We start from the raw sequence: 144,179 nt of genomic DNA, 5'->3' as shown, positions 1-144,179 counted from the left end.
CCATGATTAGCATTACCCAGAGGACCAGAGAAGAGAGATGGCGGTACTAATGTAGGTCTAAAGACATTATGAGTGGAAGAGATTGTATAACGTGCTTTTTTAACAATCATTTTAATTGTCAAATGCACAAGTTTTAAGGAAGATAAAATAAAAATACACAAGAAAATATTTTTATAAAAATAGTTAATAAGGGTTACTAAAGAGAAAAATACCAACCCAGTCTCATAAAAATTACATAGAACATAATTTTATAAAGTGGGAGTTTTAAATGAAATAATTTAATTACAACGCATTGGATTATCTGCAATTGTTGCATTGGTTTTATACCATTTATCCCATAATTAATGGCATAACTTCTCTGATGACTTTAATATGTAATTTTTTACGTTTGGAAACATCTGATGATGAAAATAACATTTGATAAAAATTGGATAACAATAATTGCTGGTTCTTGTAGTGATGAACTGAGTCAATGTAATAGGAGTGGTGTAGTGGTCTAAAGCACTAAACTGTTAACCAGAAGGTTGCTGGTTCGATCCCCACAGTCGTCCATTGTGTCCTTGAGCAAGGCACTTAACTCCAGGTTGCTCTGGGCGAATTGTCCCTGTAATAAGGGCTCTGTAAGTCAATTATTATTATTATTGGTTTATCAAAGTGTAATTGGGTAAAGACATGGTTTGGAAGATTGATTTTTGTTGCACTCTCTCATTAATAACATTTTGTAATTTTTTTAACAAAATAAAGTTACAAAGTGTAGCTTTAAGAAGAAGTACTGCTAATGAAGGAATAATTCACAAGTAGAAGTACTGAGAAATATTATGACTCAATAAGAGTAAATAAGTAGTTTGCTGAAAAACTACTTAAGTAATTATGTTACAAGTTACTTTATGAATATGTTATTATATATAGTATATATGTGTCCATTTTTAGAACACAAAGACATTTTTGTTCTTGAAATAATTTGATGCTTCTTTTCAACAAAGATGCATTAATTTGATCAAAAATACTGCCAAAATCATTCATTGCAAATTATTATTACAGTTTGAAATAATTGTTTTAAGTGGTATTTATTAAATATATTTCTTTACCCATGATGGCAAACATATACTGTCACCTATTCCTTACAAAATCATTCTAAAGTGCTACTTTAAAAAAAAAATGTTCAGTGAAAATTCAAAAGAAGATCGCAATGTGTGTAATTGTAACTATATCAGATATTATTAATAAAGGACGAAAACTCATTGCGTGGGCATTTTTTTTCCTGCATATTTGGGGGCATTTTTGCCCCAAGTCCCCATTCATTTCTGACACTTTTGGCATTGTGTCTTTCTAAGGTATTTAAAAGTTTGATTAGACATATAGTAGCAAGTAAACAAGATATCCCAACATATGTCAAAATACAGTGTGTTAATGTTTGATAGAGTTAAATCATTGCCTACCTTAAAAACATGTAAAGTTTGATTGTGGTTAAACAATCAGTGGTCAAACAATGGCTAAATGTGTTCAGACGGTTCCCTCGTACCTGAATGAATGGCTCCTTTCCATATTTAATAAAATTAAATATGCTGAAAATCACAGAATTACAGTTCTTGTAAAGTGACAGGGCAGAAAGTACTGAAGAAGCTAGATAAGAGAGGACACCGGCGGCAGATTATGCGAGCTTCTGTGCTCATAATGCGGTGCTCTGCAGGCTTCTGCCGTGCTGCGCAAAGCGCATTTTAGTTTATAAACAGATATAGTGCTTATAACTGGTCAATTATTTCTTCCCAAATAACTTCCCAAAACATTCTTAAATATGATGTTTATTTTTTTACTTTGAAAATGTGGTGAAAAATAACTGTAGTGAAGCTGACTAATTCATTTTTAATCAACTCAAGTAAAAGTCTAATTATTTATACTTAAAGTAGAAAAATTTACTCAAGTACAACAATGGGAGTAGTTGTAATCTGTTACTTTCCACCTCTGATTATTTTTGTTTCTCCCCTATTTTCCCCCAATTTGGAATGCCCAATTTCCAATGCACTGTCTAAGTCCTTGTGGTGGCATAGTGACTCGCCTCAATCCAGGTGGCAGATGACAAATCTCAGTTGCCTCTGCGTCTGAGACCGTCAATCTGCACATCTTATCACATGGCTTGTTGAGCACGTTACCACAGAGACCTAGCATATGTGGACGTTATTCTCCGCGGCATCCAAGCACAACTCACCACGCGCCCCACTGAGAGCGAACCACATTATGGCAACCACGAGGAGGTTACCACATGTGACTCTACCCTCCCTAGCAACCAGGCCAATTTGGTTTCTTAGGAGTCCTGGCTGGAGTCACTCAGCATGCCCTGGATTTGAACTCACAACCCCAGGTGTAGTAGTCAACGTCTTTACATGCTAAGCTACCCAGGCCCTTTTCCACCTTTGATAATTGATTTCATGTTTGCTAAACAGAATGAGCTTCTTTAAAGGGATTCCAACTGGCATTTCAAGAGTTTTGTATTCTTATAAATAAATTATGCTTAGCCATATTTATTGGCATGAAATTTTTGTTCACAGACAACATCATGTTCATGGAGTTTGCCAGCTAACCTTTCTGTTCACACAACAACCTCATTCCCACACTCATTATAAAAATTGTTTTGTTGAATGAAAATCTAAATATTGCATCGGACAGTATTTAAATGAGCATTTTAATGGAATTTTCTCTCTGGATAAGAGTTACTACAAAAGTGGTTTTATTTGGTGTGTACAATTGAACCATGAATAATAGTGTTACTCAGTTATGAAGGTACAACAAAATAAGAAAATAAATAAAACATAATGTTAAAAATAATTGGACACAATTAATTAAAGTCATTTTCAGTCCCGTTTTATGTTTATTATTGTTGTTATAATGTTTTTATGCTGCCATTTTGTCTAGCTCTTTTTTTTTTTTTAAAAGAAGTTTTGATGTAAATGGACTAAACTGGTAAATTAATGTTTAAACAAAAATAAAATACACAAATTAAAGAAATGCACACTTAGTGTTTCTATGCATCTAAAAGTTGAGAAATTGTATAGGAAAAGAGGTACGTTTTTATTATTATTATTATTATTATACATTTTTAGTAACACGAAAATCAGCATTAGTGTATGTTAGATTTGGTTAAAAACACACACATTTCCTAATAATAATAATAATAATAATAATAATACTAATACATGTTTTAAAATTCACCCCTTTAGAAACTCAAATGACAGAAGTGCTAATGTATTGTTTAGCAGAATGTTAGTCTCAGTCACCATTCACTTTTAGTCGGAAAAGAGATGCAATGAAAGTGAATAGTGATTGAGGCTAACATTCTTCCTAACATCTTCTTTTGCATCCCACAAAAGACAATAAGTCATATAGATTTGGAGTAACATGATAGGTGAGTAAATTATGACAGAATTTTCTTTTTGGGTGAACTACCCCTTTAAAAACCCAAACCCAAAGTAATTTTAAGGGTTGTTTATATATATATATATATATATATATATATATATATATATATATATACTTAATATTATTATTATTTATTTATTTTGTCTTGTGACTCGTCGTCAGAGCACGGATCATATAACACTTCGAATGAAATGCCACATGGCAGCTGTTTTGCTGATTCTACTTCTGCTCTGTATGTTTGTGTTTTGAAGTTCTGTTTCAAGTGGGATTGTGTGTACTATTTTTGTAAAGGCAAGGTGAGGACATGTCCCCAAAGCAAATGACCCAAAATGAGAGATTTATCTTATTTAATAATGCTAAGCCAGCTCATTACATGTACCCTTTCATAATGTACAATCTAGTTAAGTGAAATCCCTAAATCCATATTGGGTACCAGCCCGGCCTAACCTACAAACCCAAAATCTGACAACCTTAATTTTTAAGCCATAGACATGAGCAGATATGATTTATATTATACATGAATCCTTTTTTTAATTATTATTTTATTATTATTATTATTCTAAATAATTCACAGTTCAAATACTGAGGCCCAAATATGACTCTATTACTATCGATCGTTCACCCAAAAATACAAATGATGTCATAATTTACTCACCCTTATATTGTTCCAAATCCATATTTCTTTTTTCAGCGGAACACAAAAAGAGATGTTAGGTAGACTGTTTGTCTCAGTCACCATTCACTTCCATTGCAATTATTTTATTACATAAAATTAAAGTGATTAGTGACTGAGGCTGTCATTCTGCCTAACATCAAAGAAGGAAAGAAAGAAGGCCATTTTATTACAACAAGTTCTTTTTTGTCTTTGTTTTAGGCAGAAATCCATTTAAATCCATAGGGTTCACATACTTATTTTCTGAAATTTCACAATTGTAACTAACTAATTCAAAGAGTTCTCATCAAAAATCGTCCACATGCAGCAATGACAGCTTTGCAGATCCTAGGCATTCTATCTGTCAGTTTGTCGAGATACTAATGTGACATTTCACCCCACGGTTCCTGAAGCACTTGCCATAGATGTGCCACTTGCCATACTTGTCGGCACTTCTTATGCACCTTACAGTGTAGCTGATCCCACAAAAGCTCAATGGGGTAAAGATCCATAACATCTTGGTTACTGTTATAACCTCCGTTCCCTGATGGAGGGAACGAGACATTGTGTCGAATGAAGTGACAATAGGGTACTTTCTTGAAGGCCTCGGTTACCTCTGAACTTGAGAAAAGGGACAGAATTGAGAATTGGCAGACAGAATTCCTCTGCTGAATTCGCAGACCAGAGGGCTAGGGAGGAAGAACGTCCAGGGAGCGCAAATCTAGTGGACTCTCCTGGGGGAAAAGAGCACATGTGATCACCTCAGTGGAGGGGAAGGGCACTATGTGCAAGCGGAACAGTGGGAGTGGTGTGGCATAGTGGACTAAAGCACATAACTGGTAATCAGAAGGTCACTGGTTCGATCCCCACAGCCACCACCGTTGTGTCCTTGATTAAGACACTCCAGGTTGCTCCGGGGGGAATGTCCCTGTAATTAGTGCACTGTAAGTCGCTTTGGATAAAAGCATCTGCCAAATGCATAAATGTAAATGTAACAACCGGTCAGATGTTCTGCATTCCCGAGTTCTACATGCTCGGACCTGAGAGAACATGGGACGAGACCGACTCAACCCTGAGATTGTAAAATCTCGTAAAGGTATTGGCTGTTGCCCAGCCCGCTGCTCTGCTAGGGAGGTGCCATTGGCCAATACCCACACTTCTCGTTGGGGTGTGATAGGCCAAAGCGATGGCATTAACAAACCAGTGGGAAAGCCTCTGTTTGGAGACAGCGTTCCCTTTCTGATGTCCACCATAGCAGACAAAGAGCTGCTCAGAACATCTAAAGCTCTGCGTGCAGTTCACATAGGAAAGCAAAGCAAACGCAAAGCAAGCACCGGACACAGCAACGAAAAGGCTGAGCGTCTGTCCAGAGGGGAGCCTCTGCTAGGGTGTACCAGAACGGGTGGTGGGAGGTCTCTTTGGAAGCAAACAAACTATCTGTTCTTTGCAGAACCGCTCCCAAATCAGCTGGATAGCCTGGGAGTGGAGCCTCCACTCTCCGTTGAGTGTACCTTGTCGCGACAGCGCATCTGCTGCCGTGTGGTGGTTGTCCGGGATGTGAGTGCCGCGCAACGACCTGAGTCGCTGCTGGCTCCAAAAGAGGAGATGGCGGGCGATTTGTAACATATAACGAAAGCACACGCTGCCTTGGCGATTTATGTACGCTATCGTGCTGTTTGAGCTAATCAAGGTGTGCTTGCCCCGTATTAGTGGCAGAAACCTCCGCAGGGCAAGGATTACAGCCAGCAACTTTAGGCAGTTGATGTGCCAACCCAGCCGGTGCCCAGTCCAGGAGCGGTGCCCCATCCCTGTTTTGAGAAGTCGGTGGTGACCAGAACGCACGGTACGTGCCGCCTTTCTTGGGTACAATGAAGTAGGGGCAGTCCGAAGGGGGTGCGGCAAAGAAAATAACTTTAAATAAGTATTCTCCTCCCGGCCCTCCACCAGGGGACGGAGTGGTCTGCTTACCAGCTCCGGAGCAAACGTCTCGTTCCCTGGGTCGTCCATCTCAGGAATGCTTGGGAGTCTTCCGGGTCCTCGAAGACGTTCAGGAGACGGGGGGCGTGCGCTTCCTGGAGGGCGCTCGACGCTGAGAGCGCCAGGTTGAGGCGGAGCTGCCTGATGTTTGGAAGCTACAGGATTCATCCTCAATCCCGTGGGAAGAAGGAGCGATGGCGGGGGGGCGGCAGGAGTGGCGTTCCTCTTTAAGAAGGAAAGCCGCGACCGCAAAGTTGCCATGGTTAGGTTCTCGCAGTGAGAACAAACACATTCTTTCAGTTCAGAGGTAACCAAGGCCTTCAAGAAAGTCTCCTAGTGTCACTTCACTCAACACAACGTTCGAAGTGAGCGACAGATGTAATCGAAGTGAGCGACAGAAGTAATCTTTTCCAATTATCTGTTGTGAAATGTCTGTGTTTCTTTGCCGACTCAAACCTTTTTTTTTTTTTTCCTGTTTGAAAAGTGACTTTTTCTTTGCAATTCTTCCCATTAGGACGGCACCCCTTAGTCTCCTCTTTACTGTTGTACATGAAAATGGTGTTGAGTGGGTAGAATTCAATGAAGCTGTCAGCTGAGGATATGTGAGGCATCTATTTCTCAAACTAGAGACTCTGATGTACTTATCACCTTGTTTAGTTGTACATCTGGTCTTCCACATCTCTTTCTGTCCTTGTTAGAGCCAGTTGTCCTTTGTCTTTGAAGACTGTAGTGTACACCTTTGTATAAAATCTTCAGTTTTTAGGGAATTTCAAGCATTGTTTAGCCTTTATTCCTCATAACAATGATTGACTGATGAGTTTCTAGAGAAAGCTGTTTCTTTTTTGTTGTCTTTTCTTACCTAACATTTACCTTAAGACATGCTAGTCTATTGCACACTGTGGCAACTCAAAAACAAACACAAAGACAATGATAAGCTTCATTTAACAAACCAAATAGCTTTCAACTCTGTTTGATATAATGGCAAGTGATTTTCTAGAACCAAATTTGCAATTTAGCATGATTTCTCAAGGATAAGGTGTTGGAGTGATGGCTGCTGGAAATGGGGCCTTTCTAGATTTGATATAAAATGACTTTTTTCAAGTAGTGATGGTACTGTTTTTTACATCAGTGATGTCCTGACTATACTTTGTGATCACTTGAATGCTATTTTGGTGAATTAAATTTCCAAACTTTTGGCTGCAAATTTCCAAACTTTTGTGCATTACAGACTTATCGTACTTTACAATTTTTTCATGTAAATAGTCGATCTTAGTGAAACTCGCTCACCATCATGTGCATCTGAAGTGGAGTAACGGGATGGAACATTTTCATGCTTTTTCAGAACACAGCAAATTGGGATTAATAGAAATATATGGCAGTGCTAGTAGAGCCAGGTGACAATTATGAGCCCTATTTCAGCTGACCTAAATATGATATCATAATGATAACAATATTATCATACACAAAGCTACAATACAGTACATTGCAACTGCAGAAATATGGTTCTTATGAATGATACCTGAAATCATGCGGCTTATTGACGTGAGGTGTGCTATTAGTTTTCTAAGCAATTAAACTTAGATGTTTGCCTGGCAGATAACACAATGGGTGAACAATTATGAAACATTAAAGGATTGGTCTGAGCCATATCTAGAGACCAGAATATCAAATAATTAGTCTAGAAATGTACAAAATGCAAAAACGCAAAAGCATATGCAAATGTTTGGCTAACACATTTTAAGTGTGCTGTCCAATTGTACATACTTAATATGTGCTCTTGCACTAATGTGGCAGTAACAACCCTCAGTACTAATGTGGGTTATCGAGTTTACCTTCAAATGTCTGTGACATTAAAATAATAATTTAATATTAGGTTATTAATAAAATATTATTTATAATTTATAATTAATGATAAAATAATAAATAAATAAATACAATTTAATAATAACTACAGTTATTAATAGGGTAGGTAGATTTAATATCGAAGTATAGCCACTGCCCTTTTCTGCATTTCGTTGAATGTTTGAGTAAAATTAACATTTTTGTTTTATTCTTTAAAGTACTAACAAAATTTCTCCCAAATTCTAAATAAAAAAAATTGTCATTTAGGGCATTTATTTCCAGAAAATGACAAATTACAATTTTGCACAAAATTAAAAAAAATATGCAGTGTTTTCAGACCTCAAATGATGCAAATAAAATAAACTCATATTCATATTCATATTCAACTTATTGTGAGAAGCTTGTAGAAGGCTACCCAATATGTTTGATCTATCTATCTATCTATCTATCTATCTATCTATCTATCTATCTATCTATCTATCTATCTATCTATCTATCTATCTATCTATCTATCTGTCTGTCTGTCTGTCTGTCTGTCTGTCTGTCTGTCTGTCTGTCTGTCCGTCTGTCCGTCCATCCGTCTTACACAACTAAGAGCATCTGTCTTTGTGCTCTGCTCTGGCTCCCTCTTGCTTCATTCCATCAGATGAACTATCTGTTTTGGGCATATCACCCCAGGCAGTGACTATGATGGTCATCAGGGAGAGAAGCTTTTTGACACACTGGAGCTGCAGCACTGCCTGCTCAGCTACTTTAAACCCCAAAATAATCACCCACCAACCAGCAGCAAGCCATCAGTCTGCCCACTGTGACACACAGGAGGGTTTGAGCAGAAGCGAATGAGGGCATACGAATGAGTCTGACATGATAAGTGAAGCGAAGGGGTAAATCTCACAAAACCTGTCAAAAACATGTATAGATCTTATTTCAACTGAAAATAAAAAAAAAAGTAAACAAATGTAATTATATATATATATATATATATATATATATATATATATATATATATATATATATATATATATACATTACAGGGACAATCCCCTGGAGCAACCTAGAATAAAATGCCAAAGGAAACAATGGTGGGGGCTTATGCATTGAACCAGCAACCTTCTGCTTCCTGTGTTCTGTGCTTTAGCCCACTACCACTCTGTATATACATATATATATACAGTGAGGAAAATAAGTATTTGAACACCCTGCTATTTTGCAAGTTCTCCCACTTAGAAATCATGGAGGGGTCTGAAATTGTCATCGTAAGGTTCATGTCCACTGTGAGAGACATAATCTAAAAAAACAAATCCAGAAATCACAATGTATGATTTTTTAACTATTTATTTGTATGATACAGCTGCAAATAAGTATTTGAACACCTGAGAAAATCAATGTTAATATTTGGTAAAGTAGCCTTTGTTTGCAATTACAGAGGTCAAACGTTTCCTGTAGTTTTTCACCAGGTTTGCACACACTGCAGGAGGGATTTTGGCCCACTCCTCCACACAGATCTTCTCTAGATCAGTCAGGTTTCTGGGCTGTCGCTGAGAAACACGGAGTTTGAGCTCCCTCCAAAGATTCTCTATTGGGTTTAGGTCTAGAGACTGGCTAGGCCACGCCAGAACCTTGATATGCTTCTTACAGAGCCACTCCTTGGTTATCCTGGCTGTGCGCTTCGGGTCATTGTCATGTTGGAAGACCAAGCCTCGACCCATCTTCAATGCTCTAACTGAGGGAAGGAGGTTGTTCCCCAAAATCTCGCAATACATGGCCCCGGTCATCCTCTCCTTAATACAGTGAAGTCGCCTGTCCCATGTGCAGAAAAACACCCCTAAAGCATGATGCTACCACCCCCATGCTTCACAGTAGGGATGGTGTTCTTGGGATGGTACTCATCATTCTTCTTCCTCCAAACACGGTTAGTGGAATTATGACCAAAAAGTTCTATTTTGGTCTCATCTGACCACATGACTTTCTCCCATGACTCCTCTGGATCATCCAAATGGTCATTGGCAAACTTAAGACGGGCCTTGACATGTGCTGGTTTAAGCAGGGGAACCTTCCGTGCCATGCATGATTTCAAACCGTGACGCCTTAGTGTATTACCAACAGTAACCTTGGAAACGGTGGTCCCAGCTCTTTTCAGGTCATTGACCAGCTCCTCCCGTGTAGTTCTGGGCTGATTTCTCACCTTTCTTAGGATCATTGAGACCCCACGAGGTGAGATCTTGCATGGAGCCCCAGTCCGAGGGAGATTGACAGTCATGTTTAGCTTCTTCCATTTTCTAATGATTGCTCCAACAGTGGACCTTTTTTCACCAAGCTGCTTGGCAATTTCCCCGTAGCCCTTTCCAGCCTTGTGGAGGTGTACAATTTTGTCTCTAGTGTCTTTGGACAGCTCTTTGGTCTTGGCCATGTTAGTAGTTGGATTCTTACTGATTGTATGGGGTGGACAGGTGTCTTTATGCAGCTAACGACCTCAAACAGGTGCATCTAATTTAGGATAATAAATGGAGTGGAGGTGGACATTTTAAAGGCAGACTAACAGGTCTTTGAGGGTCAGAATTCTAGCTGATAGACAGGTGTTCAAATACTTATTTGCAGCTGTATCATACAAATAAATAGTTAAAAAATCATACATTGTGATTTCTGGATTTTTTTTTTAGATTATGTCTCTCACATTGGACATGCACCTACGATGACAATTTCAGACCCCTCCATGATTTCTAAGTGGGAGAACTTGCAAAATAGCAGGGTGTTCAAATACTTATTTTCCTCACTGTATATATATATATATATATATATATATATATATATATATATATACATAACCCCCCAATCACAGAATCTATGCCCTGCATTTATTATTAATTTTCTATTATAGGAAGTGGGCTTAAAAGGAATGTGTGAACACGTATTATACATATAAAAAGATTAATTTAAACCCTTCCAGTTTGAGAGTGGGTGTGCTGCATTCTTTTGAAATGCTGCTGAAGTTCAAATGCACAGCTCTCTCAGCTGGCCTACACACTCAGTGCAGGATGTGCAGCTTTATGAACTGTTTGGCTGGTATGTAGTTTTTGGTTTTATATTTTTATCAAAAGCAGAGAGAGGAGGAACCATTTCAACCTCCACACATGAGCCTACAGAACCATTTGAGGGCAATGAACTTTAAGAATTGAGTCATTTGTACTTTTTTATACAAACACATTCCACATCTTGAAGTTGTACCTTGTTGCATTTAAATCTACTTATTTAGTACTGTAGATTCCAAATTTAAATAATTTCATTTAAACTGCGTATAGTGAACACCTGTCGCCACATAGCAGTTGAATCAAATCAATAGGTAAGTTTAAGGCAACATTAATCGTCAGTTAAGGTGTAAAGAAATATGGCTGTCCATTGCAAACCATCTCAGTAGAAGCAATCAAGCGAAAGTCAAGGTGCAGTAGGCATGTGCTCTATAACGAACACTTTCTAATAAACCATGCTAAAAATATGTTGAAAGAGCTTGTACATGCATAGACCTTGTAAATTAACTTTCAATGACGTTACAAGGAAACCAAGGAAATGTGTGAAGCTTTCTTACATCAGGGTCTTCAAACAATTCAAACCCTTATATATATATATATAAGGTCTAAAGCTATATGCTATATAGATATGCTACTGAGGACGCTTTAAACCAGAGACCTTAAGAACAACATGTGTATCTCTGTTAATTGGGGCTATTAGCAGGAGATTATTCTGTGATGGCTTTTTTTTTGTTCTGTATTTTCTTCTGTATCTTGCTGGAAACACTATATAGATTAATGAATTGATTCAACAATGAATACAAACTGTTTGTTTGTTACTACGGTATACTGTATATTAAATAATATTATGGTGTAGTGGGCTAAAGCACATGACTGTTAATCAGAAGGTCACTGGTTCAAACCCCACAGCCACCACCATTGTGTCCTTGAGCAAGGCACTCAACTCCAGGTTGCTCCGGGGGGATTGTCCCTGTAATAAGTGCACTGTAAGTCGCTTTGGATAAAAGCGTCTGCCAAATGCATAAATGTAGATGTTTTGCTCTATTGATTTTAATTAGAGGTAGACAATTATTGGCTTTACCGATTACTTGGTGCCAATATTTGCTTTTTGGAACTATTGGTTATCGACAAAAATCTATGTTGATAGTTGCCGATAGATTTTTCATAATTTTGTCATTTCAAAATAAGAGTCCCTGGTGTGTTTCTGGCTTGTTTATACTTAAAGTCTAGTTTTATGCACTGAATCTTCACTTCATTTTTATGGTTATTATTGGGATTTTAGTTGAACAAAAAACTGCTTTGGGATTTTATTCATTTTGGACCCTTTCTCTTTGCCCGCCATAGTAAAGTTTTTATTTTTTTATTTTATAAATACATTTTAAAAACTATCAGCCGATTAATCGGTTATCATCCTTTCCCACCACCTTAGTTATCGGCATCTGCACAATTCTCTATCAGTTGACCTCTAATTTCAATTGTAGCAACACTGAAATTTAGTAATTGTCTATGTTCAGAATGGCGACCTAACATACTAATCTTACTGTTTCTGCAGTATTAAGTATGTATACTGTATGCACATTTTCTGTATGCATGGAATCCCTGGGTGACCTGTTTGCCAAAATGTCAACCTGGTCTCATCACAATACTATATCTACATTATCGAGGTGCTACAACAACAATTACATTTATTCCCAAGGTCATTTGACAATAATGTAGCAAACTGCTATTTTAAATGTTTATTGTTTTAAAAAATGCATACCGTTTCAACTACAAATAAAAAAAAAAATTGTACGTCATGTTATGTTTTAAAAATAGCATGTGAGGGGCCTGGGTAGCTCAGTGAGTATTGACGCTGACTACCACCCCCGGAGTCGTGAGTTTGAATCCATGGAGTGCTGAGTGACTCCAGCCAGGTCTCCTAAGCAACCAAATTGGCCCGGTTGCAAGGGAGAGTAGAGTCACACGGGGTAGCCTCCTCGTGGTCACGATTAGGGGTTCTCGCTCTCAATGGGGTGCATGGTAAGTTGTACATGGCTAACGGAGAGTAGCATGAGCCTCCGCATGCTGTGAATCTCCGCTTGTAATGCACAGCTAGCCACGTGTTAAGATGCACGGATTGAAGGTTTCAGAAGCGAGGCAACTGAGACTTGTCCTCCACCATCCGGATTGAGGTGAGAATTCTTTTTTAAAACATATTTCAAACTTTAGTATACTTCATACAGTAATATAATCTTATCGCATTGCATGTTTAATTCAGTGAGTGGCATCAAGTTATCAGTAAAGTAGTTAATCAAAATTTTTATTTTATATTTTGAATCCAATATTTTACAAAAGTGAAAATTTGATAATTAAATTTGTTGATAATATTACTTCAGTTCATTATTCATTCATAACATTGGGAATGGAAGTCAAGTTAAATAAATTCAAGTACATAGTAGGCCATCCATGCAGATAAGTTTTATACTAAACTCTGCAAAAATAGAAACGTCCCTTTTTCAAAACAATGTTGTGGCAGCGGGGCGTGGTCAAGCGCCCGTCCGGGAGAGGAAAGCGGTAAGGGCGCTTACACCTGAGCTAAATTATGCCTAACACCTGTCTCTAATTCCAGTGAGCACGAGGAGAGCGGCATAAAAGCAGACACCGAGCCTCCAGTCGGGAGGAGATGACAAGCCAACTCAGTGCGCTTGATCACTATTGTGTATTGGAAAAAGAGAATTAAAAGCTTACCTGTTGCTGAACACCTGTTCCCTGTCCTCCTTCTTGTGGGAAACGTTACACTGGTGCCGAAACCCGGGAATTGTTCATCCAAGTATGGAGATGGGTCGCCCCGTAGAGTCCTCCCAGCTGACGGAGATCCTCCAGTCCCTCGCGGCACTACACCAGAGCCACCAACAAACCCTGCTTGAGCTCCGGCAGGACCAGGATCGCCGGTTTGTTGAGATCATGCGGGCTCAGGCAGAGGACCGGCACGCCATCCGGAGCCTCCTCAGCCAGGAGGCCGCGCCGGCCACAGCCGCGACCCCGGACACCCGCTCCACGCTGCCCCCGCCCACGTTACAGAAGATGGGGGTAGCAGACGATCCTGAGGCCTTTCTGGATTTGTTTGAGCGAACGGCAGAAATCTGGGGCTGGCCGCATGAACAATGGGCAGCCCGCCTAGTTCCTCTCCTGTCCGGGAAGCTCAACTCGCGGCTCAACAACTGCCGGCAACTAACCTCCTGGCCTATTCAGACCTAAAAAGAGCCATTTTGCAACGGGTCGGTCGGAGCCCGGAAGAGAATCGTCAGCTCTTCCGGGGCATGAAGTTGGAAAAGTCCGGTCGCCCGTTCGCATTTGCCCAACGGCTCCGGGACGCCTGTCGGAGGTGGCTGCTCGCGGGGACCGCGACGTCGAGGGTGTTATCGATCAGGTGGTACTGGAGCAATTTAGTCAGCGGCTGCCCCGGAAAACGGCGGAGTGGGTCCAGTGCCACCGCCCGGCGTCGCTGGAGGAAGCCGTTCGTCTCGCAGAGGACCATCTGGCGGCGATCCCGAGGGCGGACGAGCCCTCTTCTTCGTCTCTCTCTCTCTCCCTTCCCTTGTGTCTGCCACTGCCCTCGCCCCCTCCCCTTTGGTCTCTTCTTCTGTTCTCTCCCCAGGGCCCGTTCCTGCCCCGCGCAGGCGTGGAGGGTTCCAGAGACCAGCTTCCCGGCCTTGGGAGAATGTACCCTCCCACTCCCCGTCTTTCAGCCGCTCTCCTCCTCAGGTGGGGGCGCCCGCCAGCACAAGTGCGGCCGCAATGCCTGGGCCGGCCTGTTGGAGGTGCGGAGACCCGGACCACTTCCGGGATCAGTGTCCGCTGATGGAGGTGGGGACGGTGGTGCGGGTCTCCGACGTCCCGCAGGCTGCCCCCTATCGGGCTGGAGCATACCGGATTCTGGTAAGGATCAGGGGGGGTATTTACCAAGCTTTGCTGGATACCGGCTGCAATCAGACCACCATCCACCAACGCTTGGTTCAACCCGGGGCTTTGGGTTTAGCTAAACTGGTGAGGGTGAGGTGTGTGCATGGGGATGTTCACAAGTATCCCATGGTGACTTTGGTGATTAAATTCAGGGAAAAAAAACATAGTATGGAGGCAGCGGTTAGTCCCCGCCTCACCCATCCGCTAATCTTGGGTACCGATTGGCCGAATTTTAAAGATATTTTAGAGGGTATTTGTGCGGATGGGTCCTGCATAAAGAGGTGTGCGGTGTGCGATGCTTTGGCAGGGGAGGCGGAGCCGGGGCCATCCTCGGCTGCTCGGGATGACGAGGAAAGGGGCGAGGTGGCCGCCCCTCCTCTCAGGGAATTCCCTGAGGGTGACTTCCCTCTAGAGCAGTCGCGGGACGAAACCCTTAAGCATGCTCTTGACCAAGTGAGAGTAATTGATGGTCAACAGCTCCGGCCGGGCATCGCCATTTCATACCCATATTTTGCCATGATTAGAGATCAGTTATATAGAGTGACGCAGGACGCTCAAACAAAGGAGGAAGTAACACAAATGGTTTTCCAGGCGGCTCACTATAATCCTATGGCCGGTCACCTAGGGGAACGGAAAACACTTCTCCGTCTAATAGCCCGTTTTTATTGGCCGGGCATTGGCGGTGACGTCCGCAGGTGGTGTGCGGCGTGCCGTGAATGTCAGCTGGTAAACCCACCGGCCACCCCAAAAGCGCCATTGCGCCCTCTACCATTAATCGAGGTCCCCTTCGAAAGAATTGGGATGGACCTCGTCGGGCCATTAGAACGGTCAGCACGCGGACATCGCTTCGTGTTATTCCTAGTGGATTACGCGACGCGATATCCGGAAGCAGTGCCTCTGAGCAACATCTCCGCACGTAGTGTTGCGGGGGCACTCTTCAAGATAATCTCCGGGTGGGGATTCCGAAAGAAATCCTCACCGATCAAGGCACGACTTTTATGTCACGAACACTTCGCGAACTTTACGAGCTCTTGGGCATTAAATCGATTCGCACTAGCGTTTACCATCCGCAGACTGATGGCCTAGTGGAACGATTTAATAAAACGCTCAAGAACATGATTCGTAAATTCGTACACGATGACGCTAGAAATTGGGATAAGTGGCTAGACCCCCTGTTGTTTGCAGTACGAGAGGTCCCACAAGCCTCCACAGGGTTCTCCCCGTTTGAGCTGCTGTACGGGCGACGCCCCGTGGTGTCCTTGACGTCATCCGCGAAGCGTGGGAGGAGGGACCTTCTAATAGCAAAAATGAAATTCAGTTCGTTCTCGATCTTAGAGCAAAACTCCACACACTGGGGCGATTAACACAGGAGAATTTGCTCCAAGCTCAAGAACGCCAATGCCGGCTGTATGACAGGGGTGCTCGGCTACGGGAATTTGCACCGGGGATAAGGTACTCGTATTACTCCCAACATCGAGCTCTAAATTACTCGCCAAGTGGCAAGGACCCTTTGAGGTCACACGACGAGTAGGGGATCTCGATTATGAAGTTAAACGTACCGATAGAGGGGGCGCACGTCAAATTTATCACCTCAACCTCCTGAAATTATGGAGGGAGGAGGCGGCCTCTGTGACGTTGGCCACGGTAGTTCCGGAGAGGGCGGAGCTCGGACCGGAGGTAAACAAAGACTACAATCTTAACACTCCGGTTACTTGTGGAGACCAACTCTCACCGCGGCAACTCACAGAGGTTTCCGAATTACAAAAGGAATTTGCGGATGTGTTTTCCCTCTACCAGGCCGTACAAACATCATACACCACCACATCGAGACCGAGCCGGGCGCGGTGGTGCGTTGCCGCCCTATCGCTTACCCGAACATAAAAAGAAAATAGTACGGGAGGAATTAGATGCGATGCTTGATATGGGCGTAATAGAGGAATCCCACAGTGATTGGTCCAGCCCGGTTGTTCTTGTTCCCAAGAGTGATGGGTCTGTTCGATTCTGTGTGGATTACAGAAAAGTCAACGCGGTGTCTAAATTTGACGCCGTACCCAATGCCCCGTGTTGATGAACTGCTCGATCGGTTAGGTACTGCTCGATTTTATTCGACCTTGGATTTAACAAAGGGTTATTGGCAGATCCCCTTGACACCAATGTCCCGTGAGAAAACAGCCTTCACAACGCCGTTTGGATTACACCAATTTGTGACGCTTCCTTTCGGTTTGTTTGGGGCGCCGGCCACGTTTCAGCGACTCATGGATCGGATCCTCAGACCTCACACCGCGTACGCCGCTGCCTATTTAGATGATATTATCATTTATAGCAATGATTGGCAGCGGCACATGCAACATCTGAGGGCCGTCCTGAGATCGCTGCGGCGGGCGGGGCTCACGGCAAACCCTAAGAAATGCGCGATTGGGCGTGTGGAGGTACGGTATCTGGGGTTCCACTTGGGTCATGGCCAGGTGCGTCCCCAAATTGATAAGACCGCGGCGATTGCGACTTGCCCTAGACCTAAGACCAAAAAGGGGGTGAGGCAGTTCCTGGGGCTGGCTGGCTATTATAGAAGGTTTGTGCCTAATTATTCGGACGTCACCAGCCCGCTGACTGACCTCACTAAAAAGGGGGCTCCAGATCCGGTTCAATGGTCGGAGCAGTGTCAACAGGCGTTTATGCAGATTAAAGCCGCACTTTGTGGGGGCCGCTTCTTCATGCACCTGATTTCTCTCTCCCTTTTATTTTGCAGACGGACGCTTCAGACAGAGGGCTGGGGGCCGTACTCTCGCAGGTGGCGGAGGGGGAGGAGCGCCCAGTGCTGTACATTAGCCGGAAGCTCTCTTTGAGGGAAACTAAGTACAGCACCGTGGAGAAGGAGTGTTTGGCCATCAAGTGGGCGGTCCTCACCCTCCGGTATTACCTGCTGGGGCGGGCCTTCACCCTCTGCTCTGATCACGCCCCACTCCAGTGGTTCCACCGCATGAAAGATACTAACGCCCGGATCACCCGTTGGTACCTGGCTCTCCAGCCCTTTAAATTCAAGGTGGTCCACAGACCGGGGGTGCAGATGGCTGTCGCCGACTTTCTCTCCAGAAATGGGGGGGAGTGGTGGGCAGGCCGGATGGTGCCCCGGCCTGAGTCGGGTGGTGGGGGTATGTGGCAGCGGGGGCGTGGTCAAGCGCCCGTCCGGGAGAGGAAAGCGGTAAGGGCGCTTACACCTGAGCTAAATTATGCCTAACACCTGTCTCTAATTCCAGTGAGCACGAGGAGAGCGGCATAAAAGCAGACACCGAGCCTCCAGTCGGGAGGAGATGACAAGCCAACTCAGTGCGCTTGATCACTATTGTGTATTGGAAAAAGAGAATTAAAAGCTTACCTGTTGCTGAACACCTGTTCCCTGTCCTCCTTCTTGTGGGAAACGTTACAAATGTATTTAAAGATAATTTTATAAAAATCCAAATAACTTAACAGATCTTTATTGTAAAGAGTTTTACCATGCTTGTTCTCCATGCTTGTTCAATGAACCATAAACTATTGTGGAACGGTCATTAAGACACTAACAGCTTAGAGACTGTAGGCAATTAAGGTCACAGTTATAAAAACTTAAGACAATAAAGAGACCTTTCAACTGACTCTGAAAAACACCAAAAGAAAGATGCCCAGGGTCCCTGCTCATCTGCGTGAACGTGCCTTAGGCATGCTGCATGGAGGCATGAGGACTGCAGATGTGGCCAGGGCAATACATCACAATGTCTGTACGGTGAGATGCCTAAGACAGCGCAGCAGGGAGACAAGAAGGACAGCTGATCGTCCTCATAGAGGCAGACCACATGAAAAAACACCTGCACAGGATTGGTGCATCCGAATATCTCAGCAGCGGGACAGGTACAGGATGGCAACAACAACTGCCAGAGTTACACCATGAACGCACAATCCCTCCATCAGTGCTCAGACTGTCAGCAACAGGCTGGTCTGAGGGCTTGTAGGCATGTTGTAAGGCAGGTCCTTACCAGCGTCACCTATGGGCACAAACCCACCTTTGCTGAACCAGACAGGACTGGCAAAAAGTTATCTTCATTGATGAGTAGCAGTTTTGTCTTACCAGGGGTGATGGTCGGGCTTGCGTTTATCATCAAAGGAATGAGAGTTACACCGAGGCCTTTACTCTGGAGCAGTATCGATTTGGAGGTGGAGGGTTCGTCAAGGTCTGGGGCGGTGTTTCACAGCATCATCAGAATGAGCTTCTTGTCATTGCAAGCAATCTCAATGCTGTGTGTTACAGGGAAGACATCCTCCTTCCTCATGTGGTACCCTTCCTTCAGGCTCATCCTGACATGACCCTACAGTATGACAATGCCACCAGCCATACTGATCGTTCTGTGCGTGATTTCCTGCAAGTCAGGAATGTCAGTGTTCTGCCATGGACAGTGAAGAGCCCAGATCTCAATCCCATTGAGCATGTCTGGGACCTGTTGGATCAGAGGGTGAGGGCTAGTGCCTATTACCCCCAGAAATGTCCAAGAACTTGCAAGTGCCTTGGTGGAAGAGTGGGGTAACATCTCACAGCAAGAACTGGCAAATCTGGTGCAGTTCATGACGAGGAGATGCACTACAGTACTTAATGCAGCTGGTGGCCACACCAGATACTGACTGTTACTTTATATTTTGACTCCCCTTTAATCAGGGACACATTATTCCATTTGTGTTAGTCACATGCCTGTGAAACTTGTTTAGTTTATCTGCTATAGTCTTAGTTGTTGAATCTTTTTATGTTCATACAAATATTTACACATGTTAAGTTTGCTCAAAATAAAATCAGTTAAAAGTGAGAGGGCATATCTTTTTTTTTTTTTTTCAAAAAGTGTAGTATGGTCAGAATTGAAATACAATTCTTTTAATTACTCTCCCTTTTTCTTAACACACATTCCAGTTTCATTCACTTTTTGGCCCAAGTCCTGTAATCTTCATGGCTTTGCTGTGGCATTTGGCACCATTATATAGTTAATAAAATTCAGTTCAGATGACCCTCATGTTCATGTGCTCTTATGGCCACAGGCTAAAACCAAGTGAATTGTCTTTGCTGGCTCTTGCCAGATGGCCACATGTCTCCCATGCTGAATGAATTCAGCACTAATCTGCAGTCTAAACATAAACATGTTAAAAACAGCATCATGTTAAAAATAAACATTCACTAAAATTTGTGATAAAAAATAATTTCTTAGCTAAGAGCAGCTGCAGGCTGTGTAAACTGACTTTGTCATTTATTAGTTCCTTGTTTGGTTCAACATGCTTATTGGAACTCGTTCCTGCCATCTTGATAAATCAGTTCAATTGAAGAAGACACTGATGAACAGTGCAACATCTTCAGATTTATAACCAGATCCTGGTGCATTTGACTGAATGTCATACTTCAATGTTTTAATACATACAAAATCTAACCTTCTAACACGGAGGAGCGTAAACAAGCCAGTTATGCCCTCCATAACACTATCAGTACAGCCAAACGCCAGTACAGGCACAAGCTTGAAGGTCAGTTCAACACCACTGACTCTAGAAGTATGTGGCAGGGAAATAACACAATCACGGACTACAAACGGAATAAAGTTTCCGCCATGAACACCGCTGCATCTCTCCCGGACGAACTTAATACATTTTATGCTCGGTTTGAGGACAATAACACCGCCCTCGCGGAGAGAGTATTCGCGGCTGACGCTACAGAGGTTGGTTCACTCTCCGTCTCTGTTGTGGATGTAACCCGATCCTTCCGACGGGTGAACATCCGTAAAGCCGTGGGTCCAGACGGCATTCTGGGCCGCGTCATCAGAGCGTGCGCGAATCAACTGGCTGGTGTTTTTACGGACATTTTCAATCTGTCCCTCTCCCTGTCTGTAGTCCCTACATGCTTCAAAACGTCCACCATTGTGCCTGTACCGAAGCAAGCCACAATCACTTGCTTAAATGACTGGCGTCCTGTTGCTCTGACCCCCATCATCAGCAAATGCTTCGAGAGGTTAATCAGAGATTACATCTGCTCTGTTCTGCCCCCCTCTTTGGACCCATTGCAGTTTGCCTACCGCAACAACCGCTCCACCGATGATGCCATTGCATCTACAATACACACTGCTCTCTCCCATCTGGAAAAAAGGAACACATATGTGAGAATGCTGTTTGTAGACTACAGCTCAGCATTCAACACCATAGTGCCCTCCAAGCTTGATGAGAAACTCCGGGCTCTGGGCTTAAACAGCTCGCTGTGCAGCTGGATCCTGGATTTCCTGTCAGGCAGATGTCAGGTGGTTAGAATGGGCAGCAACACCTCCTCATCACTGACCCTCAACACTGGAGCCCCGCAGGGCTGTGTTCTCAGCCCACTCCTGTATTCCCTGTACACACATGACTGTGTGGCAACACATAGCTCCAATGCCATCATTAAGTTTGCTGACGATACGACGGTGGTAGGTCTGATCACTGACAATGATGAAAGAGCCTACAGAGAGGAGGTGCACACTCTGACACGCTGGTGTCAAGAGCACAACCTCTCCCTCAACGTCAGTAAAACCAAGGAGCTTGTTGTGGACTTCAGGAAGAAAGACGGAGAACACAGCCCCATCACCATCAATGGAGCACCGGTGGAGAGAGTCAGCAGCTTCAAGTTCCTCGGTGTCCACATTACTGAGGAACTCACATGGTCCATCCACACTGAGGCCGTTGTGAAGAAGGCTCACCAGCGCCTCTTCTTCCTGAGACGGCTGAGGAAGTTTGGAATGAACCACCACATCCTCACACGGTTCTACACCAGCACTGTAGAGATCATCCTGACTGGCTGCATCACCGCCTGGTACGGCAATAGCACCGCGCACAACTGCAAAGCCCTGCAAAGGGTGGTTCGAACTGCCAGAACATCATCGGAGGTGAGCTTCTCTCCCTCCAGGACATATACACTAGGCGGTGTGTCTCTCACGATCAATAATTAGCACTGCACTTTATTAATCTATAATCTCACACTGGACTGTCAACATATTCTCCTCAATATACTACTTCATATACATATATATATATATATATATATATATATATATATATATATATTTCATATACTCCTTACTTATTGTATTGTATATTGTGTATTCTATATTGTGTGTATTGTATATAATTATCGTGTTGTGTAATTATGTGTACATTTGATATGTAAATTGTGTTGTGTAAGTATGTTGTTTATTGTGATTGGTATATGTCTCGTCACTGTCATGACTGTTATGTTGCTCGGAACTGCACACAATTCTTGACACAAAAAAATTTATATTAAAGTAGATGATATTAAATTTTATGCAGGGTTATAGATCAGGATTATATAATTAACTGTGGAGCTAGACCATTCAAAGCTTTGTGTCTAGTTAACAGAATTTTTAAATGAGAAACGAAATTTATCAGTTAGCGAATGTAACAATGATAGAATGGGGCTAATATGATCATATTTTTTGGTTCTAGTCAGCATTCTGGCAGCTGCATTTTGAACCAATTGAAGTTTATTTATTGAACTTGCTGGACATCCTCCCAGTAATGCATTACAATAATCTAGTCTTGAGGTCATGAACGCATTAATTCGTTTTTCGGCATCGGCAACAGAGTGTCATGATTTAGCAATATTTTTCAGATGGAAGAATGCTGTTCCACGAACATAAAATTATGTTTTAGCTGCTTATTTGTGGTCCAATCATTAGTTTTACCTCAGTTTTGTCTGAACTGAGTGAAGGAAATTTCTGGCCATACAATCTTTGATTTCATTGATACACTCTGCTAATTTGGAGAATTGTGAATTTTCGTTGAGGTTAGAAGAAATATAATGTTGGGTATCGTCAGCATGACAGTGGAAACGTATTATCTCCAAGGGGAACCATATATAAGGATAAAAGCAGAGGTCCTAAAACTGATCCCTGTGGCACTCCATACTTAACTTTTGTTTGATTTGACCATTCCTCGTTTACACATACAAAGTGGTAGTGGTCTGATAAATAGGACCTAAACCATGGTAATGTAAGTCCACTAATGCCAACATAATTATCCAGCATATTATCCAGCAAGAGAATGTCATGATCTATCGTGTTGAAGGCAGCACTAGAAATGCAGCCGTGATCAGATGATAAGAGCAATTCATTTGTAACTCTGATACTGTAAGTGCAGTCTCTGTACTGTGATGGGACCTAAATCCTAACTTAAATTCTTCCTATATTACATTTCTCTGTAGAAATGAGCATTGTTGGGAGGACACAACCTTTTCTAGTATTTTCGACATAAATGGTAGATTTGAAATCGGTCTGTATTTAGCCAATTCTCTAGGATCATGTTGTGGCTTCTTAATAAGCGGTTTGATAACTGCCATTTTAATTTAAAAACATATTGGGGGGGGGTTCTCCCCTTTTTCTCCCAATTTGGAATGTCTATTTCCCTATTTGCTCTATGTCCTCGTGGTAGCGTAGTGACTCGCCTCAATCTGGGTGGCGGAGGATGAATCTCAACTGCCTCCATGTCTGAGATGTCAACCCGCACATTTTATCACGTGGCTCGTTGAGTGCGGGTTGACTTTCCCTGGAGGAATGGAGTCCGTCTCTATTTAGCAGGTCAAATCTACCCCAAAAACTCTTCCAATTGTCTATAGATCCTACGCTATTCTCCAGATACCACTCAGACATCCAGCCATGCAGTGACACTAATATAATATAAACCTCATAACGATGTGTAGGGAGGGGGCTAGAGCATATTACAGTGACATAATTTTTGCCAGTTCACACACCTCTTTAACATTATCTCTAGAGATCTCTGACTGGTGAAGCCAGACATCGTTGGTCCGACATAAATACAATTTTTAGAAAATCAACATGTAGCATCAGCCAGCATGTGTAAATTTGATCTGATGTCAGAAGTATGGTACCCAAAATGCATTTAACAATAGTGGCTGGAGTCTCTTTTTCCGCATTTCTTACAATAGAATCACATATAACTAGGGCTATTTCAACATAATTCTCAGTGGGTGCATCACTGAGGGGCGAGAATCAATTGGAAAGCCTAACAGGAATGGTAGAGTGGTGTTGCTTTGCTGAGCGAGTATGCCACCGAGATGTCACCCAATCGACCTGCTATGGGGGCTCTTCAGCTGGAACCAAATGTGTGTTGCTCGCTTTACTACCAGCATCCGAAACAGTATCTACCAGCTTCTCATTCTCACTGACCTCCACAAGCATTCGGATGTTTGTCTCTAGCTAAACAAAGCTGGTGAGGAGAGCCAAGAAGCAAAACTTCATTCTTATTACTGTTTAGACAGAAAAAATTGTTATTCATCCATATCTTTATCTCTGAAATAAAATTAGAAAGAAATGAACCAGCTACATTTTGCCCATGTTTAGAGTGGATATAGAGAGGTATCATCTGCATAAAAGTGATAGTTAAGACCCAGTGATCTGAAAAGCTGACCAAGAGGAAATAAATAAATACTAAAAAGTAACGTATTAACCACCCTAGAAGCAAACTGGCTACGATCGGAAAGATAGGATCTAAACCAGTTTAAAATGATCTCAGAAACATCAAAAACTGTTTCAAAATATTGTGATAGACAGTATCGAAAGCAGCACTGAGTTCAAGAAGGATAAGAATAGAAAGCGAGCCAAAATCAGATTCTATTAATAAATCATTGTTGAACTTGACCAAGGAATTTTCGAAAACAAGACTGAAGGGGCTCAGATAGATTCTTAACAGTAAGGTGTTTATGCAGTTGAGAGGCAAAAATTTTTTTAAGATTTTTGCCAACAATGGAAGATTAGAAATAGGATGGAAGTTGTTTAAATTGTCCAAATCAATGTTTTGCTTTTTTGGAACAAAAAACAGTACTGGAGCAATTGGAGTTACAACAGCAATTTTTAATGCTGCTGGCACAACACCAGTGCACAGGGAGTAATTTATTATACAGAGAACAGCTGGACAATAGGAGTCAAAACAAAATTTAAATAATCTTGTAGGGAGTGGATCACATATGCAAGTGGTGGCTTTTATACATGATACCTCTTTAATAAGCGAATCAGGGTCAAGTTGATAGAAATTAGAAAAAGAGTTACCAGAAAAACTGGACAAACAGAGCGGTGAGGTAAAATGGACAGATGGAATAAGAATATGTTTACGGGCATTGTCGATTTTAGAACTAAAATAATAAAGAAAATTATTGCACAACTGATGTTAGATAAGCATTAACGTTGTGCTTTGAGTTAAAAGTGTGAAAGAGATGTCTGGCATTGCTTTGATTATTTTCAATATTGATAAGAAATTATTCAAATTAACCTTGTTATCTCAATGCATAATGGCCAGTTTCATTACTTCCACTGAAAAACTTAAGATACTTATTGGAAAATGTTTAAATCATGCTGGGTTAACATTGATCATCAGAAAAATGCCAAACAGAAGCATTTTCACTATAGGATATCCCAGGCTGGTCAACTAATCGATTAGTTGCCTAACTAATGACAAGATGCTTAGTAGGGTCGACTACTAACATTAAGATTTGTAGTGGTGGTGGTTATAATGGGAGACATCAATTAATTAAGAAATGCAACTTCTCAGAGAGCGTTTTTGCATTTTGATAACTTGATGTGCTTAACAGTGAATAACAGTCAGCACCATAAACCCTTTGCAGTTAGTTTAGTCTTTTAAATGCTTTAGGTTTAGTAATTTTATGTGCTGCTGTTACAGCAGTCAAAGAGCCAAATCAACCATACATTTCAAGAAAATCAATGTCAGACGTTGAGAACTCTGCTGTGAGTATGTGGAGCAGACGTGGTCCTGTGTCTGTCAATGGGGAGAGAGGAAGCAGTAAGGGCCATCACCTGGTGACTGTTGATATTAAACACCTGTTTTCTCATTTCAGTGATTGAGGAGATGGGCTTCAAAAGGCCAACAGAAAGCCAGAGAGGGAGAGAGAGACCGAGAGGCACACACTGAAGATATGATGAAAAGCTGTGTTGTTTTATTGAGTTTATGCTGACTGTTATAATTGAAGCTGTGGGTACAAAGTAAAAGACTTGCTGAAAAGCACATTTTGAGATAAAACATGGAGAATAAAATCACACTTACGTGGACTGCAACACCGGCTCCCGCTTCCTTTTAACTGGAACTCTTTACAGAGTAATATTCCCGTATATGTGATGTGCTGTAGAGAGATTTAAGTCTTTTTCTGATTCTGTCTGACATAAATAGTTGCAGTAAAAAGGTTGAAACTGCTTGATGACATGAAAAGTTATATACCCGCAATATTATCTTGCAGTTCTGCTCTTTTGAATGCGCAGCGGGGGTAAGCCTGATGCACTTTGGTTGCATTGAAGCATGTCATTCTGCGTTTAGGATGCGCATAAGCAGTTTTGTGCTGCTTTGTATTGGAGCGTTTTTTTCTCACTTGGATAGTTTTGGGCAATAAGATAGTGATGCAAGTGGCTAGAGTCTTTCCTATATTTGGTATTTTTGCTTATTGACATTGGGCTTGAAATCAACTATAATCAGAAGCTATGCAATCATATTCAAATATTCACTCTTATGTACTCAGTTTAATATTCATTTATATCATCACTGAATTACTATCATTATATTCATGCATGCTGCCTTATGTATCCAATGTTCCCGTGAGAACTAAATGCATCTAATATATGAGTTTGTTACACTTTTGACATGATGAGGTTTCAGAGCTGGAACGAGAGAGCATAGTTTATGTCTGCTATTGTTCTAATAAATGTGCAGACATAGAGCAGACATAGACCTAGTACATAACAGGACACCTGTCCTTGCGTTTCGCTGAGATAGGTACATTTACAAGTTGTTTGCATAAATAAATGTACGAGTGGAACTATAGTCTTTCCACTCAAACCAAAATATTCACACTTTTATAAGTCAAAACCACCTTTATAAATATAGTCATTATAAAATAATACAGTATTATTATTATTACTTTGAGGATTTGTTGTATACAATAGTAATATAGTTCTGTCTTATTTACTTTCACCTGTATTTTACGTAGGCTAAGCATCGTAGGCAACATTCATTTAAGTATTGTAACAGTAAACATACAAGCTATGGCGGCCCCTCAGCACAGAGCATAAAAAAGCTAAAAATAACATTGCCGTTATTGAGGTGGCGGTACACCCCCCTGCGTTGAAGTGGGTTTCGCCCAGAGTTCCAAACAAGCTTGAACCACTACTGATCTGGATTAATGTTAAAAATTGTACCTCTTTGCTGTACAACTTTGTGGCACCTGCACTAAAAACAGTCTAGACGCAGCGCAACAAATGAAAGAGTACGCAGGTGTCTTGACATTAGTTTTTGAAACCTGAAGTTATTTTTAACTTGACACAGTGTCTAAAAATGTGCCTGTCCTGCATGAGACACTGAAGAAACAGCAAGATGCTCTTAAAGCACATGTTTACATAGAAAAACTATTGAAAAATAGAGTAGATGCACGCAATCCGGTTGTGTGTATGTGTGTGAGTAAGAGCACATGGGCGATACAAGTTCGGGAGGGCTGTATATTTTTTTCATAAATTACAAACCCGAATTCAAAATCGTACTGACCCGAACACGGTGGCTTCGTGAACCACACTGAGACCGCAGACAACAGCGTATTCGCGTGTTTACCAAGAACAACGTGTCACCCCTCAAGTTTTTGCAGAGCTTTCCTACTCGGGCCGGGGGTCCCTGACGTCCGGGGCCCCATGCAATTCAGTGGTGGTTAAAACTGCTACTGGGTGTCAGACTAACACCTCAGCTCCCTAGCTCTTTGCATCTGATCTCCAAATTTGAGGCCTCTTCTCGACTCATCTCTGTACTTTAACTTTTTCCATTTGCATAGACAAAGACAAGACTTTGTGTTGTTAGGTTTATTCCAGGACTTTTATTCCTTGGATATATCCTTAAGATATATCTACTTAACATTTATAATCAAACATTTATTTTCTTTATTATTGCATTTATTCTCAGAATTCATTATTTAATTTGTATTAATTTATGAATTTGTACAAATTAAAGTTTTTATTCCTTCTACAAATCATCTTATTTCCATCTGCTGGATCTCACTGCATACAATGTTATAGTTATTTAGCCTATTTATTTGTTTAATATCCATTCATTACCATGTTGAAGTGCTGCGTTAAGCATCCAAAAGTTTGTAAATTGTGTCTGATCAGGGTCAAGTGAACATAACGGGGCCTAATTGTTCATTATCTTTAACTAACGGCTAGTCTATTATGAAAACTGGTAGTATTTGCACATCCCTAATTTTCACTAGTAGTCTTAGATTAAAGAACTCGATTAAAAGATACAAAATGACCATCATTTACATTTCAATCAAATCTAAACACATTAAAAGAACAGTGTTGTTTGTAGGGACTCTCAACAGTATGCTGCATGTGTGATTTTCCTGTGGTGAATTGTAATGGGTGATATTGTTTGGTATGGAGAGTGGGTGGCGTAAATAAACTCAATTTCATCCCCTCGTGCGGCTGTGGCAGATGCCTGGGGCAGATGATGTAAATACGATGGCTGCTCAGCATGTTGAAGAGCTCAGCTAGGTGCCTGAAGAGAGAGAGACTCATAATTACCAGCACACATTATGACACTGACACTTCCCCTTCCCCACTGTCATCATTTACCGCTTTCCTCCTTATCACTGCATGTAGACATGCTTCATAAGCCTCATATACAATATTCTAGCAAAACATTTTTCCTGTTAAGGAGTTAAAAGGATAGTTAATCCCAAAATTTAAATTACGGCAATATTCACTCCATATTCCAAACTCGTATAAGACAATTAATAGTGGCCACATCTATCAAGTTCCAAAAAGAACAACAAAAAGCACAGTAAAAGTAGTCCAGACTGTATACCCCACACCCCATATGCTATATGCCAAGACTTCTGAAGACATATGATAGCTTTGTGTCAGGAACAGACCCTAAATTAAGTTGTTATTTACAGATAATCTCTCCTGTACAAAAGCTCATGTCAAGCCATCATGTTCGGATTCTACACACTCTAATTCAAAAGAACGGTTAATTCCATACCAAGTCGATACTAAAATTAAAGTGATGTAAGGACACCACTGTTTCTACAGTACCGGTAGTACCAGGCACCTACTCAATTCAGTCCTTACACACTCTCTTACTAACACACGACTACTTTCAAATGCCCACACGCTTATTTGAGTCCATGCTCTGTTACTCCTTTTACACTGAAATTGACAATTAATAAAATTTAAATCATGATAGTGATAGTGTGATTACTAAACTGCAAAAGGATGCATTTTAATTAAAGGAAGTTCACCCAAAAATTACACATTTCTCTCTTCATTTACTTTTTTCTTCTGCTGAACACAAATGAAGATTTTTAGGAGAATATGTAGCTCCATACAATGCAAGTGAATGGTGACCAAAACCTCGACACTCTAAAAAGCACATAGAGACAGCATAAAAGTAATCCACAATAGTGGTAAGTGGTTTAATCCATGTCTTCAGAAGCTATCTAATTGTTTTTGTGTGAGAACAGACAGAAATGTAATTCCTTTTTCATTATTAATTTTACCATTGCTGTATCTAAGTACAATTATGATTTCAAGCTCGATGACATTTCCAGCACATGTGCAGAGTGCTTGATGCTGCAATAGGAAGTGTAATTGAGCTTGAAATCATGATTGCCAAGGAGATTGCCGATGTCAAGATTTGTAGTGAAAACTGTGTCAACTTTTTTATCAGTTTTCACTCAAAACCGATTGGATCACTCCAGAAGACATGGATTAAAACTATGAAAGTATTATGGATTACTTGTATGCTGCCTTTATGTGATATTTGGAGTGTAACAAGGTAAAAGTGAAAGCAGGAGGTGAGAACCGGCTTAACAACATAAATAATAATTTAATGATTAACGTAAACAAAAAGACATATACAAACACATGCCGGGTGTGCAGCATCATGACCCGGCCCCTCCCTCCTCCCTCCTACACTCCTCCCTCCTTTCCTCCCTTTCCCTGCATGAAGTACACCCCCCACCCCACCGCTGGCAGGCTATACTCGTGTCTTCGGACAAGAGGAAGGAAAAAACAACAACAACAAATAAACGAGAGGGAAAAAAACGAGAGGGAAAGACCAACACGGAATGACAGTTGGAAAGAGAGAGAGGAGAGAGAAAAGAACTCGCTCGCCGGTTCTCTGATATGCCATAGCCGGGTCCTCGGCCACTCCTCCACCCCATAGCGGATGACAGCCACGCCCCCCCTCCAGGAAAATCAGAGGCAGTCCTTCAGCCCCTGGTGGACGTAACGGCCCCCGCGTTTTCAGTGGACGGAAGGGGTCTGCCCCGCCCCTGGCAGCGGTTCTCCCACTCTAAGCGGTCAGCCAGGAGCCCCTCCCCGCTCACAGTCAGCCGTCCTCTCGACCCCGCTGCATTTTAGTGGCTGGTAGGGGTCTCCTCCACATCTGGCAGTGGCCCTGACCGCTCCAGGCAGTCAGCTCTATCTCCTGTTGGATCGACACGGCTGCTCCTTTGGGGTTGATTGTAGTGGCGAGGATTCTACAACGGTGCATCCCTCCTGCTTCCCAGGTTTCGGCACCAGTGTAGTAAGGTAAAAGGGAAAGGAGGAGCCGAGAACTTGCTTAACAATGCAAATAATAATTTAATGATTAACTTAAACAAAAAGACAAACTCATTCCGGGCAGCTGCCAATAACTCTCTCTCTCTGGAACTGCTGCCTACGATGGCCTTTATCCCTCTCGAGGGCTTGATTAGCCTGACTAGGGGCAGGTGTGCAGCATTATGACCCACCTACATGGAGCTTCAAAGTTTTGGCCACCATTCACTTCTTTAGACCTACAGAGATAAGAAAACAGAAAAGCTTTCATGTAAAAAACAAAAAACAAAAAGCTTGATTCAAAATAAAAGCTAGATGCATGAAATTGTAATACATTATATAAAATCTATTACTACTGTATAGTATACATGTCTTTTTCAGTGCAAACTATATTATTTTTTTATGTATTTTTTTAAATCCTTTAAATCAACTGTATTGACTGAAAAAAATAATGCAAATTCATTGTTCATATACACTGTATGGGAACCAACTGGGAGACTGGGTTATCTACTATGTTTGAATAGTCAAAAGGACTACTTTTATGGTATGTGTATTTTATTTATTTATTTATTTAGTTGTGAGTCCTTTTTGAAGCTTTACCGATGTGGTCACTATGAAATGTCATTGTATGAAAAAGCGGTTTAAAGCTTCTTTGTGTGCTTGAGTTCCTTATGAGGCTGAATACTGTAAATAATTACATAATTTGTATTTTTGGGTGAATTACTATATTCTTTAAAATGTGAACTTGATAGGAATATATGAATGCTTTGCGCAACAGTGGCGGGGCCTATTTTTGATGCAGGATGGATGGTTTTAACTCAAAGCCATAAGCTATGAAAACCTTTAAATGTCAGTCGGCCAGAATGGATGACTCCAAAATCAGTGACATTTACTGTTAAAAAAGAATAGAAGAAAAACATCAAAAGAGGTCTTACGACATCTCCCCAGACAGAACTCTCTCAACGTAAGGCAATACAGTTTGAAAACATCCCGCTGTATTTCCTGCTTTAAACTATGGAGTTCCTCTCTTGAGGTTTCATATTTTGTGTTAGTGAAGAAAAATGCTTTAGTATCTATTGAATATCAACGTTTTTGGATTGAATAGCAAATAATGATGTATGAGGGGATATACATAGCTCGTGTGGAATGTAGTTAAATATATAACATATGTGGGTAAAAGGAACAGTTCATTAAAAAAAAAAAAAAAAGTGTCATTATTCTTTTACTCTCAAGTTGTTCCAAACCCATGGGACTTTTTGTCTTCCATGTAACACAATAGGATATGTTCAGTAGAATGTTATTTTCCTTTAATTAGATTTTTTTCTCTCCATATAAAGCAAGTAAATGGTGACTGAGGCTGTCATTCTGCCTAAAGGTGCGTACACACTGCCAGCGACTTTGTCGCTGCAGGTCACCAGTGGCTGGCGGTGAAGTCGCTAGTGGGTGTTCCCACTACTGGTTGCCTAGTAACGTTTATAAATGACATTCACGGATGTCATTTCATTGCTGCTGACAGCGAATCTCTTTTCTTGCCACTAAAAACAAAAATTCTGGAGGGAAAAGACTAAATATAAATGGAATCAGTACATAAAATGCTTTATATCAAAGATGAATGAGAAACAAGGCGTGCTGTTTGCCATAGAGGCTGTTTATCTGCGGCGAAAATGCAAATGCTGGTCTGTCTGGGTCCATAAAATCCCTGAGATCTCAGATACACCTTTCCACGCAGTATTTTTCTTAAAAATGTCCTTGTACGTGGGAAGAGACATATCACAGAGCGCTGGAAAATTTCTAACAGCAAGAATTAGCCTTTCATCCATCTTTCCGTTACTGCAGGAGCTGAGAGAGAGAGAAGGATCACGTGAGCTTTCCCGTCTTCTCTCCTATTGGCTGTCGCTTCCATTAGTCGCTCTTCATTTGAATAAAGTTGAACTTGTCTCAACTTTGTCGCATCGCTGGACACGACCATATCTAGTCGCCAACGGTTGCAACAGCTTGTGTCGCCGGAAGTCGCTGTGCTCGCATTGAAAATGAATGGTATGGAGTCGCTGTCACGCGCGATGTCGCTGGCAGTGTGTACGCACCTTAACACCTCCTTTTGTGTTCAACAAAAGAGAGGAAGTTATTTAGGTTTGGAACTATATGAGAGTGATTCAATAATGACATAATTTTTTGGGTGAACTGTCCCTTTAAGTGTTTGTCCATATAATTAAACACAGTCTTCATCATGTACTTGCAGGGCAGACAGCTTTTTTAGTTGTAATGAGAGCATTCTACTTTGTAGTGTAGATTGTTGTGTAGACAGGGTGTAAGAGAGCTGACAGGAGCGTGTTTATTGTAACATACGACTGCAGGTTAAACCTCTCGCTTCTGAAGTGTGCCTCGCTCGCATGCCAGATCCTGCCATGCAGAAGTAGTTGAAAGCAGTGGACAGGGACTTGAGCATCGGCCAGATTTGACAAAGCAATGGGTCATCATCCGCAAACAATCCCAGCAAGCCTTGCCATCTGTTAATGGGAGAGGATACTGCATATATTCCTACAGTGTGATATGACCCATACTTTGTGTTTGTTAGTGTGTACAACAGATTATAGGTTGTTCATTCTATCCACGTTAATTCCATCTTGGGGGGGTCTGTTCTATTTTAGTTTTCTATTTTAAATTAAGAAAAAGTAGATGGAATGTTGTGATACCTGTTGATTTATAGATGGCAATAAAAGGTTTAATTTTTGAGGGTTTTACAATATATGAAGGAGTTTTACCAGCCAACCCGTGCTTTGGATTATTGTTTGACGATATGGCTGGGTATCGATACAGATTTCCTGATTTGAATCAGCACACCATCCCCTAATCAGGCTAATCAAGCCTCAGAGTGGAATAAAGGCAGACTGGAAGCTGCAGTGCGACAGTGAGAGAGAGATTTACGGACAGCTGTCCGACACCTTTGTGTGTTTGTCTTTTTGTTTCAGTTTTATATGAAACCATTATTGTCAAGCCGGTTCTCGCCTCCTCCTATCCATTAATCCCTTTACACAGGTGCCGAAATCCAGGAAGGAGGAGGGATACGCCGTAGTAGAGTCCTAACCACTACCATCCACCCCAACGGTGCAGCTGGGGCCATCCGCCAGAGGACGGAGGAGGCTGGCTGCCTGGAAGCGGAGGAACGGCCGCCGACCGTGAGGGGAGGAGGGGCTCCCAACCAACCGCGTGGAGTTGTTACCGCTGCCAGGGGTGGGGGAGACCCCTACCGTCCACCAAATATGTGCCTTCGATCCGTTTGTGATTAAATTAAGATTGTGATTAATCAGAAAATTTTTATTTTTTTACACAGCCCTACTCGACTGATATGGGTTTTTAGTGGCTGATGCTGATTTTGATCTAGAAAGCATATTATGTTGATATATTTAAAATACAACTTAATTATAACAATTAAGATGTACACGGAATTGCTGAATTTAAATAAACATTACAGATTATTTACTCAAAATATTTTAATAAAGACAATTTGCACTAGTTACGCTATAAGGTTATCAGCAAATGGCAATAATCTAAAAATAGGTCAATATATGATCTATCTGCCTTTTTCATTTCTTTTAATAACTCACATCTTATCATAAACATTTAAGTCATACTGGTATATATTTTAGATCAGCTAGATTAAAGGAAGTGTTGATAAGAGAAAATAATTATTTGTCAAAACACGTTAGGCCATCCATTCATTATGTTATAGCTGAAATAAATTGTTGTGTTACAAATTACGCTTTTAGTAGTGTAATGTTTTAATGGTTATTGTTCCCCTTCTGTCGACTCACTCAACATTGTGTCGATTTGTGTCACTTCTAAGAGCCTCGCGAACCACAAGAGACACCTTGTGTCACTACAATCGACACAACGTCTCGTTCCTTCATTCGGGGAACAGAGGTTACAACAGTAACCATGATGTCATTTGCTTATTATTTAACTAATTCACATCCTGCTTAACAATATAATTTATCTTTTAAAAAAATGTCTAGTGCTACAACTACATTTCGAAAGGCTAGTGTCAACTTGATTTTGAACAAATCCAAAGAACCTGGTTGTAACTTCTGCTGACGTGCATATTTTATCATTATTTTCTCCATTTCCACCATTTGATACATTTCACAATATTATTTAAGGGCCTAAATATTGAATGTCAAGTGGGATAAATGTGTATTTTGGGGATTTTATAAAGGTTTCACGCTCCACGCAAATATGCTGCGAGGCATATTCTCAATTTCAGTCTGTGTCTTTACACATTCATCATCACAGTTGTGAAAAATAGCTGGTTATGTTCTGACAAGCTTGATGCTGTGAATTTCTGGGCTTCACACATGGACAAATCATTAGCAAGTGTGTTAAAATTCATTAAGCAGCAATATGTGACTTTAGTCAGAAAGATGTTCCAAATAAACATTGAATACACATTATATTTCATTTTAGCGTTTGATTTAGCCTTCAGATTTTTCTTTTCAATTAACAAATTCAAATAACAAAATGCAATTAACCATATAATCATGTTAGGATTAAGAAGTCAACCGATATATCAGTTTAACTATTAATTGGTGCCAATAATTGCTTTATGGAACAATCAGTTATAAGCAAAATCAACAGCAATATTTACAGATATTTGTTTCTTCTCCATATTATATGTGGCCAAAACCCTTCATCTGGTGAATATATAGGATACAAAAAGCCCCCCCTCTAGAACCGCCACTGGGCTTAAACATTTAATGCAGGTATGATTGCAACAAGGACATAACAAGTTTGTCCAAACCACAATGTCTACAGAAGCATCTGTAAAAAATGAGATATTTTATTTGTCATATATTTATGCTTGTACACCAGCAAAATAAAATGCATATCTATGATTCCTTTGCAATTTCAGTGAACAAATAGACAGCATTCCTTCAACAAATGCCACCTGTAGTCTGTGTCATGACGCAAACAGAACATAGCACATATTTGGGGAGAGATAAACATATATCTTTACTGAAAAACTTATATAAAAAACAGCATAGAACAAATGTATCACTTTTTAAAGAAAGAGATATCGGGAAAAAATCATGTCACTTAAACATTCGTGGGTGCTTTCGGCACTTTCTCATTTAGTCATGGTTTAAGGAATTTTTTTAGCGGTTCGTCTACAATTGTCACTTTCTGATCGGTTGAAGATATTTTGAGGTGATGGGTATAGGGAACTCTCCGCAGTGTTGCTTAAACACAGCACATTAAAAGTACATAGAGTAGAACAAATATTTGGGCACCAAGTTTTATATACATTAGATCTCATTTATTCTGTAAAGGCATCCATTTCTTTTAATGCGTCTTCAGCATTGTAACTTAATCATACTCAACCAAGCGGGGCAATGTCATATCCCCCTTTTCATTGTCTTTGCCTGTCCACATAGGCTACTGCAGGTATTTTGTGTCATTGTCAAGAGCAAACTTATGGTTGAGTGTATAAACTAGGACAAGGCCAGGGACAACCAGAACATGGGGAAAAACAGAAGGCCCAATGCTTGATTGGTGGATCCATGACCCTTTATACATGACTGGTCTGATTTGGGCTTTTTGGAACACTTTTTTTTCTTTCTAGAGGGTGCTGTAGAAGGTTCCAGATCATCCAGAAGCTCTGGGTTGATTTTGTCCAGGGATTGGTCAAGATTGTTGGACAAGGTTCCCAAAGGACCATCGTTGAGACTTTGCTTATTACGAGTGTCATTTTTTACTCGCTCAACCTCGCGGTACTTAGTCTTGGAAATGTTCTCCTTCTCTTTCAGGGGGTTGTTGGTGATCTGACGACTGTTGTAGGACGAGGGATCGGGGAGTGACTTACTGGAGATGATGGAAGATTTGTCATTATCTGAAAGACAGCACCTGGGAATGCTTTCTACCTGAGGGTCATCCAGTGAGAGGAACTTTCCAGAATGTGTCTTGGTGTTAAAGATGCTTGTTTGAACTTGCGATGGAGCGTCTACGCATCCCTCTAAGTCATCACTTTTAAGTCGTTTCAGGTCCTTCCCATTCAGAGTAGTTGGAAGGTGGCATTCCAACTCCGAGCTGGACCCTTTAAAATGTTTGAACCAGTCCCACAATGGCCTGGCTCGACAGTCACAAATCCATTGGTTTCCGTTGAGCCTTAGGTACTGGAGGGACACCAGAGGGTTCATGGCCTCACCAGTCAACATAGTGAGGTTGTTGTAAAAGAGAAACAATGTGGTCAGCTTGCCAAGGTCACTGAAAGCGTGCTGTTGCACGTGTATGATGCGGTTCTGATGTAGAAGCAGACGGTCAAGGTTGATCAGGCCTCGCAACATGTGGTCTGTCACCACCTTAATTTTGTTGTTGTGTAAGAATAGGTAGGTGAGGTTAGCCAGGTCCAGGAAAGTGTCACCATGCAGGGCTAGAAGGTTATTATCCTGCAGGTAGAGATACTGAAGCGAGAACAGTCCTCTGAAAACTCCAACTGGGAGTTCAGACAGCCCACACCTGTGCAGGTGAAGGGTATGCAGCTTGGTCAGGCCTCGAAATGCAGTGGGACTTATGATTCGAAGGTTGCTGTTGTCGCCAATGTCTAATTCTTCCAGTCTTTCCAACCCATAGAAGGCTCCCGCCTCAATATGGCTGATATTATTGGAGTACATCCACAGGACAGTAAGATTATGCACGGAACTAAAGCTGGTTGATCTAACGACTGTTAGTTTGTTGCTCTGTAGGAATATTCGCTGGCAATGGACAGGAATCTCAGTGGGAATGGAGAACAGACCCTGCTGTTGACAGGCCACCGTTGGCTTCGGTTCACTGTAGCACACACACTTCGCTGGGCAGCCGTTCATCACTGGCACCAGGTTAAGCCATAAAACCAGGCAGAGGAGGCGACCTCCTATTGAGAAAAAGAACAAAAAGGCAAGAAGTCAAGAGTTTGACTGCAGCTGCTAAATTTTGCTGGAGACAAATTTCATGTTCACCATTGAGACACAAAATATCTGAATCAAATGTGCTCAGTAACTGTAGGTATGCAGGAATGCATTGAGACCATTTGATTTTGGTCATGTACAGTGACCCCAAGACATATTTAGGGACATAGGCCACACTTTAAAATCTATATATTTCATTTCAGTAGACATTACAAAATACCAAACCAAGTGGCATCTGCAAATAAATTCCATTCATTTTTTCTATAACCAATTGGTTTCAAGGTGATTTGTTTGTGGATTTACAATGTCAGTTTCCCTTTAGTTCAAACAAGAGTCCTAGCAGAGTAACTTTGAACTATGTACATGTTACACTAACGTCTGACAACCAGAAGTGTCCAAATGCATATTGTCTTATACCTAACAAACTTCTTGTTAAATGTTTTCCTTAATTTTTACACATTTATCCATAAAAAGGTTTTAAACACTGCATGCCAAAAAGTTGCATCAGTTTATCTACTTAATTATTACTTAACTTGCATTACACATAGCCAACAAATCTTTGCATTATATTAATTTTGTATAAATAAAGTCTGGTTTTATTTTCTCTCCACAAACTAAAATCTTATGGAGTTTTTGTTTGTTTCCACATTGCGTTTAGATTGCTCACTGGGGGCTTAAAGACAAAAACATTAAGGTGTTATTTTCAGAATACAGTTTTTCAATAAAGCTGTTCACAGAGAACTTTATGCTGTTTAATACAGTAAATTAGAGTCATTATAGTAGGATTTTTTTTAAAGTGACTTTGAAAAGACTTGTAGTATGAAAAGTGCAATAAAAATAAAAATGACTTAATCAAAAAAAAGGAAAATGTAAATCTAATACAAGGCATTTAAATCAGTTGAGTAAAAAAAACATGTGCCAGCCACCAAATGTGCTCTTCTATACATTAAATGACAAAAAAATGGCTGCCTGCCCATGAGAAATTTATCTGTCTGTGCTTGTGCCTGCTTGTGTGAATGCTATAGGCAAAAGAATTGTGCCGCAGGAGCCAATCCCATCCATCAGCCAACGCAAACCAAAAACTCAGAAGACTGATAAATGAAACATAGGAGGGAGCCATCCACAGAATTAGCTAGTGCTAATAGCAACGATGGAGCTAATTCCAGCATAACATTTAGTCTGTCCAGGGGAAGATAAGTTTGGTGTGGGTGTTTGATGCATGCATGGATGGAGGGGAGGGGGACACAGAAAGGACTTATGGATGTTAGATTCAAGTCTCCTGAGTGCAGCAAGTGTGAACATGCTTGAAGTGTTTTTGGAGTGTTACAGAAAGATAAGATGGCATTCTCATGTCTGATCTGAAGCCCAGAGGTCTATCTGTGGTGTGTGTGTGTGTGTGTGTGTGTGTGTGTGTGTGTGTGTGTGTGTGTGTATGTCACTGATGTCTGTGTGTATGTTTATTGATGGAAGGCTTACAGATAAGGTATGGTGTGTTTATTCAGTAATTTTTTGTAGTCAGACATTATTTAGGAGACCAGGTGATAAACTGCATCCATCTGTAATGACTTCATCAAACATCACTGAAAGCTTGATCAGGGAAAATGTTTACAACTTTGCCTCTGGTTTACATTACCTGTAAAACCATGTAGATAACAAAATAAATATATATATATATAGGTAAAGTTTGTTTAGACAAACTTTGGTGTTTATGAAATGAATTATATGTCATTGGGATTTGAACTTTAATTTTAGGACTTGAGATTGAACATGTTTACTTGAACTTGAAATTTGTTTTGTACTTATGCCATTGGGACTTGAACTTCAATTGTAAGACTTGAATTTGAACATGTTTACTTGAACTTGAATTACATCTCACCTGAAATTCAAATGTACGTAGCACAAATTCAGATCTTTCAATTCAGATTATAATTTTTTTAAATACACTGATTCAGGTTTTATATTCAGAACGAGTAAATTTGACGAAGACATCTGGGGTACTCAGGAAAAACAACCGAGCCTTTATTTAATCAAACTCCTTCTTGACCAATCACAGCGTAGCTCACAGTTTACATTTAGAAAAGGAAGGGTCCGCTGTGAAATATTGCCAGTGTGGGATCATGGCTGAATGAGAGCCAGCACCTCCCTCTAGCGTGAGTTACATTTTCTTCCCTGATGCAAAATCCAGAATTAATTAGTATGATTGGTAAACAGGCTGTTTGAAGCATGAAATAAATGTTTATCAGATAAATGTTTGCCACAGGTCCGAAAAGGCTGTTAGCCAACGACCTTCTGAGTAATGTTATAGATTGTCAGCTCTACTTTTATTACATTTTTCAAATTTAGATGGTAAGTTGGAAGTGCCTTGATTGTAGGTGTCCAGATCGTAGCAACTGTGAAACTAACGTTAACTTAGGTCAGTCAGCATAAACACAGACTATGTGTTTTCTCACCAAACCATTTGGTGCACAATTTTGATGACACCCATAACTCTTGTGGCATAAAGTATACTAAATCTGTGCTATACTAGTAAAAGTGAGTTAGGTAGCTAGAATGTTGGCACATATCTATTATTTCCACATATCTAGACCTTACTTCTTCTTATTTGGCAATCTAGTGATAACTTAAATGGTTGCTGGTTGGCTTGCGAAAAACAGCAGCAAAGATGAATGTATCCCCTGGGTGTTATGCAGAGCATTAATGAAAAAATGTAAAATAAACATCAGCAAAGATTAGCTTACTGCTTTGTACTGTAGTTACAACATGGTTGGCAAATGCTGATATGATAAAGAAAAGTAAGCACATCAGAAATCAGATGACTGATAAACATTTATTTCATGCATCAAACAGCCTGTTTATCAATCACACTAATTACTTCTAGAGTTTGCATCGGGGCAGAACAAGTAACTTATTATAGAGACATGTGGTGGTTCTCATTCAGCCATAGTCCCACATTGGCACTATTTCACAGCAGACCCTTCCTTTTCTAAATATGAACTGTGAGCTACACTGTGTCTGGTCAAGAAGGAGCTCTTCCTGAGCACCCCGGATGTCTTTATCAAATTTACCCGAATCTGAATATAAAACCTGAATCAGTGTATTAAAATGGTTTATCTGAATTTAATAATCTGAATTTGTGCCACGTACATTTGAATTTCAGGTTTGATGTCTGGACAGTTCTGGATTGGTGGTGGCGTAGTGGGCTAAAGCACATAACTGTTAGTCAGGAGGTCACTGGTTCGATCCCCACAGCCACCACCATTGTGTCCTTAAGCAAGGCACTTAACTCCAGGTTGCTCCGGGGGATTGTCCCTGTAATAAGTGCACTGTAAGTCGCTTTGGATAAAAGTGTCTGACAAATGCATAAATGAAAATGTGATACATGTATCAAAATGTAAACATGTTGAAATTCAAGTTCAAAGCCCAATGGAAAATAATTTATTCCATAGATATTGGCTTGATAAAGTATTGTCTGAAAGCTTTAGTTAGCTAGATAACCAGACAAACTGTCAGATAGGTTTGACATGATAGATAGAGAGAGAGAGAGAGAGAGAGAGAAACATAAAGCAGATTAAAGAACTTGTGCGGGTTTGTTTACATTTGAATTTTTGACATTTGGCCTGTTTGAATATTTTGTCACTGTAAGTCTGTGGGATTTATCAGATATTTGGTTAGTTAAGTCAACATAATACACCATATTCTGGGACCATTACAATTTATGGTGAAACAAAGTAAAAGGATAAGTAACCTATACTTTTTGCTTACAAAACAGATAATTATGTTAACTTGACAAAATCCCCAAAACAAGGCAAAAATCTGAAGAAAAAAAAAATCCCATAGACTTACATTTTCAAAATGTTTAAACATGCCAAGACTATTAAAAAATTAAATAAATGAAATGTAAACAAACCCACACAAGGCCTTTAAAATGCTTTAATTCTCTCTCACTTTATTCGTAATTGTCCATCCATCCATCCATCTATCTATCTACAGAATAAAAATGAGTAAAATGTTGTCAGAGTAATGAAAGTGTAACTTTATTGGTCATTCTTTATGAATGTAATTCAATTACCAGCTATAAATATATCTAACCTCAGTATGTCTCAAATGTAAACTGTTTATTTAACAATAACTTTTACATAATCAAACCCATGTGAGTATGTTCACGTGCATCATGCAGAAGATCCACACTGCAAACATGCAATATCTTGCAGATCCTTCCACCCAGTTCCCTAAATTCCTCCCCATCCCTCAATCTTGCAGCCTGTTAAATGGAGCTTGCTTGAGGCTTGACAGCATCCCTGTGTTACACTTTCCCTTAAATATCCTTTCTCTCCCTCTCTCTAGACTGTCATCTTCCACCACTAAGCTGTCAGACCTCCTCTCACTCTTTCTGCTTCACAGCGTTTCTCTCTCACCCTCTCTGCCGATAAAAATATTCTATTGCCGCGCTTTGAAATGTTTGGCTTCACAAATCCACCAGACCACCTTTTTATCTTCTAGTCATTAGCAGGCTATCCCCACCCACACAATACACATTGGAGATCAGTTTTCAAAGTGCACTTTTTTCATCCATAGCCGACTGCACTTACCTTGTGCTTCCTCTGCGTCTTTCATCTATTTAGTGCTGAGTAAAGCTGCTCAAAATGTCATACACTATCCTACAATTATTTCAGTGCATTGTCTCGTTGCCTGGACAGTCACATAGCCATGTCCTTTATTGCTGGTCGCCCTTCTCTGTAAAGGCCATTTGTCAGAGGCATCGACTACATACAAGCTCTGCATGTTTTTCGACAAATTTTTTATCTGTATGCTAAGAAAACCTCTGCTTTCTCTGACTGTAGTTAGGAGCCTCGCATAGTCTTTTTGTTATTTCTGTTTTTCTACTTTTCTGTAGAGGGGATGCCCATCCTTGATGATAAGATCAGGTTTGCTGGTCACAAGCATATAGTGTATTTTGGATGATGGTCCCCAGCATGAGATGCTAGTTTGCTAGTGTCTCTACCCAGCTTTGTAATAGCTTACCAGCTAGACTTCCTTGACAATGCAGGTCAACCAACATCAAAGCTTTTAAATGGCTATGCTCAGTGGAGGATCCTGGCGTCGGCAATATAGGCTGTTGCTTTGGGTGGCAGTGTTCTCTGGTGCAGCTTTTAGCTAGATTTAATTCTCCTCTTCCGATGGCCATGCTTGCTGTCTGTGCTGCACGCGTGGAGACAGTGTTCGTGGAAGGGTCATGTTCTCACGGCAAGAACATGACCATGGCAAAGTTGCGGTCACGGCTTTCCTTTGTGAGACAGGCGACCCAGGGACATGGAGACAACCTGTAGGCCTGGAGATGGTAAGAAGACCACTCCATCCCACGGTGGAGGGCAGGGAGGAGAATCTTTTGTTGCCTTTTCCTTTAATTTAATTTAAACTGGGACTGTCCTGAGTTAATACTTGAGTTTATTGGGATGTCTGGTCACTCTATCCTGTCATATCACCAAAACAACAGCTACATAAAAGGTTATTGCATTGCATTACTCCAAATGCATCCCACAATTGTGCCTCGTCTTATAGCTGCATTGTCGAATTGTTTACCAACCTATTAGTTTTGCATTACCTCTGGTATTTGTCTAAACTCAAGAGAATCCCACGTAATAGCGGCGTCGTTGAAGCCAACCGCTTAATCATATTGCGGAGAAGCCAAACAGAGTTCTCAAGTGACAAGCTTATTTAGAGGCCCTATTCATGCTGAGGACCACCTTCTTTCATTACTGACAAGCAGAATGGTTAGTTCAGCTTTGCATAAAAAGCACTGATTGCCGCTTGCTCTCACCACTTCTGTGGAAAGCTCTCATCCCGACATAAAAGACTCCACAGAAGAACAAAAATCCATTGATAATCAAAGAGGGAAAATCAAGGATACTTCTCCATGGTCTAATTGAATTAATTTTATGGAAAACAAAAGCATACAGAAACAGAGCACGGACTTGAGATAATTGTGCGTAGATAGAGAGAGAGAACAAGATAGACTGAGTGACTCTGAACACATTTGCATATGTCACTGGCATATGGAGTGGATGTAATAACAATTATTTATATTTTTTATTTCATCCTCACTAATGTGAAAGAAAGCAGCCATTGTTTTAAGACCACCTAGGTGTGTTGGAAATAAAGGGGATGGTACACCCAAGTTTGTTTTATATATATATATATATATATTATATATATATACAGTATATATGATTAGTGGTGAATGGTAAGGCAAGCATCAATGACTAAGTTTAGGTATGAAATGTTGCATGGTGCAAGCTGATAAGTCCTTTAATTGTGTTTTCTGTTGCTGTAGGAGCTTGCTCATATGTGGTGCATAACAGGGATAGTTCAACCAAAAATGTTTATTCTCTCATAATGTATTGTCCCTTATGCAACCCAGATGTCTATGACTTTCTTCTGCCAAACACAAACCAAGATTTTTAGAAAAATATACAATGTTATGAATGGTCCATACAATGCAAATGAATGGTGGCCAGATCTTTGGAGGTCCAAAAAGCATAAAAAGCAGCACAAATACTATGGACAAGTTTAATGATACTTTTATGGTCCTTTTTGGAGCTTTGCAGATTAAATCACTATTCACGTTTCTAGCATGGAAAACAGAAGCTCATCAGTTCAGCCTACAATCACCTGGGGGTAGGTTAATTAGTAAATTATGACAATATTTTTAGGTGAATTGTTGCTTTGGCACATAGACGTGTTTATCATACATTCTGTGGACTTGCAGAAATGACTGAGGGCACCAGATAAAGAGAGAGGGCAAAGGAGAGACAAAGGGACAGACATGCAGAGTTGTTGGGCGAGGGTAAATAGAAAATAGAAAAGATGAAAGGTGTTGGGACAGAAACATAAGCACCTGGGTGTCTGATTTGATGCCCAAGGAGAACAGATGTCAGGTTTCTTCAGGAATATTGAGTATGGGATTTGGAATGCAGATGATAATGACACTAGAGCAAAGTGAAGCAGATCAGAACTTATTTATGTTTGCTGTTTGTACCACATGCTTTCAGTTTGCCAGATGGTTCATAAATAACAGAGAATCAAGCAGGTTGCAGGAAAAACAAATAAAGGCATGCGCAAACATGCTTAAGTTTTCTATTGTAAGATTGCTGCTGTTATGCTGGGTGTGGAAGCATGACAGGACAGACAGAGGTGCGGATCCAAATGCGGTATTTATTATGGCAACTAAAAATCACATAAAAACACAGGAACACAAGAAAACATCCACAATGGGAAAACAGAGACTGAACCTTTGAAAGGACATGGGAACATCTACAAAGGGCACAGGAACCTCGAACGGGTGAGTAATCACGGGAAACACGGGCAGGAAACAAGGAGCTAAAACATACAACGATCGACAAGGAGTGGAAAACACACAGGGTTTATATACACAGACACAGGAGGATCACAAACGACAAACAGGTGCAAACAATGACACAGTGATGGCAGTGAGAAGATCGGGGAATTGTGGGAAGTGTAGTTTTTCACAAGGACAGTGAGACTCAGGGCGGACAACAGGGAAAACGTGACAAGGAACGGGATCGGTGACGGGTGAAACGGAAAACACGGAGCGGACAACAAGAAAACGTGAAATAAACGTGATAGTGAAACAAAGAACAGAGGGCAGACAACACAGGAACGTAACAGCTGCATTTAAGGTCAACATGAAATCAAAATGTATTTAGTTTTTATTTTGCACTTTCTGAAGCTGATCCTGTCTTATTTTGCACAATTCATTGGTTCTCAAATAAACAAAATGTTTGTCATCATAATGTTTCATCAAAATATACACTTGCTGACCTGTTGGTAGATGCCATGGGTGTTTTTCTTTTCAACTTTGGCCACTTTTGTGTTCCAGGAGTTGATTTTTATTCCCCCCCCCAAAAAAAACTAATTCTCACATTTTCACCCCAATTTGGAATGCCCAATTCCCAATGCGCTCTAAGTCCTGGTGGTGGCGTAGCGACTCGCCTCAAGCCGGATGGTGGAGGACGTATCTCAGTTGCCTCCATGTCTGTGACTGTCAATTCGTGCATCTTATCACGTGGCTTGTTGAGCGTTACCGCAGAGACATAGCGCAGAAGCTTCACGCTATTCTCCGCGGCATCCGTGCACAACTCACCACATGCCCCACGAGAGCGAGAACCACATTGTAGCAACTACGAGGAGGTAACCCCATGTGACTCTACCCACCCTAGCAAACGGACCAATTGGTTGCATAGGAGTCCTGGCTGGAGTCACTCAGCATGCCCTGGGGTGGTAGTCAGCGTCTTTACTCGCTGAGCTACCCAGGCCCCCCTCAAAAAAACAAATTTCTACTTTTTTTTCTTTTTGTTATAATATGGTCACATTAAAATGGACTTGGACACTTTTTATCAGGCCTTTAATATTTATTTTAGGTAAAATATTAATTAGGATACATGCAATGTTAGATATGAAATTAGCCTTTGCAAGATAAATTAGTCTGTCATTTTATTTCAGAAACGTTAAAAATTTCTGCACCGCAATTTCCACCACAAACTTCGAGAATACAGAATTCGAGATGTGGTGGAAATGAAACTGTGGTGGGATTTTTTTTTACTTTCAGAACGAATGACAATAATGACCTAAATCTCCTGTGGTGCATGTACATACAATGTTTGAAATTGTTTGTAGACAATTGAAAAAAAATTTGAGAGTGTGAAATTTTTTTTAATGAGACTTTATTTTCTAGAGGTCCACAGTGCTAAAAGTGCCCAATATTGAAGAAACACCGTGTTTTATTATTTAGGACTATTCAAAACTAGATGTGTATTCTGACCATTTATTTATTTATTAATTTTGCGAACAAGATCACAAAACAAACAAACAAAAATAAACAAACAGTTTCAGCAATGGCCATATTTTTGGAGGCTATTGACAGTCTGAAATAGATTTGTTTTTCCCTGCCTGTTGCAAGGATTTCTAATACTGAGTGATCAGTCACATAACATTTGTGGCTCAGGTAATTGGCTTAAAAAATTGTTTCCAGAACTGAATGCCCCTGGTGCAAAGATTGCATCATCCAGGTCTCGTTCTTTCAAGGGTGTCTGCATCATCCAAGCTCTCTCCAGGCATATTAGACCTCCTCTTGGTCACAAGTCTATGAAATATTTTGGACGTAAAATGATTTGTGAATGGCATAACATGGTGCCTTAAAATCATTTTGGACTGTCAGTAGGGCTGCGCAATTTTGGAAAATAAATCAAGATTTCAATTACAGCTGTCATGATTATGGAATTGAGAAAAGTACTAATTACAGCATTCCATTTAGGTGTACTCCCATTGTACCAAAATGTTCCATTTACAACATATTTTTTGTGCCATTGTGTGCATGAATGCAAAGGCAAATCTGATGAGTTTAAATTAATCTAAAGGCATATTAGCAATACTTACAATCTAAATTATACTGTTTAGAGTTTATTCAATACGTTTTTAAGTCAATTAAAATATCAAAGCAATAGTACTACATTAATATGACATGCAAACTCCCCACACAAAATACATATTTTAATTAAAATTCTATTAAACGAAATAAATAAATAAAGATTTGCCTGTCACTGAGTCGCTGAGACAGGCAAAATCTGAATCGAGATCATTAGTCCTGATTCTGCTGGACCATTCTACAGTCTTTGACAAAGTCAACCATCCGATCCAACTCTCCACCCTCTCTATTCTGGGCATCACAGGAATTGTGCTTGACTGGTTTAATTTCTATCTCTCAGGTAGGTCCTTCAAGGTAGCCTGGAGAGGTGAGGTATCCAAGCCACATCAGTTACCTACTGGGGTACCTCAGGGATCAGTGCTTGGGCCACTTCTCTTCTCTATACATCACTGGGACCCATCATTCAGTCACATGGTTTCTCTTACCAATGCTACACTGATGACAAGCAACTCTACTTGTCTTTCCAGCCCAATGACACCACAGTGACTGCTTGAATCGCTGCCTGCCTGGCAGACATCTCGGCTTGGATGAAGGAACACCACTTAAAACTTAACCCAGCCAAGACCGAACTCCTTGTCTTCCAGCCAACCCTGCTGTTGAACACAACATCACCGTGCAGCTAGGTATAACTACAGTATTGCATTCTAAAACAGTCAGAAATCTAGGGGTAACCATCGATAACAAGCTAAATTTCACAGACCACATCTCAAAGACCGCAAGATCATGTAAATTTACACTCTACAATATCAGGAAGATAAGACCTTTCCTCTATGAACATGCCACACAACTGCTTGTTCAGTCACTTGTCATAACTAGACTGGACTACTGTAACGCTCTCATTGCAGGCTTCCCTGCATGTGCAAAAGACCTCAGGAAATGATCAAGAATGCAGCAGCACGTCTGGTCTTTAATGAACCAAAGAGAGCACATGTTACACCACTCTTTGTCTCTCCACTGGCAGTCGGTTGATGCATGTATTAAATTCAAGGCTCTGATGCTGGCATATAAAACGGTCTCTGGGTCTGCTCCAGCATACCTAAAATCATTTCTGCAGAGCTACACACCCACCAGAAGCCTGCGTTCGGATAAGGAACATCGCCTTGTTGTACCAACACAAAGAGGCACCAAAACGCTTTCCTGGACTTTCAGTTTCATCATACCACGTTGGTGGAATGACCTCCACAAATTCATCCGTGAAGCTGACTCTCTGTCTTCCAAAAATGACTTAAAACACATATTTTCCATGAGCACTTAACCAGTCACTAAAAAAATAAATAAATCTTGTTGCAATCTGTTTTGAATACTATTATGATGCTAGTGAATCTTTGTAGTATGGCACTATTTGTATCACTGTTTCCTTAAGATGATTCACGTATGTTTCCTCTTTTGTAAGTCGCTTTGGATAAAAGCACCTGCCAAATGAATAAATGTAAATGTCAATAATCGCAATCACAAAATCAAAGGAAACAATATTAAATTATTTTTTTTTATAATCGTGCAGCACTTTTTTCAGTGTAGACACTAGTTAATCAGTTGTAAACCTTTCAAAGTAACTTAAATTAATATCAGGGAACAATACAAGTAAAGTTCAGTCAACAGTATTTGTTCATTATCATAATATTATCTTCAGTCCCACAAAAAAAATATTTAGACTCATAAAAAGACCTCACAAATAAAAATAAATAAATAATAAAAACAATTCAATAATAGTAAGGCACTTACAATGGAAGCGAATGGGGCCAATATATAAACATTAAAATGCACACTATTTTAAAAATATAGCCTCAAGGCATAAACGCTATAAACATTAAGTGTGATAAAATCAGGGATTTACCAGCATTGCGGCATTTATCATAGGATTTATTACAGGGTTTACTGGTGTTATGCCACCATGACAACAATGTTGTAATAGTCTATTGAATATAACTTTACATGGATATGTTTAGTAAGCAATTTAATAACTATTAGCATATATAATGTTGATGTCTTATGGCTATACATTTGGAACAGTGTGTATTTTAGCCCTAATGGACTGGACCCATTCGCCTCCATTGTGAGTTCCTCAATGTAACTGTAAAAAGGCATGAGACTAAATTATCTTCGACAATATGCCACAAATGCTGTAGTTTGAGCTTAACTTGTACTGAACCTGGAACGTTCCTTTAATAATTAGGCTGTAGGAGTTGTCTCTTTAGATTGGTTCCGGAACTCTTCGCTCAATTGGATTGCTGTATTAAAAGAATGAATATTTCCAGTATTTCTAATCTCCAAAACTTCCACTGCTTTTTTAACTTTCTTCAGAGTTTCCATCCTCCTACTTCTGTACTCCTCTTCTCTTTCTAGCAATAATCATTTACAAACCCATTTCTCAAAAGCCCACATTCTCCACATGGATTATAAGCCAAAATAAACAAAACCACACATATAATGTGTTATATTCATAACTGTTCCTGAAGCCCCATCCAAAGTTTGCAAAGTCATAAACAAGTAGTTTTAACACTCCATGCTTACACAGCATTTAAAAATTTGGTTGCGAGGCATCTGAGGTTTGGATTTTAGGATTCAATAAAGCTTCCAGCAAGCTACATTAATACACAAACTAAAACCACACCCGGATGGCTTGTCGTACCTTTTAGGTAGCTCAAATGTAGCATATTTATTCCACTACAAAGACACTTTTTAGTTTCAGAAATAAAAAAACCCTGTGGACAGATCTTTCAAAATAAAAACACTTCTTTGCGCTTCCATTCCCATAAAATCTAAATTCAGCAGTATGCCAAATGTGACGCTTTCATCATAACTTAAACAATGTATTTTCTGCGAGTGGAAACACAAGTTGAAAATTCCCCCAACCTCACCAAGACTGACAGTGTCATCTTTTAGGTGCCAAACTTAATGAGACTGTTGGATAAAAATGCTAATTCAGTTTTGGGTGGCAAAGTGAATGGAAATGCAGTTGAAACAGCTGCAAGATGAAATAGTTGCACGTTAGGAGCAAATTGGCTCAGTGCACAAAGTGCTGTCACTCATTCAGGCTTTTCTCACCCTATGTATAAATAAACATGTACATGTTCATGCCAGAATTGTTTCCAAACCTTTCATTACAGTGTGCATATCTTTCAAAGCAAGAATCATCTACACTCTTAGAAAGAATCATCTTTTCCCAAAAGCATTTAATCTTAATTACAAATCACAGAGGATGGGCTGCCATCTGAAGAGGGTCATCAACTGGTCATTATCATGAGCACACAAATAATACTGCCATCCAAACAAACTTTTCTAGCTTAAATCGAAGTACGGGATGGAGAAATTATGATTAATTGTTTGCTCGTTGGTCTAATTTGAATAAATTGTGTGTACATTTTATTCTTTAGTGCATTGTAATGGAATTGATAACAATTCTGTACCAGTGGTGCCTCCAGGATTTTTTTTATGAGGTGACCAGAGAGGAACAGTAAAACATTTATGGTGGCACAGCAAAAAATGTGTGTGTGTCTGTGTGTGATTAGGCCTAATTAAACCAGTTTAAATATGACAGCTGTTTTCAATTAATGTTGTAAGAGGCCCAATTGCTATATTTTCTTCCCAGTAAAGTCCAAAGTTATAACTTATATTCAACTTAACTTAGCAGTTAATATGATTTTAATTCAACAATTGTTTTCTCAATAATTTATTTGTGTTATAGGCCTACGTTTCACAAGCAGTTTTACTGAGAATAAAAAAAGTGTCTAACAAAACCCCAGTGAGCCAGCCAAAGGTGAACAGTCTGTGACAAGTCCCAGCAAACACAGAATATTCCCACAAGTTGGCATATGTTTTCCGTTTTGTTAATCTTTCGGAACCAATTCTCTTTAGGTTATATTTTTAAAACCATAAACTTACATTTCCAGAACATTGCAGACATTCTTTTTCTGTGGCAACTTTAAAAACACTTATGCAGAATGTTATCGAATGGTTATTTTTAGGTTTTTATTTGTGTAGCCATAAACTAACCATCCAAGAATGTGGCAGGTTTTGTGGGACAACCTTAAAATAACATAACAAAAATTTCTTATGGTTATTTTTATGTTTTAGTTTCCGTTTGGATTTTTCATCATCACATTTGAATATTTGAGGTTGAGAGACAACAATTAATTAAATTAGTGAAGTAGGCTAGCATTTAATTTAATGCAGAAAATAGATAGGCTAACAGATGAGAACAGATGAGAAAAACATTCAAGAATACACACATTTTCTACCTTAATATATTATCTTAATATCTAACTTCCTTGCTTCATTCAGACAGATATTCACACTCTTTAACATTAACGGTGTGTGACATTCTATCGATTTCTTCAATAAACAATTACTTCTAAATGTGAGGTTAACTATAGGCTAAATGTTATTGATTTGATAAAGATTTGACTCATAAAATCGAAAAGAATTTGATGTTTAAGTTTAGCTGAGAGTTTTTCTGGTTATTGGTTACAACAAGAGATGTCTACACTAAACTGTAAAGTAAGAAATGTACATTAGCCTGGTTAAGGATAATTAAATGGTTTATTGAATGTTTATTACATTTCGTATGTCTGTCAATCAGGGCTAGACTGGTAATCTAGCATACCGGGTACTTTGGGGATGATCAGTCGTGAACTGGCCATCTGGAGAACCAAGCAGGCTGGTGGGTCGGCCGGGTAATGGGCCGAATGGGCCGCGATAAGCTAAAACGAGCTGCCGCGTTATGCAGAACAGACCACAAATGGCGCTGTGATATGCAGAAAAAGAGAGCGAAAAGCTGAAACAAATGTTCTATTTCCATGAAGATAATATTCCTGGAAAACCAAACATTTACCTTTGGTAAGTAATTTTCAAATTACTCGTTTTTGTTTTTATTAGCATTTTTCATACTTTCCCAACTTTTTTGGAATTGGGGTTGTATTAATCTAGCAAGTTTCCCCAACTAACCGAGCTTTAAAGTACGTTTTTGGTTTTCCAGCAACATTATTTTTATGGAAATAGAACATTTGTTTTAGGTGGTACACAATCTTTACCCTACATTCTCTTAACCTCTTAATTTCTAGATCCTTTCTGCAACCATGCTGCAACCTCAATAAACAGAAAAGCCATCAATAAAATCATTATTTAAAAAAATAAAAAGAAATGGTCTGCACTTATATAGCACCTTTTTAAGCCTTAACGGTATTCAAAGCGCTTTACACTGTGACTCTTTCACCCATTCACACACACATTCATTCACCAATGGCGGCAGAGCTGCTATGTAAGGTGCTAGCCTGCCATTGGGAGCAACTTGGTGCTCAGTGTCTTGCCCAAGGACACTTCAGCATGTGGAGTCGTGTGGGCCGGGATTCGCACCACCAATCCTGCGATTAGTGGCTGACCCACTCTACCAACTGAGCCACAGCCACCCTATTTTTTATAATGAATTATAATTATTATTAAATCATTCAAATCAGCCACAACACATTTTGGAAGACTTTAATATCCTTTCTGCAACCCTTCTGTGCTTCAACACTGAAAACTGTGCCTTGTTTTTAGCTAATAGACTAGTGGTCATGATAATGAAGGTGTAAACTCTTCGTAAAGAGGCAATAGCATACTATTAGATTACTTTAGTGTGTCCTTTAACGTGATTGTTAACAATAACATTGACTGGCTGCTGCATTATAAGTGAACATATGTGACTGGACAAACAAAAGTAGCTGACTGTAAAGGCGTTTCCACATGCTGCCTTTATCAGGGTTGGGAGGGTTACTTTTTAAATGTATTCCACTACAGATTACAGAATACATGCTGTAAATTGTAATTTGTGATGTATTACGTTAGATTACTCAATGTCAGTAACGTATTCAAAATACTTTGGATTACTTCTTCAGCACTGGTAGATTTTTTTTTCACTTGTTTTGACAATTAAAAATCTGCTAGTAAAGTAAGACAAAATACACATGTTAAAAATACATTCTCTGAAAAAACAAAATATATTATGCAGTGTTGTCTCTGAAACAAGATAAATCAAATTGATTATGTTTTAAGGACTTTTAGATATTTTTCACAGGAAAACAATACAAAAATGATTATCAAGAATACAATTTTTTGCCCTAATATCAAAGTTCTTACTAGAAAAAAAGAAATTATGATCCAATGTGAATTTTCTTGAAAAAACAAATATGATCGTGCCTAGTAACATGTGCATGTAAAATGACTAGAAATAGGATTTTAGCCTATTGTAAAGCTGATAATTTACACAAGGTTTATTTCTATTTCTTCTGCTTACTTACTTCAAACGTACTTCTCCGTCTGCTCGAATGAATGTGACACTACATAAGAAAGTGTTTCACCGCTGTTCAAATGCACTTTGGATCGCATCATTTATATGTATACATTTTTTCCATCTGAAAGGACTAAATATTAAATGAAACAAATGACAATAAAATGCAAAGTAATCTCTTCAGTAATCAAATACTTTTTGAAAGTAACTGTATTCTAAATACCAATGATTTAAATTGTAACTGTAGTGGAATACAGTTACTTACGTATATTTTGTATTTTAAATATGCAAACCCACTACATGTATTTCGTAACTCCCCAACCATGGCCGTTATCAAAAGTGCATAAAAACGCACGTCTTTAATCATCAATAACCAGCAGATGAAGTTTGTCCCCGCAATTGCAATTTCTGTTTTAATATATTTATTACACCTCTGTGCATTAAATAGCCTGAACACAAATTTTCACTTTAAACCATATAACGTTTCAGATGCTACGTTTTTCCGCTTCAAGAAAAAACACAATATTTTGTATTATTATAAATTATGATAAAACAGCTGTACACTTTCCACTTGGACTCAATCTTTTCAAAATAAAACTAGGTCTGTTTATTTAAGGGTGACAAATTAATCACACATCTGACTTCATATTTACAGTTACAGTGACTTTTGGTTCACTTTGGGAATTGATATATCTTTTACAAGGTAAACCATTTGGTGAAAACTTTTGTAGAAATGCTTACTTGTTTGTTTTGTCCAAGAGCTTGTTTTGTCATTGTCAAGTTCACAGTGCTCTTCTTAGTAGCGTTATAACGTGCATCCTCAAGAAAATGGGGGTTGAGTTTAAGAGGACAATTCTAAATAAACAAATGATGCTCCTTTCTTTTGAATGTCTGATAATATATAGACATTATTCTGAATATATACAGGGTATTATATACATAAAATATTATTCTGAGTTAAATATAAACTATCATGGGGTGTGGATAGGGTGGCCAGTGTTTTTTATCCTCTTTCTGATTCTTTGAAATAAATAGGCTGTTGCTACTGTACCTTTAAGACTTCTATATGTAAATTAAGTCTGTTATGGTATGTCGCCATTTAGATAGCAAAGCAAATGTGTATGTGTGTGTGTGACAAACGCATAGCCTCCTTATGTAAACAGACATGGATAATCGCATTTCACTTGAATTGACTGTTTGTATGTCACCAGTCCAATTTGACCCACCCCGAGCGAGATACGAACCAGTGATTCCCAGCATGGGAGTTGGACGAGCTAGCATGGAGGCAATAAAAGCCATGTCCTCTATCCTCGGTCGCTCGTGCATCTCTTAAGACCAGGTGAGTGAGGTTTTCACACAGCAGAGCAATCCTGGACCAGCTGTCTACCTTTACACTTATATGAGCTGTAAACTGAAATCGTATAGTGCTTTTGTGACAGAAAAAATCAATATCACACAAGCAAGAGCGCTGTATTTCTGGCTATCAGCACCGCTGTGATTCACTGTTGGCACATTTGCGAATGTGATATTGCTTATTGCAAGTTAGATTACTTTGTCTGTAGCAACTATCAGCTTTGATCTGCAGTAATGCTGAAGCTTTTAGTTTAACTCTATTTCTCAGCTATAGTGTAGCAGTAATCCGAACGATCATGGAGTGAGTGACCATTACGGATGACTTAAAATAACTTTTGCACTAACTTTCTTCCACTTTTCTACTGTTTCAACTGCGTGTATTTTACCGCGCTCACATCTCGACTGTGTGCATTCGTTTTCTCCTCTGTGTTTTACACAGATTACTGCATCAGTCTCAAACCTCTGCTGATCAGGAACCACATCAAACCACATTGATCTCAAGCTCTCTGTGCTCAAGAACAACAATAACAACAACAACAAACAATTGAGGTAAGTCATGGTATCCGCTAATGTTATTTCTTCCTGCATTGTATTCCACATGTTAACTATAAGTTCTTCTGTCAGCAGTGAGGGATTTACTTGTAAAAAATGAAAGGAATTAGTCAGGCTGACAGAGAAGGTTAATTAGTTAGAGACACGCCAAAAGCTAGTGGAAGTCAGTGAGAAAGAGAAGCCGGTAGATACTGTTTCGGATGAGGGTATACAGCGAGCAACACAAACACTTTGGCTCAAAATGTAGAGCCGCCACAACGCATTTGCATGAAGGCTCGGTTGCATACTCTCTCAGCAAAGCAACACCACACTTCCATTCCTGTGAGGGTTTCCAATCGATTCTCCCCACTCAGTGATGCACCCGCTGAGAATATTGTTGAAAGAGCCCTAATTATAGGTGATTCTATTGTAAGGAACGTGAAAATAGACTCCAGCCACTACTGATCTATACATATCAGGGGCTCTGGCATCTGACATCAGATCAAATTTACAAGTGGTTGCTAATGCTAAACATAGAATTTTCTAAAATTGTTATTCATGTCAACACTAAAAAGTCCGGCTTCTCTAGCCCATCGGAGATCACTAAAGATAATGTGAAAGAGGTGTGTGAACTTGCAAAAACTATGTCAGACACTGAACTATGCTCTGCCCCCCTCCCTGCTCGTTGTTGTGACAAGGTTTATAGTAGATTAGAGTCACTGAATGGATGGATATCTGAGTGTTGTCAAGACAATAGCATAGGATTTATAAACAATTTTTTTGAAAAGATTTTGTGGGGTAGACCTAACCTGCTAAAGAAAGACAGACTCCATCCCTCCAGGGAAGGTGCCACTCTCCTCTCTAGTAATTTGGCTTATGGTCTTAATAGTGATTGTATTTGACTAACTGGGGCCCAAGTCAGGAAACAGACAAAGTGGTTATTCCGAGACATCACACAGATCACATAAACTACAACATATAGAGAATGAATCACATAGATATCATATAGAGACTGTGTCTGTTCCCCGAACTACCAAACAAAAAACACTCACTAAATCATTTAGAAAAAGAAAATATTAGGCAAGGCAAGGCAAGGCAAGGCAAGGCAAGGCAAGTTTATTTATATAGCACATTTCATACACAATGGTAATTCAAAGTGCTTTACATAGAAGAGATTAAAATAAGAATAAAAAAATAAGAATAATTGAAACAGTTTAGAATAAAATAAAATAAAATACAGTACAAACAGTCGGACACACAGTGGCACAGTGCTCACTCAGTAAATGCACAGCTAAACAGATGTGTTTTGAGTCTGGATTTGAATGTGACTACTGTAGGAGCACATCTGATCTCTTCTGGAAGCTGGTTCCAGCTGCGGCTGGCATAAAAGCTAAAAGCAGACTCTCCTTGCTTAGAGTGAACCCTTGGTATTTCTAGCTGATGTGATCCTAATGATCTGAGTGATCTGTTGGGTTTATATTCAGTGAGCATATCTGCAATATATTGAGGTCCTAGCCCATTGAGTGATTTATATACCAGTAATAATACTTTAAAATCAATCCTAAATGTAACTGGGAGCCAGTGTAAAGACCTGAGGACTGGTGTGATAGTCCTCAGGTCAAACTTTAAAAAAAAAACAACAACAAACAAATGAAGATAAACATCATATAAAGGTAGGGCTGCTAAATTAGATCTATTTCAACCAAAGCACAAATTATTACAGATCACAGTTTGAATGTGATCTGCTTGACTGTAACGTGGCTTCAATCTGATGAATATATTAGTTTAAATGAATCTGCTCCCCCAGGTTATTGTTATAAACATGAGCCTCGTCTGAAGGATTGAGGAGGAGGTGTTGCTACAATTTACAATGACATTTTTGGTGTTACTCAGAGGAAAAAATACAAGTTTAAGTCTTTTGAACCTATAATTCTTAATGTTACACCATCATATATAAATAGATAATACATTTCGTCTTTTGGACCGTATTCTGATTTCCTTGGTGAATATGCAAATTTTCTGTCAGATATAGTAGTTACTGTAGATAGACCTTTAATTGTTGGTGACATTCACATTCTGAACAGCATTCTTCCACCTCAGAAATAATGCTAACTTATGACTCATGCTCTCTGTTGCTGATGCTGAAAAACTGATTCATGTGTTCATGACCCCAAGACTAGATTATTGTACAGCAAGTTCAATAAATAAACTTCAAATGGTTCAAAATGCAGCTGCCAGAGTGCTGACTAGAACCAAGAAATATGATCATATTAGCCCCATTGTAACATTGTTTACATGTTAAATTTCATATTAATTACTACATACAAAGCTTTGAATGGTCTAGCTCCACAGTACTTAAGTGACCTTCTACCATTCCATGTTCCATCACATTCATTACGATCACAAAAATCTGGTCTGTTAATAGAGTATCAAAATCCACAAAATGAGGTAGATCCTTTTCCTATTTGGCTCCAAAACTATGGAATAGTCTCCCTAACATTGTTTGTAACGCAGACACAAAGTCTGACTCAGTTTAAGTCTAGACTAAAGACATCTATTTAGCCAGGCATTTTATTTCAGTCTTATACAATGGACTTCAGAGAATGAACTGATGCCAACTCCAACTGTAAGACATCGGATACTTCATATGCCACTGACTGAACAAAACAAAAGACATTAGTCATTAAAATTACAGATCAAACGAAATCTTTGTTTAAACACTGGCCCTTAACACTTACTTAGTTTACAATTTGTTTTTATTTACAATCACATTTAATCAAACTACACAATGATGACTTTAACAGAAAATTAAACTGCAATATCTATAAAGTCTTAAAGCGCAATTTTCTGTAAAGCTGCTTTGAATCGATGTGTGTAGTGAACAGCGCTATGCAAATAAATATTACTTGCAAGCGGAGTGATACAAACAGTGAATCATCCCAATGCTGATGGTGTGAGCTATCAGCATTCTTGGAACACCTCTTGTCCAATCAGATTTGAGGACCGGAACTAACTGTAGTTTTAGTCATGTAGTCAACTGTAGTCATGTGCTTGAAAAGACTGTGAGTAGATGTTTGTGTGACTTATGAATGACAACCGCATATCCACCTAATGTAAACCGAAATGGCTGTACATGATTGTAGAGTGGATGAGGGTGGGGTGGGGCCAGGCTGGAACAACGCACACCCGGTCCTCAATCAGCCTGATGGGGCACACGAGGGATGAAGGAGGCTGTTGATGTCAATTCGAGAGCGAAAGAGAATTACAGGCAGCTGCTGTCTGTGTATATGTTTTTGGTTCAGTTTATCATTAAAATATTATTTACATTGCCAAACTGGTTCTCGCCTCCTCCTTGCCCATTAACCCCTTTACAATGATGATCACGTATCTCAGATGTGTTGCCTGAGTGCATATGGGCTGTAAACTGTTATTGTGGTATGTTGGTGAGAATTTGGCTGTCTGTTTTATAAATAAATGTATCATGTGCTTGAAAAGACAGTTTGAAAAGATATGTTCACTCTGCCCCAACATACAGCAACAAGCACCAACATCCAACAGATGTTGGGTTTTGTCGGATCAGTGTGTTCTCCCTGTTGGCATTTGTTGCCAATCATTGGCATCTGGTTTCAGCGATTAAAAATGTTCAATTGCCGTTTGTGTGGTATTGGAATGTTTGAACAAACACTGACAAACTCTGACCATGACAATGAAGCTTGCATACCTGCCTAACTCATAGAATTTATGTATATTTTTTGTATGGAACTTGCATTAGTGTTGGTTTCGGCAGTCTGTGTGGATGACACTCGTGACTGAATATGTACAAATAGGCCCATAGAAAACAAATTATGAGATTTTTACTTCCTTAATCATACTGTTACACTCTATTGTACTTGATCACTAAACTTTCTGAAAATATTACATTTGTACCTTCTATTCTAGCTGTACTGTACAATTAATGGCCATCGTGCATAGTGCTAGATTTCACTCCCTGTTTTCACCTGTATCAGCCAAGCTAACACAAGGAAATTCACCTATCAAATTTCAATGAACTCTGTAAAAATAGCTGAAAGGCACAGTGGAGCTGTCAACTGTCAATTCTGAGCTCTTGTGATTAAGTGTTTGAGTAGGATAGTCCAGGAGCAGTCGAGCTGTCTCTCGTTGTGGTCAACAGCAGGTTAGATGATACAGCTCAACTTATTCACAGCCACAACAATGTATATAGTGAGCAGTGTGGAATACAAGCTTTCTTTTTTATTTAGATTTTATGGTTACTTCAAAATCAACGTTAAAGAGATACTGTTAACGAGTCTCTTTAGAAAATACTGCAATGTTGGCAGCAGTAAATAAAAACTGTACAGTATGTACAACTATACTGTAAACATCAAATCCATTAAACAGTTTCATTAAACCTATTTTGGTCTAAACTGTTTTAAGATGTAATAGCTAGTCTCCAAGCCTGGTCAGGATGGTTATCAGATGTACTGATAAGTTCCCTAAAACCAGCAACTCAGACCAGCCTGACCAGTTTGGGAGACCAGCTAAAACCATTAAACCAGCCTAGGCTAGTTTAAGCTGTATTTAAGCTCTAGTGATTATGGTGGCAGTAAGTCATCAAAAGATTATCAAATAATGTAAAGGGGTGTATATGCATGGGCATACAGTATTTGCATGTCCTGCAAGATTGGGAATTATTGGGACGTGTATGGGCCTTGAATTGATTTGCATAATTCCTTTAGTGCATCGAGTGCTACAACAACACAGACAAGTGTTCAATTCACTCAGCAGGAGCAATTCACTATTTTTTGTTGTTTAGAATAAAACAATGGATGTGTCCCTTGTTCTACATGCTCAAAATCAACCACAATGTGTAAATACAGTTTGTGACCAAAGCAATTCTTTATTGCTCTGGCATTTTAAAAATAGCATGCATCAGAGTTGAACAAAAATTGACTATGTACACAACAAAGCCATTTTAAATGAAGCAGGCTTTGTATCATTCTGTCAGTTTTTAACATTGTGCATGCATTATAAAATTCATGCAACCAGATAATCTATATTCTGACTGAAGTGTCCCAGTTTCCCAGTTTATATGGTCTATGATCTATGAGGAGGTAAAGTGCATGACTTTTATGGCAAATCCCACGAGTTGGGGCTGCATAAACTGCTCTCTCTTTTTTTTTTAATCCCCTTTTCTCCCCAATTTGGAATGCCCAATTCCCACTACTGAGTAGGTCCTCATGGTGGCACAGTTACTCACCTCAATCCGGGTGGCAGAAGGCAGGTCTCAGTTGCCTCCGCTTCTGAGACAGTCAATCCACTCATTTTATCATGTGGCTCGTTGTGCATGACATCGTGGAGACTCATGCTTCTCTCCGCGATCCACGCACAACTTACCACGCATCCCATGGAAAGCGAGAACCATTAATCGCAACCACGAGGAGGTTACCACATGTGACTCTACACTCCCTAGCAACCGGGACAATTTGGTTGCCTAGGAGATCTGGCTGGAGTCACTCAGCACAACTTGGATTTGAACTCGTGACTCCAGGGGTGGCAGACAGCGTCAATTCATGCTGAGCTACCCAGGCCCCCTGAACTGCTGTTCTCTTGCACTCTCATGAACATGGAGTGCTGGGTAGAGACATACATAATTACATGTAATCTGTATTACGTAATCAGATTACAAAAATTAAGTTCTTGTAATTGGATTAAATTACATTTTAAAATATACGTAATAGAACTACTGTTAATTTTTTATAGATTACATGATTACATATTAACAAGGCCATGGCAGTAAATTACAAAAAATGTATTGATCATTTTCATATCAATGTCATCATATTCTTACACCGATGTGCTCCTTTTGCATTACAACAGTAAGATATGCACCTCAGCTAAGGAATAAGTGATGGAATATTACTAAGTAGTAAGGGTTAAAAGTACATGTGTCAGAGATTTGAGCTGTTAGCGTTAACCTAGCAATGTCATTGATGTTAATTTCAGGTTTATTATTGTTTGTTCATGTACTGTTTCTATTCTTTTATGCACTTAAAATTAACTAGATATGTTTTTAAATATTTGTTTTATTACTTGCTACCTCACCAATGGTGTGCAGCCAATTTTTGCTTTAAAGGATCTAGTGGATGCCATAAGGGTCCTGCCCACAGGGTACACAATAGATCAACTGCAAAATGTGCCGCAATTTGGAACAAAGCCCATCGCTCTACTGCCGCTACTGATGCATTGAAGTCCACTGCATGAAATTGACATTAATCTTGACACAGATGTTCCTTGTGTGACTCGGTGGAACTCTGCTGTTTTAAAATATTCTGCCCTTTTAGAATATTCTTACTATTCAAAAGATAATATCATAAACCTCAGCTTCGGAATAGGCAATGGACTATCAGTAAGCAGTAAGGGTTAAAAGTGTTACAGTGTTTTTAGGAAGAAAGCTTTGACCTAGGCAACATTGTCGCTGTTGATTTTATGGTCATTGATTTTTATTCATTGTATGATCGCTTTATGTTAATTTTATGATCATTATTGTTTGTAATGCTGCTTTTGTTTTATGCACTTAAAATGAACTTGATGTCTCTGTGTTTTGAATTATAAACTTTGGCCATGCACTGTGTTTTACTGTTAGATTTAATGTTTATTTCATTAATGTACTGTTTAATGTAAATACATATTCTTCTTCTTTGTACTTTTATGTTGAAATGATTATCCTACTCAAATGCATGTGACATAAAATAGAATTAGGTTGAAAGTAGTCCAAAAGTAATCAAATTACATTATCCCAAAATGTAATCTATGAGATTACCTGATTACAATTCACAAGTAATCCGCGCAGCACTGTGAACGTGCACAAGAGAGCAATGGTCGATGAAGATTTTCACTAAGTAATAAATTTGTTTGTCACCGAACTTTATCGTATGTCTTCAGAACAAGGCATGAGTCACATGGGATAGTTTATTAGACTTCTGAATTATACTTTTGCATACTTCTGATGTTTAAAGTGGTGCTCATCATAAACTACCATTGTTTTGCTTTACTGAGCACAATATATCATTTCTTATGTGTACCGAAAAAGAAAGAAAATCATATGGGTTTAAAACAACACAGTGGTGATTAAAACATGGCTGAATTTACAGTTTTGGGTGAACTATCACTTTAACAGCTTGATGCTATAGGAAAATTCTCTCATCATTTACTCACTTTCATGCAATCTAAGATATTACTTAATTTCTTCTGCTGAACACAAACAGAAAAAGATTTTTAGAAGAATATCTTAGCTCTGTTGGTCCATTCAATGCAAGTGAATGCAATCAGCAATTTAATGCTACAAAAATCACAGACAGTCATAGTAAAAGTAATATAAACAACTCCAGTGGTTATATGTCTTCTGAAGCAATAGAATCACTTTGGGTGAGAAAAAGATACATTTTTCCAAATGTTTTTACTTTAAGATCTCCACTTTCATTTTCTTTCAAAATGTGAAAGATTTATAGTAAAATGGAGAAGGAGATATATTTACCAGTTTCTCAACCACACCTATTATATTGCTTCTGAAGATATGGATTAAGCCACTAGAGTTGTATGGATTACTTTTATGCTGCCTATATGTCATTTGTGAAGCTTGAAAGATCTGGTCAACATTCACTTGCATTGAAAGGACAAACAGAGCTGAGATATTCTTCTAAAAATCTTTGTTTGTGTTCAGCAGAAATAAGAAAGTCATACACATCTGGGATGGCATGAGGGTGAGTAAATGATGAGAGATCTTTCATTTTTGGGTGAACTATCCCTTTAAAGGTGACTTAAATGTTTCAGTGTTAATATACTTAAGCCTATAAAGTGTAAACACTGTGGCTTTGTGACGCAATCAAACACTGATGTGTTTGTTTGAGCATCTTGACCAGCCCAACATATCAACACTGGCTCAACCAATGGTGTGAGTTTGGAACGAGACTATTTGTCTAACCAATGGAATAGAAGGGGATTGTTTGGGCAACCTGAAAACTCATTATTTAAAAATTCCGTGTGGTGTTGCTAGAGGCACAGAAATGGTAAAAGTCACCTATAAATTTAGCTTAAATTGAGTTTCAGAGTTTCATTCTTTATTCCTTTCAGAGAGTCATCTATGTACTATGGTGCTTGAAAGTATCCAAAATGACTTCCTCCTTCTATAGCCTAACCCAGTTTCTGTACTTGCTCTTCATTCAGTGTAAACACACCCGAATCGGAATCTTGATTTCATAATAAGAGTTTATTTAATTTATCTATTTACTGACACCCTTATCTATTCAATAAGCATTCTATAAGGGTACTCTGTCATTTACAACAACAACAAAATATATAGAAAGGTCTTTAAGAACCGGAAGAGCATATTCATTGGATTCTCACAAATGAGTGTTTGGATGGCTTATGGCCAGCGGATACACATACAACTTTTAATATTAAAAACATAGTATATGCAGAAATGAACATCAACCAAGATTAATAAATGCTGTTAAAGTATTGTTAAATGTTAGTTAATAGTGCAATTTTTAAAATTACAAATATATTAATTTGTGTAAAAATTAAAGTATACAACTTTTAATCTGCATATGTAGAAATTGTAATTAACCAATATGTATAGGCTATATGTGGTAAATGTATTGTTAATTTCTATTTCATCTTAGTTCATAATGCAAAAATTTAAAATTATCCAATGTTAATAAATGTTGTAAAAGTATTGTTTATTGGTTGTTCATCTTAACAATTTGGTTAACTAATGGTAACGTATTGTGTAAACGTATTCTAAAGTGTTACCAAATATTTGAAAGATATTACCAAAATCACAAAGCTAAATCAAGTCCAGATATGGAGCAAGATACTGTAAATTTGGGATGAATTTAAAATAGCTCACTACTATACTACTATTGCAACATACTAAAAAGTAGGATGCATTGTCCATCATTTTCTGCACTGTATTTAGTGAAAAGTACGCTAGTATTTCATTCCTTCATATGCTAGTAGTATCATCTTCAAACACGGGAAGTACCAAGTCCATTTATGTCCTTCCTGTTCCTCTTAGCCCCTTCACCTCAGATGTATACAGTGCATAAAGCCCTTTCTTTGTATATTCAATCTGATCGAAGCTTCTCTGTGAGATCCGCACTTAATTATACGGCAAATGAGCCATCACACTGTCATTAAAATGATGATATTTTTTCCCTTGCATTGACTAACTGTCTACCCCCTTTTTTTCTAGAGCTTTTAGTAGCAATAAAATTATATTTTGTGTTGGCAAGGTTGGGGGGATGCATTACCCCAGTTTGGGGGAAAGTGGGAGTTAATGATTCAGAAGCATATTATTCAAGAGGCTTTCCATCATCCCGGTGGTATTATTGGTCTGATGCTATATTGTCCTGTCTGTAGAAACACTTGTGTGTATGTATCTATGAAGGGAGTGCACAGATGGGAGAGCAGGACTGAGAGAGAGGGAGAGAGAGAGAGAGAGAGAGAGAGAGCGAGAGAGCAAATGACAGTATGTGGTGTTTGTGCTGCTTGGATTAAGATTAATTGGCCACCATGTACATTAAATCACAACCCTGGTAAAAAAAAAAGCTAAAAAGCTGGTTTGCTCTTAGCAGGTTGAAGCTGGTCAAGCAACCTGACCAACTAAAGAGTGCCTTAAACCTCCTAAAACCAGGCAACTGACTAGGATGAGTGACCTTAGATCAGCCAACCAGCCAAGTGAACGTGTTCTTGTGCTTATCAAAGCTCAAAAAAAAAAACACGGCTATCTCGAGACACAGTTTTAATAAAACAAAACACCGCTGTCTGATATACACATCGTTTCTGCACGAGACTTCTAAAAACAGCCAGACATTGGTGAAATGGTCAAAGATGTCCATCTAGCACGTGTTTACATAAGACAACAGTTAAAATTTAGCACAGAACAATGCTAAATTTGTTCAGTGTGAACGACCCCTAAGGACCAAGCAAATCTGTGGTAAGAACTGAACTGTTTACAAATTAGAGAAAATTTCAATAGGTATGGAATAGAGATGCACCGATATATAAAATGTGTCCGAGACCGAAAAAAAAAAAACATTGGTTGATACAATATTTTGCCACTTACCCTGTTTTACTTTGGAATTATGCTTTACAAATGTACACAGAGTTACAAAAGCTTTTTCACTATTCTGACATTACATCATTCCCATTGAAAATGGATTACATCTGTTCCTGGCAGAGTGCTCAGAGGATGTGCAGACCAGCTAGCAGATGTTCTTACCGACATCTTCAACATCTCTCTGAGCAGCGCCATTGTTCCAACGTGCTTCAAGGCCACCACCATCATCCCCATGCCAAAGAAGTCTTCAGTGTCCTGCCTCAACGACTACCGTCCCGTCGCACTTACACCAATCATCATGAAGTGCTTCGAGAGGCTCATCATGAGGCACATTAAGACCCAGCTGCCCCCCTCACTAGACCCACTGCAGTTTGCGTATCGTCCAAACTGTTCAACGGACGATGCCATCGCCACAACCCTCCATCTGGCCCTCACCCACCTAGACAATAAGGACACATACGTTTGAATGCTGTTAATAGATTTCAGCTCAGCATTCAACACAATCATTCCCCAGCACCTGATTGGAAAGCTAAACCTACTGGGCCTGGACACCTCCCTCTGCAACTGGATCCTGGACTTCCTGACTGGGAGACCTCAGTCAGTCCGGATCGGGAACAGCATCTCCACCACCACCACACTGAGCACTGGGGCCCCCCAGGGCTGTGTGCTCAGTCCACTGCTGTTCACTCTGCTGACTCACGACTGTGCAGCAATGCACAGCTCGAACCACATCATCAAGTTCGGCGATGACACGACCGTGGTGGGTCTCATCAGCAAGAACGACGAGTCAGCGTACAGAGAGGAGGTGCAGCGGCTGACGAACTGGTGTAGAGCCAACAACCTGTCCCTGAATGTTGACAAAACAAAAGAGATGGTTGTTGACTTTAGGAGAGCACAATGTGAACACACTCCGCGAACATCGACGGCTCCTCTGTGGAGATCGTCAAGAGCACCAAATTCCTTGGTGTTCACCTGGTGGAGAACCTCACCTGGTCCCTCAACACCAGCTCTATCACCAAGAAAGCCCAGCAGCATCTCTACTTTCTTCGAAGGCTGAGTAAAGCACATCTCCCACCCCCCATCCTCACTACATTCTATAGAGGGACTATTGAGAGCATCCTGAGCAGCTGCATAACTGCCTGGTTTGGGACTTGCACCGTTTCGGACCGCAAAGCCCTGCAGAGGATAGTGAGGACAGCTGAGAGGATCATTGGGGTCTCTCTTCCCTCCATTAATGACATTTACAAAAAACACTGAATCCGCAAAGCAACCAGCATTGTGGACGACCCCACACACCCCTCACACAAACTCTTTACCCTCCTGCCGTCTGGCAAGAGGTACCGAAGCATTCGGGCCCTCACGGCCAGACTGTGTAACAGCTTCTTCCCCCAAGCCATCAGACTCCTCAATACTCAGAGACTGGTTTGACACACACGTGTCCTGAGTTGCACTTTAATTACTGTCATTTTATAACTGTCTGCTACCTAAATAACTGCTATGTGCATAGAACACTATCTTATAGTATGTTATGTTTACGTTTTTAGAAACTGTCATCTTTTTGCACTTCTGTGTACTGGTCGGCGCTGCACTGTCTATTGTCCTGTTCATTGTCAGAAATTTGTTGTACTGTCCTGTACTTTTTGCACATGTTTGCACGTGCACTTTATATAGGTATATATAGGTATTTTATATAGGTATTTTATTTTGTTGTGTAGTCTCATGTGGTCCTGTGTTGGTCCTTTGTTGTTTTCATGTAGCACCATGGTCCTGGAGGAACGTTGTCTCGTTTTGCTGTGTACTGTACTAACTGTATATGGTTGAAACGACAATAAAAACCACTTGACTTGAACACATGACAGGCAAACATTTTTTTTATCCTTCTAACCCCCCCACCCCCCCTTTGAAATGATTAAAGTTGTATAATGGATAATGCATCCAAACCACTAGAGGGTGACACTTGCTCACACAGCACTGACTGAAGTGCTAAATGCAGAAGTGCAGCCTTTTATGGTTTGGTAATGGCCATATTGCGATTTCAATCTTAATTATATCCAGCATGCAGCATTAATGGTTTTAATTCCAATGTCTCAGATGTCAAAGTCTACTGTTTTCAAAGCATTTTGGATAGTTTCCCTCATCATGTAGCCTATAGGTAAATGCCATTTTAACAACTGTCATGTCCATTTATGCCGTTTTTTCCGCATTAACATAAGAATGAGAAACAATAAAAATATAATATTTCATATTAATATTGGTACATACAAGGCACAAGTTCCAACTCTTCTACATATTGTGGCTATAATCATTTCTGGATTGTGCGTATAAATTCAAAATTTTTTACAAAGTGTGTAACTAATTAATTATAAATCAACCATCAGATTTTCATATCAGTGTTTTCATGCTTATAACTGATATGCTGATGGTTTTAATTTGGTCAGTAATTGGCCAATAAATATTGGCAGCTGATACATTCGTGCATCACTAATGTGCCCTCAACCTTTTTTTGTTTAGTTGTGTGAACAGGACCTTTTTTCGAAATGGCAAATAATTTTCATTAAATAAACAAAAAAATACAAATACAAAATAACGCAAGAAAAATAAAGATAAAAAATGAATTTATTGCTATTTTCCAACACATTGGAGCCCAAATAAAACATTTCCATATGTTTATTTTTTTACACTAAATATTGCTTTTATCTTCAATTTTACAACTTGTAGAACTCATGTAAATAACTAGGATGCACCAATTGATTGGCCACCAATCATGATCAGCCAATATTTGTTTTAAATCTGTGTTCGGCCGATCATGCTTAGATTCCAGACAGATCTTTTTATCGTGAAATTACACATCATCCTACTCTAATGAATGAGCACTTGCCCAGCCCTCAAAGTGTGACACTGCAGCCACTAAAATTATTGGCAATTCCAAGAATCCATCAGTTTACACTTTAAGAAAATTCTTTAATTTGGATGAATATGATGGTTTGTTTTACAAATATAATATTGCACGTGTATGAATTGGACTTTTAAGAGGCATTACAGTAGTAATTTTGACTCGCTGTACAGTCAGAGACAGAGAGGACAAAGATACTACAAACGGATGTAAAAACGAATGAAACAACAAATAAAGATGCAAAAACAAATCTGATTACATGACAGTCAGACGGTGTAGAGTGATAGTGACCATTTAAATCATGCGCTATCGGTTTCACTCACTCTAACATGTCACTCCAATATGCGTGCTTACAAGCTTTCCTCATTCACGCATCTAAGTGCTATTATGTGTGAGTATTAGTTTATGATGGATATATCTCTATTATTTTTAATGTATCGATGCTCTGTCTGATGTTTTTATGATATTTACTGGTTGTCAGTATGTAACAATTATCTTTGATAGTGACAATTTATAAATGTTTTCAATTCAATTACATTTTATTATTTCACAATTAATGTTAATTGAATTTCATTTTACAGTGTGGGGCATACACATACAACTGCAGCATACTATAAATTGAAAAAGTGTGGCGAGGGGCACTTTAAAAATTAATTTTGGTCATCAGAACAATATCGGTATTTATGGTTTGTGTAAGCAAAGTTTGTCTTTAGAATCTTTCAGCTAAAATGTAGTTCATAACTTGCTCCACCTCTGAAATGAGACTTTACATTCAGATGATGTCAACAAAACAGCTTAAATTTCAACCAATGCCCTTACAAATAATCAAAACTAGCCACAAATTTGTAATCTTCACATGCAAATTAGCTTTTGATTCACCACAATTTTTTGCCAGAGTTTGCAGCTCTTCGCCGGTAGTGGTGAACCTCTGGCAAACCATTGGCAACAATAGACAATTTGCTGCAAGTTTGACGCAAAGCTCATTTGCATGTGAAAATTATCAGTGACGAATTTGCTGAAAGTTTGCAGAACATTTACCATGATCTCTCTATTTTCGTGATGGTGGGTGTCAACGGTGTTTCAGAAGGGGAATAGTTTTCCTTAGTTGACAGCAAATTCTGTTAAAAAGCTCCTATTTTCACAATCCAATCAATCCCCAATTGATAAAATCAAGTTCTGACCTTCATTTTTCTAATTCAATATCATATCAGAAATAAGTCACATTATGGAAGTGAAATGGGTTGCGAATGGCATTTCATGTTGACCTTAATGACATTTCAGTGGTGGCATGTGAATAGTTGCAATACATATAAAACACAACATCCATTGCTTATGTCAACAACAGATGTGTTAAAAGTGGTGTTTTACAGTGTTTTAGAGCAATTTAACAGGTTTCGTGAGTGAAATTGACTTGTGTCCTATATACAGACATATTGCAAATCTATATGTATGTAGACGTACAAAGTTAAATCATCATTGACAAATATTGTATTGCACTGGCGCTGGAAAAAGTGTATTTATCAACCCTCCTGTATATTTTCTATTTAGTGTGGCACTATGCTGATGAAGCAAACCAGCAGCAAATGTGTGTCATCAACAAACAATTCTAGAAAGAGTAATGTTGGCCCATATACTGTAAAAAACGACTATAGAGACACAATGTGTGCAAGTGTGTTTGTGTAATGATGTTGGATCTTGTTAATGAGGAACAGGTAGTGCGTGACTGTGTGTGCGAAGAAACAGAGGGATACAGAGAGGAAAGTGTGTGTGCGTGTTTGTTTGTGTCCATGATACACTAAGGTCAGCATGCCGTGACAAGTCCATTATGCCAGAATGTTTACTCAACCCTTGTTTCCTAGCCTGATCGTAGGGTGCAACAGAGGATGCATGTGCATGTATGCCTTGAAGACTCTCTCCATACCTTTTGCAACCAGATTGACAGAAATCATATTCTGTTCACTCTAATCATTAAACAAAGCCTCTGTTAATATTTTAAACATCATGTCAATTCGTGTAGACTCGACTTATAGTTGATTCCAAGTTGAGTTTTGCTCAATGGACTTTCAGGTTTTTTGCAGGGAGTTCAAGTTTGGTGAACTTTTACAGGCAAATTTGTTAAATTGACCTATAGGAAGTTGCTCTGTGTTGGTGGTGCTTCATTCACAGCTACTCTGAATATTCACAATAGACCGTATTCATGGTTGCGACATCTTTGATTTATAATGGAAATGACAACAAATCTGTGAGGAACAGACTTACCATCTCTTCAATGGCACTTATGGTATAAAGCTGTAAAAAGCTCCTAGATCACATCTGATTTTTCACAACTCGTGTTTTTTGTTTACTAAATGTTCTTGAAAAGATGAGCTTCAGTGTTTTTCTGTGAAATGATCCAAAAACAGTTTAAACTGCAGTACAGCCCATTGAAGAGACTGTACGTCTATCCCACACAGCCTTGTCATTCCCATCAAAAAAAAGTTGCCGCTGTTGTGAATAATTTCGTTTTTTTGCTGGTTTCAAAAACAAAGATGTTGTAAAATTGGAAATAACTTTACACAGAGAAGGTTAGTAAGCAATTTTATCACATTTAAATCTTGGTATCATGCATATTGTTTGTGCCTTGTTGCTGTACTTTTATAAAAGTGAGTATTTTAACATTTACAGATAGAACCCATACAGTGTAAGTGGCTCACTGGAAACCAGAAAAAGAGGGGCAACTCAAATTGAATTTGTATGGTAATCAATATTATACCACAAATGCTGTCACTTGAGATTAACTTGTATTGAACCCCCAATATTCCTTTAAGGCTAGCATTCTGCCTAACATCTAATGTTGTTTTCCACAGAGGGGAAAAAAGTAATACAGGTTTGGAAACAATATGGAGCTAAATCTACCACATTTTTGGGTGAACTGTCCCTTTAAAAGGCCAAGTGGGTTTTGGAATAGTGCTGCTATATGCAGCTGACTGAGATACCCTCAACAGAGGATGTGTTAGAAGTGGTGTCCTCCATTAACACATCTGGTACGTAAAAGAAACCCCTTTTATCATAATCTAGATTAAGATGCCTCCTCGCAAATAGTCACTGACGTGCGGTCTGGGTAGGCAAACTAGGCACTGCCTACCCTGCCAAAATTCAAAAATAAAATGTTTATTAAATAATAAACTTGTATTTGTATTTTTACTTTTTATTCTTGTGATTTATATATGCAATATGTGTGTTATTCCAATTGTTTAGACGTTATGATGACAAATGTAGCAGTTACGCATAATCAACTAAAAACATATGGTAGAATAAGCAGTGCTTTTACGGTCCATTCATGCAGACGACAAGCGGAAAACCCATGTTACGCATGCGACTTCGATCCTGTATTCTTTAACATGTATGGCAAAAAGCACAAATCTGCTGTGCCTTTTGACGTAAATATGTTATGCCCGTAATCATCTCCGTTACGTATCAGACATGGACCAATTAAAATCGAGATATTCCTGGACATTTGCGTAGCTAACGTCATTACACCACAGCTAGCGTACATGCCTAATCCCCGCCAAATTCAAAATCAAAATGACAGCACCGGCCGTAATCACGGAATTAAGAATTTTTTCCAAGCTCGATTTTAATTCCAAATATGAGTTAATTGCAAGAGGGAGGTCTACGCCAGCCTTAGATGGACTAGTACAGTAAAAGGGCCCAAAAATTATCCGATCATTTCAAACTGATGGTATGTAAGAAAAGATTGGCTATGTGGCTGTTCTAACAATCAGCGGCTGTACTGCTATCCCTGCCTGCTTTTTTCAACCAGTCAGACTGTTTGGACTTCAGCAGGATATTGTGATTTGAACAACCTGCCAGCATGAAAAGTCGTCAGCTCACATCCAGTGTCAAATTACACTGAAAGCCTTTGGAAAATCTCGGATCGACCTTGCACTTGACGAGCAAAGGAAGCTGAATATAACCTACCACAATGAAAAGGTAAAGGATTGTTGTATTGTATCTTCTGTTATAAAGATGAAGATTGCACATAAAAAAATAAGCACATAATGTTGTAAAAAATAAACAACTTATGTTCTGTTATATGTTCTGTGTTTTGACTACTGAATTTTGTATAATAATATCTAATGAAGATATATTAACAAAATCGTATATATTATATATAACACATATATAAAATACATACATTTCTTGATATGCCGCGCTTGTGCGTATGTGTGTATGCGTGTCACTGTGTGTGTGTGTGTGTGTGTGTCTGTGATTAGAGAGAGAGAGAGAGAGTACACGATATACATCCTGATTTTTATTTATTTTTTTTATTGACAAATAATTCATCCTGATTTTTACATTTCTTGATATGCCACGCTTGTGCGTAACGTTCACTGTTATTACGTATTATTAGCTTAAACAATAAATCAGGTAATAGGGCTTTCATAACTCAGTGCCTAGCCTCTTTAAGACATCACCGCACGTCACTGCAAATAGTACACTTAATCTTGACGTGAGGAAACATGAGCTGCATCAGAACAGCATGAAAACAGCCCATAGCAACACCTACAGATGGTGTCAGCTTTCCTAAAAACAGAGCTGGAGGATCCTAATTATCATACAGGGAATTAGATTTTGGTTAGGGTTTTGTTTTCATGATGATCTGAGGACCATTTCAAATACCAGGACACTCTTCTTAAAGGGATAGTTCAACCAAAAATAATTTTACTCTCTCATTTACTCACCTTAGTTTTTCCAAATCAGGATGACTTTCTTCCGTGAAACACAAAAGGAGATATTAGGCAGAATGTATGCCTCGGTCACTTTTTTCATACACTAAAAGTGAATGGCGACTGAGAGTAGCACATCTCCTTTAGTGCTCCATGGAGGATTTGTGACATGGTGTTGATTACCAAAGTAAATCATTTTGACTTTTTTTGTATTATAATGCAAATACAAAACTAGATTTTTATTAAAACTCTTAAGGAGGAAACTGTGCCAAATATACAGTAGAGACTAGAATATCATAGACATTTGGGGTGGACTCTTTTAAAGTGAACACCTAGCAACCATCCAATGTATTTATTATTTTTGTCATCTGCCAGATAAACATCCTACATCTTAAAAAAGAAAGATGCATTTTTCAAGATAAAGCAATACTCCAAGCAAAATACAGCCAGGAAGTGGCAAAGTCACAGCCGATTTGAACATATTAAATGTTTACTATATAGCCATATGGTATGTGATGTTTGGACCAATGATATTTCACTGCTGCCAGGGCTACCCAATGCCACGAGACAGAAATAAATGACCAAGTGACCTATAAATGTCCTGCCACGGCTGATTAGGACAAAAACTCTGTGAGATTTAGTGCTTGTCATGTTATCAAATCACACCTGGTTAGGACTCTGGAAATTTGAAAATGCTCAACAATGCAGGTAAAGTCAAGACTTTGCAATAAATCGCTAAGAACTGGAAACAAATGAACACAAGTCAATAGGCATGCTTCAATAAAGGTCATAGAGACAAGTGTCGGTAGTCAGGGGATATTGACACCTTTGTTGTGTGATAAGGACGTTACATTTCTGACACAGATGAGCAGATAATCTAAACACTATTATCATCCCAAGCTTCTAGCTCAGCTCTCACTGATCTCATTCACTTTATCAGGCTTAAACACCCTGGAGGCAAATTGACCTGAAAAAGTAAACTCCTTTCATCTCTTCTGAGCTTTCTGTACAGGCTACAGAATGTACTTTTCCCCATATTTTGCTGTGCTATTTTGCAGCAGTTGTGGTTGAGAGCAGCAAAAAAAGAAGAAGAGACATTCCTCTCCAGACATAGACAGGAAGAATTGCTACACTTGGAGAGTGTGCATGTTTCATTTTAAATGGATTTGTAGACACACTGTATTTTTAAGAGTGGTTAGGGGTTAATTAGATGTGTTTGCAAAGGTATGATTTACAATTACTATTGTTCATACTTAAGGTTAGGGGTTTTACAAAACGATTTTTCGATTTTTGTCAGGCAGAAGATAGTCTGTGGGTTTGGGTCAGTAATCAGCTACCCCAACCCACTTAGCAACCACCTAGTAACACCCTAGCAACCCCCCAGAACACCCTAACAATTGCACAGCAATACAGTATCTGCTTTTCCACTATCAGGCCAGTGCGTGCCAGGTCTTTCATGTTATCTAGAATATCATGTTTATATTGCATGGAAACATTAAATAGCTAGCAAGTTAACTTAGCATTGACAACTCATAGACTGTAACTGCCATGGTGTTCTGAGTGGTCTGTCTACTAATAGCAAGACGATGTCCCAGTACACCATCCATGATCTCGAACCATGATCGTTGGTCACTGGTTTGTCCATTGTATGTTTTAACAGATTTGTACTATGTCAGCAATTTTTTTCTTTGTACCGCCCCGTCGTGCACTGGATACACAACCTGCAATTGTTGTGATCTTAGTGCTGAAACCTCTAACCTGACTCAGCGTGACTCCACCTCAATCCCCAGTTGGCCTTTTTTGGCCCAAGTGTAATCGGCGGGCCAAAGGCCATTGGATATTGGTCCTGAGAAAGCCCAGAGGTGGCACTATGAAGCCCCGGAAGGGACAGTGGGAACACAACTGACTCTGGCATGCACTAGTATGCCCTCATTTGGCCCGATAGTGGAAATAAGAGATTTGGGCTTCTTTATTTCTCAGATTATTATGTATCTCATTCCTTAAATACTCTTACAAATGTAATGGAAACTGAGCAGCTGGTTTAAGTTTGTAACAGATATTGCACTATTACTTAAGTCACTGTTGCTCCTCTCAAGCCAAGGAGAGTTAAGGATAAGGGTACCTCCCAGGCTTGGCTAAATTACTCCACCCGTGCTCTTATACAAGAGTGTTAGTGGAAAAAAGACAAACTTCAGGTCTCAAATGACATTTTAAAAGCCTTGTTTAATTAATTACCAAAGATCAGTAAAGGAGGCCAAATCAAAAATTCTCTCTAATCTATTTTCTGAAAATACTAATAGATCCAAAGTACTTTTTAATACAATTGATTATGTGATAAATCCTAGTGTGGTTGCTTTTCCTGATGCTTGTCCTGAGATCTGTGAGATTCTGAGAATTTCTTGTATGAAGTCTTCAAGTTTTGAGCTGGATGTTCTTAAAGCACGTCTTTTCAAAGATGTCTTTGTGACTGTTAGTTAGTCTGTGACAGCCATAATTAATAGCTCCTGAGCAAATGGTGTTGTGTCAGCTAGCTTTAAACAGGCAATATTGCAGACTTTTGTTAAAAGAAAAAAATCCTGATCCAGATATACATAATAATTATAGGCCTATATCTAAATTGTCTTTCATTTGTCCTCAATGTGTGGTTTAATTGAATAATGTGATAGTAGATAATCCCTTAATATTTTTTTTTGTCTTTATGTCCGCAGTGAGCAATGCAAAGGCAATTGGCCCAAGAAACACAAAATCCCATAAAATGCTGGTTAATTGAGAAATAGAACCTTGTTTGAAACAAGGCACAGGTGAGGGTTTCAGTTTTTCTCTGGCTAAACAACATGAATATAATGCCAATATTACTTATCTATGAGTAATACAAGTAATGGTTTTAATAGTAAACTGGGTAGATGTTAGTGGCCAATGTTTAAATCAAGGATTTTCTGTGAACTGTAAGATTAATGAGTAAATGTCGTTGAAGTCCATCCTGAGTTAACTGTCGAAGTGCACATACAGTAGATGTATTGTCCTTTGTTATTTGGCTGATGAAGCGTTTAGGGCTCTACACACCAAAGGTGACACGAATATGGCGAATTACCGACGTATGGACCTTTCCCGTAGAAAGCGACTCAAATATTCAGAGTTAGCACATTGACGCCTTTACGATAGGCTAATTGACAAGCAATTTACCCCAGTAAGGTTGGTGGCTCAACACACCTTTGAGCTTGTGCGACCTCTGCCCATCACGGAAGAGAAGAAGAACTACACACTTGACAAGTTTGCAAAACAAACAAGACAAGCAAATGAGTTCTCTAACGAGCAAATCGAGAAAAGAAAATTGATATCTCTACCAGCTGCAGCAGCGATGATGACTTTCTTGTTGATATGCTGAATGAGAAAGAAAACATTCGAGACACTCCACAGACTATTTCAGTTCACCTGCTAGACAAGACGATTGACAGTATTATCATGTATACACAGTCTGAGGGTTATTATAAAAGGGTTGAGTGTACAAAAAATTATATATATATATATAATATAATATATAAATATTAGTGGTTAAAACATGTTTTAATTAGTAAAATAACTAATTATATGCCACTGCCACGAGTACTGTATATACTTGTGCTAAGTGCATTTGTTTAAAACCACAGCATAATGCACACTCATATTGACTGTTAAAACAAATGTTTGACTGTATCTTATAGATGCCATGTACATCTAATTGTGTTATACATTTGCTCAAAACACTGCATGTAATGAATTAAACTTGACGAAATTGAAACTAAAATCCCAACCAATAAAAAATAAATCTTCAGTCCGACCCTTTATTAGAAAATTAAATACAGCCAATGACAGCACAGTTGTAAAGACTAGTAAGAATAGCACATCCTTACTGCTGGTTCAGGATCTCTTCCTTGAGTTACTACAGTGTTTAATGTTGGTGGTCAAAATGGCTCGTTAGGAATCAGTTGTTTCGATTCAAAATGTTGATTGCATTTGGTGTGCAAAAGCCTTTAGTTGGCATTATTTTATCCTCTATGGATTCCAGTTAAAGACAGTATAGTCCATCCTATGACTGAAATGGTACAGGCAGAGGTCACTAATGACATTCTACTCTCTCTTGACTCTGGCTCAAGTGATGTTTTAGTTTTATTGGATCTGAGTGATGCGTTCGACAGTATTGACCACAACAACCTTCTAAAAAGACTTGAGTGCATAGTCGACATTCTGAGCCTGGCCTTGTAGTGGTTTGCCTCCTATATGAGAGATAAGACTTTTTCGGTAAGCATAGGGAATTTCTCCTCCACCTCAGTTCCCTTATCTTGTGGTGTCCCCCAAGGATCCATCATGGGTTCTTTATAGTTCACACTTGATATGCTTCCCCTGGGCTCCATTTTCCGGAAATATAACATCTCCTATCACTACTATGCTGACAACTCCCTGTTTTACCTCCAAGTTAGTCCAGACAGCTGCTCTTTTGTTAATCTCTTTCAATGCCTTGAGGACATCAAATGTTGGATGGCAAATAATTTTCTGCTGCTAAATGAAAGTAAAACAAAAGCTATCATTTTAGGCTCTCCCACATCCTCTGGAACAGTTTCCTCTTTCACGTGAGTTCCACTCCTTCTCTAGCCATTTTTAAATCTTCCCTTAATTCTTATCTTTTCATATAATTTGAATTGAAGCAGTATTTTGTATTTTAGAGTTTTAACATTTTGATTTCACAGTTTTATTGTTCTTTTATTTATCTTTCTTTGTTATTATTTTATTATTATTATTATTATTATGCTTTATTGATTGTAAAGCACTTTGGATCAATGTCTGTTGTCTTTAAATGTGCTTATGTGTCTATAAATATGACTTAACTTGACTAAATTAAGTTTAGAAGCAAGGTGGGAGTTGATTGTTGAATGACTCACACTGTGACCAATGTAAAATAAAAATAAAATCAGTCATGAGTGAGTGGAAAGAGAGCGGAAAGAGCGGAAATGAGAGTACTACAAGGGGGAAAACACGGAAGCCATTTGATGGAAAGTGAGACAGAGAGCGAGTGAAGCAGTGAGAGGAAGAGAGAGACAAATGGCCATGTGAAAATACCCTTGTTTCACTGCTGGAATATGGCATGGAGGCAGCAGGCAGGCCAAGAGTCCCAACACTTGAATTGAATCAGCTTGCGTGTTGAATTCTGTTAAGAGAGGGATGTGAGAGGCAGAACCATCTGTCTCTCTTCTTATGTTGCTGCCGTCCATGCTGTAAGCCAGCAATTACAAGGCATAGCAGGGAGCTGGCTTAGGCTGACATAGAAACACGGAGAAGTCGCAACACTGTGTGTGTGTGTGGGGGGGTTCAGAGCTGTCACCTCTTGCCAAGCCAGCTAAGGCCTGCTAAAGGCACAGGCCAAATTCTAGGCTATCACACTGCACAGATTTTAAGGGCACTTTCACACTAGAGCTTTGAGGCAGTTTTAGCAAGGTTACCATGATTTTGAAATATGATGTGTTACAGGATCAACTTCTTTTGTTGTAATAACAATTCCGTCATACAAACAAAACCCTAACCCTAATCATCATCCCAACCCTAACCCTAACCTAGCCTTGAAATCAGAGGAAAGTGACAGGTTGATAAGAATAGTGTGCAGCTTTTAAAGTAATTATATACTGTATTTACTCTCATATAATTCAAAACCTGTATCCTTCTTATACAGAACAAAAGATAATGTTTTAATGAATATCAAAAGTCTTTTCAATATAATGGCAGCTAAAAAGGACTCTGGGTTTTGGTCTGACAGGTCTTTTGTGTGAGCCTACAGTCTCTGTTTTATTCCCAGCCACATGCTCTTCAGTCTGTTGTTTTTCATGTCTGGAGTGTGGTGTCTGGGTCATGACTTCCTGTCTATTTTGGTTTCGGTCCGTGTAAGGACTCAGACATTCATACTCCTTGTCTGTCTGTTGACATGGATGCATCGTGCTTGTGTCATCTTGGCTGCATGCACTCAATAATATATGTCAGCCTTTATGTCTGTCACTCGCATCCTTGACCTGGGCGCATGGCGCAAAGCACCCACAGCCACGAAGGCTGCACCCTTGCTACAGTTAGAGCCCACAGCCACAGAGGCTGTCATTGCATCAGTGCTTCCCTTCACCTGGATAAAATGGAATAGGAGGAGGGCACCTGCCTCTCAGGCACCCACACCTGCCATGGACATTGTGCCAATGCTCATACCTGACACGTTCTACGAGCCAGCAGCCACCATGACCAATGAGCCAGCGCCCATGTTTGCCTTGGCCAATGAGCCAGTGCCCACACCTGCCATGGCCAACAAGTTAGCGCCTACATCTGCTACAGTCAACCAGCCTGTTCCAGAGCCAGCGTCCCAGAGCCAGCGCCTGAAGACTCTGCCATTTCAGTGTCCTCGGTCGTGACGGCGACTCCCACAGCAGTACTCCTGGCCATCCAGAACAGGAGGAGGAGGGGAAGGGCTCCTAGGCTGTTCCCCCGTCACTGCCAGTGCCCACGACCACGGAAACTGTTACCCTGTCACTGCCACTGCCAAGGCCACCAGACCCCCTTTCCTCGAGCTCCCTCTGTGGTTTCCTTCCCTTCCCTCCCTTTCTGTTGTATCTTCTGTTCAATATTAGTGCTTGTTTTGTCTGTCTTGTGTTTTGTTTGATGTACTCATTTTGGGATGCCAGGTGGCTTTTTTTAAATCCCTGCAGATCAGCAGGTACATACATTTTGCCTCCGCGGCGGTCGTGCCTCTGGGGTTGATGCATATGACACCGCTTCAGCACTGGCTTCAGACTCGAGTCCCGAGACGAGCATAGCGCCACGGCATGCATGATCACCCCCACCCTTGCAGCAGGTGTCCTGATGCGTCCTGGTCATGACCGATGCCTCCAGATCGGGTTGGGGTGCCGTGTGCAATGGGCACGCATCCGTGAGTCAGACCAACCCCCCCAGTGGACAGATCGCCCCTCAGCATTCTCAGTGGCCCGTGGGGACACTCGTCCACCCCTGGCAGTGGCCCTACCGCTCCAGATTGGTCGGGGAGTCACTTCCCTACTCCCCTCGCGGATGCTGGTCTTCTCGACCCCTCTGTGTTTCAGGGGGACGGCAGGGCACTCCTCTGCCCCTGGCAGCGGCTCCTTTGCTTCAGGCAGTCGGGGAGTCCAGTCCCCACTTGCCTCGTGGACGGCAGCCATTCTCCTTGTCCGGGTGGTCGGGCTACTCCAGCGGATGGCAGCGGCACTCCCCTGGGTGGACGGCAGTGTTGAGGCCTCTGCGACTGGCATTCCTCCTCCCTCCTGGGATTCGGTACCAGTGTAAGGGTATATGGGAAAGGAGGAGGCGAGAACCAGCTTGCAATATAAATAATCATTTATTAATAAACTGAACCAAAAACACACGAACATAAACACACAGAGCAGCTGCCTGTAATTCTCTCTCTCTCTCGAACTGTCGTCACCTTTATCCCTCGTGCACCCTCATCAGGCTGAATGGGGACCGGGAGTATGTTGTTCCTGCCCGGCCCCGCCCTCCTCCATGCTAACAAACATGCTGACATCTTTTGTAACACTATGCTCATTCTGTCCTCAAGAGCCCCCTTATTCTCCTGTTAAACAATAATTGCTGCATCATCCACCTAAAGGAAAATCTCCTCTGAACAGATTGCTTTGAAATTATTTATATATAAAAGAAAAAGTAATGGACCTAAAACACTCCCCTGAGGAACTCGGCAAGTAATATGTAGTGAGCTAGAAAGAATGCCACTTATTTCAACACTTTGGCATCTATTTGAAAGATAAGTCTGAATCCACTCAATAGTTTATCATTCACCTATTGCTTTTAGTTTAAAAAGAAGAATTGCATGGTCTACAGTATCAGAAGCCTTCTGAATATCTAACATAGCCATCCCACACAGTTGACCTTTGTCAACCTCCTTCCTAATCATATCACTCAAATACAGCAGGCATGTTTCAGTGGAATGTAAACTTCTAAATCCAGACTATAACTCATACAGGGGGGGTTGGGTTGCAAGGTCTCATGGCTGAAAAAAAAATATGTATAACGTATATGCTTAAATATGTGGGCAAGACAGCTTATACTGTACAAGGCCCCCTCAACAGGGCCCCAGCCCTCTTATAGGACTCTTTCGCCTTCCTGTTTCTAGTTAAATTTTTGAGCCACACTTTAATATTATAATGATGCCTGGTGAAAGTTTCCATGCTCTTCTGGAAGTACAAGACCTTGTAAAATAATTTCCAAAATAGTTACCTTCATATTTTGATGCACTCATCTTTTTATGCTAAATCTTTGCTGATTTTGATAAGGTAAAATTAACAATAACATTAATATTGTTACTGATAATTAAAAATGAGAATTTATTGAACTCAAGCAACATGTGCTTAAAATTTCATTATTTTATAGAAAAATAGGTTTAAACAGGTTTAAAAAAATATTTTAAGACTTTTATTTCATATGTTAGGCTTTATATGGCTAAGTTTTATTCTTTGTATAAAAGGGCTGTTGAACAAAAATGTGTATTATACTATTCATTGCTACAACTGCATGTTTGTCCTATATTACATCAAATATTGTAACTTGGCTCAGGTGTTGGGAAAAATACAATAATTATATTTTACATTGTGTGGTTGAAAAGCACTGATTAAACTAGTTACATAAAGTTTGTTGAGACAAACTACAATGTTGGTCTGATAAAAAAAGAAAGAAGAGAGCATCTTAAAGCAGATTAAAATGCTTGCGTGTACATTTTGACAGCTGAAGTTTGAAATTCCTCATTCCAAAAACATTCAAAAATCAGACTCATAGCTCAGTTTAACCTTCTGTCAGTGTAATGTAGTCTAGGGGATTTTGGACACTTTGAAAAGGCTTAAATGATGCCTAAGCCGGGCTTTTCGATGGAAGAATAATAGCAAAGCTATAGTGTCGTTCCAAACTGAATATTTCCAAAAATTACTACTATTTTTGAGCCACACACCTTTAAGCCCTTCAAAAGCTCTCACAATGGGGGAGCCTACTGCATTTGTTAAATTCATCAATATTTAAATTGTTTGATGAAATTAAAATATTTCATAATTTATCATGGTCCCTTTAAATATATGCATTTTGTATGTATAATTTGTAGTATTTACATTCAGTTTACATTATGCATATCAAACCCTAAATTGTTACTGTCTCTTTAAGAAAAGTGGCTGTTCAGTGAATGTGTTTCGGTTGAGTGCTTTCTTTACCACATCTGTGCTGTATTTTTGAATTAATCTGACTGTAATTAACAGAACAGGTATTAAAAGAGACTTAAATCAATGGAAATCAATTGCGTATATTTCAACTTTAAAAGAAAATTTGCCCCGGGGCCCTTGCTAGTCGTAATCCACCCCTGACCTTCGGTGTAATACATTTGGCACAATCCCTAAGAAATTTTGCAAGAATATTATCCAAACCTGTTGCTTTATTACTTTTAAGTTAACTTATATTTTTAAACACATCACTCTCTCTAACTTTATTTAACATAAAGTCTTGCAAAATGCCACATTGAGCATAGATTGACTGAACTTTTTTCTCATTACATATATATACCAGGTTGTGCAGGAAGCTGTTAAACTAGTTGATTGGCAATAGTAGTAAAATATGTATTAAAATATTCTGCTACCTCCTTATGATTTGATACTATTTTCCCTTCAACATTAAGATTTATACTAGAAGATTTTTTTTTTTTTAATTCTTGGTGTATCCAATTTTTTTTACCATAATTTTTAAGTGATCTCATTGTTATGGTGTTATGCCACTTAAATCTATTTTTCTGCACCTTTCTAGTTAAATACTGTATATAAAAAATTATCACTAATACTACACTCCAAAATCCTTATCTGAGACTAAAATTACTGGGATTGCAGGGATTTTTGGAGTGATTCTGGTTGGTTGCGTAATAAAATGTTCCCCTTCTGTCACTCACACGACGTTATGTCGATGTAGTCTCACTAGGGGTCACCCTTGGGAGGCACACACACCTCTGATCTTTGAGAAAAGGCCAATGAGAATTGGCTAGTGGAATTCACATGCCACTCCCCCGGACATATGGTATAAAAGGAGGTGGAATGCAAGCACTCTTTCAGATTTCTTCTTCGGAGCCGAGCGGTTGTGTTCAGCGAGCTGAATTACTCTGCCGATCCATTCACCTCTGAGAATCTGTGAAGCTGTTGGTTTTTATGGCGCATTACAGCGGTTCTCCCGCTCTTGCACCAGCATTGTGCAGAGAAAACCCCTGGGCGCTTCAGCAGCAAAAGATCATATTTTCATAATTTAAGAAGAATATATTTTCTTCTGAAAGAGTGGTACCTACGAAAGTGTCTTTTTCAAGATGCCTTATCGTTTGTGTATTATTCCTAGTTGCGGACGCTATCTCTCCGCTTCTGACGGCCGTGATCGCTGTCTCACATGTTTGTGTGCTACCCACGTGGAGACATAGTTCGTGGATGTTCATGTCCTCATTGTGAGAAAATGACCATGGATATGTTGTGGTCACTGCTTTCTTTCGTCAGAGGTATAGCCAGTCCGGCCACTGTCTGCCTCGCTCCTTCTACCTACGGGTATGAGACAGAGTTGGTTAGCACTGGGAGCACCCGTCCCAGACCGCTCCAGGGGTGGGCACAAGGAGCCAGGTAAGTGCTTTGATATCCCTGGACTAGGCACGGCCACGACTGGCACCTCAGGCTCCGCCCAATCATGCCGGTTCCTACAGAAAGATGCGCTAGAGCCTGTTCCTCCAACCGAGATGAAGAAGGTGTTTTACAGCCACTACTTAATCATTCCCCAAAAAAGGCGGTGGGTTGTAGCCAATCTTGGACCTGCGAGTTCTGAACTGGGCCTTGCACAGACTCCCATTCAAGATTCTGATGCAAAAACGCATTTTAGCTATCGCCCGGCATCAATATTGGTTCGAGGCGGTAGACCTGAAGAATGCGTACTTCCATGTCTCGGTTTAACCTCGACACAGACCCTTACTGTGGTTTGCTTTCGAGGGTTGGGCATACCAGTACAAGGTCCTCCCTTTCGGGCTGTCCCTGTCACCTCATGCATTTATGAAGTTCGCAGAGGCAGCCCTTGCCCCGTTAAGGGAGGTGGGCATCCGCATTCTCAACTATCTCGATGACTGTCTGATCCTAGCTCACTCGCTGGACTTTTTGTGTACGCACAGGGACCTGGTGCTCAGGCACTATGTAGGTATGTAGTTAGACCTCGGTCTCAATGATGGCATGCCTCTCGGGCAAGCGTGCACATTCGGTGCTTAACTGTCTGAGAATGTTCAGGCGGAAAAAGTTTTCAGGTTAAATACAAGTTCAGATCAATTGACAGCATTTGTGGCATAATATTGATTAAAACAAAAATGTAGCTTCAGTTAATATTCACATCAACCATCAGAATAGGGTAAAATGTGATCTCAGTGATTTCAATCGTAGCATTATTGTTGGTGCCAGACGGGCTGGTATGAGTATTTCTGTAACTGCTGATCTCCTGGGATTTTCAAGCACAACAGTCGCCACAGATTACTCAGAATGGTGCCAAAAACAAAAACTACCAGTGAACAGCAGTTCTGTGGATGGAAATGCCTTGTTGATGAGAGAGGTCAACAGAGAATGGACAGATCAGTTCGAACTGACAGAAAGGCTATGGTAACTCAGATAACCACTGTGTACAAATGTAGTGAGCAGAACAGCATCTTAGAATGCACAACATGTTGAACCTTGAGGCGGATGGACTACAATAGCAGAAGACCACAGTGTTCCTAAAAAGTGCTAAAAGACTATGCTTACTGTAATACAATATTAAAAACAAATGGGAGTGGGTGCTTAATTTCCATAAAAAAAAAACTGTCACAAAGGAAAAAAATCATAATGTGTCTTAATGGTCCTTTTTACACTTAACTTTAACACTTTTTTTGTTCTTTTTATTTTATTTTATTCTTTTTATTTATTTTATTATTATTATTATTATTATTATTATTATTTAAGTATTGCTAAGAACTGACTCGAAAGAACAAATCACTGACAAATCAGACCGCAGAACGCAGTTAGCAAAATTTCATGACTGAAGATTTCTGTCCTAATGATAATGCTCAACCCATAAGAATAATGAACTGTCATGATTCATCCAGTCTTCCTCTACATTGTTTGCTCTCATGGTATAGGTGTCTGTGCTATAAGGTGTAGCACTGTACATTGAAAGTTATTTTCACAATGTAGCTATTGCTAATGAACACACCAAATCATAGAATTAAACAGACATGTACTGTAAATCAGCTCTAAAGGTACAGACCATTAACATTTCTGCTACACTGAGTGCTGTTAGGTGTAGTATAGCTACTAATAGCTCTGAGCATCACTAGAATGTGTTGACTAGATTTGATTTATGCTAGCTAATACTGATGCACAATAGACCCAGAGATTGATGGGGAAATAACTTTTTTTTTTTTTACTTTGAACAGGCCTGACCTCGATAAAATAGATGAATGTTTGGTTTTACTCTCTGAAGCCATAGAAACAAGCTTTTTTTTAAAGTGATGTTTTGCTAGCTCACGCTAGACTTGGGGTGCGTTCCATTCAGAAGTGCTCATCCCTATGCCCTATTCCCTTCAAAGATTTTATCATCCCCTGTGAATGCTTTGGAAGGGTGAAAGGTGTGGGGCTTAATAATAAAGTTTATTCAAAACACACAATTCAGAATGACTTTCATGATAGTTTTCACTTCAAAGTGCCCTTCGGAGGCTGATTTACCCCTTTTTAGAATGCAGGTTTGGACTGCCCACTCCCTTGAACAACATGCCCTCTCAAAGGCATGTCAGCCAATCTGTCTATTGCCAGCAAACATAAAAGGCAGAGAGGAAGAGAGATTACTTAAATTGGTTATGTTCACTCATTGGCAAAAAAGGGTGTTCAAAATATATTTAATTTATATCAGCCAGGCCTAAGGCTATGTGAAGCCAGCCTAAGTTGGTTTGCTGGTCTAAATTGGTTTATACTAATCTGGTCTCCCAATCTGGCTAAGATGGTGTGCTGGTTTATCAGGTCAGCCAGCTGATCTCTAAGTTTGAAGAGCTGACAAGTGCCCAGAACCCCTCTAAAACCATCAAACTAGCAGAGACCAGCTGATGCTGTAATTTCTTGTTTGTGTGTTTGTTTTCATAAAGTTAATCACATTCCTTTTGTTCCTAGAAAAAGCCAAGGACAAACAAGTTGTTCTTTTTTCATTTCGCAATGTTATTTATAGGTAAAAGTATTCAGAGATCAGTGGAGGGGTAAGGTATTAATTTTATGTAATGTAACTTTGGGAGCGGTTCTCAGAATCTTCTGAGTCATTAAAATGTAGCCGAGCTTCCCTCATGCCTCTGTAATGCGCGACTCCTGCAACTCTTTTTAATGATGCTGCGTTCTATGCTACCGAATACTCTGGGGTGTTTTAATTAGACATATTTGCTTTAAAGTAAAAATGTCTCTCTACTTAAACAGTGTAATCATACCAGCCAGGGCAGGCTAACCATCTTGGCTAAAATACCCCTGTCACAACACGTTTAATTATCCTGTTAGCAATTTCCAACACTAAGCATAGACTACGTTGCAATTATTTGTAAAAGAAGTGAACTTTCATGAACACAGGAATTGTGCATTGAATTTCCAAGGCCTGAAGACAGATTTGTTGTCAAGTAAAGCATTGCTCCAATAAATATACCAACAAATATTATCATTATTATAATTACTATACCAATAATTTGCTCTTTAAAACGACTAATGTGTGCTTGACTGCAACGTGCATCTGGACATTTGCCAGGCTATAATGCTCTTTTCCAAAATGTTGTCATTTGATGAAATACTGCTGTCATGATTGCTAGAAAATATTCAGAGTTGTCTACAGTGTAGACTCGACGCCATAGCCTGATAAACACTTCTCCAAAAATGTAACTACGTGTTGCATCTAAGCAGAGCACAACAGCTGTGATAGGTCTGTTTTGTAACCTGAGAACATCCCAAAGGATCATTAGAAAGATATCTGAGGTTAGTAAAAAACTATGCTGGAGGGTTGCATTGAAACATCTGTTTATCAAATTTCACCCAGATTGTTCACCTTCGAACTGCTAGCGTTTTCCATTTTCTCATCCTAATAATTTCACATGTGGCATAAAAAGCCTTTAGCGATACCAATACAAAGGATCATGAGATCTAGTTTAGCTGCACAGATACAAGAGGGGTTAAATAGAGATTAAAAAATTTATAAAAAATAGACAAGGTCTGTCAGGGTTATGATCAGAGAGCTCTGAGCTGACAGGGCACATCCAATATGGATGTAAATGAAATCAGGCACTGTAAAGGCAGAGCTTTCTGTCAAGCTTCAACCGTGATGCATTTATAATGTAACAGCAGGGAAATCCATACATAGCGCTGAGAAAAACCTAATGGGAGACAGAGAAACCTAATGGGAACATAAGAAATACCTAAACCAGGGCGCATAATTATATCTCAAACAGGTTATGCATTTGAAACTGATACAGATAATAGCACTAATTAAAAGGATATTTAACCAAAAAAAATGTATAATAATTATAACATGATTTAGGGCTAAAGGGAAGACAGATTTTGTGAAAGAGATTTTTTGTAAGTGGCTTCTCCATTTCTTCTCTGCTGCTGTTCTAATTAATGAAGCTCGAGTTTGCCCCCTAGTGTTCATGCTATTCCCCTGAGGACTTGAGTTCAAATATAAATGACCCCCGTCCCCCACAATGCAATATCCTGCAGATAACTTTCCCTCCACTCAACATTGATCATTTGATTTTGTGCCTATGAGTTATGTAATACCTTGGAGTTGGAGAGTTAGTGGTTTAATATGCAGTCAATCTATTCCTTTACTTTGGCCTTCAGAACAGAATCAAAGTCACCTAATGCAAAATCTTGCTTGAGAATAGCTTTTGTATACGTGTCCCATGACACATGGCCAAGATTTGCATTATATTATGCTAAAAATGACAAACTCAAACAGTTCAGCTTATGTATGATTCTTGTTATGTTTGACTTAATGCCTCTTCCTGCTTTTAATATATATCACACCTAAGCCATGCTGTGTTGCCCAAGATCATATAGCAGGTTTTAATTCTGGCATATCAAAATTGACACTATTTGCTGTCTTATAACACATTCCTGGTCCTAATGTGCATGATATGTCAGTGCATGTTATTCCAAAGAAAAAAAAAATAGTTTTCGTAAACCAAATATTGACTTGATCTGTCTAAAACGAATTCCTTTTGGCTGACATCACCTAGGCCAGAAATATTGTGAAAAAATGGAGCGCAACAGTGCCCACCCACTTTAAAGTACACTCACTGAGCACTTTATTAGGAACATCTGTACACCTACTTATTCATGCAATTTTATAATCAGCCAATCATGTGGCAGCAGTGCAATGCAGAACATCATTCAGATATAGGTCAGGAGCTTCAGGTAATGTTCACATCAACCATCATAATGAGAAAAATGTGATCTCAGTGATGTCAACCGTGGCATGATTGTTGGTGTGGGATTTTAATGCACAATAGTCTCTAGTTTACTCAGAATGCTGCCAAAAAAAAAACAACATTCAGTGAGCGGCAGTTCTGCAGACGGTCAACGGAGAATGGCCAGACTGGTTAGAGCTGACAGAAAGGCTACAGTAACTCAGATAACCACTCTGTACAATTGCAGTGAGCAGAATAGCATCTCAGAATGCACAACACATCGAACCTTGAGGCGGAAAGGCAACAGCAGCAAAAGACCACATCGGGCACTTTATTAGGACCATAATTCGCAGTACATCATGGAAGTGGGTGGTTGCTGAAGAGCTCTTTTAGGGTGCTTTGTTAGCCCTGATTCTCTAATTGGTGGATTTCCCCACTAAGGAATATGGGTAACAGGATAAGCGGTTGACGATGGATGGATGGATGGATGGATGGATGGATGGATGGATGGATGGATGGATGGATGGAATATGGGTAGTGTAGTTCTTCACCAGAAATTCCATTATTAGTCACGATTTAAAGTTTTAAGATTGAATTATCAGCATATACCATTGATTAACAACCTCAATGCTCACAGTAGGTCTGTCTTTAAATGGGTATATGTTATTGTTATATATCAATCCGCCTATGGAGAAAACATAGCACTAGCCAAATAGCTTTTAAGGCATTGTTTTAGGCTATTGCTATAGGTAATGCAGCCTGCCGAAAATCTCACCAATAAGTAATTTAATGCTAGTTAATAAAACCTTATGGTTTAGACACAAAACAAAATCTCTGTAATTTTTTTTATTCAAGCTGTGGCAGTAGAACAGTGTTGAGTAGCGAGAGTTGGAAGAAGTTAGGAAATCCTGTGGATTTGTAGCAAGACGGACTAGTTCTCATTACAGAGAGAAAGAGATAGCAGGCTTTCTCCTTTTATTTTCCATCCGTCCGTCCGTCCGTCCGTCCGTCCGTCCGTCCGTCCGTCCGTCCGTCTATCTGATCCGTCCGTCTATCCGTCCATCTATCTATCTATCTATCTATCTATCTATCTATCTATCTATCTATCTATCTATCGTGTCTGTCTAGCCTCTCTGCATCAACTTCAGCAGAATCCTCCATTTATATTCAAGAACAGCACAAAACCGAGAGCATATCCCCCTGCAGACTATGCACACAAACATTTAAGGATTCTCTGCTCATTTCTTGATGCAATTACATGCAGTGTGAAAATCACACCCATCACAGATCTGACACATCCTACAATATGACTTGAAGAGAGCAGATTGATTTTATCTGCAATTCCTCTATTTTGCTGTTGGCAAGATTGTGTTAAAACACTGTCCTGTCTATTAGTGACCTTTCTGCACAGAGTTTGTTCACTGGCCATCTGATGCATATGTAACATATAAATGACAAGAGCTGGCTGAAAATTGGCAGGTTCAATCTGATTGTGTGGCACTAAACTATTTCTGGTTGTAGGTGGAGTAGCAGTCTGCATGGAAAAAAGTCCTGCATACTAGTTAATACAATGAGCACATTTGATGAAGAACTACAAGAGTTACTTGATTTGCCAGTTTAGTGGCATCAAATATTTTAAAGGTACTCAGAGTTCTGTTTGAGGCATGTAAATTAGATATCCACTGGCAGAAATGAACAGAAATTGCCATTGTGTAAGTCAATTTGGGGTTCACATTTCTGTGTAAAAAAATAATAAAAAAAAAGGTTGCGGACAGACACTGCTTTGCAGTCTTTTGAATGAATGTTTACATTTAATTTGAATTAAAAGTAACTATTTAAGATTAACCTGCCCATAAACAGCATGTAAAAACCAAATTCTTCCTGTCTAAGTGGTTATTTCTTGGCCAGAATAAGTTAAAAATGGACCAAATCTTTATGCCCATTATCAAAAGTCTGACTAAACTCTGGGTTACTCATCATAGGAATATCACAGCAATGCTTTTGAAAGCTGCAGTCTCATTTCTGCTATGGTAATTACAAAGATGAATCCATATCTAACACAGGCTTAACCGAGTCATGCTCTGGGTTACGATTAATAAAAACAAAACAATTCCCCTCTCATGTTACCTTAAAGCCCACTAATTAAAGCTTTAGGACAGTCTCCCAGATGTAGACATCTAACTAATGACTGGCGTCATTTATACCAAGGAGGTCCACGCCAACCCTAATTTACTCATACCAGACCTGACTTCCTCCTCTTCCTCCATTTATCATTATAACCCTACGACTGCCTATGATCTAGAGGTGCTATACACCTCTCTTTATGGTTTTTTCATTGGGGCGAGAACTCCAGCAGAACTTGTGGGTCAGTGGTTTGTTTTGTCAGAAATATGTGTGTGTGTTTGAGAATGGGTTTGGTCTTATACGTCAGTTGTTTCTCTGTGCTTAAAGACTGTGACAACCTTAATCGCACATGCCACTATACAAACAAGTAAATTAGAATTGTCTACATAAAAAGGGCCCTTTCTTGACCTGACAAAATTGTCAATAGATGTTAAATAAAATCAATACACTGGTTTAAACTACAGGGACAATCCCCCCAGAGCAACCTGGAGTTAAGTGCCTTGCTCAAGGACACAATGGTGGTGACTGTGGGGATCAAATCAACAACCTTCTGCTTAACAGTTTAGTGCTTTAGCCCACTACACCACCACCACTCCGAAGAGATCTCAACCACTTAATAATTCAAATTCACATGAACTCAGGATAGTCTACCCTTTCATGTATAGCTGACAATTCTGTGTAAAATACATCAACAGCACTCTTTAGAACTTTACATTTCGAACAAAATTTCAGTCACAAATGTAACCGGCAGGATTAATGGGATAGCTACATTGAAATATCAACATTATTTCATGTGTCTCATAAAACAAAAATGAGAGAGCAGTTGACATACAGTGAGAGTATAGAGTTAAAAAAACGTGATATAGATAACAAGCCCCCCCCCCGACACACACAAAAAAAAAATAATCCAAAATTTGATGATTAGAGATTTTGAAGTCATAATGTAATCTCTGACTTTTGATTGCAGATTTTTGTATCTTGGTAAATCTGATCACAGTTTTAGATTTTGTTGAGATAACTTCAGAAACTCTTCAGAAAGGAGATACATGTGAGATTACTGTGATCTTTTCTCAAAAGAAACATCTGTGAAGATGGAGAATTAAGCAAAAATCTCAATTTGCTCTCCATTTAATTATGCTGCTGTCTAGAAAAAAAAAAAAAACTGTTGCGATATTAGAGATTTCACTTGTGTGACCTTGCCTTTAACCTTAAAAATATCATCTGTTTGGGGGACATTAAAGTGGACATTAGAAACTGTGATATGTGTTAGGAGCCACGTAATATTTTTTAAATATTGCCACAGTCATGTTTTAAATTTTTTTATTTTTTATGATGAGATCAATTTCAGCCATTTGGCTAACCCAAACTAAAAAGGGCGGTTCACTCCCCTAATGTTTTTTTGGTTTTTACTGCAATAATATTTATTAAACATTCATGAGAACTTTATTAGGAACACCTGAACTAGTGGTCGACCAATATATTGCTGAGGCATATCAGATTCACGGCAGATACTTTTGAGCTCATAATGTTAATAATCTTGCCTGTTTCATTCTCCCTCTCTCTCTAAAACAGTTCCCTGTAACTTTTAACTGTCTTGTCTAATGATAATAAGGCAAATATCAATAAAACAAATATCATATACCGTATGCAAATATGCACATATCTCGTTTAAACACATGCAATAACCCAACCTCACTCAACTTCAGCAGATCCAGCATCCTGTGGAGCGCTCATTTATTTACCTCTAAAGCATGTATTCTAACAGTCACTCCTCAACAGTTCCCCTGTCACCTTTCTTTTATAATGAGAAAATACAAATATCAATAAAACTTGTATCATATACCATTTGCAAAAGTGCAAATATCTTGTTTAAACAGGTGTAATTCTCAACCTCATGAAAATCCAGCATTTTCTTCCATTTGAGCGCTCATCTAATATCTTCCTAGTGTATTCTAACATCAATAATCAAAACTTAAAGGAATAGTTCACCCAAAAATAAAAATGTGCTGATAATTTATTCACCCTCAGGCCTCCAAGATGTATCTGAGTTTCTGTCTTCATCAAAACAGAATTTAAGATTTTTAGGATTTCATCAGCCATTAGCTGATTAGGCAGCATGGTAGCAAGTCAGCTGCCTACATTTACAGATGCAGCCCAAGGTAAAAGCGCTTCATCTGTGCTATAAGTAAATGTCTTATTCACTATGCACTGTATGCACAATTGGTTTGATTCTGTATTTTCTGTATATTCTCTAATATTGGCATCGGCCATTAAAAACCCATATCGGTCGACCACTAACCTGTACACCCTACTTATTCATGTGATTATCTAATATGACAATCATGTGGCAAAAGTGCAATGCATAAAATCATGCAGGAATGGGTCAGGAGCTTCAGTTAATTTTCATATCAACCATCGGAATGGAGAAAAAAAATTTAATCTCAAGTATTTCAACCGTGGCATGATTGTTGGTGCCATCTGGGCTGGTTTGAGTATTTATGTAACTGCTAATCTCCGGGGATTTTCTTGCACAACAGTCTCTAGAGTTTACTCAGAATGGTGACAAAAATAAAAAAAAACATCCAGTGTGCATCAGAGCTGCAGACAGAAAAGTCTTATTGATGAGAGTGGTCAACGGAGAATAGCCAGAGTAGTTTTAGCTAACAGAAAGGCTACGGTAACTCAGGTAACCACTCTGTACAATTGTAGCGAGCAGAATAGCATCTCAGAATGTGCAACACATTGAACCTTGAGGCAGATGGGCAACAACAGCAGAAGACCATGTCGGGTTCCACTTCTGTCAGCCAAGAACAGAAAGTGGGCAAAAGCTCACCAAAACGGGACAGTTGAAGAGTGGAAAAATGTAGCCTGGTCTGATGAATCTCAATTTCTGTTGAGAAATTTTCTGTTGATAGGGTCAGAATTTGGCGCCAACAGCATGAATCCATGGACCCAACCTGCCTTGTGTCAACAGTCCAGGCTGGTGGCGGTGGTGTAATTGTGTGGGGAATGTTTTCTTGGCACACTTTGGGCCTGTTAATACCAATCAATCATCACTTTAATGACACAGCCTATTTGAGTATTAATGCTGACCATGTGCATCCCCCTTTATGGCTACAATTCACCCATCTTCTAATCGCTGCTTCCAGCATGATAATGCACCATATCTCAAAACAAAAATCATCTCAAACTGGTTTCATGAATATGACAATGAGTTCACTGTTCTTCAGTGGCCTTGCCAGTCTGAGACTGAATCCAATAGAACACCTTCGGGATGTGGTTGAATGGGAGATTCGCAGCAAGAATGTGCAGCTGACAAATCTGCAGAAATAGCATGATGCAATCATGTCAACATAGGCCAGAATCTCAAAGGAATGTTTACAACATCTTCTGGAATCCATGCCACACAGATTTGAGGATGTTTTGATAGCGAATGGCGGCCCTGCCTAGTATTAGTACAGTGTTCCTAATAAAGTTCTCAGTGAGTATATGTTGATTCTTCAAAAATGACTTTGGAGATGAACGGTTGAGTGTAATGAGTTTTTATTGCATTGTTTGGGTGTCTTTTGTAGTTTGATAGATTCACTTTGAAACAACAACAGTTAGACAGATGAAGCTGTCAGTTTAAAAAAAAAAAAAGCAGCCCACTGTTCAAAACACAATTACAGACAATTTTCTGGGGATATTTCATATTCATAGTATGGAATTGGGATTTTCAAGACTGATACTCAAAGATATTATGAATTACTGACTGGGAACATTTGCTAGGTGATATCCACTCCACTGAAGCGAAGAGGCTTTGTAGCACATTATTGAAAACAAGTGCACATCCCGCAATATATCTCTTCTGAAATGTATTAGAATTTGTAATATAACAAACTTTCTTTGCATTTGAGGAATCTCTTTTTGCTCCCCTTTATTATATTATGATTCAAGGCTCCACCAAGGAATTACATAGACTTAAGCTGGCCTGAAGAATCAGCCAAAGTGAAATGACCTGGTGAATGTCTTTTTGAAAGTTCAGGATACAGATCAGCAAGCTAAAACATCTAGGTTACTATTGTAACCTCCGTGCCTGATAGAGGGAATGAGACGTAATGTCGAATCGACACTTGGGGTCTCTCTTGAGAGAATTACGCATCTCTGAACTTGAGAAAAAGCCAATGAGAATTTGGCAGACCCCGGACATACGGGTATAAAGGGAGGGAAATGTGTCTGTCCATTCAGGATTTTGCCCTGAGGAGCCGAGAATGAGGTTCAGCCGTAACAGTGGCTCGGTTCAGCGACGTGGCTGGGAGTCCATCAGGGAACGGAGGTTACAATAGTAACCTAGACGTTCCCCGTCTGCCGCTCACTTCGACTTTATGTCCATATTTAATCACGCCATGCGCTGAAAGGTGTATGTGTGCTGCTGACAGACCGCATCAGACTGCACGTACCCTTCCCCAACACCCCATAAGATCGTAATAACCTTCTGGTTCCAAACACCCCAAAGGGGGGAACAAGGCAACGTGCCAAGCAAGGGAGCAAGCCGCACCAGCCACGCCTTTTCTCTCTCTATGTTTCTCGCATAGAGTTTAAAGCGGCTGGGGCCATCTTAACTTTATCACATATATCGGGGAAGGTGTTCTTTTCTAATTCCTAATTTTTCAGGGGGAAAAGACCCTGTGGAGACCACATCTGCCCAGGCTGGTGGAGGTAAAGAGTGGTGAAATACGTCACATGGGTTTCCAGGTCACATGTGTAAAATGGCACGGTGGTAGATCCTACCTATTGAGAGTGAGGAGTTGCTACAAACACTGCGACCGGGGGGTAGCGGGAACCGCCCAAGTGAGATGTGGGTCCACTCGCAAATACACAGTCATTGAAAGTCATTGTTGTTGTAGCAATTCTAGAGTTCATTTCACCAGAAATCTGCAGTGATATGTACAACGAGCCATGGAAAATCATTGTGCAAAAATGTAGGTAAAGTAATGTGATTCTATGAGACCAGGTTGAAAACTACATTGGTCGACCAGTATCTCCAAAAAGATAATGAAACCAACTTCATAAACATCATAAACTAACTAAATGTTGGTCTATTAAGCAGGACTGTGTTCATTCTCTTTATCTGCACAATTTATTTAAAAGAGGGGCTTCCTATTCACGTATTCTCTCTGTTCATAATGTAAGAAGCTAAAATTCAGAGGTCTTTTGGGGTAACGGTTTCAGACACTCTCATTTAGTATTAGGGGTTAGGGTTAGGTTTGTAATGAGGTATCATGGGAAATGGTTGCCAAAACTGTCTTTTTTTGGTTCTCCTGCGTCACATTGTGAGTGATTTTTGATCATTGGTAATTAAAGGATCTCAGCTATTTTTCTCCTCTCTAATCCTCTGTCCTCTTCTCATTATGATTCAATAAAGCATAGCAAACAAAGGCTGAGATTCCCTCTATGATACCTAAACCTATTATCTCAGCATCTCTGCCAGTTCAGCCGAAAAAGAAAGGACACATATTCCAGAAAGAATATACTGTATAGTATGAATGAGCAACATGCATGTATTTCACATACACAAAAAAGCACAAGATGGGCTTTTGGAAGCTCGGTTTAAAATGATGTTTTCAAAGGTTTTAAAATTAAGCAAGATCATGCAAATCACCATCAATCTTATTTGATAAACATGAATGGCAAAATCAGAGACCATTCAAAGGAACACTACTGTCATGTTCTTTCTTTTTCCTTTTCTTTCATGCTTAATGGATGCTGAGCTACTGTAGAACACTGCAGCTGATTGGAAAAAGCATTAACAGAGTCCACCCGGAAAGAAGCTCTTTTAATTAGTTCCATATAGAAACGTAAAGGAGTCTTCACATCTGTTTGAACAAGGATCAAGTCCATAAACAGTACAATGTTTAGGGTGGACCGGTGAATATTTCTTAGGCTAGGTTTATTTTCGAAAGACAATTTCTGCATAGGCACATACCTTTAAGTGTTGGCTACAAAACAGCCATTGAATATTTTCACTGTTATTACCCAGGAAAAAAAGATCACCGAACACACTTTGACCTTTTGAGACACCATGTCCCAATAGTGGGCATGTTGTGAACTTTAGAGGGGAACCCCACCAAAATATTCCCCCATCACCACACCACCACCGAAACAAAATATACACCTCTATAAATCTACTCTTGCACTAAATGGCTTATTGTAGGCTTTTTAACATTTTAACATGGTTGGCAGTGATTGGATGATGCTGGCAATTACATAATTATGTAATCAGTATCTAAAACATGAATATCCAACACTCCTGGAAACAAAACAATTTTATGAAAAAGATTTGATGACTTTCTATAGCATGTTATTAGTTAAAATTTCACAACTTAGTCCCACAGTTCACATCTTTTTTTAGGAAAATAATTTGCTCTAGATTTATTTATTTTTTGCTTGTTCTTGTGCTACTACATTAAAATGTTACTAAAGCATCATATTGTTACAAGGAATACTTAACACTCTTAAATCTTAAATTATAATCATATTTGTGAATTTTATCTTCCAAACCACACATTTCAATATCATAATATCTTTGTAATACATGATGTAGCCTTAAATAACTATTTTTCGTGATCTAACCCTTAAAATGTATTTCCGTTGGTGTAACAATATTGAGGTTTATTCAGTCATGTTAAATCATCCACATTAATTTCTATGTTTACATTATGAGAATCTTTCTCTTTCCCTAATGTACTGTATGTATGTATATATTTATTAGTGCTGTAAGTTGCTAAAGCAGATTAATCACAATTTATATAATAATTCTTTGTAGTTAATTATGATTAAATGCTGATTTTGAAAGTGCTGAAACTGAACTCTAAATCGAATTATTTTCCTGTCAAAATTATTTTATTTCCTTCTCAGGAAAGAAAACAAAACAATGTAACAATATGATGCTTTATTAAAATTTTCCAAACAAAGCCTTCCATTGTATAAAGCTAGAAATGGCACTAATAGCACTAATTCAAGTAACCTTAAACATTTCCCAAAATCTAAGTGGGAGTTTGACTAATTGAAAGAACTAGTCCCCAGGTTGCATATTTATTGTTAATTTAATATTTCTCGTATTACTACTACACTACTGAAGCTAATAAATAGATTTAAACCGCTTTAAACGAACAACTTCAGCATTAAGGTTCATCACAGCTGAGAGACACAACAGACTGATTAATTATACAACTCAAGGCGCTTACCTCTAACCGGACTGTCCACATTGGAGAGGACGTGCTGTTTAAAATGGCAGAAGAGATTGCAGTTTTAAAATTGAATGATTATTTACACCGGCTACTGTGAAATAGGGAAAAATACCCCCGCTTGGACAGCTATTTTTCTATGAGAAAGCTGATCTTCAGAAAGCTGACAGCATCTATGCTTGGGAGTGGCAACAGGTGATAACAAACGCTCCATCTCTCTCTCTCTCTATCTCACACACACACACACACATCCATCCTTGTTTATCCAATAACTTGTTAGAAATAAGCCATGATACTATTTCTGAAGTGACATTTTTGAATTACTAATGGAGGCTTGGATGCATCATTTGGTTTGAAACAGCAACGGTAGATTCTGATCAGTGCATCGTGCCTGCGGCCGAATCACAGCAGTGCTGATGTAGGGGCATATCGCACTTTTGCCCATGTGATATTGCTTATATATATATATATATATATATATATATATATATATATATATATATATATATATACACACTGCTGGCCAAAATTTTTAAATAATATACAGATTTAGCAGTTTTGGAAGGAAATTGGTACTTTAATTCACCAAAGTGGCATTCAACTGATCACAAAGTATAGTCAAGACATTACTGATGTAAAAAACAGCACCATCACTATTTGAAAACAGTAATTTTTGATCAAATCTAGACAGGCCCCATTTCCAGCAGCCATCACTCCAACACCTTATCCTTGAGTAGTCATGCTAAATTGCTAATTTGGTACTAGAAAATCACTCGCCATTATATCAAAAACAGTTGAAAGCTATTTAGTTTGTTAAATGAAGCTTAACGTTGTGTTTGTTTTTGAGTGGAATTTATAGACTGGCATGTCTTAAGGTCAATATTAGGTCAAAAATGTAAGAAAAGAAACAGCTTTCTCTAGAAACTCATCAGAAGAAGATTTCATATAAAGGTGTACACTACAGTCTTCAAAGACAAAAGACAAATGGCTCTAACAAGGACAGAAAGAGATGTGGAAGACCAGATGTACAACTAAGTAATAGGATAAGTACATCAGAGTCTCTAGTTAGAGAAATAGACGCCTCACATGTCCTCAGCTGACAGCTTCATTGAATTCTACCCGCTCAACACCAGTTTCATGTAAAACAGTAAAGGGAAGAATCAGGGGTGCACACTTTATGGGAAGAATTGCAAAGAAAAAGACACTTTTGAAACAGAAAAACAAAAAGAAAATCTTTGAGTGGGCAAAGAAACACAGACATTGGACAACAGATAATTGGAAAAGAGTGTTATGGATCTTAACCCAATTGAGCTTTTGTGGGATCAGCTAGATTTTAAGGTGCGTGAGAAGTGCCCGACAAGACATCCACATCAATGGCAAGTGCTACAGGAAGTGTGGGGTGAGTATCTGGACAAACTGACAGCTGAAATGTCAAGGATCTGTAAAGCTGTCATTGATGCACATGGAGGATTTTTTTTAAGAGAACTCTTAAAAAACTCTTTGTTTTTTTTTTTTCAAATTGTAATAGCATTTTCTCACATTATACAAATTTCTTAAATATACATTGTGATCAGTTGAGTGCCACTTTGGTGAATAAAAGTACCAATTTCTTTCCATAAGAGCAAAATCTGTACAATATTCTAAATTTGTAGTGTAGTCACCAGTGTATATATAAAAGAAAGAATGATGTAATTTGACTATTTAAAAATCTGATAAAATGTGCACATGTAATATTTATATAAGAATTCGAAAAATATATATTTTTTTAGATAAAGTGTAACTTATTACACTGCAGAACATCACATATTGCATATGATGTCTTGCACAACATGAAGCTTGGGTGTGTAGATGTAAGTTTTACAGTTGATCTTTCTGCTGTTTTGAACAGAGGTTTCCATCAGGGATCAATAATGTACATCCATTTCTTTCAAACTTTTCACACTTTCAAAGGAAAACAACTTCCCAAGGGACAAAGCAGGGAGGAAAGATAGGGCCATTCCTAGACACAGCAAAGTCAAAGTGAATGCAGTATGTGTTTGAGAGCTTTGATGGCAATGGGTTAAGCATTGTTCACTGAACCCTGTTTTATTTTTTTATTTTTTTTATCCAAATCTGGGCCAAACTGTGATTCTTTCTAAGAGGAAAAAATTTGGATACTTCACTGAAAGAACAGTTCAAAGTCAACACAAATCTGCATTCACAACCAATTTTATTTCTGTATGTGCGGTATTAGACAGTGAATATTTAACAAGAGAAAAATGTAGAGCAGGAAATAATTTTATCCACCGGGAAATTATTGGATCATTAAATGTGGGCATTTCATACTAAATTAAACCCAAACCTGAATTTTGAGTTTACAGTCGATTGTGGAGAGGATGAATATTTTGAAAACAATTGCAGGATGAAAAATCACCCCTGACTGCACGAATCCCATTGTTGAAGATTGTGATTTTGGGGGATTTTCCAACTCTTTTAACACGAAACCCCATACAATTACAGTAACTATTGAAAAGACTCGTCACATGAGGCTAGATAACCAACAACACATTATAAATAAAACATTTAGACCATTTGTTTTTGGGGGGTAACCAAAATAAAGGGATAGTTCACCCAAAAAGGGAAATTCTGTCATCATTTACACACCCTCATATTTTTGCAAAGCTGTATGGCTTCTTTCTTTTGTGAAACACAAAAGGAGGTCTTACACAGAATGTTAGCCTCAGTCACCATTTACTTTCATGGTATTGAAAAACATGCAGTAAACATCAATGGTGACTGAGGCTAACATTCTGCCTAATATCTCCTTTTTTTGTTGAACAACACAAGTCATATGGGTTGAAACAATATGAGTATGAGTGAATGATGACAGAATTTTCATTTTTTGGGTGAACTAACCCCTTAAATTTGAAAACAGGTGAAGAAACAGCAGAGATGTCATGTTTAGAAATCTTGCATTGTTTGAATCCCATTTTAGTAAAGCTAATATAGACATTTGTCTATACGTGTTTCATTGTAAGTGTCACAGCAGTTTCCTGGTGAAATGAACACTATAGGTGCTACAACCATCACTTTTATTCCCTTTCACTCAAATCAAAGAGTAAAAATGGCAGATCATCATTTCTTTTACACTTTACCTTTTGCACTGTTCCTCACCCAATGCTATCTTATGATATCTAAACACTTATACTTTAGTGCATGACTTGTAAGAGGAAACATTTTAATGTTTGCATTGCATTTACAAGCTTGTTCAAATGTAACCAAATTGTGTGACAGCTTAACTGATATGGTGTTTCACTTGCAATGCAAAGGATCAGGATTAAGCATGCAAATCAGCGTCGAAGGATCATAGAAGCAAAACACAAAATTAAGTTGTTCATTTAGCAATTCCGTTTTTCATCTTACATTTACTTCTTAGGACACTATCGGTTAGGTTTAAGTTTTAGGGTGGGGAGGAATGTTTTGTAATTTAAAACTCGATAAAGCATTAACCTTAAAAACCTCATCTGTTTGAGAGAAAATTTGACTTGCTTTTAGTGCCACTTAGTGGACATTTTACCTTGGAACTGCAGTAATACATTTAGGAATCACATAATTTCATGTTGCAAAAATGTCACCATGCTGCATTGCAAATAATAGTGCAGCAGTCTCAGTGAAACGTTAAAAACCTGATGACATTTAAACACAAATTTCTTTCCCTGTACTGATTAAAAACCTTTGAACCCTGACTCCTTGAGGTTGTGTAGCATTTGGGTAATCTGATTGGAGCTTGTTATTTTCACAAAGTCTTGCCAGATTTTAAATGTACATTTTTAACATAAAACCTATGGACAGCACAATGTATTGTGGGCAGTTTGTGGTGATGTCCACTCTTATATGTTTTAAGCTGAAAAATGTATGCAGTACTAGAGAAGTAGTCAAAAGTTTTCTGTGGAGGTAAATGCCATTACAGTGTGGATGAGAGGCGAAAACGTAGCTAAATCATTGCTTTTTTTCTTTTTTTAAAACAAAAACATTAGTGTGGATGTGGCCTTAGGCTGAGGCTACTAAACCAGCACACCAAAGACAGGTAAGTCCCCAACAGCAGGTTCTCACAACTCAATTTACTACATCACTCATCATTTTAACATATAATGTTATGTTATTTGTCCAGCACAACAGAAGAGATTTACCCATTACAATGGTGTCATTAAAGTGCTTCAGCCCAAACAGAGGGAAATGCACAGACAGTGGGAAATGCCTCAGCTAATGGTGAATATCTTGTGTCTTCCTGCATCTCTGGCAACAGCTCGAGACTTGACACTAATGTTCTGGGATATATTATTGTACTAAGCTAGAATTTCAACTCTGCACTCTTGAGAAAGCAAAACTGCAGCTGCTGAATTATTTCCCCTTCTACAAAGATCAAGTTTTCCTCTTTAAAGACCTTATAAAATGGCGTGACGAGCACAGTTTTCTTTCCTATTTATTGGAAATTGGAGTGGGACATAAAAGATGCATGATTTTTCCCTTTTTTGGTCCATTTTCACAAAGTATATTGTGCATTTTAAATGTGTATATCTGCTAAATATTCATTTTGTCTTTGTCTTAGTTTTGATTTCATGGGTTCTTTAATACCATTGCTTGTTGAGGGATAAACAATGGTTGTCAGGTATGCTCCTTCTAAACATTTATTATGCAGAGAAGCTCTCAAGGAATTTAGAATTAAACCAGAGCCATATTAGCCATATTAGCATATTAGCATTGTTGCTTTGAGGAACAACAAATAAACTGTTAGAGCCCTGATAAAGCACTTGGCTACATGTGAATATGTGTGTGCCTTTAATAATTTAATGCCGTGTTCTGTCCAACCATATTTTTCATGCATTTAATGGCCCCCTTCTATGCAGTAGCTGCTACAGGCTAAATAGATCAGTAATTTGACTGAGAGTGGCCTTTTATATATGTGCAACACAGATCGGAACAGTGAATGCAGGCTGTAATAGGAGTTCATAATTCATGAAATGAATAGATGGATAAGACTTTTAAAGGTAGTGTACAGTGCCTTAGAGGGAGAGATAAAAGGTGGGTGTTGCGTGAAGCAGTGGAACATCGATATGCAATGGTTTCTTCACTCTGGAGAATCCTCTTTTGAGAGTTTCTTCTCTGGACCTGTGCACGCACATGTAACATCCACCTGATCCCTCTCTCTCGCTCTCTCTCTCTTTCTCTCTCTCTCTCTCTCTCTTCTTTAATTTCAATGTGCTGTTCTTCTTTGCTTCACCCATCCACTACTTTGTGGTGTTTTCACTTACAAAAAAGTATTAACATGTTTTTTTTATTTATTTTTTACATGGTACCATGGTAATACCATGGAATTACAGTAATTTTACTTATTTGGAGTACCATGTATTTAGGAGATTTAGCACACAATACCATGATATTGTGTGAAGAACCTTGGAGTACCATGTTTATGGACAATTACAATGGTAGTACCATGGTATTGCAGTATTTAAAGTATGTTGGAGAAACCATGGCTTTTAGACATTTACCATGTTATTTATATGGTATTATATGAAGTAGTTTGAAGTACCATGTATCTTTATTAAAGAACAATGGATGTCCATGGGGAATATAGTGTTTGTGCACTCTCGCTCTTCAAAAATGGATGTAGGAAAAAAGAAAAAGCAAGAGTTTCCAAGTAACTTTTAGAGAAAATGTTCTATAAAATATAAATGTGTATTTTAAAATGCAGGCTGTCTGAGTGGAGTTGGTATTTGGGCTGTTATGTTGTTATATAACCGAGTGTAGCATACGCAAAGACTTCCCTTTAATAGAATATTAGTTCTCTCTAACACTCTTTCCATACTGCAAGCTAAGGTCACGAAAAGATGCGACAAAGCTAGGATGCTCCCGTTTCAATCAATGTAGCTGTCTATACGAGCCAATTCTTTAAAAGATTCAGTATTAAGAGTATTCAGAGTGATGTCCATGGGGGGCTTCTGGTCTCATTTGCTCTCTAAACTTCTAATGATCATAATCTCGCCCGCTCTCTCTGGCTGTGTCCAGCTTGAACCGTGATCCGTAATAAAGCAGACATCATTAAACAGCATGCTTGCCTCCTCTGCTCCATTGGGCGTCTGTCCCCGACCTGTTTTCCTTCTGCATATTTTTAGTCTTGTTTCACTCTTGCTGTGTTTTAATTTCAGGTGGTATCCTTGAAATGAGAGGAAAGATAAAAGGGATCCAGCGCTATGTTAATATCTCTTTGAAGATGAGTCAAGTTGGCCTAAGATTCCCTAGCTTCTCTCCTCCTGAGTGGAATACGAATGAGAAAATCCTGCCTCGTCAGCTCCGTCAAGACGTACACCAGCAAAACAAACACGAGAATAGTCCGTCTTTCCTTATTCTTGCACTATACATCACGTGGGCAGAAATGGCAGGCCCATACAAACATTTTTAAAGTAAATTGTGAATGGAGCTTTTAACAAAATAATTTATATCTTTGATAATTAAGTTGCACAGCTGATGTAAGTGGAAAAATATTGTTTAAAACATTGTGGCAGAAATCCCCCACTCACATGTCTAAATTTGCTCAGTCCAATCAGGTTGTACCTTCTGCATGTAATGTGCTTTAAAGACCCAATTGAATCCAAAATTATATGTGTTTTAGTCTGTGTGTATTACCTTTGAGGCCTTCTATCGTGGGGTCTTTAAACTGAACATTTCAACATAATCTACCCACACTTTTGTTGCTTGAAACTCAAGAGGAGTTAGTATGAAAACTTCAACAGTGCACTTTTGCATATAACAAAAATGCAATGTAATCGCTAGCTGTAAAGTTAACTTACAATTGATATCAGCGGATAAAAGAGATGTTTGTATTTGATTTACATTTACATTTTTGCATTTGGCAGACGCTTTTATCCAAAGCGACTTACAGAGCCCTTCTTACAGGGACAATCCCCGGAGCAACCTGGAGTTAAGTGCCTTGCTCAAGGACACAATGGTGATGGCTGTGGGGCTTGAACCAGCATCCTTCTGATTATCAGATTACCAGTTATGTACTTAGACCACTACACCACCACCACACCATTTGATGTCTACAGATATCATATTTCACTTTGCGATTCTTTCAAAACTCTTTCAAGATAAATAAACATGTAACAAAACATGTAAACTGTACAGTAGCATTCTTGAGAATGAGAGCTTTGACATATGATTTGTCTATTGAATTGCTATTTGAAAGACTTTTATACTCCACCACATGACCTCCAGGTGGTGCTGATTTGCAATGCAAATGATATCAGGCCGTATTTTGTTATTTTATGTAAATGAAATCCACAAGTGATGGTTATCTATGAAAAGTACACATTCTTATGTTTCAAAAGATACCCCATATATCTGACTTATGTACCGTGAGACTTGAAATGTTTAAGTGTAAACTTTTGCAACATAGTGCCACCTTTTGGACCCCCTGGTGGCTACACAGAGTTGAAGAGGTTAAACTACAAAGTTTTCAAAAAGTAAAATAAACCTAAACCATTTCCAAATGTATTGTGTGAAAATCATTTGAAAATGTGCAACCGTCGCTGGTCTTCACAGCCGTGACATCCATTTCTGTTTACACACAGGATGGGATGCATTTCTCTCAGCCAGTGATGACAGTGGAATAGAACAGAAAAAGGCAAGTTTTTTAGAATTTGTACTTGTTCTGTTCTTAAAACGCAGCTCAAAATGCCTGAAACACATCAAAACAATCTAAAACGTCCACCTAGGGTACTACAAAAAACAACTATTAAAAAATAGCACTAATGGGATCAAGAACGCTTCCAGGATGTGTTTATGCTCAAAAGAGTAAGATGCAGCACATCTGAATAAGACAGAATGGGGGACCCTTTAAAAGTTATGACACAGCGTCTTTTAACATTGAGATACATGAAAATAGTCAAAGACATCTGTCTAATGTATGTTTATGTACAACAATAATTCGAAATAGTCCAGAGAAGGTGTCCTGTGATAGTCCCCTTTGGTGTTTAGGTTGGACATTAGGCCTATCTATCCTGTTCTCTCTCTGATTACAGAATGAGCACCAGTGCATGGGACCAGGGGTGCGATGATGTAAAAGTAGGTGTTGACGTTGTTGGTGACATGAACATTTTAAGCGTGAAGAGGTTAAACATCCAAGTTTTCAAAAAGTGATTTTTCTTAGGTCACATCTCATCTTGGTTTGGGTACCAAGTGTGTGTGTGTGTGTGTGGGGGGTCAAGATGTATACCCACCCCATCAAAAAATGGGCCTATCAAATCAATGTATGTATTTTTCTTTATTTATCTTCGCTTATGCTGATCACCTCTACTTTTATTACAAGCATATCTCTCGCTCTGTGTTCCAGCTTCAATTTGTTAATCTTCCCTGTCCTTCCATATCTGTCTTGTAGTGGGCTGTTGATGTGATGGTTTAACACTTTAAGCACTGTTACTGCCTAATGGCCATGAGAAAACAGAGTGCAGTTTCAAGCTAGGAGAGCTGGGGGAAATAAACCCTTGAGTCAGGTCTCTGTAGTTCCCCAGCAAATGGGGCAGCAACGGCCACACATTCTGGACCTTAACAAGACATAGTGCCTGGTATGAATATGAATATTCAAACCGCTATCAGCTTCCAGACATCGAGTTCTCCTCCACCCTTTTCTCTCCTTATATCCATCGGTTTTCTGTCTCAGTCATACAATTGCTAGTTTTTCCAACGTATCTCTTTTATAATTTAGGTTAGTGATGGGAAGATCGGATCATTTTAATGACTTGGATCTTTGAGTCTCGTTCAGCAAGAGGAATGGATCTTTATTCAAGTCATTTCGACAAATGACTTGGACCAAAAGATTTGAAATGTGAACTAAACATTTCTGTTTCCTGTACAGCCCCTATGCGGTTTTCACGTAAACAAACGAAATGCGCGGCCAACACAAAATGAATGATTTGGTCACTGAGACTACTCATTCTTCTGAGTCACATAAAACATTCGTTCAAAATGAATTAACGACCAATCACTACTTTAGATCCCTTCATCAGTATTTGTATTCATCTATTTGTGTATTTATGTCTTGGCCAACAGTTCAGTATTAAACAAGCAGATTGACTAAATAGAACTCTGAGACTAGTGTTTTTTTAAGTACAGTCATATTCAGAGGTGGGTAGTAATGCACTACATTTACTCCATTACATTTACTTGAGTAACTTTTTGAAAAAAAACTTTTAGAGTAGGTTTAAAAGTGGGTACTTCTTAAGTACATTTCTAATGGTATTTGTTTACTTTTACTTATTTACAATAGGCAGCGTTCCTGTCATTACATTACTAGGTTTAATTTGAATGAATGCGTAATTGGACTTTTACAAGAGCGGAAGTTTACAGAGAGCCACGTGCTGCTGTCACTGTCACTCAAGTCATCGATGCTGCAACATAAAACTCTTCAAAGTGAAACACTTTCTTTGCTCTTTAAAAGCTATGAAATAGCGAAAGAAGGCAATAATAAAGCATTATCTTGCGTTGGTTTATATTTCAGCGTTATATATAATGTCCTTGTGGGACATTTTCACTGTAATAATTACTAGAAATGTTTCCAAACCTCTCTTATTGACAAATGCATACTGATCTGACAAGAGCCCTTAAATGGATAGTTCAAAGTCCAAACATTTTAATTCTCATTATTTACCCACCCTCATGCCACCTCAGATGTGTATGAATTTCTTTCACCTGCTGAACTCAAACTTAAGATTTTTAGAAGAATTTCTCAGCTCTGTAGGTCCTTACAATGCAAGTGAGTTGTTGGCAACATTTTAAAGCTAAACAAACAAGCATAAGTCACCATAAAGCCCACTAGCCCACTACGCCACCACCACTCCCACTCCATCCCAGATCTGTTACTCTTTTGGCCTACAGAGCTAAAATATTCTTCTAAAAATCTTAATTTGTGTTCTGCAGAAGAAAGGAAGTCATACACATCTGGGATGGCATGAGGGTGAGTAAATGATGAGAGAATTTTCATTTTTGGGTGAACTATACCTTTAAAGTTATAGCTCAGCCATAATTTAATATTCTGTCATAATTTCTCTTGTATCAAATACTTAAGAACATAGTAGTTAAAGACACCTAATATAAAGTGGGTCCAAGACAAAGTTCACACCAAAATAAACATCTGGTCATTATTTAGAATAATGACAATGACGTAATTTTCATTTTTGGGTGAGCTATGTTTTTATATGACTAAAGCAGGGGTGACATCAACATTTCACTGTCTATTTAAAAGGCACAAGATGAATTCAGCCTCTCCCTGGGGTTCACATAAGTTCAGAGCAGTTATGATTAGCTCTCGTTAGGTATTTTAGACTGGTATGCATGACCAATAAAATTTGATAAAAAATAAAGAATGATCTCATGAAAACTTCATTAGACCTTTGTTACTTCAAGTAGCTTTCTCTACCTGATTTCACAAAGGATATACCTAATATACCTAACTCACCCTTTATTCATTTCTGTGGTGGTACTGGCACAGGGCTCCCAGAAGAATTTATCTAAAGACTGCCATCTTAGCTAATGGCTGCTAAGTTCCGACACCAGGTGTCACAATATGGAGTAGTTCCTGCATCTACCAGCAGGTAGTGGGGTCATGCTAAAATGCTAATTCCTGACCTTCGTTTTCTGACCGTTTAAAATTACTTTAATTGATGTAACATTAAGTAGTAAGGTTGATTCAGTAACATTTAAGGTGCTGTATGCTAGGGATGTGCCCGAAGCCGAATACCATATTCGGAAAGGCACGAATAATGACAAAACTAATAACAGATTCATCCGAATAATATACAATATTTTTTGTATAACTGATCATTTATTTTTGGTACTTTTCAAAGGCCTTTTGTGTACAGATTTTACTGTTTTATCTTGTCCCAGACCCACACATTCAATATTAAACTGTGAAAATTAATTATAAAATTATTAATTAGTGCATTTTGTTTAAACTATGATGATCTAAGCAAGACGTCAATTAAATCCAAACCATTTCCAAATATATTGTTCGAAAATAATTTGTAAATTAACGACCGTGTCCATAATTTCCAACACAGATTTATATTAAAGTGGTTATGTCACACATTTGTTCTAATTTTGTTATTTAGTTATATATGATCATTTAAAACCCTTTTTCAGGCCCTCTGACTGAAACGCTAGGTTTTTGGCCATCTTCTCCTTTAAGATCTCAACGAAAACGGCCACTGTTATGATTGGCCAACATTGTACAACCACTTGAATCAACCATATTTGTTTGAAACTTATTTAGAAGAGAGAATAAACCTGCTTCACAACAACAAAAACGATATATCTGGGTTTGCACACAATGCACATCCAATATGCAATAACAATAGCACCAATGTTACTGAAACACATTACATCTAAATGTATCAAACTGTTTATTTAAGCTTATCTGCACCAGAAACCATAAACATCAAGCAGTCATGATCAGATGTTCATGAATGAAAATGGTTACTTATGGTTTATCGTTGAGATCCAATAGTGTTTCTAACTGCCCATCAATTTTAAATAACAGTTCCTTTGTTCACAAGCAACGGACATCATCCACAGTGAATCATGCCCAACACACACACACACACACACACACACACACACACACACACATGTTGTGTTTCCATGTTTTATGGGGACTTTCCATTGACATAATGGTTTTTATACTGTACAAACTTTATATTCTATCCCCTAAACCTAACCCTACCCCTAAACCTAACCCTCACAGAAAACTTTCTGCATTTTTACATTTTCAAAAAACATAATTTAGTATGATTTATAAGCTGTTTTCCTCATGGGGACCGACAAAATGTCCCCACAAGGTCAAAGATTTCGGGTTTTACTATCCTTATGGGGACATTTGGTCCCCACAAAGTGATAAATACACGCTCACACATACACACACACACACACACACACACACACACACACACACACACACACACACACACACACACATAATCCTGCACGGATCCTATCAGGAACTGTTAAACTTCTGCTCGTTGTTTGAATGCTTCATCAGAGGCAAATGGGAAGGCACTGGTCTTCACAGCCGCAACATCTATTTCTGTTTACACACAGGATGGGACGCATTTCTCTCAGCCAGTGAGGGCAGTGGAATGGAACAGAACGAGACACGTCTTTTAGAAATTGAACTTGTTCCGCTCTTAAAATGCTGAAACACATCAGAACAATCAAAGATGTCCACCTAGTGCATTACAAAAAACAACTATTAAAAAATAGCACAAATGGGATCAAGAACACTTCCAGCATGTGTTTATGCTCAAAAGAGTAAGATGCAGCACATCTGAATAAGACAGAATGGGAGAATCTTTTAAAAGTTATGAATGACACAGCGTCTTTTAAAATGTGCGAGATGCATGAAAACAGTCAAAAACATCTGTCTAATGTATGTTCATGTACAAAAATAATTCACCTTTTGATTCTTGATGTGGCATTAGGGCAACAAAATAAACTGTGCAGTCGTATGCCGGAGAATGAGAGCATTGGCATATGATTTGTCTATTTAAGTGCTATTTGAAAGACTTTTATTTTCAAGTCAAGTAATTTTTATTTGCATAGCGCCTTTCACACCACATCGTTTCAAATTAGCTTTACAGAAAATCATGCATTAACAGAAAAAAACATAATGTCTAAAAAGTCTTAGTCATCATTGTGTAGTTTGATTAAATATTATTATGAAGTGTGTATAAAAATAAGTAGTTAAATAATAATTATATTTAGAGATTCATTTTAATATTTCTACCACATGACCTCCAGGTGGCGCTGATTTGCGACGCAAATGATATCAGGCTTTCCCTCTCCATGTCTGTGGTCCCCACAAAGCAACTCCAACATATCTCTTTTAGATTATACTTTAGGCCCCTTTATCAGTATTTGTATTCATCTATTTGTGTTGGTCTTGACCAACAGTTCAGTATTTAACAAGCAAATTGACTTAGTAGAACTCTGAGACTAGTGTTTTTTTAAGTGCAGTCAAAGACCATTCAAAGAGGCACAAGAGAGACATTTGGCTCAATGTCAATGGCAATCCAATTATGATGTTGTTATGTATTGCTATATACTATTGAATAGTCGCATTTGTATCATGATAGGTATCATATCGAATCGGATCATGAGGTGGTTGGTATACTATGCACAGTATGTGAATTTTCTGTATTTTTATAACACACACAGATGGCCTACTATATATATATATATATATATATATATATATATATATATATATATATATATATATATATACACTCACCTAAAGGATTATTAGGAACACCTGTTCAATTTCTCATTAATGCAATTATCTAATCAACCAATCACATGGCAGTTGCTTCAATGCATTTAGGGGTGTGGTCCTGGTCAAGACAATCTCCTGAACTCCAAACTGAATGTCAGAATGGGAAAGAAAGGTGATTTAAGCAATTTTGAGCGTGGCATGGTTGTTGGTGCCAGACGGGCCGGTCTGAGTATTTCACAATCTAACTGTTACTGGGATTTTCACGCACAACCATTTCTAGGGTTTACAATGAATGGTGTGAAAAGGGAAAAACATCCAGTATGTGGCAGTCATGTGGGCGAAAATGCCTTGTTGATGCTAGAGGTCAGAGGAGAATGGGCCGACTGATTCAAGCTGATAGAAGAGCAACTTTGCCTGAAATAACCACTCGTTACAACCGAGGTATGCAGCAAAGCATTTGTGAAGCCACAACACGCACAACCTTGAGGCGGATGGGCTACAACAGCAGAAGACCCCACCGGGTACCACTCATCTCCACTACAAATAGGAAAAAGAGGCTACAATTTGCAAGAGCTCACCAAAATTGGACAGTTGAAGACTGGAAAAATGTTGCCTGGTCTGATGAGTTTCGATTTCTGTTGAGACATTCAGATGGTAGAGTCAGAATTTGGCGTAAACAGAATGAGAACATGGATCCATCATGCCTTGTTACCACTGTGCAGGCTGGTGGTGGTGGTTTAATGGTGTGGGGGATGTTTTCTTGGCACACTTAGTGCCAATTGGGCATCGTTTAAATGCCACGGCCTACCTGAGCATTGTTTCTGACCATGTCCATCCCTTTATGGCCACCATGTACCCATCCTCTGATGGCTACTTCCAGCAGGATAATGCACCATGTCACAAAGCTCTAATCATTTCAAATTGGTTTCTTGAACATGACAATGAGTTCACTGTACTAAAATGGCCCCCACAGTCACCAGATCTCAACCCAATAGAGCATCTTTGGGATGTGGTGGAACGGGAGCTTCGTGCCCTGGATGTGCATCCCACAAATCTCCATCAACTGCAAGATGCTATCCTATCAATATGGGCCAACATTTCTAAAGAATGCTTTCAGCACCTTGTTGAATCAATGCCACGTAGAATTAAGGCAGTTCTGAAGGCGAAAGGGGGTCAAACACAGTATTAGTATGGTGTTCCTAATAATCCTTTAGGTGAGTGTATATATATATATACTGTATTATTAATAATAATAAATACATTTATTTTCAAGAATATGATTGAATGCCATGTGGATGTGGATGTGGATGTGGATGTGGAGGTGAGTGTGAGTGTATGTCTGTCTATGTGTGGCCCTGCGATGGACTGGCGACCTGTCCAGGGTGTCCCCCGCCTTTCGCCCAATGTTAGCTGGGATAGGCTCCAGCCCCCCGCGACCCTGTACACAGGATAAGCGGTTGACGATGGATGGATGGATGATTGAATGCCACTCAATTAAACATGTGACGTAAGTCATGTGACACATGTAGTGGGGTCATGTGACAGCAATGATGCATACTACTATTTGAAACATTCATCATGGGATAATGGCGTAATCCGAAATCGCATAATGTACTATCTTACTACTCTTAATACTTCTGCCCTATCTATATAAGTATAAAATAGTAGCCTAGCAGTATGCAGTATTCAGTAAGTAGTAAGTTAATATTCCATTCTGAACATAGCCTCTGTCTACTTTCATAATCAGGTCTTATCAGATCTTCTTGTTTATTGTTTGTGTCTCCATATCGCACCCTCCAGATTGAGCAGCTTGAAACAAGGATATCAGACTGAGACAAGGACCACAAGAAAAAAGCTTAAACATAAAAGATGGCGTGTCAGTTGCCCAGCATTTAAAGGAATAGGTCCCACTTTATATTTGGTGTCTTTAACTACTATCTGCTAACATCAAAATGCATACAATACAATGTACTTATTTTGTAACGACATGTTTCTACATGTAACTACATGCAAAGTTCTCACAAGATTCAAATATTGAATACTAAGGTTGAGTTACGGGTAGAGTTAGGGTTTAGATAAGGTTTAGGGTTTAGGGTGAGTGTTGGGGTAGGGTTAGGTGTAAGGTTAACAGTGTAACAACAGATGTAATTTAAATGCAGGTACTTTAAATGTAAGTACAATGCAACAACACATATGTACATAACAAGCAGGGTTGGGGAGTAACGGAATACATGTAATGGGAATACGTATTTAAAATACAAAATATATGTAACTGTATTCCAATACAGTTACAATTTAAATAATTGGTCATTAGAATACAGTTATATTCAAAAATGTATTTTGATTACTGATGAAATTACTTTAAATATTAAATGAAACAAATGACAATAAATTGCAGTCTATTCAGATGAAAAACATTTATACATATAAATGATGCGATCCAAATTGCATTAGAACAGAGGTGAAACACTTTCTTATGATGTGTTACATTCATACGAGCAGACAGAGAAGTAAGTTTGAAGTAAGTTTGGAGCAGAAGAAATAGAAATAAACCTTGTGTAAATTGTCAGCTTTACGCTAAGCTAAAATGCTATCTCTAGCCATTTTACATGCACATGTTACCAGACACGATCATATTTTTTTTATCAAAAAATTCACGTTGGATCGTAATTTCTTCTTTTCTAGTAAGACCTTGGATATTAGGGCAAAAATCATATTCTTGATAATCATTTTTGTATTGCTTTCCTGGAAAAAATATTTAAAAAAATCCTTAAAACAAGATCAATTTGATTTAACAACACTGCATAAGATATTTAGGTTTTTCAGAGAATGTATTTTTAACATGTGTATCTTTTGTTACTGTACTGACAGAGTTTTTATAGTCAAAACAAGTGAAAAAAATCTACCAGTGCTGAAGAAGTAATCCAAAGTATTTAGAATACATTACTGACCTTGAGTAATCTAATGAAATGAAAATTTTGTCATTATTTAGAATAATGACTATGACAGAATTTTCAATTTTGGGTGAGCTATGTTTTTATATGACAAAAGCAGGGGTGACATCAACATTTCACTGTCTATTTAAAAGGCGCAAGATGAATTCAGCCTCTCCCTGAGGTTCACATATTCATAATCACATAATTTCAGAGCAGTTATGATTAGCTCTCGTTAGGTGTTTTAGACTGGTATGCATGACCAATAAACTTTGATTAAAAATAAATGATCTCATGAAAATCAGGGGTAAATCTCAATTATTTAAATTTCATTAAACCGTTGTTACTTCAAGGAGATTTTTCTACCTGATTTCACCAAAGATATACAGTACCTAATATACCAAGGGAGAGCTATCTGTTAGCACCCTTCACTCGTTTCTATGGCTGTACTCGGCTGGCAAAGGACTCCCAGGAGTATATATCTAAAGACTGCCATGTATTATCTATAAATTATTTTTATATAAAAAAAACATGGGCCACTCCCCTGATTATATTTCATCTGGATATTTGTATCCTGTTTACAAAGTCTAGCACTGTCACAGAGACAGGTGTGATTTTTCAGAAAACAGATTTTAGTGTCAAATAGATAAAAAAAAAATGGTGTACACTACTTTTAAATAATTTATTTTAACAAATAAAACCAGTTAATTTAGATGTTAACACATGATGTACATTTTTAGGTTTAGAACAATGTAGTCAAACTCATGTTGGCCACATATGGGCACCACAGCTCATGCACGCTAACTATTAGCCCATAGTTCTACCAACAACAACAAAACAAATCATGCTATGTTTCATTGATAAAACATTGAGCATGTTTAAATGCACACAATTGTGCTGAAACCAACTACCAAAAACCAGCCAATTTAAAAAAAAAATAAGAAAATAAGAAAATCTGGAAACTATTAGCAGGAGATTAAATCATTAGATTAGCTTTCGACGCAAAAACATAAACAGTCATGTGCACAACAATTGCACACATTTTATTAAGGTGTTAAACACACCAGTAAAGGTGTTTACGTGCACAGCAAAATTTGGGGTAATTGTCAAAAATCTACTTGTGTTGATCAGTTATTGCACTATTATTTCATTTGTGATCTTACCCAGATAAAGGAAAACCTTTTAAAGCATTTACATGACCATTGTTGGCTAATAAAGCATAATCATGCATGTATGCACTCAGTGTGATAGAAATGTAAAAGGCCATAATTTTGCAAGAAAATCACCCTTTCTCACCACAAAAGTGAAGCACACACACATACACACATGTGCACAAATACACACTGCACAACAAACCCATCCCACCACAGGCAAGCATGAACACACACACACTTCCTCCTCATTTCTTCTATAGCGCACTAGGCTGAGGGTATAATCGTCAGTTAATTACTGCACTCTTGACCTGTGAGGGAAACGAGTTGCTTTGGTGCTGCTATCTGTATAAAATGCATTAGTTCAAGCTTTCTCTAATTACTTTAATTAGTCAGGAAGGAAGGCCTGATCTGCTGCTAATTGATAACGATTTAAATGGAATGGCAATTGGTCAGATAATAATGAGATATCCTGAATAATTCGGTGAAATGCTGCAAATTAGTTGGATAGGCATATATTGTATATCATATATGTGACACAGAGTTTGAGTTTTTTTAAGCCTTTAAGCTTGGATGGACCGGCGTGAATTTTTTTTTATACAATTATTGTCAACATATTGTTGTGACCAACATAAATTAGGTCCCTTTTGAAAGCTTAGAAGCTTATTAACATTATAATGCATACAGGCATAATGACCAAAACTGAACAAGTGCTTTGAAATTTGTAGACAAATCAGAAGTGAGTTATCTGTAAATCTGTAAAAACATAAAAGTCATCAAATAGCCATATGTCATATGTTGTTGGAAAGCTTTTAGTGAGGAATACAACCAGCTTATTTGTATTACTCACAGACAAAATATAGCGAGTAATAGCTAAGTATACTGTATGTCTTTGACATTTATGTTAGCGTTGCCTATATCCCGCATTTTCACTTATAACTTCACAAAAAATAAACACAACATAAATTATCATACACAATTACTTAAAGACAACTATCTTTCAAACGAGCCCACACGCAAGGTAATCTGATGCATAGATCATTAGATAATACACATGAAGCACAATGTTACATATGGCCACAAGGAGATGGCGCCAAGTAAATGACACTGCCCTCATTCTGTGAAATATCATTACTTAAATCATGTCTCCGTGCTATGCAAACCTTTAATCATCACTGTGTAGTTCTTATGTACAATTATTTTGTTTTGTTTGTTTGGAGAGACTTTTGGACACTTGGGGAGACATTTTGCCTAGGATAAATAATATTTGTAATGCTATAACTTTTGATTGCTTTGTCATATAAAAATAAAATAAATACAAAAAGAATCTCAGTTACAGTTGACATGATTGGGAAAAAATAAAAAGCAGTTTTTCGGAGCCAACTTATTTACACCCAGATATGCAGTATATAACAGGGCTGTTTTATTATGCCACTGAAATAGGAAACCTTTAAAACATCATCCGAGCATAGAGCGTTAAGTAATTATATGGCATGCATTTAGTCATGTTATACTATGCAAAAGGATGCCATAAGTTTATCTTACAAAGGTTGTCAACCTTTTCTGACTCTGCCAACCCATTGACCCACTAATATAAAATACTTCAAATTCTCAGTAACACTGTCTAATATATTCCATAAACATAAACTATATTAACAAAACATTATTTCAGTAATATGCTGAACTAGAGTTGACCTGGTTTCTCAAATTCAAATAATTTGCCACATCCTGGAATCATTTCCCAAAAGAGAAAGATTTATGTGTTAAAAATAAAAGCCCATATGAAGATGAACAACCAGGAAAATAAACAGCAAAGAACAAGTGAACCTGGAAAACAAGGGAAATGTGTGATGACTCAGAACATCTGAACTTCACAGTTGTATGTGTATCTCTCACCTCATTTCTCCCTCACATCTCTCACCCTGTTTCTCTGAAACAATGTCTCCAGGGAGAAGGAGGTGTGTGTGTGTGTGTGTGTCTGGTTGTTCATTTGTGTGTGTGTGTGTGTGTGTGTGTGTGTGTGTGTGTGTGTGTGTGTGTGTGTGTGTGTTCACCTGGATAGTGTTCTCCAGGGTCATGTTTCCATGTTCTGCAGTACACAAATTAAGATTTGTATAAGAATATCTCAGCTCTGTAGGTCCTCATAATGCAAGTGAATGGGTGACAAAATGTTGACACTGCCAAAAGCACATACATGCATAATAAAAGTAATCCATATGACTACAGTGGTTAAATCCATATTTTCAGAAGTGATATATGATAGGTGTGGGTGACAAACAGATCAATATTTAATTCTTCTCCCTGCCCAGTAGGGGGTGTATGCATGGAGAATGTGAATCACCAAAAACACAAGAAGAAGAATGTGGAGAATGTCTAAGCAGGGAGGATTATTTATAGTAAAAATGGACTTTGAAATGTATCCATTTCTCACCCACACCAATCATATTGCTTCTGAAGACATTGATTTAACCATTGGCGTCATATTGGTTACATCTTCAAAAATGTTTGCACCCATTCACTTGCATTTTATGAACCAAAACAGCTGAGATATTCTTCTAAAAACCGTCTTCATGTTCTGTTGAAGAAAGAAAGCCATACACATCTGGGATGGCATAACGGTAAGTAAATTATGAGAGAATTTTCATTTTTGGGTGAACTTTTCCTTTAAGAGTTCCATTCATACATAAACTCTTAATCAACCTTTTAGTATGCTTCCATTATATAGTATACTGCACCAATAGTATGAGTAGTATGGTACAACACAATTTTGACAATATCCTCTTTCGCTCCCTCTTATGTAGATATACTTTACAGTTATCCAGAAAATATAAACACACTTAAAATGTTGCTTGTTCAATCAGATTGGAGAACATTTTTGACCAGTTAATTTAGATGTTACCAATTTTTGTGGGTTACCTGGCAAATTTGTTTTACAGTATACATTCCTTTAATATGCTTTAAGAAATCAAAGGTTTAGAGTCAGAATTAGATGTAAGGTCAAGGTTTAGACTAGAATGAATGAATAGGCAAGTATTACAACAAGAAACATTAAAAAAGATTGATTCGACTTCCTCTGGGAGGGAATGACCCAGACTGAAGTTATTAAATAATAATAGCTGCTAGAGGCATGATGTTGGCCATGCTTTTTTAAGATTCTGTCCACAATGCTGTTTAGAGATGATAAGATTGAAATAGGTTCATTTAAATAATTCTAGTTTGAATATCAATGGCAGCTTGTTCACACATGGCAAATGAGGTGTTTGCAGTGGGCATGCCTCTTGTTCTCTGAAGTTGATTATTGAAATATCTGTTTCCTGGAGACCCAAACAGACAATTAAACAGAAAATGAAACTACGACACTGCATTCATCTTCTGTCGTAGTCCATTTGAGAATAAGGAGTTGACGGATGCATACTTATCAATCACATTATGAAAATGTCACAAAATAAACAAACAAAATAAAACACACAATATACGACCAGCTTGAAATTGGAAGAGCTGCATTTGAATACATTGTAAAATATCAGCTATGACTACAAATTTTAAATTATAAAAAAGAGTACATTCTGTATTAATGCGCCAATTTCCTATGTTATCATGCAACTGCAAACACTCCACTGCGCATTGTGTAAAATAACACCCCTAAGCTATGGTAAAACCACTGTAACATACAGCCTCTTGGTGGAAGAATTGTTTATTTATATTAAAGGTACAGTCTGTAAATTTATGGACTTAGACTTAGCAGTGTGGATGCAGCATCATTCCAACGCAACAGTTTTTAGTTGTTGATGCCATTGTAGAAATCCACTTTTCACAGTAAGCAAGGATTAATTGAATCCATGAGTGAAGGTGTCCAGTAACAGAGTGGTTGCTAAGATTTAGCGAGTAGTATTCGGCCGGTCATGTGATTCTAACATGGCAGCCTCCATGATTGGACCCTCTCCATGTAGAATAAATCTGCTTTTATGAGGTTACTGATATGACTGGAGTCTTCATCTCATGTAAAGAGTCATGATTTTACACGTTTCAACATTCTTTAGAGTAAATCTTTTTAAGTAAGGAAAATAAATCACTGAGTGTGCCTTTAAATTTTTTTTATATTTATTAAACATTGGTGTATTTTATCATACTGCTGTTATTACTGCTGGATTTGTGCTTTGTGCTACCCCTTATGTATGTGTAAAGTTATCAATGGAAAGGAGGAGGCGAGGACCGGCTTTGCAACATAAATAATATTTTAATAATAAACTGAAACAAAGGACAAACACACACATGACGGACATGCCCGTTAACGATCTCTCTCTCCCACATGATCCTCTACAGTCGACCTTTATCCCTCTCGAAGGCTTGATTAGCCTAATACGGGATCGGGTGTGTAGGATCACGAACCGGCCCCGCCCTCCGCCCTGTCACATTCCTCCCTCGTTCTCTCAGGCTGGGGAGCCCCCAGCATGAAGTACACCCCCCCCCATCTTTCCCTGGGGGAGGGCGTGCCCTAAGCCCCGTCTGCTGGCAGGTCATCCCCATCTACCTGGACGAGGGAGGGGACAAGGGGAGGGAAACAGAAATAATTAAACTGGGGGGGTACTTCCTGTAACAGTGTAGTACCCCCCAAAAAAACACTGTAAAATTTAAAAGAGAGGGAAAAGTCCAATGCAGAGCGGCAGTGAGAGAGAGAGAGGAGAGAGAGATGAAAAAAAAACAACTCTTACTTGCCAGTTCTCCGATACGCCGCAGCTTGTTCCTCGGCTACTCCTCCACCCTCTATCGGAGGACAGCCGCGCCTCTCTGGGCGGATCAGAGGCAGACCTCCAGCCCCTGGCGGAAGGAATGCCCTGCCGCGTTCTCGGGGAACAGAAGGGGTCTCCCCCGCCCCTGGCAGCAGTTCTCCCGCTCCAGGCGGTCGGCAGCGAGCCCCTCCCCGCTCGTGGTCGGCGGTCTCAAACCCTGTTGTGTTTCAGCGGCCGGTAGGCGACTCCTGCGCCCCTGGCAGCGGCCCTGACCGCTCCAGGCGGTCGGTTCGGAGCCCCTTCTCCCCTTGTGGTCGGCGGCCATCGTCCTCTTCCAGGCGGCTGGGCTCCTTGTCCCCCGGCAGATGGCCGCGGCTGCTCCATTGGGGTGGACGGTAGTGGCGAGAACTCTACTACGGCGTATCCCTCCTCCTTCCCGGGTTTCCGGCACCAGTGTAAAGTGATCAATGGAAAGGAGGAGGTGAGAACCGGCTTTGCAACATAAATAATATTTTAATAATAAACTGAATCAAAGGACAAACACACACATGACGGACATGCCCGTTAACGATCTCTCTCTCCCGCACGATCCTCAGCAGTCGACCTTTATCCCTCTCGAAGGCTTGATTAGCCTAATACGGGACCGGGTGTGTAGGATCACGACCCGGCCCCGCCCTCCGCCCTGCCACAGTATGGTAAAATCACCGTAAGGCATGGTCTCAACTATTTTACTTCAAAAATAGAAAAATTAAATGGTTATAATGTGTCTAAAATTTTAGCCCTTATTCTCACAATCATACTGTTTAAATTAATGTCAGCTGCTGTGATTATCTTATTCATTTACATTTACGCATTTGGCAGATGCTTTTATCCAAAGCGACTTACAGTGCACTTATTACAGGGACAATACCCCCAGAGCAACCTGGAGTTAAGTGCCTTGCTCAAGGGCCCAACAGTGGCATTTTGGTGGTGCTGGGGCTTGAACCCCCGACCTTCTGGTCAGTAACCCTAAGCCTCAGCCACTGAGCCACCACTGCCCCTTATTATTGTACACTTTGCTTATTTCAAATTGCTTAAATATTAGAATCAGTTTTGACATGTGGACAAACAATGTCATCCATATTTAAAAAATCCATAATACTGTACAAATGCCACATTTTCAGAGTCAGATCCAGATCCATATCCTGTCTCGCCGCTACCCCTTCACCTGCCCTAGAAAGATGTGAGCGAATGGAGATAACATGATATTGGTATTATGGATTTCACTAGGGAGACTGGTCACATTTAATTTACTTTGTTCTGATATCTATACAAAGATAATCTACAGGTACCACACTCAGCCCTGTCAGTTACTTATTGTTACAATTATTGGTCTTGAATATGGTCACACACACACCTGAGACCCATAGGAAATTGCCTTTAGAAAATACTTACCAGCTCTGAATTACGATAAGAGTAGCAGTATCTTCCAAAAAAGCACACACTTAATTTTTCCTTCTTTCTCCTCTCAACGCCTTTGCTCATGAAGTCAACATTAAATGGCATTTTCCTTCTATAATGTGACATTTCTAAGTGAAACAAAATTGTAGGACAGGACTTGATTTTATCCATTGGGAATCAATTGAATTGTGAAAAGGGGTTGTTACCAAAAACTATTTAGCCTAAGACGGAACACTTGTATTAAAATGAATGGAAGAAATTGAAAGCCCAATATAGCGGCTGTAAGAAAGGAAGTCCCGCCTTACAGGTCAAGTCAGGTCAAGTCATTTTTATTTGTATAGATATTTTCACAACACATAGTTTCAAAGCAGCTTTACAGAAAATAGTGCTTTAAAAGAAAATGAAGCTGGATCTGTAATGTCTTACAGTAAAAGAGCCAATCACCTTTTAGATACAGACATCACCTGTCAGTCTACTCAAGAACATGCATGCGTATTAGCTAGACCATCCTGAAAAAACAAGCACAATTTATGATACCACTGTTGTCAAATTTTACCAGCCAGTGAGCATTCATCCAAAGATGACTACAGAGTGGACTGACTTGCCTTGAAAGGGACTTTGGCATTACATACAAGAATGTTGCCAGATTAAGGAATACTAGTCCCTTCCTGACACCCATTTAAGAGGATTATTGACCAGGAGGTGGAAGCTGAAGGTTAAATTCACCATCAAGAACATCTCAACTTATCCAACATGATTACACAGAAAATCGAAATATTGCTTTCAAAAGTTAATATACCTTGAAATCACACCATTAAGCCTAATTACTGACAAGTGCCTTCCCCCATCAGACATTTGTGGCGTTAATTCAAACGTTAACACAAATCCCCCCCATGCTACTGATAGTGATTTGACAACCTCCGAGATATGGGTTCTAGTACTGTGGGAAGCAGAAAGTAATTGTGTTCACATAAACAATACTGGGCACTATTTGGATGTTACATTTTTACTTAAAAAGAATTGAATTCTTATTCAACCGATGGTACATTTACAGTTTACAACAAAAAACACAACTTGCTTTTGGCCCCAATCTATAAATATTTCTCCCGAAAACTGGAGCTCATATATGCCCATTTATTCAACAACACTTTCAGATTTAGTCATTTGGGGGGCAGTGATTTGAATGTCAGTTAGCACAGACCAGAATTCAGCATCAAAACCTTTTTTGATGTACTGTTGCCAAATGCACAGGGGCAGATTTACTAAGAATTAATTAATTTAATTAATTAATCAAACATTTTTTTTTGCATGTGCTTACTGCGCTCTTTTAGCACCTGATTCACTAAAGGAATTATGAGTGCAATTTGCACATGCAATTCTGATCTTGCGGTCTGATTCTGAGCGCAATATAGCCAAGGATGCCACCGACCACCGTGTTTGACCCACCCTGCTGTGACTGAACAGCATCACTTTGATCCAGACACCTGGATCTTCTCTTAAACATGCAGAACGTGTGCACCACACATCTGGATATATGCCTGGTTATAACGCTCTTCAACATTATTTGATACGAATTTGATGAATTAATGCTGAAAGGATATTGGTTATAAATGTTTTCTTTAAATAAAATTCATGTTACCATCTACTTTAGTTTTGCCAGTAATAGTGTGATGTTAATTGTACAGGGTAAATTGCATGGAGTTTTGTGAGTTTTAGAATGGTTGCATTAGCTAAAACCCCAGCAAAACAATGCCAGTTTTTTATATTGACTACCATGCACTGCAAAAGCATTAACAATAAGACCATGAATTTGAATTAGTAAAAAAAAAAAAGGGTCAATATAAGTTTCATGTCTACTTTAACACCACCTTTCAAACCTGCTTAAAGTGGATTTGAAAGCCAAGCCGACCCCATTAGAGGTTTGTGAAAAGCAGAGCAATTTCAGTTCCCTCACTGGCAATGTGGATATCATCTCCTAATTACTGGAAGTCTAGGTGATGTTTTTCAGCACTATAATTATCTGGCTTTTTTTTCTCTCTTTTCTTTTACTTAATAGTGAGTCTTAATAGTGTGTGTACTGTATGTATGTGTGTGTTTCATTAAAGAAGATTTATGAAGGCACATCTAAGAGTGTGTGATCAGAGAGTATGTTAATGGAGTAAAACATGCCAGAGCTGTATTTACTAGACGTTTGTCATGTTTATCTTTGGCTTAATGGTATTTTGTAAATTAGCCTAATTCTTTCTTTTCTATTAAATCTCTCTCTCTCTCTCTCTCTCTCTCTCTCTCTCTCTCTCTCTCTCTCTCTCTCTCTCTCTCTCTCTCTCTCTCTCTCTCTCTCTCTCTCTAAGAGAACAGATTGAAGAGACTGTTACGTCCTCTGACGTACTGTGCAGCAGGTGGTGCTGTGTCGCTGTTGTCTCTCCCACTTCTTTGTGTTCTCTCTCCCTAACTTTTTGGGAGATTGGGCCATTGGGCCATGGTGGAATTAGCTACTTCCTGGGATTGGTGCAAGTCTGGGCTATTTAAATGGAGCTTGTCACCCAGAAGAGAGACTGCTCCCAAGACCAAGGTGCAGCCTGGTTGGCCATGCCATGTAGCTTCCCGTTTGCATGTAGTCGTTGCTGTTGTGCAGGTTTACAATCCATGTTGATTTTATTGCTGTTGACTCTTGTGTGATTCTAGTTAATTACTTCACAAGGAAGCTGTAAGAGATAAGGACCTTTCTTTTATCTTTGTAACAATTTTATCTTGTTTATATTTAGTTATGGAGATAAGGAAGTTGTCTGTATTTTGATTTGTCTTGTCTTGATTAGGAAAGTAATATCTTATTTGGGAAATTGAAAGATAGCTTTCCAACTTCCCTGTTGTACAATTTCTATCCACTGTCTTAAATATTTGATTGGGTCTAAATGAGTTCTCATTTAACTTCTAGCCAGATCAAGCTTGGAATGTTGATTTCGGAGCTTTATTTGAGTGGTTTGCTTTTTTACTTTGTCTCATAGGTTGTTCAAAGCCTTGTTGATCAGAGGTGAAATGTCCACTAAGTTCCGCTAAAAGAGAGTTACATTTTCTCCTAAACAAAGGTTTTTTAGGATAATGCTCTATTGAGTTTTAAATCAACAAAACCTACCTATACCCTAAACCTAACCGATAAGTGTCATAAAAGGCAAATGTGGGATGAAAAACACATTTGCTGATGCAACCACATAATTGTTTCGAGCTTCTATGACACTTTCGACACACGTGAAAACTTGATTGTTCTTCAGGACTTGTACCCTAGTCCTTAGCATCACAATTGCAAGTTTAGTTCAAGTTTGGTGAACTCTGATTTGCGAATCTGTATCACAAGAGAACACGTCACACATAGAAGATCAAAACGCTACATGCTGATCTCTTGGCTCAAGATACAATACTAGGAATAAGTATTATTTATTTGAACCAGAAGCCCTCCCGCGTGACATCATGTCCTGGTCAGTTGCATTGTTAGAAAAAACTTTGCATGCTCAAAGCCTAGTTGGACCACCCCTTGAAAAGTAAGTGTTTCTGTTGTTCTGCTGTTTTTGTGTGAAAGAAAATAAAGGTAATTGTTGTCTAGCGCCTGTAGTGTTCATTTCACCTGGAAACTGCCATACAGCCAGCCACGGAAAAGTTAAGAGCCAAGCAACTACCCAGATCATCATATCAACCAGCAACTTCCTAGCAATGCCCTAGCAACAACCCAAAGCACTATTGCATCATGGTGGCAAGTCTTTCATGTGCGAGCACAACTAGCATTTTTTTCAGAATACATCAATTTTTCTGTCTTTGTTTGATTTCAATTTAAACGTTTGATTTGATTTGAGTTTATCTCTGCCTGATGTCTGGAGAGATAAAGCTGGAATGCCCTAGAAAACTTCATTACCATGCACCAGATCTGCATTGAGCATCTGCGTTGAGGTCACTTAGTTCACTCGCACCACTTACACTTCCACAGTGTATGAAAAATCCCCCGTAACACTGATGCTATTTGTTCTGTATTCATGTGTATGATGCTGTGCAGATAGAGTCAAACATTTCAGATTGATCTCGCAATGAAATCGGCAACAGTATGTTGACTTTTCTTAAGCTAAAATTGGTATGTGCCTAGCGAAATTACAAATATTGTCCATATTTGCCAAAACGGTAAGTGTTGTTGGGCATATGGGCACATGTGAGCTCCATTTTCTGGGTGAAATGTCCACGAAGGGGTGTGAATGTACAGAATTTTAAGAGTTAAAGGACAGGCAAGAAGTTGGTGGGAACTTGTTGAACAGTAAACAAAGTTTAATGGTAAAACTCTTCTCTCGAACTGGCACCTCCGGCTCATCCTTATCCCCCTCCTGGCTTATTAGCCCAGTTCAGGGCCGGCCATGTGTCCTCACGGCTGGACCTGCCCTCCTCCTCATCACAAAGATGTAATACAGTGAAGAGGAATGCATATTTAATCAAATGTGCTCCACAAACCAATCCCTAAAACCTAAATGTCAGTAGAGTACAACGTTTATTTCAGGGTGAAAAATACAACGTCTGAATAGCTTTTATCACTGATTATGCAAACGTGATTGGTTTACTTCCTGGTTTAAATGCAGGATCCAAACCCGGGTCTCCCACACTGCTGATGCAACGCACTTCCGGACGTGCCACAAGATAAGGTGAGCACACTGGCTGATCCTAGGGTACAGGATCTCTCGGAAACAACTTGCCAACTTCCCGTGTGATTCAGTACAACATTCACATTGTCTCTCACTGTAAAATCTACCAAACTTCAGTGCTCTCCAAGTAGGCAAATAGCATTATAAATATAATTTTCTGTGCAGGCCTGACTCCTATAGCAGATACATTGTCATTGTCATGATAAAACCTTCTTCGTTTAATCCTTTTCCATTTTACAGCTTGCTTTGTTTTTTTCTTCTTTTCTACTGTTTCAACTGCATGTATTTTACAGAGCGCACCCGTTTTCTCTCTTTTGTCCTTTCATTATTTTTCTCTGCTTGTCTACATCTCATGTCTTGACTGCGTGGATTTGTTCCTCCACTGTTTTACACAGATTATTGCATCAATCTCAAACCTCTGCTGATCAGGAACCCCATCAAACCACATCAATCTCAAACCCTTACCGCTCAAGAACAACCATAATAAACAATTGTGATTAACAATTGCGATAAGTCATGGCATCTGCTCAAGGTATCTCTATGTTTAATATAGCTTCTTCTGTCAGCAGTGAGGGATTTACATGTGATAAATGTAAGTAATTAGTTAGGCTGACGGAGAAGGTTAATGAGTTAGAGACATGCATCCGAATGCTAGTGGAGGTCAATGAGAAAGTGAAGCTAGTAGATACTGTTTCAGATGTGGGTAGAACAGCAAGCAACTCACACATTTCCGGATGTATAGACGCCTGCAGCAGGACATTTGGGTGACGTCTCAGTGGCATACTCGCTCAGCAAAGTGACACCACTCTCCAGTTCCTGTTAGGGTTTCCAATCAATTCTACTCACTCAGTGATGCACCCACTGATAATAATTTTGAAAGAGCCTTGGTCATAGGTGATTCCATTATAAGGAATGTGGAAATAGAGACTCCAGCCACCATTGTTAAATGCATTTCCGGGGCTCGATCGTCTGACATCAGATCAAATTTACAAGTGCTGGCTAAAGCAAAACGTAGATTTTCTAAAATTGTTATTCATGTTGGCACAAACGAAGTCCGGCTTCACCAGTCGGAGATCACTAAAGATAATGTTAGAGAGGTGTGTGAACTTGCAAATTATATGGCCCCCTCCCTGCTCATCATGGTGATGAGGTTTATAGTAGATTAGTGTCACGGAATTGTTGGATGTCTGATTGGTGAAATCTGGCTTAAAGCGAATGAATATATTAGTTTAAATGAATCTACTCCCCAAGTTTATTGTTATAAACATGAACCTTGTCTGAAGGGTCGAGGAGGAACTGCTGGTGTTTTTGGTGTTACTCAGAGTACAGGATATAAATGTAAGCCATTGTACTAAAATGCTTAATGTGAAACCATCAGATATAAATAAAAAATATCTGTTGCTCTTGCTTCAGTATATACTGTAGATCACCAGGGTCATTTCCTTGGTGAATTTGCAAATTTTCTTTCAGATCTTGTAGTTACTGTAGATGGAGATTTAATTGTTGATGACTTCAACATTCACGCTCATGCTCTCAAGACAGCAGCTTGGATAATGGGAAAAATACAAGTGGAAGAATACAAAATTAGAGGCATTTTGCGGTGTATGGAAGGAAAGTGTCTGTAGCATATTTTGGTAAACTCATAGAAAATAACCACAACAACCCTAGGGTTTTACTCAGTACTGTGGCTAAATTGATTAGAAGTAAAGCCTCGACTGAACTAGATAATCCGTCGCAGCACAATAGTATTGACTTAAAATAGAAATCATCAGAAATAAAATTGGAATTATGCAATCAACTGTCACTGCACCTCAGAAAATAGTGTCTCACAAATTTCCTCATGAGCAACTTCAATCCTTCGCAGTCATAGGTCATGAAGAGCTGAAACAAATGTATAAAAAAATCAAAAGCCAAATCATGTACAGTATGTTAGATCCAATATCAACCAAGCACTTAAAAGGAGTATTCCCTGTAATCTCAGAACCTCTTAATATCATCGAATTGTCGAAAATACAAGAAAATGTATAGTCATCCTATGTTAATTTCTACAAAGAAATGGTATATATGAACAATTTCAGTCAGGATTTAGGCCCCATCACAGTACAGAGACTGAGTTTCAAATGACTTGCTCTTATCATCTAATCGTGGTGGCATTTCTCTTCTACTGCTTTTAGATCTTGATGCTGCCTTCCACACAATAGTTCACAACATTCTCTTGAATAGGCGGGAGAATTTCAGTGCATCAGGAAAGTATTCACAGCGCTTCACTTGTTCCACATTTTGTTATGTTACAGCCTTATTCCAAAATGGAATAAATTCATTATTGTCCTCAAAATTCTACAAACAATACCCCATAATGACAACTTGAAAGTTTGTTTTAAATATTACCAAATTTATAAAAAAAAAAAAATGAAAAAAAAAAAATCACATGTACTTAAGTATTCACAGCCTTTTCTCAATACTTTGTTGAAGCACCTTTGGCACCAATTAAAGTCTTTTTGTGTATGATGCTAAATGCTTGGCGCACCTATTTTTGGGCAGATTCTCCCATTCTTCTTTGCAGGACCTCTCAAGCTCCATCAGGTTGAATGGGGAGCATCGGTGCACAGCCATTTTCAGATCTATCCAGAGATGTTCAATTGGGTTCAAGTCTGGGCTCTGGCTGGGCCACTCAAGGACATTCACAGAGTTGTCCCGTAGCCACTCCTTTGTTATTTTGGCTGTGTGCTTAGGGTCGTTGTCCTGTTGGAAGATGAACCTTCGCCCCAGTCTGAGGTCCAGAGCGCTCTGGAGCAGGTTTTCATCAAGGATTTCTCTGTACAATATTGCATTCATCTTTCCCTCGATCCTGACTAGTCTTACAGTACCTGCCGCTGAAAAACATCCCCACAGCATGATGCTGCCACCACCATGCTTCACTGTAGGGATAGTATTGGCCAGGTGATGAGCGGTGCCTGGTTTCCTCCAGACATGACGCTTGCCATTCAGACCAAAGAGTTCAATCTTTGTTTCATCAGACCAGAGAATTTTGTTTCTCATGGTCTGAGAGTCCTTCAGGTGCCTTTTGGCAAACTCCAGGCAGGGTGTCATGTACATTTTACTGAGGAGAGATGGTTGTTCTCCTGGAAGGTTCTCCTCTCTCCACAGAGAAACGCTGGAGCTCTGTCAGAGTGACCATTGGGTTCTTGGTTACCTCCCTGACTAAGGCCCTTCTCCCCCGATCGCTCAGTTTGGTCGGGCGGCCAGCTCTAGGAAGAGTCCTGGTGGTTCCAAACTTCTTCCATTTCTGGATGATGGAGACCACTGTGCTCATTGGGACCTTCAATGCTGCAGACATTTTTCTGTACCCTTCCCCAGATCTGTGCCTTGATACAATCCTGTTTCGAAGGTCTACAGACAATTCCTTGGACTTCATGGCTTGGTTTATGCTCTGACATGCACTGTTAACTGTGGGACCTTATATAGACAGGTGTGTGCCTTTCCAAATCATGTCCAATCAACTGAATTTACCACAGGTGGACTCCAATCAAGTTGTAGAAACATCTCAAGGACAATCAGTGGAAACAGGATGCACCTGAGCTCAATTTTGAGTGTTAGAGAGGTGTGTGAACTTGTCAGGAATCGTTGAATAAGTCTCCACTGTTATGCCGACAATACCCACCGAAATTTCACAATTCTCCAAATTAGCAGAGCATATCAATCAATTAAAAGATTGGATGGCCAGAAATGTCCTTCTACTCAATTCAGACAAAAGAGAGTTACTAATTATTCGACCAAAAACCTCTAAAAATAAGCTGCAAAATATAATTTGACTCTCGATGGATGTACTGTTATGTCGTCTTCTTCAGTAAAGAACATGGATGTTATATTTGATACCAATCTGTACTTTGAAAATCACATTTCCAATGTTATTAAAACAGCATTCTTCCACCTCAGAAATATTGCTAAGTTACGGCACATGCTCTCTGTTGCTGATGCCAAAAAAACCACAAGACTAGATTGCGAGATGCTAGACAGACATCACTTCAGTCTTTTACGATGAACTTCAGAGGATGAACTGATGCCAACTCCAACTGTAAAACATCAGTTCAACATCAGTTCATGCCACTACCTGAAACTTGGACCGATTGAACTTCAACGCACCTCATTGATCTCTTCCTGCATCACCTTTGTCTATTGATGGAATACATTTTTAAATGGAATACATAGACTATCAATTAATTGCCAACAAAAGCCTTCAACAGCCAACTAACAAGAACAATGCATGTATGTGAACTTCTGCAGTTAATCCAGGATGGACCTCAAAGACATTGGTCATTAATCTTACAGTTCATACAAAATCTTTGTTTAAACACTGGCCCTTAACACTTACTTAGTTTACTAATTTTATACCATGACTTGCATTGCACACAAATAGCTAATATTCATGCTGTTTAGCCACAGTTTGCCTGGTTTCTCCCAAGGTTATTTTTCTCCATTAACCAACATCTAATGGAGTTTTGTGTTCCTTATCCTGTTGCTTTGGCACGCAACTGTCTGCCCACACCTGCGTCAGCAGCGCACGTACACGGTTCAGTGCATGGCGTGATTGAATAGGGACCCTTAGTGTCCCTTCACTCGACACAACTTCAAAGTGAGTGACAGATGGAGAACATCTAGGTTACTGTTATCCCTGATGGAGGGAATGAGATGTTGTGTCCCCCCAGCAACGACGCTGAACCGAGCCTCTGTAACGGCCAAACCTTGTTCACGGCTCCTCAGTGCAAAACCTGAATGGACGATTCCCTCCCTTTATACCCGTATGTCCGGGGGAGGGACAAGCAAATTATGGCTGCCAAATTCTCATTGGCCTTTTCTCAAGCTCAGAGGTAACCGAGGCCTTCAAGAAAGTCCTCTAGTGTCGCTTCACTCGACACAACGTCTCGTTCACTCCATCAGGGAACGGAGGTTACAACAGTAACGGAATACGGGACCGGGTGTGTAGGATCATGACCCGGACCCGCCCTCCGCCCTGCCACACTGCCAAAGTGTGATTTTCTGTAAAGCTGCTTTAAAATGATGTGTGTTACAAAAAGCACTATACAAATAAAAATTACTTGAAATTGCTTGTTTTGAATTAGCAATGACATACCAGACGTTTAATATTTTATATAGACCATGTTTCCCACTTACAAGCTTTGCTCCTTTATTTTATTATAGGGTGTTCTGTGCCTCCTGTGGGTAAATCAACCATTCACTTTCAGCCCTTGTTTCTCTGTCTGGCCATCCGTCTGTCTCTCTCCTTCTATGTCTGTCTGTCTGTGATTCTTTTTCTATTCTTTACCCATTGATTTTTCTTTCCTCAGAGGAGAAAGCAGTCTAAGAGCGGCAATGTTTCCAAAAGCAGGCTAAATGGAAACAGAAATGTGTTGTTGCTCTACAATTATTCTGTTTATAAGATCTTTTTTCACTAAAGAGGCAAAACATAGATGGATATTGTTTTTTTCCAAATGCACTTTTTGTCCACGTTTGATAAAACTGGTCCGTGTTACTCAATATTATCAGTTAACAGAGAAAGAATCAATATAGTTTGGTTATTTTTTTTTTAATTTTAGAAATGTGCTTTTCTCAGATCCCAGCAATTCTTTAGCAGTTACATACTTCTATAAAATGATATTGATTTGGCTGTGCCTTATCTCCATTGGTCCCCTGGGATCCATATTATTAGTTTTATTGTACTGTACCCATTAATTCCACATTACAACCCCAGAGGAGAATTTTATTTCTTAAAGGTTGCTTGTTCAAAGCATTCAGGACACATAATGGAGCTCTGCTTTGTGTTTAATTTTAAAGTACCAACTTTGTCTAAGAGGTTTCTACTAAAGTTCCAAAGTAGAAATACAAAAAGAAACAAATGAGACAATTGTTGATGTATTGCAAGGGCATAGAGCTATAAAAATAATGTGCATAGTGTCACTCAGAAAATTGGTCTTGAAAGAGTTCGATTTTGAATTTGATGAGATATGAGTTCATATAGAAATCTTTTGATTGCAGATTTATCTGACACTGCTCATATTTTCTCTGTTTCACTGGGAACAAAAATAAAACGTACATGTTTGTCTCCTTAAGGGTACAAATATGTTCCCAAAGCATTGGTACCACCACTACACATGGTTATAAAAACTCACCAGAAGCCCTGGCAAACACCAAAACAATCTGATCAGTTTTATACATTTCCAATTATACCAATTATTTAGTGATGCTTCAAACCAGAAGAAGAAATCTATATTGTATAGAACTTCTGTCAGACCATGAATCCAAATTCTCCTGGCTCTCACAGTCGAATTGTGCTGACTTCTGAAAGATGATGCAAAAAAGATAGCTGCTAATGGATCTTTAGTGTTAAAGGTTGACAAATTCATGGGTGCCGGAGTGATCACGATGTGAAAAAGTAAGAAAAAGAGACAAAACAGAGAGTAAAGGTGGGCAGAGAGGACCAAACATAGACACTAATAGAAAATAGTGAGGCGAGAGAGTGACTTATAGTCCAGACAATGGCTCCAGTCATGCACCTAATTTAAGGTCGTTCTGTACTCTGTCTGATTAACTATTTACCAGACCATCCGTCATGAACTCTATTCAGCTACTCACAGAGACTTATCCTATACAGATTAAATGATAAATGTTTCATTACTATGGGCATGTTGGGCTAAAAATGGTTGCTAGCTGTAGTGTTCATATTCAGGTACTAAATTGAGAAAAAAAGAGGTTGCATAACCATGAATTAATTGCCAAAGAACAGAACCCAGCTACCGCAGCTTGAAAGAGGAGAACAAGGGCACTTCTTAGTTTAATGCTTATCATGTTTGCATTGAAAAGGAGAAAGTGGAGGTTGTCTGGAGCTAATCCTCAGAGGGACACTTTACTGCTTGTCCACTTCTAGTCAATTACGTTGTGAGTTCCAAAGCACTGTGTTTGGTGCAATTAGATACTGTTACCAGGCAGTAACTTAAATGCATTTGCATACAAACATTTGTGTGGAATTTAATGCAGGCAAGTTTATGATCAGATGTTCAGCCTGTAAGGAGCTCATGGGCACTAATCGGACCCTGATTAACAGTAGCATTTGAACATCAATCAAGAGAATGTTAATTCCACTCTCTGTTGTCTAATATGGAATCATAACCCATAATTTTGGAACTTTAAAGGAATTTCCGGACCGAGGTTCAATTTAAGCTCAATCAACATAATTTGTAGCATAATGCTGACAAAACATTATTTACTAAGTAAAGTATTATGAATTTTTATAAGACTTTTTAGACTAATTTATATATATATATATATATATATATATATATATATATATATATATATATATATATATATATATATATATAAATAACTCTTTGGCTGAACTTAATATAATCGTGGACAGTAGTTCCACGTGTTTGAAATTATATGTTTTTTCATTTATAATTTCTATGTAATCTTAACTCAAATACTTAATTTGGATTGAACCTAATTCAATTGGGTAAACCCAATAAAACTAAACATTTCAAAGTAACTCAAATGAATCGGTTTTATTTCTTTATGTACTAGCTATTGACAGAATGTAGCATGCTAAATACAAGGGCTGTCAATCGATTACAATTTTTAATCAAGTTAATTAAATGGTATGCCATAAACATTTTCTTTTTACTCTGATGTATGGAAGTTATTTTATGTTTGTGAATGAAAATGGTTACAATTTCCTTGGCAGTATGAGTGCAATGTGTGATGTCAAACCTTGGAGGCTTCTCTTACCCTAAAATCCTTTTTTTTTTCTCCAGTTTTATACACAATTGTACACCGGGAAAATGCCCAGTATGCCAGATTACCAGTACAGCCCTGCTAACAAGTATCCCTCTTTATCTTAATCTTGCACAAAAACACACAAAATAACACTTAATTTAAACATTTACTTTCCCTGTCGAGTCCCATGCAAAGAATGCTGGAAATTAGGAATCCCCTGCCCATTTTCAGTTAACCAAACAAAAAATATTCATGTTGTTCCAAACACAAATGTATTAAAGTAAACATTTTCAACGAAACTCAGTTAATTTAAGTTCACTTGGATACAAGTGAGGATTCGCTAAACCTAACAATAGTGAAAGTTAATATTATTGAACATATTGGACATTGGACTTACAATGGAAGTGGCCAGTCCAAAAACATTAAAATACACGCTATTTCAAATGTATAACCACAAGATTTAATTTTAAGAATTTTAGTGTTATAAATTCACTTATCTCTGTAGATTTATATCCAATATAACAACCATGTTGTCATGATGACATAACGCTTTGCAAAGATTCACTTTTTCAATTTAAGTATTGAAATCAATGCATGTTTTGTTCAATGCTTGATCTCAAAGCATTTTAGATGTCAAAAGCTGCCACATGTACTGTAAGCACTGTAGCAACCAGTAACACCATTTCATACCTCCTCGAAGCATGACTGCTAGGCTTATTTTGCTAAGCAGATTTTATAATGTTCTCATACACAAGACAAACAACCCATGTAGCCTACTGAGTGCAAACTCACTAAAGTACATCTTTAAACGGTCACTCAGTTAATGCAGTGTGGTTACTCAGTTGAACACACAGCTTGTCTGATGCATGTGAGATTATTGCTTTGGATTCAGTTCATTCAGAGAGAGGATTTGATAAGGTTTACTTGAGTTTGCCTGTTCATACATCATGTCCTTATCTCTCAACATGTCTACTGTCTGCCTTAATTTTCCCACTAGATGCAACAGCAAGTATTTATTATGTTTTAAAGCAGAATTGAATACACCAATGGTGCTTAAAACAGTATCAGCTGCAATGTGTTTCCTCCATCCTAGAATCATATAATTACATAATGTGTCAAGGACAAACCCACAGGAAAATTGTATTGCTCAAAGGTTTCACTATAATCCATACTGAGTATGGATTATAGATTAAATATGGAATTTGTTTTAGATGTTTCTCTTAAAATTCATAAGGTGGCATAAAAATATAAACAAATTGGACAATTGTCAGCATATACTCTAGTATGGGTATTAATCATTCAAATGAATGTTAACGACACAGGTAAGATAAATGTTTCAAAATAATATTTCAATCTTTACTGCGTGATAGAACTATATTTTTTATTTATACATTTAGTTGTTGTTGTTTTGGATTAATATATACAATCCATTTGTTCCTTATTATCAAATCAGGGATTCTCAAATTGTTTTACGTCAGGATCAACATTTTACATAGGACATTAAGTAGCAATTCAACAAAATACAAAGAATTATTAACAAACAACAAAATAACAAAATAAAAACAAGTAACATATTTAATATATAAAATTTATATATTTATAACATTTCATAATATATTAACATTTAGTAATATTACCATGAACTGGATAGGCTCAACACAAAATTGCATTGACATAGACTGAATAGTACATTTTTGTATTTTCTTTTACCTTGCGTCGTTTTTTTATTTTTTTTTATGTCAGGCAACCTGTCCAATTTGGCATCTTCCTAATTTGGCTAAGTGACATGAATTTGCATCAAAATTCCACAGAGATGGATGCACTGCTTTTAACGTTTAACACAATTTTTCTCCTCTATTTTAAAAAGATGATAAGCCTTTTAAATTAGCTATCCTATCACAAAAAAAAAAAAAAATGGCTGAAATTGATTCAATCATGAACAGTGGTTCCACATATTTGAAATTAGTTTTCTTAAGTTAAAATGAACATGTAATTAGTGGTGGCGTAGTGGCCTAAAGCACATAACTCTTAATCAGAAGGTTGCTGGTTCGATTCCCACTGCCACCACCATTGTGTCCTTGAGCAAGGCACTTAACACTTAACTAACTTATTACAGGGACATAATTGTCCCTGTAATAAGTGCACTGTAAGTCGCTTTGGATATAAGCGTCTGCCAAATGCATACATTTAAATGTAAATGTAATTTCATCATGAATACTTCAAGTAGAGGAAACCTAAATTAATCAAGTAAACCCAACAAAATGTAACATGTCAGTATAACTGAAACTCATTTAATTATATGCTAGCTAGTGAAAGGGAATGGTAGCATGCTAAATACATGCCGGTGGAAATCACTACTGAATGTAAGCTCAGCGTAGTTCTTGCAGGAAGACCAGCAGCTGTACATCATCGCACCATTAGTTAGGTAATTCCCAGCCAAACAAAAGTAAGCAGTTGCTTTAAAAGTCTGCTCACAATCTATCACAATGCTGTTTCAGTGTGCTAACACGGCAACCTCCACCACCCCACCACCACCAGTTGAGTCCCGTCCTGCACGGGGGTAGGCTCCTCGCCCCTGCCTCCTATCTCCTACCGGATATAACGGTTCTGAATACAACTTCTTCGGACCGCCAGATGGGGCCTACGCCAAAGAGAGACTTTCTGTTTTATACTCATCAAATAAATGTCATCCTAAATTTCACTCAAGTCTGCAAGTCTTCCTGATAGAAGACCAATTATATATATATATATATATATATATATATATATATATATATATATATATATATATATATATATATTAATTAATTTAAAAAAACAATTATAATAAGAGCATAGGAGGATTGAGTAAAACTGAAGATGTTGAAAGTTCATTCTTTTGAGTGTAACAATGCATGATTATATGGTTCGGTTTTTTTTTCTTTCTTTTTTCTGCTGACTTTGACAAGACCTGTGACCAACCAGTTGAGAACCACTGATCTAAATCCTCATCAATGAGTCATTAATTGCTTCCTTGCTTCAGGGTGGGGTTTCCTTTCTCTCCAAGCCTTATTTTGAATGGTGGACAGTGCAGCCATCTCACCATTTGACACTGTTGAGCAAACCAGGATTATACTTACAACAGTGATAATTAGAACTGATCTCTGTGATAATGGCTTGCTTTGTATTGTTGTCAACACAAGAGCTCAAGAGGCCGATTTGTTTCTTGTTTACATAGTTAATTTAATGATTTAATCGTGCAAGACTCTTGTTTTGATGATACCTGTTTTTTTTAATACTTTGATACAACATACTTTTTTTTTTTTTTTTTTATTCTATATTTAGACATTTAAATGCAATATTTAGCAGCCAGTTGGATGTTATCTGTCGATCTAAAGACTATCTGGTAGAAATAGGAAAATATCTGTGACCTTGATAGTTTTCTCACTCCAAAATACACAAGAGAAGCTTCCTGCTGCTTTCTTGGCAGGAGCCATTTTGTGTTGCCTTGTAAACTGCTTTGAAATCAACTGTTTCCTGGTAATTTCTCAAAAACGTCTGCAACAATTGATCTTAAAGGTGATGTGTGCAATGTGTTGATGTTAAAATTAATTCGCAGTGACATTAGAAGTAAGCCCTCCGTATAGATCAGTTTCCACAAAAAGTGTAAATACCGCCGACTAGCACCCCTGGAGTCGCAAGTACGAATCCAGGATGTGCCGAGTGACTCCAGCCATGTCTCCTAACCAACCAAATTGGCCCGGTTGCTTGGGATGGTAGAGTCACATGGGGTAACCTCCTCGTGGTCGCTATAATATGTTTCTCGCTCTCAGTGGGGCACGTGGTGAGTTGTGCATAGATGCGTCCTCCGCCATCCGGATTGAGGCGAGTCAATACGCCTCCATGAGGCCTTGGAGCACATTGGTAATTAAATATATACTGAAAGGACAACATTCATCAAACAGATTTTTGCAAGTAATTTTCTTTAGTTTGAAAGCTCTTATAAATGTAACATTTTAATTTATTTTAATTAATATATCACATATAATAACAGATATGTTAGAAAATACATTGAAAAACTTGTGAAATGCCAATCAGACATCTAATATTGCCTCCAATAGTGCGCCCATTATTGAATGCATTAAAAATAAACTGAAACAAAGTCCCTCCATAATATTAGAAATGCAGTAACTGGACCACAACTAGCATGATTCACTCTATATGAACCCATGTGAGTTCATTTCAGCTGATACTCTCTTTTGCACCTGCATGAAACAGATGAAGTCCTGTAACAGAGAGTTCTCTCAGCAGAATGAGCCCTCCCTCTCTAACAGAGCCCTCTCTGTGAGTCAGTACTCTCTGCCATGTATTCTGATTATCCTCATCATTTGGTTGGTAATATGAGACAGGAGTGGCAATGACTTGTTTGCTGTCTGTGTAAATAACGGATGATTCTGAAGAGGATCTTGTTGAGAGTGACATGATGGAGGGTTACACGAAGAAGCCTTCAACAAGAAGCTCGCCATAAGATATTAGCGTCAGCCATTTCTCCCATGTTGTTCTGTGCTGGAAAGCTGCAGTGAAGTTTACAGGATGTTTCCAGCATTTTAAACATGTTTTTTGAACCGACTGGCAATAATATCAAATTCAAGTTGAAATTATGATGAAACATCACTGATTTATTTATGCATTTCATTTCATTTTCTTTAGAGGACACAAGTGTGAACACACTTTCTAGAACAGTATTTAAGGTTGGCAGAAAAGCATGTGCAAATCATGGTTTCATTTTGGTTTAAAGGAATCACAGGTGTTTTTATGTTTACATATCACAGTTCATATTGCAATTTTTGCAGAATAATCACAATTAGATTTTTTGGTCCAAATCGTTCAGCCCTAGTGCTAACCATACCTACTAACTACAATGTCATCTAAAACTAGATTTGCATTTCCTGGAGTAAATACCAGTGAATAATAATGTTGAAAATGTTAGGAAAATTATAGTTGGATAGTATGTCAAAACAACCAGAGGTCCCCGGCTCAAACAATTTTTACTGGTGAAAGAAATATATATATGATGACAAAATCCAAAATATTAAAATCCATGAATCAATATTTACTGAGTAATCCATTATTTTGTTCAGAGAGGTCAAAATGACAATTGATCGTCTATGATTTTGGAGCAAAACTATGGGTACAAAAATTAACCTTAGAAAGATGGCAGTGTAATTATTTTTAAACAGAGAAATGTACATATATTTCTAAGATCAGCTGACTTCAGTGCCCCTTGTTGCATTATATGGTTTTGGTGTCCAAAACAAAATATATCATAATGTCCTTTCAGAACAAACTTTCCTTTTTGTACCTTAATTTTTAAGGCCTTATATGATTAATTGCCAGAGATATGGGGCTCTCAATGTGGCTCCATGCTAAAATGTTAAATTACATAAATATATTACATTTTACACTTTATAAATAGTCGAAAACCAAATGTGGGTTGTTCAACAAAACAGATGTATGAAGTACAAATAATATTGAAACTAGAAGTGTACCTTTATTTATTCACACAAGAACCATAATGTAAAAATCTCGATTTTTGAGGGTCCATTTAACACAATACCTATATCTTTTTTAGATTACAGAAATGTACATCTGCAAACCTCTGGAATGCATTATTCCCAAAGGTGGCCAAACAGTACTGCAATTGTACTGATTTTATTATTATAATTTTGCTCTAAAAGTGTCAAGGTGTCTTAGACTGACAACTGTAGAGATCCAAAACTTGTTAGGATGGTCCCAATATAGTATTTTGCAACCTTTTCATACGTGATGAAATTATACAGATTATTATATAGTCAGCCATTACATGAAAGGGGCAAAAATGAGACAGACAAAGAGACCAAGATAAATCTTTTCCAGTAGGCTGTCACCAGTCAACAATTTCCTTACAGTTTTAATTACAAGATCCAAATTACAACATTTATCAGCCAAATATCAATACATCCTAAAACACCTACTAATGGCTCTCTTTACCAAAGTAAAACCATTTATGATATTAATCTACCCTTGTTTCTCACCCTTAAAACTCTCAATTTCTGTATGATGGAATATTTAATGTATTTTCAGCTCAATCAGCTTAGCTTTGTGAGGTGGGAGGGGCTAAAGATATCCAGTGGGTCTTAACACAGTGAGAAGTATCCATCCATCTGGCATGCTAAACAACATTGCAACTCTGCATCCATTAACCTGAGATAGCAAAGCACGAGGAAATGCACAGGATGGCCATGTGTGAGACATTGCATAGCCTTATTTACTTGCAATAATTTAGTACCCTTTTCATTGTTACAAAAAATCTAAAATGCATTGTGTTTGTTGGTCGAGAGTTGTGCACTGAGCTGCTTCCAGCCTTAGAGAAAGCCTTACGGATTCAGTCAATGCTTTATACCACCTCTCAAAGACTTTTGTGTGCCGTGTTCTTGTGATGTGATCTTTAGTTAGATCGGTTAACTAACGAAAAGGTGCAAGCAACAGAACCATTCTCGAGTCTGTTACTCAAGTCTTCACTGTTAATTCCTAATTAGACAAGGGATAATGCAGAAATGATGTTGTTAATATACTTCTACGGTGCCCTAATAAAGCTTTGCTGTCCTCTTTGGGTTGAAAACAGCAAAGCAGGAAGCTGCACTCAGCTTTCAGTGTCTGCGTCTCAATCATTTCAGCACCATGGACAGCGCCTTTTCTTGAATGACCGCCTTAAATACAATGAAGACAACATTTTAGACTTTGGTTTCCACTCTATCTGATTAAACTTAATAGAACAAAGTCAGCCAGTAAGTGTGTGTGCTGACATCCGATTGCTGTGAATTATGGAATAGGGGAAAAGGGGAACTTCTAATGGCTCTCGTTTCCTGTCGGAAACTACTAACCAATCAACACCATGCACAACCCACCCTGGATCAACCATTGCAGTTGCCCTTTATGTCTTCATCATTAAGGCTGAAGAGAGCCCAAGGTCGCGCATCCCTTCAAAAGCGCGCACTGATAAGTTGGGAAACATACAGTAGTAGCCTAAAATCGGACAGGATAGAGCAGAATTCCCGTAGACTTCCTCTCGCGTCGTGCCAAGCCAAAGCAAACACTGATGAGTTCTCACCCAAACACCAAAACAGCCTGATCCAATTGACTGTTTTCAGTGGGACGTTGAGTCACTCATTTACACCGCTGGCGACGCGACAAACTAGAACGCATGAAAAACAACGAAGCATCGCACTTGCGGTGTATAGACAACTTGGTTGATAATAACGGCAGCTTTTGAGTTTTACTGCGTCACATTGTGTAACTCGCAGTGTAAATGCGCTGTAGGGGCCGTTCAGAACGCATGCGTTTGTGCGCTAAAAAAAAAACTAGACGAAGCGCAATGATTAGAACAGAACGCGAGTGTCCTGACACCCTGTATACACCGGGCGCGTCCGGACGCGCCGCAACCGACGCTTCCAGTTCATCACTAATTACAATGGGGTTCTATTGCATTTTACGTGACGCGCCGCCCGCATTCAGTGTAGACAGAGACGCACGTTTTTAACAGTTTTTTTTTACTTGAAACGGCGTCAAAACGCGGCGCTCCTTCACGAGACGCGGCACAACGGTCAATGACGACCGTCTAGCCAATGTATTCATCAATTAAACTACTTAAGTCGTTCAATTTAAAATGAAAACATAAATTAATAAAGTAAATGTAACTTTTTACATTATTCTTGAGACTTACCTTCAACAATGAAAGTCTTCATGTTTTACGAATAAATCCAGCAATAAGTAATTCCAGAAAGAGTTTGGATTCTCGTTAGATTGAAGAAGACTGTGTTTTCCTCTTCGATGTAAATAAATAAACAATTTTTGCAAACCTCACGGAAGGTGAACCATCATTCCGGTCGGTCGAACTTTACCCGACGGTCGCTGAATAAGAGGCGAGGGACGGAGAACAAAGTCTCCCGTTGATTCCTCCCTTAGTCATTTGAGTACAAAAATCGCAGTAACATTCAAACTCAATGATCAGCTTTAGTTTGCCGAGACAGACACCAGAGCAGCGCGTGAACCACAAACAAGCCCGAAGGTTTGCCGAGAACTGGACAAAGTCAGGGAAAACTATATTGTCGGGATGAATCCAAATAGGCTAAATGACACATCCAGCCATTCCCGGTTGAAGGAGAAAGTATTCCACCGATAAGTGTGTCCGTGCAGCCGCGCGGGATAAACGGAAAGAGGCAGTGATGACGCGCGCGTGCAGTCGGATGGATGGAGAGAGAGAGAGAGAGAGAGAGAGAGAGAGAGAGAGAGAGAGAGAGAGAGAGAGAGAGAGAGAGAGAGAGAGAGAGAGAGAGAGGAGGGCGGGTATGCTGGGTTGGCAAAGAGAGAGAAATAGATTGTGTTGTTTGTTTTTATCTAATCACTATAAACGTTGTTTTTATTTGTGTAGCCTATTTTGTATAACTTATTTATTGTTTTCGTTATTGTGGGTATTGTTATTATAATTTCATAAAAGGCATTCTTTAAATTAACTGTGAGATCACAATGCTTAGGCAATACTGGACTGCAAACGCTTAAGTTAATTAAAACGAGAGAGAGAGAGAGAGAGAAAGAGACAGAGAGAGAGAGAGAGAGAGAGAGAGAGAGAGAGAGAGAGAGAGAGAGAGAGAGAGATGAATGTTTTATAGTGCAGGAACAGGAATAGAGCGCTAATGAATCTTTTATAGATTCCAGACGCTTTGAAGTGTAGAGAATCCATTTGTAAAACACTAACGCATGCTTGCACATACTGTATATACACATAGAATTATGACCATAATGACTTGAGTACATGAGCACTTTTTAAATTTTCCTTTGCCCTGCAAAGGCAATTATCTTCACCTAAACATCTTTGACCTTCCGGTCTATACAATAATAGCTTTAAAGACCGATAAAACTAATACTTAAAACATAAATGGTTATTTAGTGGACAAATGTATGCAATATGATAATTTGCTCTGTAGAACAAACCAGAAAAATTACATTTAGTTTTGATGACTTTTAGAGCCTCTCATGTGTTGATCATACAAATTGGTAGATTTATCATCACGACACAGACAAGTGATTTTAATTATGAATTGATTCCCAAGGACCCCATTGCTAGAAATTACAACAGTGTAAAAAATTAAAAAAATAAAATAAAACTTTGCAAAAGACTCCTACATAAATCCACAGGATGATCAATCCACTTCCATTGTTTATATAGGAATGAAAGAAGATAAAAAAATTCACAATACTAAGATGTGACGAATTCGTACTAAGCCGTACGATTTATAAATCAACCAATCACATACGCTTCATGAACACTCATTCGAAATCCCAAAGTGACGCTTTCTTCCATATTACACATCAGGACTTCTAACATTAATATCATGTTTAACGCTGGTTAAGGCAAGGTATCAGGTTAGGTTTAGGGATGGTTTAGTTTGGATTAGGGGTTAAAGTTACAAAAACACAGTATTAGTTATATACACAGAACAAACACAACATTGGGAACTACAACGACAAAAGGAAAACATTTCTTGTTGGTGGATGTATAAAGGGGCGGTCACACTACACTTCGCGCACCATTCACTCTCATTCAAAAGCATCAGAACGTGGGAGACCGGAAACGCAAGCTCATGCGAAGAACTTTTGCACAATGCTGCGGCAAAATTCAAGCTTGGTTGATCTCTGAACTGTGAACCTGGATGAGGAGAGCGTGGTTAATTGAAGATCGAAATGTCACACACTGACCTCTTGACTCAATTCAAAGTATATATAAAACCTGCATGTTTTTAGTTTTGCTGGAAAGTGAGTGAAAATTATGTTATTTATTACTTGGAAAGTGTTCTTTACTAAATCCAGAAGCCCTCCTGCATGACATCATATACTGGTCTATTGCGTTTTCCAAAAAAATATCATATAGACTCCAGATGCTAATATTATTTATTATTTGTGATGTATTTATCTTACACCAAAAGTCCTCCCGTATGACATCACATCCTGCTCCGTTGCCAAAAAATTGCTGTGCTCAAATGCCAAAGTGTGACTGCCCCTTTGAAGGGCTTTTGAAAATTTGCATGCCAAAAAAACACCCTTTAAGGGGCGGTCACACTATAGGCTTTTGTGCACACCAATTTTCTTCGTACAGCATTATGGACCAGGATATGACAAATGCATAACAAAAAACAAATATCATTATATTAAAATGTTTTAAATATATTGTGTAGTCACTTTCCTGCAACAATAAATCATGCAGCTTTAAAATATGTATTCTTGGTATTGAGCCAAGAGGTCAGTGTGTGACGTTTCCATTTCTATTGGTCACGCATCCTCGCACGAATTCATGTTTCAGAGTTCACCATGCTTGAACTTTGGTTCGCAGCGTTGTAAGAAATTTCTTCTCATGAGCTTGAATTTCAGGTCTGCTGTATTCAGATGCGTTTGAATGAGAATGAATAAAGAGTATAGTGGGACCATTCCTAACTCATTCTATTTCGTATGAATGAAC

At 38.8% G+C, this 144,179-nt stretch overlaps 1 protein-coding gene across 1 annotated transcript; it reads right to left on the bottom strand.

Annotated features, from left to right (window-relative positions):
* Positions 1 to 35,354: 35,354 nt before the first annotated feature.
* rtn4r (reticulon 4 receptor) lies at positions 35,355 to 141,865 on the bottom strand. Its single transcript, XM_052104993.1, has 2 exons — positions 141,390 to 141,865; positions 35,355 to 37,398 (listed from the first exon to the last, which is right to left on the bottom strand). The coding sequence occupies exons 1-2, from the start codon at positions 141,409 to 141,411 to the stop codon at positions 35,981 to 35,983; spliced, it is 1,440 nt and encodes a 479-aa protein (XP_051960953.1). The 5' UTR covers positions 141,412 to 141,865; the 3' UTR covers positions 35,355 to 35,980.
* Between the last annotated feature and the right edge of the window lie 2,314 nt (positions 141,866 to 144,179).

The sequence above is a fragment of the Xyrauchen texanus genome, chromosome 3, assembly GCF_025860055.1.
Source record: "Xyrauchen texanus isolate HMW12.3.18 chromosome 3, RBS_HiC_50CHRs, whole genome shotgun sequence".
Lineage (NCBI taxonomy): Eukaryota > Metazoa > Chordata > Actinopteri > Cypriniformes > Catostomidae > Xyrauchen > Xyrauchen texanus.
Note: the sequence above shows the minus strand (reverse complement) of the source record. Positions and strands in the feature narration are given on the sequence as shown.

What these genes read in the sequence shown, in the direction of transcription:
- rtn4r (XM_052104993.1), bottom strand. Translation starts at nt 141,411, where the DNA reads ATGAAGACTTTCATTGTTGAAG. An exon ending in GAAGACTTTCATTGTTGAAG is followed by an intron (nt 37,399 to 141,389) that starts GTAAGTCTCAAG and finishes TTTTCTCAATAG; the next exon opens with GAGGTCGCCTCCTCTGCCTG.